The sequence below is a fragment of the Colletotrichum siamense genome (assembly GCF_013390195.1).
Source record: "Colletotrichum siamense strain Cg363 chromosome Unknown KSG_Cg363_contig05, whole genome shotgun sequence".
Taxonomy (NCBI): domain Eukaryota; kingdom Fungi; phylum Ascomycota; class Sordariomycetes; order Glomerellales; family Glomerellaceae; genus Colletotrichum; species Colletotrichum siamense.
In genome coordinates, this window is record NW_023501018.1 from 608,043 (window position 1) to 728,407 (window position 120,365).

General features: G+C 48.3%; 31 protein-coding genes across 31 annotated transcripts; 14 read left to right on the forward strand and 17 right to left on the reverse strand.

Annotated features, from left to right (window-relative positions):
- Positions 1–13,773: 13,773 nt before the first annotated feature.
- On the reverse strand, positions 13,774–14,550 carry fabG-12 (3-oxoacyl-[acyl-carrier-protein] reductase FabG; the record flags this gene model as incomplete). Its single annotated transcript, XM_036639674.1, has 1 exon — positions 13,774–14,550. One exon carries the CDS (start codon positions 14,548–14,550, stop codon positions 13,774–13,776), a length of 777 nt encoding a protein of 258 aa, XP_036494468.1.
- A 2,121-nt stretch (positions 14,551–16,671) lies between these two features.
- On the reverse strand, positions 16,672–17,872 carry CGCS363_v007826 (uncharacterized protein; the record flags this gene model as incomplete). The annotated part of the gene is made up of 2 exons (XM_036639675.1): positions 16,672–17,249; positions 17,368–17,872. The coding sequence occupies 2 exons, from the start codon at positions 17,870–17,872 to the stop codon at positions 16,672–16,674; spliced, it is 1,083 nt and encodes a 360-aa protein (XP_036494471.1).
- A 1,134-nt stretch (positions 17,873–19,006) lies between these two features.
- CGCS363_v007827 (uncharacterized protein) lies at positions 19,007–20,344 on the forward strand (the record flags this gene model as incomplete). Its single annotated transcript, XM_036639676.1, has 3 exons — positions 19,007–19,189; positions 19,261–19,819; positions 19,911–20,344. 3 exons carry the CDS (start codon positions 19,007–19,009, stop codon positions 20,342–20,344), a joined length of 1,176 nt encoding a protein of 391 aa, XP_036494470.1.
- Positions 20,345–22,234: 1,890 nt separating this feature from the next.
- Positions 22,235–23,533, forward strand: mug113 (Meiotically up-regulated gene 113 protein; the record flags this gene model as incomplete). Its single annotated transcript, XM_036639677.1, has 1 exon — positions 22,235–23,533. The coding sequence occupies one exon, from the start codon at positions 22,235–22,237 to the stop codon at positions 23,531–23,533; it is 1,299 nt and encodes a 432-aa protein (XP_036494418.1).
- A 2,448-nt stretch (positions 23,534–25,981) lies between these two features.
- On the forward strand, positions 25,982–27,922 carry mtr-12 (N amino acid transport system protein; the record flags this gene model as incomplete). Its single annotated transcript, XM_036639678.1, has 8 exons — positions 25,982–26,251; positions 26,312–26,347; positions 26,398–26,489; positions 26,540–26,672; positions 26,722–26,730; positions 26,780–27,494; positions 27,543–27,599; positions 27,648–27,922. The coding sequence occupies 8 exons, from the start codon at positions 25,982–25,984 to the stop codon at positions 27,920–27,922; spliced, it is 1,587 nt and encodes a 528-aa protein (XP_036494417.1).
- Positions 27,923–28,157: 235 nt separating this feature from the next.
- Positions 28,158–30,017, reverse strand: CGCS363_v007830 (uncharacterized protein; the record flags this gene model as incomplete). The annotated part of the gene is made up of 1 exon (XM_036639679.1): positions 28,158–30,017. The coding sequence occupies one exon, from the start codon at positions 30,015–30,017 to the stop codon at positions 28,158–28,160; it is 1,860 nt and encodes a 619-aa protein (XP_036494618.1).
- A 998-nt stretch (positions 30,018–31,015) lies between these two features.
- Araf43A-4 (Extracellular exo-alpha-(1->5)-L-arabinofuranosidase) lies at positions 31,016–32,017 on the reverse strand (the record flags this gene model as incomplete). The annotated part of the gene is made up of 1 exon (XM_036639680.1): positions 31,016–32,017. One exon carries the CDS (start codon positions 32,015–32,017, stop codon positions 31,016–31,018), a length of 1,002 nt encoding a protein of 333 aa, XP_036494620.1.
- A 1,387-nt stretch (positions 32,018–33,404) lies between these two features.
- On the forward strand, positions 33,405–34,539 carry CGCS363_v007832 (Zinc-type alcohol dehydrogenase-like protein; the record flags this gene model as incomplete). The annotated part of the gene is made up of 2 exons (XM_036639681.1): positions 33,405–33,531; positions 33,599–34,539. The coding sequence occupies 2 exons, from the start codon at positions 33,405–33,407 to the stop codon at positions 34,537–34,539; spliced, it is 1,068 nt and encodes a 355-aa protein (XP_036494614.1).
- Positions 34,540–35,773: 1,234 nt separating this feature from the next.
- Positions 35,774–37,705, forward strand: VTXB (Verrucotoxin subunit beta; the record flags this gene model as incomplete). Its single annotated transcript, XM_036639682.1, has 1 exon — positions 35,774–37,705. One exon carries the CDS (start codon positions 35,774–35,776, stop codon positions 37,703–37,705), a length of 1,932 nt encoding a protein of 643 aa, XP_036494616.1.
- Positions 37,706–37,830: 125 nt separating this feature from the next.
- CGCS363_v007834 (uncharacterized protein) lies at positions 37,831–39,930 on the reverse strand (the record flags this gene model as incomplete). Its single annotated transcript, XM_036639683.1, has 4 exons — positions 37,831–38,484; positions 38,534–38,757; positions 38,808–39,502; positions 39,557–39,930. The coding sequence occupies 4 exons, from the start codon at positions 39,928–39,930 to the stop codon at positions 37,831–37,833; spliced, it is 1,947 nt and encodes a 648-aa protein (XP_036494625.1).
- Positions 39,931–48,664: 8,734 nt separating this feature from the next.
- fmqE-7 (MFS transporter fmqE) lies at positions 48,665–50,374 on the forward strand (the record flags this gene model as incomplete). The annotated part of the gene is made up of 1 exon (XM_036639684.1): positions 48,665–50,374. The coding sequence occupies one exon, from the start codon at positions 48,665–48,667 to the stop codon at positions 50,372–50,374; it is 1,710 nt and encodes a 569-aa protein (XP_036494626.1).
- Positions 50,375–51,361: 987 nt separating this feature from the next.
- CGCS363_v007836 (Lactose permease) lies at positions 51,362–53,431 on the forward strand (the record flags this gene model as incomplete). Its single annotated transcript, XM_036639685.1, has 9 exons — positions 51,362–51,537; positions 51,590–51,715; positions 51,772–51,875; positions 51,929–52,075; positions 52,137–52,216; positions 52,273–52,303; positions 52,350–52,681; positions 52,741–53,145; positions 53,198–53,431. 9 exons carry the CDS (start codon positions 51,362–51,364, stop codon positions 53,429–53,431), a joined length of 1,635 nt encoding a protein of 544 aa, XP_036494622.1.
- A 430-nt stretch (positions 53,432–53,861) lies between these two features.
- On the reverse strand, positions 53,862–59,062 carry CGCS363_v007837 (High-affinity glucose transporter; the record flags this gene model as incomplete). The annotated part of the gene is made up of 5 exons (XM_036639686.1): positions 53,862–54,730; positions 57,232–57,600; positions 57,672–57,950; positions 58,013–58,807; positions 58,870–59,062. The coding sequence occupies 5 exons, from the start codon at positions 59,060–59,062 to the stop codon at positions 53,862–53,864; spliced, it is 2,505 nt and encodes an 834-aa protein (XP_036494624.1).
- A 1,734-nt stretch (positions 59,063–60,796) lies between these two features.
- CGCS363_v007838 (Cytochrome P450 monooxygenase orf5) lies at positions 60,797–62,359 on the reverse strand (the record flags this gene model as incomplete). Its single annotated transcript, XM_036639687.1, has 1 exon — positions 60,797–62,359. One exon carries the CDS (start codon positions 62,357–62,359, stop codon positions 60,797–60,799), a length of 1,563 nt encoding a protein of 520 aa, XP_036495117.1.
- Positions 62,360–63,229: 870 nt separating this feature from the next.
- cprA-2 (NADPH--cytochrome P450 reductase) lies at positions 63,230–65,335 on the forward strand (the record flags this gene model as incomplete). The annotated part of the gene is made up of 1 exon (XM_036639688.1): positions 63,230–65,335. One exon carries the CDS (start codon positions 63,230–63,232, stop codon positions 65,333–65,335), a length of 2,106 nt encoding a protein of 701 aa, XP_036495118.1.
- A 237-nt stretch (positions 65,336–65,572) lies between these two features.
- On the reverse strand, positions 65,573–67,297 carry CGCS363_v007840 (FAD-dependent monooxygenase OpS4; the record flags this gene model as incomplete). Its single annotated transcript, XM_036639689.1, has 7 exons — positions 65,573–65,769; positions 65,820–66,044; positions 66,095–66,204; positions 66,264–66,342; positions 66,404–66,468; positions 66,517–66,803; positions 66,893–67,297. The coding sequence occupies 7 exons, from the start codon at positions 67,295–67,297 to the stop codon at positions 65,573–65,575; spliced, it is 1,368 nt and encodes a 455-aa protein (XP_036494761.1).
- A 2,133-nt stretch (positions 67,298–69,430) lies between these two features.
- Positions 69,431–71,282, forward strand: CGCS363_v007841 (Trichothecene efflux pump TRI12; the record flags this gene model as incomplete). The annotated part of the gene is made up of 3 exons (XM_036639690.1): positions 69,431–69,619; positions 69,687–71,127; positions 71,185–71,282. The coding sequence occupies 3 exons, from the start codon at positions 69,431–69,433 to the stop codon at positions 71,280–71,282; spliced, it is 1,728 nt and encodes a 575-aa protein (XP_036494994.1).
- A 2,058-nt stretch (positions 71,283–73,340) lies between these two features.
- Positions 73,341–74,715, forward strand: CGCS363_v007842 (Satratoxin biosynthesis SC1 cluster protein 4; the record flags this gene model as incomplete). The annotated part of the gene is made up of 5 exons (XM_036639691.1): positions 73,341–73,508; positions 73,579–73,615; positions 73,670–74,102; positions 74,163–74,236; positions 74,291–74,715. The coding sequence occupies 5 exons, from the start codon at positions 73,341–73,343 to the stop codon at positions 74,713–74,715; spliced, it is 1,137 nt and encodes a 378-aa protein (XP_036494992.1).
- A 1,179-nt stretch (positions 74,716–75,894) lies between these two features.
- CGCS363_v007843 (Glyoxylate/succinic semialdehyde reductase 2) lies at positions 75,895–77,027 on the forward strand (the record flags this gene model as incomplete). The annotated part of the gene is made up of 3 exons (XM_036639692.1): positions 75,895–75,946; positions 76,032–76,554; positions 76,601–77,027. 3 exons carry the CDS (start codon positions 75,895–75,897, stop codon positions 77,025–77,027), a joined length of 1,002 nt encoding a protein of 333 aa, XP_036494990.1.
- A 998-nt stretch (positions 77,028–78,025) lies between these two features.
- On the reverse strand, positions 78,026–80,162 carry SC6A8 (Creatine transporter; the record flags this gene model as incomplete). The annotated part of the gene is made up of 2 exons (XM_036639693.1): positions 78,026–78,511; positions 78,573–80,162. 2 exons carry the CDS (start codon positions 80,160–80,162, stop codon positions 78,026–78,028), a joined length of 2,076 nt encoding a protein of 691 aa, XP_036494988.1.
- A 3,802-nt stretch (positions 80,163–83,964) lies between these two features.
- On the reverse strand, positions 83,965–84,853 carry CGCS363_v007845 (uncharacterized protein; the record flags this gene model as incomplete). Its single annotated transcript, XM_036639694.1, has 6 exons — positions 83,965–83,978; positions 84,037–84,246; positions 84,303–84,353; positions 84,409–84,453; positions 84,511–84,582; positions 84,643–84,853. The coding sequence occupies 6 exons, from the start codon at positions 84,851–84,853 to the stop codon at positions 83,965–83,967; spliced, it is 603 nt and encodes a 200-aa protein (XP_036494986.1).
- A 3,101-nt stretch (positions 84,854–87,954) lies between these two features.
- On the reverse strand, positions 87,955–89,400 carry CGCS363_v007846 (Cytochrome b2; the record flags this gene model as incomplete). Its single annotated transcript, XM_036639695.1, has 6 exons — positions 87,955–87,987; positions 88,049–88,477; positions 88,530–88,697; positions 88,756–88,830; positions 88,887–89,016; positions 89,081–89,400. 6 exons carry the CDS (start codon positions 89,398–89,400, stop codon positions 87,955–87,957), a joined length of 1,155 nt encoding a protein of 384 aa, XP_036494985.1.
- Positions 89,401–91,610: 2,210 nt separating this feature from the next.
- CGCS363_v007847 (uncharacterized protein) lies at positions 91,611–94,847 on the reverse strand (the record flags this gene model as incomplete). Its single annotated transcript, XM_036639696.1, has 7 exons — positions 91,611–92,060; positions 92,115–92,198; positions 92,264–92,400; positions 92,453–93,315; positions 93,373–93,410; positions 93,472–93,589; positions 93,643–94,847. The coding sequence occupies 7 exons, from the start codon at positions 94,845–94,847 to the stop codon at positions 91,611–91,613; spliced, it is 2,895 nt and encodes a 964-aa protein (XP_036494984.1).
- Positions 94,848–96,234: 1,387 nt separating this feature from the next.
- On the forward strand, positions 96,235–99,384 carry OPT2-1 (Oligopeptide transporter 2; the record flags this gene model as incomplete). Its single annotated transcript, XM_036639697.1, has 12 exons — positions 96,235–96,303; positions 96,358–96,401; positions 96,452–96,530; positions 96,583–97,096; positions 97,156–97,353; positions 97,412–98,089; positions 98,139–98,218; positions 98,271–98,371; positions 98,422–98,496; positions 98,553–98,729; positions 98,786–99,035; positions 99,091–99,384. The coding sequence occupies 12 exons, from the start codon at positions 96,235–96,237 to the stop codon at positions 99,382–99,384; spliced, it is 2,559 nt and encodes an 852-aa protein (XP_036494287.1).
- A 319-nt stretch (positions 99,385–99,703) lies between these two features.
- CGCS363_v007849 (uncharacterized protein) lies at positions 99,704–100,257 on the reverse strand (the record flags this gene model as incomplete). Its single annotated transcript, XM_036639698.1, has 2 exons — positions 99,704–100,121; positions 100,187–100,257. 2 exons carry the CDS (start codon positions 100,255–100,257, stop codon positions 99,704–99,706), a joined length of 489 nt encoding a protein of 162 aa, XP_036494286.1.
- A 2,115-nt stretch (positions 100,258–102,372) lies between these two features.
- CGCS363_v007850 (UPF0518 protein) lies at positions 102,373–105,536 on the reverse strand (the record flags this gene model as incomplete). The annotated part of the gene is made up of 4 exons (XM_036639699.1): positions 102,373–104,269; positions 104,324–105,258; positions 105,328–105,444; positions 105,528–105,536. 4 exons carry the CDS (start codon positions 105,534–105,536, stop codon positions 102,373–102,375), a joined length of 2,958 nt encoding a protein of 985 aa, XP_036495127.1.
- A 1,537-nt stretch (positions 105,537–107,073) lies between these two features.
- CGCS363_v007851 (uncharacterized protein) lies at positions 107,074–108,319 on the forward strand (the record flags this gene model as incomplete). The annotated part of the gene is made up of 2 exons (XM_036639700.1): positions 107,074–107,621; positions 107,683–108,319. The coding sequence occupies 2 exons, from the start codon at positions 107,074–107,076 to the stop codon at positions 108,317–108,319; spliced, it is 1,185 nt and encodes a 394-aa protein (XP_036495136.1).
- Positions 108,320–108,570: 251 nt separating this feature from the next.
- Positions 108,571–110,082, reverse strand: CGCS363_v007852 (uncharacterized protein; the record flags this gene model as incomplete). The annotated part of the gene is made up of 1 exon (XM_036639701.1): positions 108,571–110,082. One exon carries the CDS (start codon positions 110,080–110,082, stop codon positions 108,571–108,573), a length of 1,512 nt encoding a protein of 503 aa, XP_036495135.1.
- Positions 110,083–110,491: 409 nt separating this feature from the next.
- On the reverse strand, positions 110,492–112,609 carry CGCS363_v007853 (uncharacterized protein; the record flags this gene model as incomplete). Its single annotated transcript, XM_036639702.1, has 1 exon — positions 110,492–112,609. One exon carries the CDS (start codon positions 112,607–112,609, stop codon positions 110,492–110,494), a length of 2,118 nt encoding a protein of 705 aa, XP_036495138.1.
- A 233-nt stretch (positions 112,610–112,842) lies between these two features.
- CGCS363_v007854 (uncharacterized protein) lies at positions 112,843–114,348 on the reverse strand (the record flags this gene model as incomplete). The annotated part of the gene is made up of 1 exon (XM_036639703.1): positions 112,843–114,348. The coding sequence occupies one exon, from the start codon at positions 114,346–114,348 to the stop codon at positions 112,843–112,845; it is 1,506 nt and encodes a 501-aa protein (XP_036495125.1).
- A 690-nt stretch (positions 114,349–115,038) lies between these two features.
- Positions 115,039–116,460, forward strand: CGCS363_v007855 (uncharacterized protein; the record flags this gene model as incomplete). The annotated part of the gene is made up of 1 exon (XM_036639704.1): positions 115,039–116,460. One exon carries the CDS (start codon positions 115,039–115,041, stop codon positions 116,458–116,460), a length of 1,422 nt encoding a protein of 473 aa, XP_036495126.1.
- Between the last annotated feature and the right edge of the window lie 3,905 nt (positions 116,461–120,365).

A 120,365-nucleotide genomic window follows, 5' to 3' on the forward strand; every position in this document is an offset into this window, starting at 1 on the left:
CTAGAAACACCACTAAAACAATAAAAAATCAGCTAAAATAACATTATAATTAATTAATTAACTTACTACTATATAGATTAATAAGAGAAGGAAAAATAGGAAGCAAACTAAGCGCAAAAAATCCTATTATTATATTATTTACTTATAAAGCGTAAGGTAGTTAGTAGCTTAGATTAATATAATACTAGCCCTATTTATAGCCTATACTAACTACCCTTAGCTTATACTATAACTATACTTATATAAAAGCTAGAGGGGGGGAGTATATATTATAAGCTATACTTATTATTAATATCTAAGTAGTACTACAAACCTAAGAGAATTCTACCCTCAGTAACTATATTCACTTAACTACTACCCTATACCTATTTTTTCCTCTACACAAAAGGCTTCCTAAAACCCTCCCCTCTTTAGCTTAAATTCCTATAATTAAGGCACCCCTAAGTTAAACAAACTAAAAGCTAGCCCCTCACAGTAATCTAAAAAGTTTATAAAAACTCTAAGAAGGAGGATAATCCTCCTATTTTATTAAAAATAATACTTATATCCTCTTTATTTCTTAAAGTCTTTATAGTTAGATAAATATTCTCTAATATATTTTTAGTAGTCTCTACTAAGTATTTAGTTTCTTTTAGATATTATTTTACTTATTTATTATATTTTTCTTAGTATTTTATATTTAAAAAGGTTTAACGTTTAGTAATAAACTTAGAGATCTTTAAAACTATAGTTATTTATAAAAAGTTAGTATAATTATTTATATCTAAGTTAATATAATCCTAAAAACCTCTTAAGTATATATAAAACTTAAAATAAATATACTATATAAACTAATTACTTCTTAATATAAGAATATCTCCTATAAAGAGAATTTTATTATTAGTAGAAGATATAATAAATAAAAGTAATAAAAAAATTAATAAAAAGTTAGGAATAAGTTTCTTATATATAACTTATAATAGAGAGGTAATCTAAGTTATTAATAGAGCTAAGCTTATAACTCTTATAAGTTATAAGTGCATAAGTTATTAAGAATAAAGATATATTATAAGAGTAACTATTTAGAAAAGTAGTTTATATTATAGGCTAATATCCACACATACAGCTTATATAATACTATATATTACATAATAAGTAGTGAGGCTGCAGCTCAGATTGAGGGCATCACAACACTTTCATCGCACAATCAACAGAGTGCGAAATTTCAAGAACTCAAGGATTAGCCCCAGAAACAACCACATTCAAATAAACTAACACTGCATATCTATAGATGCTTATCAGTTCCCCAGCACGCACATCAAAATTTAAATCCTTAGCATCTAAGTATAGCTCTTATTAGATAGAGGACGAAATATTATCGCTTTAAGAAACTAAAGCATAAATACTTAACTTATATTATCTCTCCTAGTCTTTTTTCTACGCATCTAAACTGCTGCAAGCTATAATAACCTTAGTGTTATAGTTAGCTATCTAACAGTAAGGTCTACTAATAGAAGCTAAGGATTAATACGTTCTAATAGTATACTAAGTTATAATCTAGGTTATAAGTTATAAGCTATAGTAGATTAGGTCTTTAGAGACTAAAGTAATTAGTCTTAAGCTTAATAAGTAATTTATAGTAAAAATAAGCTAAGAGTATTTTAAGGATAAATACTAAGTTAATTACTAAAGAGCTATAGAAATCTAACCTTAAGCTAAACTTAAGTTATACTATATATAAATCCTAAATAGTATTCTTTATTTATTTAAAAGTAATTACTTAAGTATATAAAATAATTATAATTAGTTAATAATACTAACTAATTATTAAACGTTTTATTTTATACTTTATTAATTATTTCCCTATCTTATTATTATATAACTTATACTATAGTTCTTCTATACTAAGTAAGTTCCTATTATTCCTATAATCTTATAATATAAATATCCTACTTTAGCTACTTAATACCTAAGTAAGTTGTTTAGCTATTATCCTTATCTATAAGTTATAATATTAGGTCCCCTCTCTAAAAGTTTTATCCTTAAAACCTAATATAAATAAGTTATTAGTCTTAAATTAAGGATCTATTAATTATACTTCCTAATCTACTTATAATACTAATACTATATTAAGTTATATTTAAAAATTAAAATTAAGTTCTATTTCTACTCTTTATTATTATAATTATATATTATATATTATTAAATTTAGCTTTATTATTAATATATTTTATTCCTATTATTATTCTATAGAGAAGTATTATAAGTTTCTTCTAAGTAGTAAGGTTTATAGTAAGTATACTTACTTAGAGTAGTCTTATAATATAGTAGTAAATACTATTTATACTTATATATTTCTATGCTCCTTATGTTTTATATATATTACTAACTTATTATAGTTAACTATTTACTAAATAAAGTAGCTTATTTAGAAAATATAGAAGTAGCTAAAGAGGAAGTATTATAAAAAAAAGCTACTACTTTATATACTATATAAACTAAGTTAAATAAGTCTATAGTATAGTTAGACTATTTATATAAATAGAAAAGAATAGTTTTCTAAAAAAGTTAAGAAGTTATAAAGGGGGAGCTAATAATATCTATTATATTAGAGGTTTAATTAATAAGTAGCTTTAGTATAATAAACTTAAATTTAATCCTTAATTAGAATCTTAGTACTTTAAACTTCTTATTAAGGGGGTCCTAGTTATATTCTAATATTCCTAACTAAATAAATAGTTTTCTTTATTATAGTTTATCTGCTTCTATTAGTAGTCTAATATATCTATATAAGTATTTAATCTATTAGTAGCTATTAGTATTTATTTAACTAAGAGGTATTATTAGCGTTAATATAGTTTCCTATTCTTAGTATTATTACTAATAAATAGTAAGTTTATTAGTTATATTAGTAAGGTTCTTTATAGATTCTTAAGTATTATCTTTATATCTATATCTTTTTTACTTAATAAGATATTAATATCCTTTAGGTTCTTTAAGGTAATTAATAATATATTTAACTTTATATTCTAGCTTATTATTCTCTATAATAATAATATTGCTTATTTATAATCCTTATAAAGCTAATTTAAGTAGTAAGATATAAAATACTAAGTAGTACTTTATAATATTTAAAAGTTTAAGTTTATAGTTAACTAGTAAAATAACTTATAAAATTTTAAAAAGTCTAAGTTTTTTAAAGTTAAATTTATTACTTAGTCGTTTTATTTTAATATTTTACTATATAAAATAAGTACTATCTCCCTCTTTTAAAGTTAATCCCTTAATCTTTTATTTATTACTAAATTAGTTTATTTGTTATTATATAAATTTAAGTTCTTTATATATATTTTCTTAGATATCCTTAATTTATTATACTAAAGTAATAGCTTTTACTATAGCTAGTCCTATTTAAGGTTCTCTATAAGTAATAAGTTTAAATCTATAGTTAAGATAGAAAGAGGATTCCTTAATACTTTCTCTTACTACGCTATTATAAGTAAATTAAGCTATTAGTAATAATATAACCTAATTATTTTAGTTATAGTTAATATAAATATAAAAATAAGTTTTAAAGATTTAGTTAATTTATTCTATTTATTTATTAATCTATAAGTAGAATATAATAGATATTAATTATTTAATATTAAGGTGTAATATAATTAATTTCTAAAAGTTAGAGGTAAAAATCTTATCTCTATCTAATATAATTTCCTTAGGTATTCTATAATTAGTAATAATATACTTAAGAAATATATAAACATACTCTTTAGTATTATTTACTTCTTTATATAGGATAAAGTAAATATATTTTATAAGTTAATTTATAATAATAAAAATGCTATTATAATATACTCCTATAAGGGGTTCTTAAGATTTTAATAGCTTAATAATAAAGTTAAGTAATATAGATTACTAAGTAGTTTATAGTATAAGTAAAGGTTATAATATACTATAAAGTTAATATTAAGTAGGTTTACTTTTAAAGTAAACTTTATAGTCCTTAATCACTTTTACTATATATTCTCTAGTAACTTTTTCTCTATATTACTATTATAGTTATTTCTAGGTTTTTATAATTCCTTAGTAACTATATATAGGTTAAATATAGAACTTTATAATTACTTTATTATTTAGTTTACTAAGTAAGCTAATCTTAAATCATCTAGCTATTATTAAGAGTTTAGTTACTAATACTAAGTCTCTATTATTATTTCCTTTAAGAATTACTTAGGTTTCTTTAGATATTAAGACGTTATAGTCTAATTATTAGCTAAGAGCGTTAGCTCTACTATTATCTAATCCTTTTTAATAGATAATTCAGAAGTTAAACTTAGAAAGGAATTCTAACTATTTAACTTATTATTTATTTAATACCTTAGAGGTAGTAAAGTATAAAAGGTTCTTATAGTTTAAGTATATAAGTACTTTATAAACTATTCCTAAGAGTTTAAATCTCTATTCCTTAAAAGCTTTAATTATTACTATAAGTTTTTTATTATAGATTTAATAGTTAAACTTAGGTTTATAGAGTTTCTAAGAGAAAAAGGTATATAGGTATAGCTTTCCTTTTAAATCCTATTATAATAACTATACTTTAAAAGTATAGTTTAAAAAGTCTAATTCTACTTTAAACTACTTAGTAAAATTTAGTATTATTAAGACTAATTTACTACTAATAAGGTTTTTAATTTTCTAAAAAGCTATTTATTAGGGTTCCTCTTATATAAAAAAGGTATCTTTATAGCTAAAGTTAGTAAAAACTATATTAATCTTATTATAATTCTTAATAAACTTTTAGTAAAAGTTAATAAAACCTAGGAATCCTTAGACTTCTTTAAAGTTCTTAGGTTTTAATTATTCTTTAATAGCTTTAATCTTATTCTTTAATATTTAAACTTTTCTAAGAGTAATAATAAATCTAAGATATTCTACTTTCTAAGTATAGAATTCGCTTTTCTTAGGTTCTACTAAGAACTTAGTTTCCTAAAAAGTTTATAGGATATAATAAATATCCTCTTTATATTTCTCTAGTATTAATAAAAATATAAAGATATTATCTAAGTAAATAACTATATAAATATTAATATATTTATATAAAACTAAATTAATTATATTTTAGAATATTATAGAGGTATTAATAAAACTAAAAAGTATAATAAAATATTTAAAATATCCTTTTTAGGTCTTAAAAGCTATCTTCTATTCTTCTCTTTATTTTATTCTAATTAGGTTATAAGTTCCTTTAAAGTTAAAAACTATAAACTAGTTAGTTTTATAGAAGAGTCTCTTTATTTTATTAATAAGTAATAATAAGTAGTAATTCTTAATTATTATTTTATTAAGTATATAATAATTAATATATAGTTATAATTTTCTATTTTTCTTTAATATAAATAGGATTAAGCTTCTTATTAGTAATATTAAAGGTTTAATATATCCTTTCTTAAGATTTTTTTTAAAATATTTATCTAAAGCTTCTATTTCTATTAGATTAAAGCTATAGATTTTATTAAATTATAGTTCTTTTCCTTCTTTAAGAGAGATTTTATAGTTAAAACTTATATATTTAAGTAGTTTAGTTTCTAACTTAGCTATAAAAGGTTTTTTATAAACTCTATATTCTTCTAAAATAGATAGAAATAGATTATTCTTAAGATCCTCTATTATCTATTATTATAATATAGCTTTTTTTATTTTAAAGTAGTAGATATACTATTTTGCTATTTCTTACTATATTAGTTTATTTAAAGCTTACTTTCTATAAAGCTACTTAGTAACTAAACTATTATAATCTTATTAGAGTTAGCCTTTACTTTAGTTTATTTATAAGTTATTTATTTATAGCTAAAGTAATCCTAATACTATATTATATATCTCTATATTAGTAATATTAAATTAGATTTTTTTTTTTAATCTAAATAACTTATCTTAAAAGGTATAGTTTTATTATAGATAATACTTCCTTTATACTTAAATTCTTCTCCTTTTACTATATATAAAAGGTATAATTATTCTTTTCCTCTTTATTATACTTCTAGTTTATTAATAGCTTAAGAGGTAATAAAATTTACTTTAGTTTTATTATTAATTAGTATAAGTGTTATTTATTTATTAATAATAACTTTAAGTTCTAAGTTCTTCTTATATCCTTATAATATCTAATAAATAGATCTTTTCCCTATTACTTATTATAATCTATTATTAATAAGTAAGTTTAGTTTTTTAACTACTTTAATTATCCTAAATAGGTAATTTATTTTCTTTCTTATACTACTTTAGTAAAGCTATTTTTATAAATTCTAACTTATAGAGGTCTTAGTCTGTTTTTTATAATTCTCTATATATAAGTTTTATCTTAATAGTAAACTTAATATTTATTATACTAATATTTATCCTATTTTATATTATTATTATATTAATATCTTATAAAGAACTATAAGTTTAATTAAAAAGTAGTAATTTTTCTATTAAAAGCTATTATAGTTTATCTAATTATAATATATATAGTATAGATATTTTTAAAAGGTTTATTATTAAGTTTTCTAAGGTAGAATTAATAGTTATACTTATCTCTTATATATTCTTTATATTTATTATAGAAGTATTAAAGCTAAAAGAGAGTTTAATATTATTAATAGTTACTTTATAAAGTAGGATAATCTTCTATATATAGCTAGAAAGTATAATCTTAGTCTTACTAATCTATTAAAATACTATAAAAATAGTACTATTATTTATTTTAAAGTATATTAATCTCTTAGTATTTTAAGAGTTACTTAATTTTATCTTCTTAGTTATTAAACTCTTCTTTAAAGCTAAAGTTATCTATACTAAGGGTAAAACTATAAGTAATCTCTACCTAAATATATTATTAAATAATATTATAAAATTTATCTAAGTTATAAAGTAAACTTTCACCTTCCCTAAAAGTTTAATTACTAGTTATACTAAGAAGTTATTATTCTATTAATAGATTATATTAATATTCTAGTTCTTCTTTAGATTCCTCCTTAACCTATTCTTTTATTTCTTAGTTAATTTATTTAATTCTAATAAGGTTTCTATATATATATTTATATTATTCTATATATAAGAATATAGCTCCTAATTATCTTTTCTATATAAGATTATAAAGTTCTTCTTAAATATATTCTAAATATATAAGTTCTACTAACTAGAAGTATACTAATTTTTACTTATTATTATTTTCTAGTTCCTAGTTTTAAGCTTATACTACTAAGATACTAATAAGTTTAAATTATTATACTTTTAGTATTTTATTAAGTTACTTAGCTAGTTTCCTAATAATTCTACTATTACTAGAATATATTATAGCTAAAGTCTTAAAATAAATATTAAGAATAATTATATTATACTTAAACTATCTAAAGTTATTATCCCTTAGATAATATCCTAATATTTCCTTATCTTTAAAGTAGATTTAATATTTATTATTATAGTATTTAGTCTATAACTAAGATATATATAAAGCTCTTATAATTATATTAACTTATTAAGGTTGCTTTACTATTAATCTCTAGGGGAGCTTCTTAGGTTATTTATAGTTTTTAGTAATATATCCTTATTTATTATAGTTATAATACTTAAGGTTCTATAGTTTCTTATTATTAGGTTTAGTTATTATACTGAGGTCTATAAGTTTACTATATTATCTATAAGTAATACTTTAGTAAGTATTATTCTAATTATTATGCAGTCTATTATTATTCTACTAGTTATTAAACTTAAGTTAAGGTTACTATTAGTATTTATATCTTATATTAAGGTTTAGTCTTCTTTCTCTTTTTTCCTTATAGTATTTAAAAAGTTAGTTATTAATTTTAATAATATATTTAATATAATCCTTAAAACTAAAGAGTTTATTAACTTTAACTATTTTATTTTTAATATTATCTTTAAGTCCTTAATAAAAAGTAAAGACTTTACTCTTATTAGTTATATTAAGTTAAGAAGTAATTCTTTAGAATTTAGCTATATAGAGAGAAGTAGACTTAGTTTATTTAAAATAAGCTAAGTTATACTTAGCTTATCTTTTCTTATCTAATTCTAAGAAAAGTAATTAAAAAGCTTTAATATATCTTATAAAACTAAAAAAAATATCCTTAACTTCTTAGCTATATTTCTTAATAAAATTATTAAGTTATTCCTATTAGAGGAGTTTAAATTAAGCTAAAGCTTATCTTCTAAAGAAAGTAACTATATATACTACTTATTTAGTTTTATTTTAAAAAATATTTATATAGAAAGTTTAATAGGTTTATATCTAAACTAAATATCCCTTAAGTTATCTTAAAGTCCTATTAAAAGTAGTAAGAAAGTTAAGCTTAAGTTATTCTTATCTTTTAACTAAGGCTAAAATAATATTAATAGTAGCTTAGAAAGTAATAACTTCTTTTTCTAAGTCTTAGTTCTTATAAGCTTATTCCTAAAGTTTACTAAAAGCTATAGTATTCTAATTAAATATTTTATATATTACTTTAAAATTATTATTAGTTTTATTAAACTAGTATTTAAGTTCTTTAGTATTATCTTTACTATCTAAGTTATCCTTTATTTTCTAATCTCTTAGTTCTTAAGCTAAATTCTAAGTAACTTATCCTCTAGAAGTAAATAAAGGTCTAAAAATAAGTAACTTAATAGAAGTATAAAAAGATATTATTATTTATTACTATTAATAAGAATTAATAATTAACTTACTAAATAAAAATAATTAAAATATTATAGTTAGCTATCTAATAATAAGGTTTATTAATAGAAGCTAAAGATTAATATATTCTAATAATATACTAAGTTATAATCTAAGTTATAAGTTATAAGCTATAATAGATTAAGTTTTTAAAAACTAAAATAATTAATCTTAAGCTTAATAAGTAATTTATAGTAAAAATAAGCTAAAAGTATTTTAAAAATAAATACTAAGTTAATTACTAAAAAGCTATAGGAGTCTAACTTTAAACTAAGCTTAAGTTATACTATATATAAGTTCTAAATAGTATTCTTTATTTATTTAGAAGTAATTACCTAAGTATATAAAGTAATTATAATTAGTTAGTAATACTAACTAATTACTAAACGTTCTATCTTATACTCTACTAATTATTTCTCTATTTTATTATTATATAACTTATACTATAGTTCTTCTATACTAAGTGAGTTCCTATTATTCTTATAATCCTATAGTATAAATATCCTACCCTAGCCGCCTAACACCTAAGTAGGTCGTTCAGCTATTATCCTTATCTATAGGTCGTAACACTTAGGCACCCATAATGCACAGCCTGTTGCTGTCCGAAACATGGAGCAGAAATTGTCGTCTAACAATAGTCTATTGTATAGTTCCATATTGTCAAGCAGCACTCCCTGAAGCGAGCAGGTCAGGATGTCAGTCCAAGCCAGGAGGCATTGTGAATATGCCATGGCCTTGCTGGATGGGAGAAAGAGGTCAGGCCCGACTGAGTGTGGCGAGATGGCCGATGACACAGGTGGCACCGGCATGGCTGATTGGGAATTCTCAATACTTTCAAGGTCTCTCATTGCTGTCAAGGCAGATTTGAAATATTGCTGAGCTTTTGGGGTATCCCCTGAGAGTGTCTATCGGTTGTCAGTTGGTCAGAGTAACCCGTATGAGGGACAGGAAGTTAAACTCACCTCCAAGCGGTATAGATGTACTGCGCAAATTAAAGCTTCCCCAGGAAGATTACCCCAAGAACCTTCCGAGAAGATTTTAGAAGAGCGAGTTCGATAACTTTGATAGTCGTGATAGGCTGTCGCCTGCAAAACAGAATCTCCTTGTGCGTCATGGTGTTGGCAGTATGCACTTATGCCGATCGCTGCAAAGTAGAAGCCGGGCGACGCCATGAGAGCGGAAAGAAGCCAGCCACGAGGCTGGTTCAGGTGTGGTCCTTGTGCCTGAGAAAAGACATGATCCAAATATTGCATGACCAGATCCATCTCCCTCTCGGATGACTGATGGGTGAGATGTGGTTCGCAAGTCGCAAGAGAGAACCTCACATTGGGTGTTATAGGTGTAGGGAGAGACGCAGGCTGAACCGGAAGGGTGTTCACCCTGTGGTGTTCAAAGGTTGACCACTCCTCGCCGAACAAAATCCGATCTAGGTCGACATCAAGAGAGAGGTCGATTTCAACATCAGTGGAGCATGTGCTGAGTGCGCGCTCCAGAGGTGGAGAGATGAGGGAACCAGCATCCATCCCGCTTGCAGAAATGACAGCCTGCGTTGATTGTACGTGTGATCTGCTGTGGGTGACCGAAGAGATGCGGCGGCGTGGTGCATTTGGCGTCCTCAACTGCAAGCGTATTGCTTCTTGACGTTCCTTCTCGCCCTTGTCCTTCCATTCCGGCTTAGGACCATAACCGTGACAGTAGACCTGTCGGTCGACGCAGTTGACACAAGGAGGACCTCCTTCACTGCACCTTTTTCGACGTAAGCGACATGTCCAGCAACCGCTTTTTCGTCGTTGAGTTGGCGCTGACCCCATACGTTTCCGAGTTGACTTACTACAATTTGAACGGCAAAGGACCGAGAAAGGCTTGCCGCAGAGCGAGGCGGAGAAGAAGCCCATCTTTAGAGGCGGAAATGCTCGGCGTTCTCAAGCTGCTGGCATAAGGGTTGCTGTGGATTACTCCGCAAATAATGGCAGGTTAGGCGAGTGCAGCTCAACGCCATTGTGATACACGGAGCTCCATGAGTAGTAGCCTGTGCCTGATTCACAATTACCCGAGTAAACTTTAAGACGAAAAATGGGGGTTTTGCTGTGGGAAGCTAGGCCGCAGATAGCGTAGCTGCTAATCACGATGGCGTGTGCGATATGATCGGACTAGAATCGCGGGGTAATGCCAGTGTCTTTGGTGGGCCGGGTGTTTCAACAAACTCGACACCAGTTGATGGCCTTCACAATTGTCGCGCTCAGTATAGAGTGTGACGTTCCACGGAGATTCAGAGTCAGGACTATAAGATTCGTTTCGTGTATACGAAGGTTTAACAGTCTTTACAACATCCCTCCGGTTTGAGGCTGAGATGCCTGCGAGCTTAAAGCCAACCAACAAGACGTACGTACTACCAGTTGGCAGTCACAGCTGGACAGGCACACGGTTCATCATTTGTTTGACAGGGCTTTGACAGGGGAAGCTATGTGTTCAAGCCTCAGTCACTCACACCTTGATCTTCCTCAGTCTTCAAACAGAAGTCAACCAAGTCCATCGAACCCCATGAGTTTCCTCTCAATGACAAAAGGTCTCGTTCAAAAAGAGCCTGGTTGAAAGCCAGCTCCCCGGCTCGTCACTCATGACATCTCATCGATTGGTTAAGCCCCAGACCGGGTTTTGGTCAGATTTCTTGCCGTTCCATTGAACACTGTCGATCTCATGGTTCATCCGGTCAAGCCACGATTCAGTGTGGATGTGTGGCCCGTTCTCAGGTTCGAGGGCGGCGCCATCATGGTCGAGTCAACCAGTAGCCGATTCGCGACGGACGACGTGGTAATCACCTGCTGCGAGCTTGGACTGGGGACATGACGCTCCCATGCTATCCTCCAGGCACGCTCGTTACTGAAGCTGCCGAGTGATGCGCCGCCGCTGGCGGCATCTCTCATGAGATCCGGCATCATGGTCATCTGGCTCCTCTGCGAGGAGGTGACACCTTTTGTTGAAGGAAACTGGGTTATCATATCTGCTGGCACCAGCGGTGTGGCTCAATGCTTTGTGCAGCTTGCTTGGAAGCGGGGTAACAGGAAAGCCATTGTCGTCAGGGACCGTGTCGAAATTGACGTGTCGAAATGACCGAGACGACGAATAATCCCATGAATTTTGGATCTTGGAGTCTCCGTCGTTATTGCGGAATCCAATTTGGGTCGTTAGAAAGCCTCAGAAGTACCAGGAAAGCCGGTTCTAGCGTTGGATATTGTTTTTGGCACCGTTGAGCAGACAATGCTGGACAGCCTTGCAGTCGGCCGAAAATACGCCATGATGGGTATGCTCGGTCTAAGGCAAATTGACCATCATAACTTGTCCATCATGGCACCAACCAAAGCGCACCAAAGGTGCGGACGAAAGCACTGTCGAAACCAGCCGGCCGAGAGAGACTAAGGCCACAGGCGATGCCTCCCCTGCCACGCGTTCGTCACCTTCGCCACGGAACTTCCCCGGCTTTCTCGTCAGTCGTGCCAATCCAAAGGCTTTGGAAAGTTGTGATGAGCTCAATTTCAGTAACATGGGCTTTCCAGAAAGATTCGATGGCAGACCTACGCAAGTTGCAGTGGGCTCTGACTGTTGTTGGCGTTCTTCCCAGCACATTTCTCTTGTCCATGGGCAATACCATGGTCGCAGTCATTACTCAAGTGCGTTGATATACTCAAAGAAGTGCCGTTGTATGGATTTGCAGTTTATCATGGTCAAAGGCTGATCATTGGCGAGTTTCGGCCGTCATAAACGACTTCGAAGGTGCTACAAACTACTTTGGCTTAATATCGGGTACTGTCAATTAACCACCATTTAAATTGAAAAAACGTGCCACTTGAAGAAGAAAAGCGCATCATGTTGAGTTGAATTTGCTCGCAATTATGAAGGCCCTCGTTGGATAATAAACAAGGTACGCTCTCTCGATACTTTCCAAACGTCAGTCGTTCTTGATGCCTGGCAACTACTCTCCTGGGGCTCGGGACAGTCTTCTTGCCTTTGGTTGAAGTATATTCTTAGAGAGGTTACAATGGGCTTAACCATTTGAGACTACGAAACGCGAAAGTTGCTTGTTGGCCTTGTCCACGCCTCCCCAAAATGTTCGGTCCACAGTGATCGAACACTGATACACCACTTCTGCCGGCCTACTGCGGCATTCTTTCAACTCTTGATGTTCTTTGCGCAGATCATAGGTAGATTTGCTGGCCCTTAGAGTCATCCAACTTGCTCAAAAGCCGAAATATTCAGGGAATTATTGGTCTTGAGCCCACGGTTTTGCTAGAGATACGGACTCGTAGCTACCACGTGGGTAACACACCCTGATCTACACCCCATGCACAAGACTGAACTACTTGTGGCCGAGGCTATTGGTCTGTACTCATCGGGGACCCAAAGGGTCTTGATCTTCCCTTCCACAATCCAAGCGCCGTCGGAACTAATACCAATTCCACTGATTGAAAGAGACGATATCATCTCTCCAGATGAATGTGACTCGGCTGCCAAACAGCCCGGAGAGAACGTCTCATAATAGATTAGTTCTCTATGACCCTCAAGCTTCTGCTGAGCCGCGCCTATAGCTACATCCCACAGCCGTTCCGTTATATCAGCTGATGCTGATGTTACCACCCGGCTATCTGGTGAGAACTTCACTACGAGAACTGTATTCTCATGGGCCTCGAGCCTCTGCTGGGCTACGCCTGAAGCTACGTCCCAGATCCGCACTATGTCGCACGACGCTGACGCTATCACCTGACCATCCGGCGAGAAGGCTGACTACTGCGTACACTTGGCGCACATGGCCATCGAGTGTGTGCTAGCTGTGGCTGTAGCCGTGTTCCATAGCTGTACTATCTTGTCGCCACTTACTGACCGTTTGGCGAGAAGGTTATTGCGTAGACTGCAGATGTATGGCCTTTGAGTGTCTGCCGGGATGAATAACGGCCAATTTGTATCTGTCGCCAGGGCCGACCACGAGGTCGATGCAACGCGGCGTAATCTCGCGAAATCTTCACTCCCCCTGCCCTTATAAAATCACAGGCTCATGTCGCAGTCATTCAGTATATCTGCCAAATGCTTTCCTATTCACGAAAGAGATATCCCCCATCTACAGCCCAAACCTGGCCAGTCACATAAGAGGAATCTCTCGATAGCAGAAATGCGATGACAGTCGCAATCTCATCCGGCTCTGCCATGCGCTGCAATGGGCAGCTCATGATTGCTTCGCGTAGATACGGCTGCTCTGCATAGAGCTCCCTCACTTGCGTCGTTCCGACGAGTCCAACCATAATCGCGTTAGCCCGAATTCCTTGAGGTCCCCATTTCCGCGCCGTATGGCGGGTGAGAGCATGCACAGCGGACTTAGACGCTCCGTACGCAGGACGTGTCGGCTCACCAGCATGCGCAGCACCAGACGAAATGTTTACAATACTTCCCCCGGTTTCGTTTCGCAGCAAGTACGGTATCGCATGTTTCGTCATGAGGCCAAAACCTATCAGATTCACCTCCAAAATTTCCCGCCAGACCGTATGACGCATCTCGTCGACGGCCACGTCCATATCAATAGTTCCAGGTTGCGTACATGCCGCCATATTGACGATGCCGTCGATTCGTCCAAACTGTCGTGCCGCCGTCTCGATGACACTTTTTATGGAATCTTCAGTCCTCAAATCCAAGTGATAGGATGCACCTTTTCCGCCAGCCTCAGTAATTTTGTTGGCTACCCTTGTAGCGCCGTCGACGTCTATGTCGCCAATGACGACTGTGGCACCGCGTTTTGCTAGGACTTGAGATGTGATGGATCCAATGCCGCCGCCACCACCGGCAACAATGATGCAAAGGCCATTAAGCGAAGCCATTATCGAAATCTCATTTGTTATAAAGACGAAAAGGATAACGGACGGTCGACCGATATCATGCATTGCCAGATGGGCGCTCTGCATTTATTTCATAGCAGTTCCAGCAACAAACAGGTGGGATATGCGTAATATTCAGACGAAGTCTACCCCGTAAAAGAAATGAAGCTGGCTTCTTGTGAAACTGCACAAAAACGTTAATCTACTCGCAGTCTAGCAAATTGTGCTTAAACTTGATGTCTACTGTGTCAGATGGGTCTCACCTGAAGTTTCTCTCAAAGATGAGTCTGTCCTACTACCTTGTGCGATGTAAGGAAAATCATAAACTGTTCGATTAGACACTAAGTAAGAGGGGGTAGATCTGATGGGTAGACGACAGTGCTTTGCGATGCGACGATGAATTCACGACGTTGCAGCACTGGGCACAAGACGAACCACGCTCGGTCGCGGGAGCTAAACCGCCCGCCCGGTGCGCCGCCTTCTCGCCGCCTCGCCGAACCCAGCTGCCGGCCTTCAGCTTTGGATGAGGCAAAGATCTGTCGTCTGATCATGCCGATCCCACTCCGTTGCGCCGCTTTCACCGGCATCCTGCCGCATTCCTTCGACCCTTTTGTTCTTTTTAGCACTCATCACAAATCTCGAATTATCCGGTTCCGTGGTTCCACGCAGTCAATATGAGCAATATCGAAGCGAACCCTGGCTGGATCAAAAAGGCTAGCCTACCGCAGTAGTTAGCCCCCGAACGGATGGCATCCCCGGTGGAGCACGAATGGGGCATTCACAACGCCCCATCACCCATGTTACGATGCGTTGGAACTGGGTAGCATTACCTTTCACATCAACATATCAAATAATGTCTGGAATCAGGGGTCCTTCTTCGCTCCAAGATACCATTGCCTTCAGCTATTGGACAACGTGGTGCTTGTGTTAGAATTTAGGTGGCACATCTTTAAGAATAGAACTCATGGTAGATCACATAATTCTCGGGTGCCCGGTCACTTTTCAAAGTCCGTCTGCCAAATACGCACAATTATCGTTGTGAAAGGCACCATACCATCTGGAAACATGCCAACTCTTGTACCCAGGGCATTCCCATGAATTGTTTCCTGGGTGACCTGGGATGACCTTCGGCTAACTTGAAGACAAGCTTTCGATGTTGACCACGCGAATGACACTCTCTAAGGAGAATTCCTGCTCAAACTGTAATCCCTTTGACATTATTCCCCGAAACCATGCGCTGGCAGTCATTGAAGAGTACGCTCCGCCAATTGATCTGCCCTTTACGAAGTTATCGGGTTTTGCAAGGAAATTAACGCTGGGGGTCTACGGTGAACCTGACACGACCAGGTGGCTTGCTGCGACCCGTTTGGACCTGGAGAAGAAGAAAGCTCACGTTGCGCAGATGAGTCCCGGATCACTCCGTGTGCCCGGAACCCCAGCTCTGGGACTCGCTCATGACTCGAGCCATGCCTGCCAGCGTAGACAAGGGTCTTGTTGTTCGCACAAGCCAAGCCCCAACGGCCGGAAGCTAGGCAAGCGGGGCCATCCTGCTGGCAAAATCACCTGTCGACCCAACCGCCCGTTCACATTTCGTGATTATCTTCAAGGCACAGAGCCTTTCGAGTCGACCAGAAACTCGGCTATATTGTTTTGACAGATAATGAAGTCTTCGCTACCGTGTCTGGGCTAGATATCCCTGGCGATCATCCGTCCACGTTGGCCCATGCAGGCTGAGGCAGCTCAACATCCCCTGCTGGTGCCCCCCTTGTCTGCTGAACTCCGTGTTGGTGGCAGACTCCAGTCAGCACCAAATCGATGGCCGCATGTGGGTCGGGCGGGATACCACTTCTTCAACTCGTCTACATGATGTCTCTCCACAATCGTGCGTTCAACTTCACATGTGCATCTAGCCCCTGAGCCAACAGGCTGCCCAAGCAGCTTCCTCTTCCCAAAATGGGTTGGAAACCTTTCCACCCCAGCCGCGAGTGATTTTCTTGCCTTCCAGTCCCAGCATTTGTCACTGCCGCATAAACAAAAGTAGTAACACTTCTCCTCTCTCGCGAGTCATCCGCCTGCAGCCGGCTCCTGACCCCCGCGTCGACGAATTTCTTGGCTTCATTTGCTTCATGCCGCGACCGACGGCTTGGGCTGGTCGAGGATCACGTCGATGACCTTGTGGTCGTTGTAAGCAGCAACGGTGCGCTCGCAGAGAGTGTGCACGCGCTCCTTGGTCTGCAGAGCGTCGGGGCAAATCAGCCAGATGACGTTGGTCATGAAGGAGCGGCGGTACTCGATCATCAGCTCGGGGTCGTTGCGGTCGAACTTGGGACCGCCCTTGCGGTGCAGGGTCTCAAGGTAGTGGTCGAGAATCTCCATCTCGTGGGCGCGGCGGTCCTCGATGGTAAGCATGGCTGTCATGTGGTAGACGATGTCGTGGAAGCACGATCCGAAGTGGAAAGCTGACCAGTCGAGGAAGCCGATACGTCCATCGCCGGTAAAGTAGACGTTTCCGAGATGCGTGTCACCGTGAAGAAGCGTGCGGAACCGGGGGTTGCGCTCGGCGTAGTACCGGTCGAGCGCCTCGTTACATCGCGCGCCGTCCATCAGGTACTCTGGCAGCTTGGGACGGCCGGGTTCGCGGACCACGTCGTGCCATGGCGTACACATAAACTTCATTGCTGGGTCGTAGTTATTCCAGATCCCTGCCCATCGGTCAGACTATGATTTCCTCTAAACGGTGATCAAAAGGGAGCGGCCGCCGCCCTAGGGAGCGAGAAAGGCGCCAGTGAAAGAAACGAAGCGGAATGGGGATCGTCTTACAGGGATGGTCTTCCTGGCTTTTACCCCAGTACTGCGCATGCAGACCGGCGAGCTGTTCCACGCCATTCTTCACCTTCTCGACTGAGTAAGCGGCGACCTCCGGGGGAAAGGTGCACCCTTCGTGAACGAGGTCAGTCATGACGGCGATGCCCTGCTTCTCGCTCGTGCCACTCCACCAGCCCTTGGGGAAGATCATGCTTCCTTGGACGGTGGGCGCGATCTTGGAGAAGAACTCGGCCTCGCGCTGGGCCAGGCTGACGGTCCAAGGCTGCTGCTCGACCATCTCCTTGCTGAAGACGCCCTTGATGCAGACATGCTTGGGGCGGGACTCGTCCGCGTCGTTTCCGTCCTCGTACGTAATGGTGTAGAAGAGCTTGCTGCCCGTGCCCCAGATGTTGCGTGTGTTCTCGAACGACTTGATCTTGTGGCCAAGCTTGGCTCCGAGCCACTCGGGGGTGATGCCCTCGGGCAGGACGGGGAGCTCTTCGGTCGTAGTTGTCGACATCTTCGGGGTGTGTTGCAGCGGTCAGCCTTTTCTGGTGGTATCGAGGGGTTTGGGTTGTAGTTTGCACCGACAGCCCAGAAGAGCGGAAGGTGTTCCCAATATATAACACCACCACCCTTCCTCACCGCCTAGCCTCCAGTATCAACCCCGCGTTTACCGCGTCTTTATGTAGAGATACCGCTCAATTTCCTATTCGTACGTTGCTACAGCGTGCTGTTCTCTAACTCCCCGTCCGGAATGTGGAAGATGCAGTCAAACCCGGCACATTTGAGTGGAACCGGCACCAACAGCTCGAGTCGCGAGTAACAATCGACAATGATCCCACCCGACGAGCTGGTTTCCAGTCCTGATTCGGTACGGCCGCCCCCAACACGGAAACTCAAATTGGGCAATACTCCGGTCTGCTGGGAAATTGTGCCTTGCATGGGGTTCGCCTGTATCCGCGGAATAGTCTCGACTTCGATGAGTAAATGCACCTCGCGTGGGGAGCATACGATGACAAGCTGCGGTAAAAGCCCACGAGAGGGCTGCCGCTACAGAAAACTGCCGCTGCAGAACAAGAAACTGCCGCTGAAGAATCTTGGCGTACATCTTGGCTGGACGGTTGTAATCCGCCAGCGTTCCGTCTTTGGCTACCGTGCCGCGACGGGATTATGCGTCTCGCCTACACGCGTACGCAGACCTGCAGGGGGCGTGAAGCCAACAGGATTCGGAACCCTGGGACATCCTTCCTGTCTGTCCCACCACCCTGTACCGTCTTCATGAGGAGGAGTGGATATCTCGTCTTGATCGGTCATCGGTGAGAAATTCGTTGTTTGATGCCCTACTAGACAGCCCCGTTTCCAGCCGCCCCCTTAATGGCACCACATCTCCCTTCTTTGGGAAGTGATGATCCCCTATGGGATTCTGGAGAAAGACCATTCGGGTTATTAACTTATTATGCTAGCAGGAACCGTATCCCGCGGACACTAACCCAAGGCGGACCATGGATAAATGCTGAAAAAGACGTCGTTCCCCGTTTATTCGTCGGAATAGCCCCTCCTGCGAAAGTTTTCTCGAACCGCGAAGCTATCTCGGAGACAGTCCAACCACACACGACGGGGTGCAGCGGGCAGCCTGAACAGAACCGCAACCATGGCGAAGGATCTGATGACGACCAAGTTCGAGCCTATCCAGCCCGAGGGCCTGGCGCTCATCATGCTGGTGGTGGCGGTTGTGATGACCGTCCTGTCCAGCGCGGTGGTGTGTCTACGTTTCCACGTCCGCATCACGCTGAAGTCCTTTTCTACCGAGGACTGGTTGATGCTTGCAGGATGGGTAAGTCTCTGCGCGGCAGTTACCAAGCTGTCTCTTGATGGAAAACCCAGATCGCTGAAACCTTCTCGCAGATCATCAACCTTGGACACAATGCGTCCGTTATCGTGCTTGCATACAGAGGAATCGGGTCCCACGATGATGTTATCACCGTCGGCATGATGTACCAGATCGGATTGTGGACGATTATCTGGCAGTTCCTCTACGTGCTGGACGGTGCCCTCATCAAGTCCAGCATTATCTGGACGCTGCTCCGGGTTGCCAAAGACACGAGGAAGATATACCGACACATCCTCTGGGGCCTCTTTGCGCTGTGCTGGATAGTCTGGCAGATATCGTGGCCCGTTGCCATCTTCCAGTGCAAGCCCGTCTCTGCCGCCTGGGGCGAGCCTGGAGACTGCACCTCGGGACAGCAGGTTATTTTGCACGTCTCCTACTTTGTATCGGCCGCCAACATCTTTACGGATATTGCTACCGCCATGGTGCCCGCGTTCCTGCTTCGCCATATGCAGGTGCCCAAGAAGGCCAAGATTGCAACTGTCGGTATCTTGTCCCTGGGTGTCTTTGCTGCCGTGGCTACGACTATCCGCATCGGCTACACCTGGGCCTACACGGCGAAGGTTGATAAATATTGTAAGTCTCACCCCCTTTCTCTGCCACTTGTCTCTTTAGCCGCAAAGAATGCAAGCGTTGCCAAAAGTGGAACTAACGATTTGCCTTACAGATACCATTGCCAAGATCGTCCTGTTAACAGTTCTCGAATGCGATCTCGGAATCATCTGCGGTTCCCTGCCCATGCTGCGGCCCCTTTTCCGAAGACTGGCCTCGACCTACGGCTCTGGCGACCGGTACGCCTCGCGCCCCTCCGGCCACAACATTAACCTCGTGACCATCGGCGGCACCGGCGGGCGCCGCACGCACGTGAAACTGTCCAACCCGGACCCTGACACGGTCAACGGCGACCGTGACCGCGATTTGCACTCCTCGGAGGACGGCGAGTCGACACGCCGCATCATCCAGGTCCATGTCACGCATGAAGTCAGGCAGGAGACCGCGAAGGGAGACGAGGGACGTGATGGTGTGCAGTTCCAGGTCGCGGTGGGGAGCCCGAGAGATCAGGAGCACGGCTCGGAGTTGAAGAGTGCGAGGTATAACTGATTTATTTTGTTGCGGGTATGGAAAAAGGATCTGAGCGTACTGAACTGCATAATGGTGGTGTTGTACTGTGTCCAAAACAGTCGCGAGGTGGCCCAGCTGTAGTATTGCAATAGCTGTAATAGATATACTCGAACCAGTGGTTGCTGTGAGTCTGGGAGAGTGATCGACCTTTTTGTCTCTTGTGGTTAACTGCGCGTTCTCCCTAGAGGTCAAATTCCCTCTTTCCTTCAAGTCACGTCATAATCGCAGCAAAAGACAACTACTCCTAACTGATGAGCAATGCGCTCAGGTGAAAACACGTTGTGGGCTGTTTGAAATCAGGAAGCTTCCTATCATCTAAAGATGAGTACAGCATGCAACAGGCAAATCCGAGCAACCTGCAAGTGGCCGCTGGTATCGCGTTATTACTGACAGGGCAGGCCAGAATCCTCGTTCACAAGCACAAAGAGTAGGTGGGCACTCTCCGCTGGCGTGGATAAGGCACCTAATTCATACGAATAGTTGCAAGAGAATACTTAGCTTTCTCTCCGCCCCCGAATGGTTAAAGTTGTAAATGGCTTTACAGTGATTCACTACATATTCCCTTCGGTCGATGTTGATCCACTGTACCCGACAAAAGTGCATGAAGAAGCCAAGCCCTAGACCCTCTCGGGCCGCTCCATGATCCATTTCCCCGCAGAGCCCTACGGATCTTGAATTTTGGGAACTTTTGTACGTCGGAAACGGGGAACGGAGCCGACGTGGTCGTATTGGAGCCATCAGTGGAGGAAGACACATGCGGTATGAGAAGGAGCATGATTGAAAACCGCTGAGTCCGAGGTGTAGTCGTTCTACGTAGTAAATCATTCTACGATATTGTTTCTATAGAATACCTACTCGAGAACGAAGAATACTTGCTCTCCAATGTCCATGGTGAGCATGAAGTATCAAGTAATTGGTGCACAACAATAAAGATACTCCATGAACAGTTGCTCCTCTTGCCACTTGGTACTGGATGACCCCGACGTTGTATGGTTTCCGGCTCGAAACTCACGATGATTTCTTGGTGTTTTGTGGCTGATGGAACAGAAGTGTGGCTGCAATATGTGGCTAGGTGAAAGTGGCTGGACATGGGTGGCTGGAAGTGAATCTGCCCAGCCACCGTCGTGCATGTGGCCGTGCGTGGCTGTGCCATCCAAGCCTCACGTTGGGATGACATCGCGTGCAGCTCCAGCTCAGCTCCGGTTACCCACCTCTTCCCATGCAGGCGCTCAAGCAGGCTTTACCGCCCTGTCGCGAGCCCCGAAAGCGACCGAAAATGCCCTAACGAAGGCAGCAGCACGCGAGAACCGAGACGTGACCTGACCTGGACTGACCCTCCCAACCACCGGGGGGTCAGTGGGCGGGCAGAGGACAGCGGTGTCGCGTGTGGCCTCGAGTCCAGCGGCCAGCGACTCAGACCCGGTCACGTCGAGTCCACGCCCAGGACCCAGTCAAGAGGAGCCCAACGCGCACCCAGTCACCACCCACAAGCCATGCTTCCTCTCGCTTGTTCACCTCCCATGCTGCTGCAGGTCGCGAGACGGCCAGAGAGACCCGCCGTTGTTGACGTTGGCATCACCTCCCGGTCGGTCTGGCCCTGATTCACGCCCTGCTCTGCCCTTGACGTGTTCGTGAGTCCGGGGGAGCAAGCAAGGCCAACTCACGCTGCCAAGTGTTGTTGCATCATCATCGCAGTCTTTGCGGATCCCGTATTTCAACCCGGTTGCTGCTGTCCTGCTCAAGGAATATTTCGACTTTTTTTTTCGAATTCACCAAAGGTAGCAGCAGAAACACCACAACACCATTGTCACGATCCTCGGCCGAACATCCGAAACACCATCACGAGACGTCACCGAGACAAGCGACACGATGGGCTACGTCGCCAACACCCCGGAAGACCGCCTCGGTCGCTCCGACTCCAAGAACCCTAACACGACCTGCAAAGGCCTCACCACGAACGGCAACTTCTGCCGCAACCCCGTCACCCCCGTCCGCGGCAAGCGCCTCTCGCCCACCGTCAAGGAGGAGTCGCTCTACTGCCACCACCACCGCGACCAAGCCGCCAGCCGCTCCTCCCAGTCGAGCCCCGGGCCCCGGGTCTCCGGCCAGCCCATCCTCGAAGAGCGCACCAGCATCGACACCCTCGCAGACCGCCTCGGCCTCGTCGACATCGGCTCCGACGTGAGCAAGAAGAACAAGCGCCCGCGACCGAACGCAGGAGGATCGACCGACGGCGAGAAGCCCCATGGAGGATACAGCACACAGTCGAGGCCGCGGAGGGAAATCACACTTTGCTGCTGCTTCACCATCCCCCTGGAGTTCGGCGAAGATCCCCAGGAAGAAAACATCCCGCCGCGCCCGCAGCCGCGGCCCGTACAGAACGGAGGCTCCGCCGCCATGCCGCCGGCTTCCTCCCGCCCCTCCAACAACCACCTCTCCCCGAACGCGAGCACGAGCAACCCCGGCCGCCCGAGTACGTCCAGCCGTCACTCCCGCAAGAGCTCCTCCAACCAGGCCTCGCCGCAGCCGCTCTCGCAGCACCAGACCGCGCAGTACCTCGCCCTCATCCCCGGCACCACCGAGCCGTCCGTCGCGTCGGCGCTCATGGCCGAGCTCGCACGCCCTTACGGCAGCTCCGAGGAGCCGGGCTACATCTACATGTTCTGGATCATGGCGACGTCCAAAAAGGCCAGTGCGCCCGTCAACGAGGCGCGCGGGCTGCTCTCCCCGCCGTCAGCGGACCGCGGGGGCGGCAGACAGCGGCGCACGAGCGACGTCGCGTCGGCGGTGGCGCACGCGAGCAAGGGCGCGCCGGACAACAAGATGCTCATCAAGATCGGGCGGGCGGCCAACGTGCAGCGGCGGATGCAGCAGTGGTCGCGGCAGTGCTCGTACGACATCGAGGTGCTGCGATACTACCCCTACATCCCGGGCGCGAGCCAGGCGTCGGGCGAGCAGCCGCGGATGGTGCCGCATGTGCACCGCGTCGAGCGGCTGATTCACCTCGAGCTGCAGGGCATGGGGCTGCACGCGGGGCCGATTAACTGTGATGGGTGCACGTCGGTGCACCGGGAGTGGTTCCAGATTGACGCGTCGAAGAAGGGGATCCAGGCGGTGGATGAGGTTATTCGCAGGTGGTGCGATTTCGACGAGACGCAGGTGCCTTGAGGTGGTTGAAGAGAGACGACGGCATTTTACAATGGGAATAAACAGCATGGAGGACATATGGCCGTGAGAGCAACAGGAAACATCACCATGGTGTTATGTATTTAGACGCATTGGCATTTCGGCATCAAACATGGACGACGGCCTGGTGTTTGCGGGCAAACGGAACAGCACCCATCCCGGACGGAAGAAGGAAGCATGGACGGTGGAGTTTTACGGTTCCTTGCATTTTACGGGTAGCATTTTTCCATAAACTAAGCACTTGCTGCATTTTTTGCTTTGCGCATCGAGTCCAGGAACCCAGATCGTCCCAGAGCGGCGGGACGGGCAAGGGCTCGCATGCGCCGTCGAATCGGATGGCCAGTTTACACTTTGCCTCCCGTCTGATGCAATTGTGAATTCCGATGGCGCAATTCTTTGCGGCTGTTAAGTGTTCCATCAGGGTTCAAACGTTCTCTCTGGGAGCAGCCATAATCCCGACCGCGGCTGGAACTTGTGAACAGAAGCTGTGTTGGGTGTGGACGATGCTCCTGCGTTTATCCTAACTGTTAATGCCATCTCGTCTTTTCACTGGTTTTGTCTCTGGACAGAGTTGCCTCATGCCTTTCCGAGAGTGTCAAAATGGCATTAGGTGTGTGAGTGTGTGTGTTCGCTCGACGTAGCCACCATGAAGACGCAGAGAAAGCCTGTCCGCCTTACGCAGTATTTCTCTGTGGGCTGCCGCCCGCTCCACGGCGCGTCCAATGCTTGGCTTCCATGCCGATTGTCGTTTCTCCGCTGCTGAGCTGACCCTGCATGCTGCATGCTACATCCCAGCTCGTCTGCCAGACCGCGCACTGGGGCCATCGCTGGTGGTGTCTGGCGTCCCCAGTTTCAAGCCCGAAGCATCTTTGCGTATGCGACGCTGTAATGAACAAGATGACTCGGCAGAGAGTGCCCTTTTCATTCTCCTTGGGCAGCTCTTCCATCAATGAACTCGAGTTGAGTCGTCGAGGTGCAGGCACGGTTGAATGCGGCTTGTAGTCAAACATAGCCGACCGAGGAACGCAAATGGCCCTGCCAAGCTTCCTCTTCCCCCGCGTGCCGAGAGGTCGCCTCATCTCTTGGCCACTTGGCCATCTCTTGGACTCTGCGCTTGGCAATGGGCACAGCAAAACCTTCGGGCCACACCGACGCGACGTCACCAAGCTTTCCCGGTGGCGCATCCCTCGATGCTTGTTCTCCGCCGATCCCTGTCCTGTTCTCTCTGCATCCGCCAACCTCCCGACTCAATTGGCTCTTTATCGACCACTACGGATAGACCGTCGAGGCAAGGCTTGGGGGCGCAAGGGAAACGTTCGCCTGGCCCGCCGCTAAGGGCAGTCCGGGCTGGCTCTTACGTCTGGTTATTGCCGACGGCAGTAGGCGAGAGATGCGTGGTTCGACGCCGGCGCCGCATCCCGCGATGACGTGCTCTGGAAAAAGCGCATTGTTTGCTAATAAGTACTGAGAGAGACTCGGTCGTAGGCCGGCGTGGTGAAATCTCTGCCCGGGGCGGACTCCGTTTCCACTCCCCCCTCCCCTCCCCTCCCTCCAGGCCACATCGTTGCCTCCCGCGTTGGCGAGTTGGTCTTTGCTAGCTTCCTACTGGGTGGCTGGCGTCCGCCGCGGGTATTGTAATCTCTGTGGAGGAAGAAGAGAGAGGCTAGCGGGAGCTGTGTTTCTCGTTTGCCCATGGAGGATGTACATGGGATTCTGCCCGGCGGGACGTATGTCTGGCATGTACTTCGTCTCTATTTGCGCTGCACATGTTCGTTGCCCGAGGAAGGCGAATTCCCTTTCTCTTCCCATTTGATCTGCTCTAGACTCTAGCGTACGTAGCTTGACATGTGTGCAGCTTGTAACTTCATACCCAGTTTGCATGCAAAGAGTACCTCACCTACGTCTTCATGGCAAGGAACCCGCGTCCAAGACCCCATGTCCCATGTTCCATGCTTCCGTCCCCGTATCTGAAGGAATCGAACTGCAACTGCGACTGCGACTGCAACTCGATGGGGGAGCTGATCATTCCTCTTCCCGTCGTGCCCTCTTCTCTACCTTACCTGACTTCATATACCTGCACGTCCCACGTGTTGTTCTGCCTGTTCTTCTCGTCATCATCCTCCCCTCCCTCCGTGCGCCGCTCGCAGTCTGTTCTCAACTTCTGACATTACTTCATCTCTTCCCCTCCATCCGTTCCCTCTCTCGCACTCCCACACACATGCTACGTCCCTAACCGTGCAGCGCCCTCCGTCGCATCACCCATTGTCGTCGCATAGCATCGTCATTCCTCACGGTTCACTCGTTCGGCGCGGCATCATTAGACGACAGTCGCCTTTGCGCGATTCATCGCATCACCCGGTTTCCTCAATCGGGCTCCACCACGAAACCCACCGGGACGTCTTCAATTGCACAATCGAGAGGTCTTCCGCCATGGACAAGGAACTCCGCCAGCCCGAGGGCGAAAAGATCGCCTCCGAGCTCAACTTCGCGCGCGCCGACCCCGAGTCCGGCGGCGGCTCGACGGGATGGAGCGCCTGGTTCGGCGGGCGGAACACCAAGGTCGGGCCGAGGATAGCACCCGTGCAAGAGGGCCTCGCGGACGGCTCCGACAGCGACGTCAGCGCCGATGCGATCCTGGGCAAGCAGCTTGCTGAGGAGGACGGGCATGCGATCAAGTATAGGACGTGTAGCTGGCAAAAGGTGCGGCAAGCGGCGGTGGTCTTGGTTTGGGACTCGGGGTGTGCTAATAATGGGGGATAGACCGCTGGATTGCTGTTTTCCGAGTACATTTGCTTGGTGAGTTTGGATCGTTTTAATGGAGGAGTGTGCTTGACTGACATTGGCAGGCTATCATGAGTTTTCCGTGGTCGTACAGCATTCTGGGCCTTGTTCCCGGACTGATTCTCACGGCGGTCATTGCGTTGATCGTCCTCTACACGTTCGTCGGCTCCCATCCGCCGCAAAAGACTTACCCGCTCACAATCGCAGATCTTTGGTTCTCTGGCAGTTCTGCTTGAGGCATCCGGAGGTGCGCGACGTTTGCGACATTGGCCAGATGCTCTTCTGGGGCAAGAAATGGGCCTGGTACGCCACCGCCGTCATGTTCATCCTGAACAACACAGTATGTCTGCAGCATCTACCATATTACACATCTTGCTAACAATCGATAGTTCATTCAAGTTAGCGACACGATTGATGCTCTAAGAACAGCAACTGACATTCCTATAGGGCCTCCACGTCCTCGTCGGCGCAAAGTACCTCAACACCATGACCGAGTCGGACCCCGTCACCTGCCGCACCGTCGTCTTCTCCATCGTTGTTACCATCATCTGCTGGATCTCATCCCTGCCGCGCACCTTTGACGCGCTCTCCAAGGCCGGCACCGCCTCCGCCGCCTTCACCTTCATCTCGGTGCTGCTGGCGACCATCTTTGCTGGTATCCAGGCGCACCCCGCCGGCTACGATCCTCGCACTTCCTATGTCGACAAGAACGGTGTCACCCAGACGGGCGGAAACCCCATCGTCACCGCCATTCCCATCGCCGGCACCACCTTTGTGTCGGGCATGAACGCCTTCTTGAACATCAGCTACACCTTCATCGGCCAGATCACCCTGCCCAGCTTCATCGCCGAGATGAAGGACCCGCGTGACTTCCCCAAGGCTCTGTGGGCCGTCACCATTGGCGAGATCATCGTCTTCAGCATCGTGGGAGCCGTCATCTACGCCTACACCGGCAACCAGTACATGACCGCGCCGGCCTTTGGGTCTCTCGAGGACGTGTACAAGAAGGTGTCATTCTCCTTCATGATTCCGACGCTCATTTTCCTCGGTGTTTTGTACGCCAGTGTGTCGGCCCGCTTCCTCTTCTTCCGCTTGTTCAAGGGCACCAAGCACTTGCACGAGCATACCGTGATCGGCTGGGGCTCATGGGCTACCATCCTGCGTGAGTGATGACTTTATCAATCTCGAAGCTCTCAGCTAACGTGCGCAGTCGCCCTCTGGCTCTTGGCCTTCTTGATTGCCGAGGTCATTCCTTTCTTCTCCTCCCGTAAGTGTTCCCGCCTCGCATCCTTGGTTCTCTTCTAATGCTTGGCAGTGCTGTCCCTCATGTCCTCGCTTTTCGACTCATTCTTCGGATTCGTCTTCTGGGGAGTCGCCTACTTCCGCATGCGAGGTGCCGACAACCGCGCTGGCGTCCCCAAGCCGAACAAGCTGCTCGACCTCTTTTCCATGGGGCTCAACATCATTATCATCTTGACCGGCCTCCTGTTCCTAACGGCCGGAACCTACGCGAGTGTCGAGGGCATTATCCAGGAATTCGAGGCCGGTACCGTCGGCAAAGTGTTCGGCTGTGCTAGCAACGGCATCTGATCTCGACGAAGCGAGAAGCGCGTTTGACTATTAATGCGATGAAAGTAGTGACATGATCGAGCGCGGAAATCTGCATAATCATAATGATGGGCGTATACACAGCCATGATACCATACCATAGACACAACTGCCTCAATTGAGAGCTTGAATACGTTTTGCTCATATTGGTCTATCGCCAGTGCTTTTCTCGCTTGCTGTCCCATGAGACCTGAACGCCAAATATCCCAAACCGCGTCTAGCAAATGCGAATGTCTCGCTTTACGAATGAAGTACCCCGGCCAAATGCCTCCCCCTTCAACATTCCGTGCACGAAGCACTCACCGATAAGCTCCACCTCAGCCGACGCAGAATCGTACCGGTGACGGAAGCTGTACGGCAGCCGTGCTCCGGGTAGTACAGCTACAAAGTCTCGCTCCTGGCTCTCACTCGCTACCAATCCCATCCCGCCATTCGAAGCGATGAAGAACCTTCGCCCGTGGCAGCTGATGCGCAACTTCGTCACAGCCTCCTCGTCTACCCCCTCGAAAAGGTGGTTGCTCTCCACCTTGCGTCTCTCCTCAGGAACCAATAGTCGTCGACAGATTACCCTTCGAGCATCGACGTATTCATCGTCGGAGTCGGTCATGATCGTCTGGATGAAGCGCTCCATTATTTTGGTAGGACACTCTTTTGTTGTCTTTGCCTCGACGATGCCCCTCCACTGACGGAATACGATGTCCTCCCACCCGGGGGAGGATACATCGCACGCTGCCCCAAGGGTCTTCACGTCCCCCACGCAGATGGCCGGAACCTCCAACTTCGCACCGGTTTCCCCTGTGAGGATGCGGAAAGCCTGCTCCCGCCCGCCGCCGGCGTTGTACTCCGTCAGCGGCAGATGCGCCAATATCGTTCGCGTGTTGGGGGTGCGCCAGTCGGGCACCCAGCTCGGCACACCGCTACCCTTCCCCTGGACCGCGGAGAGTAAGTCCAGCCCTGTGGTCTCGAGGAGGAGCGTCGCGAAGTTGGTGTAGACTGTCTCCACGGGGGCCGTGTAATTCACCATCCGCCGCCGTGTTTTTTCATCCTCAATGGCTTCGACCGCGCTAGCCACCCTCTCGAGAGCCTCCCCTTTGCCGCGGGTTGAGGGGTTGCAGGCGTCGCCTGAGAAGAACCCCGAGCGCCGGTACGAGTCGATCTGCGGTCGTGTCATGGGGAAGGGGTACAGCGCCAGAAACGCAAATACGCGGTCGCGCGGGTCCGGGGCGGAGCAGGGCGATGCCTCGCAGAGGGCTTTTACGAATTGGGAGGTTGTGAGGGTGGAGATGTAGCCGCGCTGTTTGAGCCTTCGGACGGGCTGGAGGATGGGGGCGTGGAGGGGGAGGAGGCGGGCTGCGAGGGAGAAGTTGGAGAGCGGGACTTCGAGGGCGTGGTGGATGATGACGGCGTTTCGGGCGCGGGAGAGGTGGAGGATGGAGAGCGTGGAGGAGAAGAATGGGTGGGCGAAGAGGGAGTGGAGGAGGGTTAGGGTCGAGGGGGAGGGGTTGCGGAAGCGAGATGTTGAGATGTAGGTTATTGCTTCGGTGTGGTTGACGGCGGAGAGGAGGGGGATTGTGACGCGGGTTGCGGCGTGGAAGATTGAGGGCGTGAGGAGGAGTTGGGAGCTTCGTTCCGAGGGGGAGGAGACATTGATGCTGAGCTCCGGGAGGTAGAGGGTGCGCGGGCCGGTGGGAAGCCGGAGAGTTGCGAGGGCTTCGGCCGTTGAGGATGGGATGTGGAGCGGAGTTGGCGATGTCGGGGCGAGGATGGGCGGGAGGACAGTGATTGTCGATGTTGTGTTGTCGTCGGAGGGTGGTGTGAAGGAGATGGCTTCGTATGGAGGCGCGTCGTTGCGGTGGCATGTCAAGATGCGGCAGACGAGGGGGTCTGACGGGTCGGTTGCGGGTTCGAGGACGACGAGACGAATTTGGTCTCTTTCGAGGTGTGTGTAGTGGTAAGATGAACTACTTGTGTGCGCTGCTGGGCTGGATGGAGTGGTGGTGGGAGTTGGCGATGCCATTCTTGGTGTTGAAGGCGTTTCGGCGGCCACGTGGTTATGCGTACACTCGTTGGACCTCATGTTGGGCAGATGCTGAATGCTGGATGAAGGGACAGAAAGACAGGAAGGAATAGAAACAATGGAAAGCCACCTCGTGGAAGGAAGACGGGACCTAGAAGAATGGAAACGCGCGAAGAAGACGCCCTCTCTGCGGTTTTGTTTTGTCAAATTCGTGGAGCTTACTACTAGAGGAACAAGACCTGGCTAGAGCAACAACAATGATAGACACTAGGCTGCCACGTTTCGCGGAGATGCTGCTGCAAAACGCGGCGCACCGGCCTTGGAGATGGGGATTCACCGAACACTGCCACTGCAATGTTTTCCCACGGGCGCGGCGCGCGCGAGCGACCTAACGCTTACCCGCAGGATGCGCCATGCACGAGGGTCCGTACGACGGATTGCCGTCTTATTTGCTAGCAACGAGTAACCTTGGGGGGTGCTAGGCCCAACGAATGCCGAGCGGGCGACATCTTGTAACCTTCTAGCGTGGTTTTGGTGAAAGGGTCTGAGGTTTCGAAGGTGTACCTACGCCTAAGTGCCGGTTGTGGCTGCAGACGGTGGGTGATGAAGAAACAAGACAAGAGACAAAAGAAAACAGTGGTGATCGGACCCCTTTTCTTGGGGGATGTACATTTGGTGGCTCTCGGGCCGGGAGCCGGAGCCGTCTGGTGGCACTTGACTGTTGTTGGAGAGGTTCGAAACAACGTTTTGGAGAGTAGGGCTGTGCTAGAGGAAGGGCCGGGTGTTCATCCGGGAGTTCATGCGATGGGAGATTTGATGGGATGGGTTTTCCTGTCTCCCGTTCTTTGGACCGTGTGTTTTGGGTTCCATGGTAGACTGGGTTTCGTGTGAAATCAAGCCACTTACGGTGTGGCGGATATGAAGGACTCAAGACAGACGGCTTCAGGTGCAGAAACAAGCTTTTTCACAATTCATCCTCTCATTTCGTTATATCTACCTGACGAAAGACAAAGTATCTTACATGAATTATTGGTGAGCATCGGTCTCAGACATGAATGTCATGACATGACACAGGAGCCGCTCTTATCCCTCTTGTGGTGCTTCGGAATGTGGTTCTCCAGCGCGCAACACAGCGGATGCGCGTTCGGCGCGAAGCACTCCGGCCCCATGTCGATCACCCGCGCCTTCCGGTTCGCCCAGCCCTCGCCGTAGCCCGCCGTCGCGTGGTACACGCAGTACACGCGGCTGCGGTCCCGCGGGTTAGGTAGGAAACTCGCGTGCCCCGGTCCGAACGGCCCGCCGCAGCGCTTATGACTCTTGAGCAGCGGCGTCGACCGCTTCGCCCACGACGCCGGGTTGAGCGGGTCCTGGCCGACGAGCGGGAGCAGGCCGAGCTTGTAATGGCTCGTCCAGCTGCCGTCGGCGGAGTAGACGATGCCGCGGAAGACGCCGGGGATGTCGACCCACGACGGGCCCTCGTTGACGCCGCGGCGGCCGTCGTCGGGGCGCTCCCACTCGAGCTCGGCGCGCGAGATGCACACCAGCGTGCCGGGGATGGCATGCTCCGGGTCGGCCATCTTGATGAGGAAGAGGTCCTGCTCGGTGTCGGAGTGGTCGCCGACGGGCCAGCCGCTCCAGCAGCAGTAGAGGTCGCGGGTGTTGGGGGAGAAGACGGTGGCGTCGATGGACCAGTGGTCGGGCATGCCCTTGAGGGGCCCGAGGAACTCCCAGGCGGAGGCGTCCATGGGGTCCTGGGAGGAGCAGCGGAGCAGGGTGGTGCGGTGGCCCGGGTTGCCGACGCCCGGGGGCGCGCCGCAGGTGTAGATGTACCAGCGGCCGTTGAGGTAGTGCAGCTCGGGGGCCCAGATGTTGACGGACCAGGGCGTGCCCGGGGCGGGGTGCCAAACGGTGGACTTTTGCGGGTTGTGGAAGTGTTCGAGCGTGGGCGAGGACCAGATCTCGATGCGGTTGTCGAGGGTGAAGGTGAAGTAGAAACGACCGTTGCCGGCGATGATCCAGGGGTCGGGGGTGTCGATGTTGGCGATGATTTTGTTGGACATGGTTGCGGTCCCTCTCTGTCAAATGACTATGCCAAGCTTGGGTTTGGGTGCAGAGATCTGGTGATTGTCGCAAGTGGTAATGACCGTCAGGGGCTTCGTCGTGTTTGTCTTTGAGATTGCAGCTTGAGAAGCACGTGGTTGAGAAATCAGGGTGAGTGTGAGAGTGAGAGTGAGGCTTGAGAGGAGGCTTGTGAAAGGGAAAGAGGAAACGCCGTTTGGGCCGCTGGGCGGGAACGTCACTGGTGTTTCAGCCATAGTCATCTGATGTTTCGGCCATGCGGTGAGAGGATCTACAGGGACCGGGGCTGGGGTTTGGAGGGGCCTGGGGAGGCGTTTGCGTCATTTCTCCGCATGCTCGGCCCCGAGTTCGTGAACTTTAAATAGCACACGCCGTCTCTGGTGGGTTTAGTCGGGTTTGTTAGTCAGTCTTGGAAGTTGGATTGACTTTGGGGCAGAGATTACAGCAAACTTGGTGATGACAAAGGGAGGTACACATTTCGTTGAAGCTGGCAACATTGAACTCAAATTCAGCTCTAGCGGATTGGGTGAGAATAATAAGCAGGCTTCTTAGCTTTGCATAGCGAAACCTCCCGCAACCATCGAGCTACCATCTTCTCTAGAAGGCATGGTAAGAACTTAGGACGGAGAAGAGGTGGTATATTTCATTGAGTCCTCTGCAAAGGAGGGATACCCTTGGAGAGTATTCAGGAAATGTAGAGACTACAAGGCTTCAGGCCGGTAAAGAAACCAATAATTGAGGAGCTGAGGACCTCTTAGGTAATCCTCCTAGTCAATCAGCACGACTAACCCTTTTTAGCCCATATTATGCAGCCTAGCTATCCTAATAACAGGAGACGGGGAACTCTCCTGATGATCCAAGGAGCTTTTGCATACATCGACACACATTGTGATCTCAATAACGTCCACACCCGTGGACGTCTAGCGCAAGCTTGTTAATATCAGAAGTATAACACATTGTGAAACCACATCGACTCGGATGTATCAATAATCAGACTAATTGCGTGAGCCCAGCTGCGGGTTTTTGTCGTCAATAGCGGGTGTGAATCGGCCACAAATCATCAAATCAACTGTCTATCCTGCTGATGAGCCGATGATGTTAGCATTCTGCACATATTCTTACGCTAAGGAGACCATTTGTCATGAGACTAGCCTTTGCGACAACATTAAATCCGTGGAGATAAGTAGAAGCTTTACCAATTCCTAGAGCGCCACAGGCGATGTTCACTAATCTCGGAATTTCAATGTCATATAAGGTATGCCAGCGTCTACGTATGAAAGTGCAATTATTCACCACACAGTATTCCTTCCTATATCAGAAGAAGCTTTCGACACTTCAACTCAAATACAACAGATCCTTCTCGAGAATATGGAAAAATGGTCTACCCACAAAGCCCTCGTCATCCACACCCTGCAGCAGCCTCCGTCAATTATTGAACGGCCAACTCCAGTTCCAAAGGAGGACGAAATTCTTTTGAAAGTATCAATTGTTGGATGTAAGCTTTCGTTTTAGTTGTTGCCTCTCCTTTCTTTTGGGTGTCAAGCCATACTAAACATCAGAAGTGAACCCCCACGATGCTTCGGGAAAAAGATACGGGTTGTTCATCAAAGACAACTTGCCCTCGCCCCTGGGTGTAGATCTCGTTGGGGAAGTCGTCAGCTACGGCCGCGATGTGACCCAATACCAGGTCGGCCATCGCGTTTTCGCGTTCGGCAGTCCGTTTTCTCCGGACAGTACTGGCACTCAAGAATACTGCGTCGTACCAGCATGGCAGTCAGCCCTGCTGCCGAAGGGCATAAGCGCCGACGAAGCGGCGACTTTCCCGCTGAACGCCATGACCATGGTATTTGCATTGTTCCACGAGACTGGCTTGAACTTGCGCAGTCCTTTTGGTCCCGACAAGATTGAATGCGACTACAGCGCGGAATCGATCCTGATCATCGGTGGCGGGTCTGCTACAGGCAACTTTGGCGTGCAGCTGGCCCGGTTAGCGAAGTTCGGAAACATCATTGTGGTGGCATCGAAAGCAAGAGAGTCCCACCTTAAGAGTCTCGGGGCCACGACTGTTATTCATCGCGCGCTGGACGAATCTCAGATTGAGAGCCAGATCAGGGACGTGGTCGGAGATGATCTGGTTTTCGCTGTGGACTGCGTCGGACGCGGTCCAGGCGGGCAGACATTGGGCGTCAAGGCTCTCTCCAGCCACAAGAAAGGGGTTTTGGCCGCCTTGATCAAGCTAGGCGACGTCGACGAGTCTCGAATCGGGTCAAAGTCTGCTGGCTACGTTCGGAACCAAGTGCTGTGTCACACGACGAAATATCCGCATATCACGAAGGAATTTTGGGGTGTACTGCCAGACTTGATCGAAGATGGTACCCTGCGGCCGACGACCTTTCAGATTGTGGACGGTCTGGACGTTGAGATGGTCGACACTTTCCTCGACAACTACAGCCGCGGTCTTGGACAAACCAAGCCTCACTTCCATTTAGGGAATACCTTCTAATAGTGACAACAGCTTGTTGGAGTCGAAAAGAAGTCCAAAACGAAGAAATATAAGTTGCTAATTTCATACATTCAGAGACCTGGAAGGCTTCACTTAGACAACGTGTTTGCTGGAGGGCTATAAAGTTACTAAGGTGCAATACGGCGCGGCACATGAGACGTAAAGAGCAGTACCCAAGTCAGCCATTGGGGAATAAACAATATTCCAAGCTTCATTGTCATTGAATACCAGAGCCTTGAAATGTTTGCATAAATGTCGCACGCAATTTGTCCAAGTCATGGACCTCAATTTCGTGGGGTGCTAGTCCGACCCAATTTCTGGTGGCGTCCGACTAACTGAATCAAGGCTTCGGCAGAACGTTTTCAGATGGAATCATTGCCGAGAACACGTTTGTTTTTTCGGTAGTTGGGGCAGTTCGGGTGACGTTAACGCGTTTTCCGTATCTCTTCGCGTCGATCTAGTCAGAGCACTAACCGTCCTCGCGTCAATTTCAGATATATTCTTGACGATGGTGTTGCCACTTCTCAAGCTCCAGACACGACTGATAATTGTCATGGGCTATTGTAGTCACCTTGTCTTATACATGATTAGGATAACCAAGTGTCGTCGACCTGTAGATACAATCTGATTAGTCGACTCAAATCGAGACTGATCGTGAACACTGTTATTCAAGTTTACATTGTCAGTTGCAAATGGGATTGTCAATGGTCGGTGTCATCCGTTTAATCAGCTTTTCAGATCTGCACGGCCACCGGTGAGACACTACCAGCCATGGCTTGTCTGTTTTATCCCAGCCAGCCATGGTTCAGCTTATCCCATTCTGCGAAGTCTAGGCGTGATCTGGACTACATCTCTTTCATTCACCACAAAGTATCACATTTCGTGTCTCAAGTCTTCATCCGCTTGCGAAATTTTCCACGGCCTGCACACGGTCACATGTAAAGCATCAAGTTAGAATTTTCGAACATCTCGTACGCAACCGATATTATCATGCCAGATTAGCAGCATTGAGCTTTTGGATTTGTATTCTCATGTTTCATTCTATGGTAAGCCAGCTAGCCGGTGCTTGCAGATTGCTTCACGGATACATGTAATCACCCTTACCATCGGAGTGCCATGATTTTAGGCACGTGGTCGTCCAACCCGTCAACAATCGTTTTCTTCAAATCTTTGAACTCACAACTCCTGCAGTTTCTATCCAGTTGTCGTCGACTTTCACTACCATCGCGATACAATGGGCCTACCGAACGATACTTCTCTCTCCCATCCCGCTCTTGGGCAGGATATCCAGCTCGGCATGCTCTACGACGCGCGCACCTCGCAATTCTTCGGCGGCGTTTCCCTTTGGGATCATTCCGTGGTCAACGCCAAGCAGGAGCTGAATGAAGCACAGGTCCAAAACGCGGACTTCGTCCTTTCGCACTCGCTCGAAGAAGCCCGAACCAACTGTTCCCTCGACGCGGAGGGCTCGTTGAGCCTGGACCTCAAACTGTTCAGCGCCACGGGGTCAGCCAAGTTCCTCAACGACAGGAAGGCTACTGCCCACGAGGCTCGCCTCGACGCTTCATGCACTGTTGTGCGTCGCACCCGCCGGATTCCTCAAGAGGTGCTCGCGTCGACGAAGTACGGAAAATATCTCGACGACGCTCAGTACACACACTTCGTCGCTGAAGTCGTTGAGGGGGGAAGCGCTACACTTAGCTTTGTCCGGGCCTGTTCCTCGGCGGAAGAAGCTAGAAAGATTACAGGGGAGCTCAAAGTGAGCGTTGTCAATGTTCCTGTCAGCGGTAGCGACAAGGTCGAGTTCTCTGCCAAGAACGAGTCGCTTTTCGAAAATGTCAAGATCTCTTACAGCGGCGCCATAGCCGAGAATGTTTCCAGCATTGAAGATGCTAGAAGGGTTGCTGGGGAAATGCCCAAGACGCTGGCTAAGCAGATGAACACGCTATACTACAAACTTCTTCCGCTCTCGGTTCTCGACAGGAAAGCCAGCCGGACCATCTGCAGCTTGGATACTGGCCTCGTCAACAAGACGGCTGCTGTTCTCAAAGCCGGCTCCACCGCGGGTCTCATGTTGCAGGATCTTCTCGGTCAAGATTTGTCCCAGAAAGAATTCCCGGCAATCGGACGGCAGATTTCAAATTTCCGGGCTGCCTTTGCTGGCGCCCAAAACGACTTTGAGCAGGAGGCGCGTCGCCTACTTCCTCAACTTCGAGACGGTAACACGGACGAAAACGAAAACGTTGCAGATCTCCTGAAAGCGGCCAACTTATTTCAGCGCCAGACTGAGCTTGCCATGCGGTTCATCGATAAGAAGACAAGAGAGGCTAGCGTGCTTCAAAAGACGCTTGATTCTCTGTTTGAAGAAGAATTCGAGAACCATCTGGGAGTGATGAAGCTTCAATCTCTCACGGGCGACACGTCACCGAGGCTTTTCCTATCATTAGGAGGTCCCTCTATCGGTATTCACAAGCACCCACTCCAAGCACGGATCGAGTCTGGCCGCAAGAACTCTGACACGGGAGAGTCCGACGACGGCTTGGACGAAGAGTGGTTCGAGAACGATGACATCATTGCCTTCGTGAGGCAGTCTTGTTGTGCTCTGCGAAAGCTGCGCTTACTGCCACCTGCAACCGCTCCAATTTGTTTTGGGGTTGCAAGCATAGATACCGCATACCGCCCTGGCGGCCAAAAGAAGGTCAAGACCAGTATTGGCGACATCATCCTCGACAACCAGGGAAGGTTTACCATCGTTACCGGAATGCTTCCCAGAGCTCCTGCAGCGCCATATTTAGCCATCGATGGTAAGACAATTGCAGTAGCTCTGGTCCGGGCACGAGAGGACCTTGAAAATGAAATCATACCGACCACAGGCTTTCTGATCAGATATCGACGGCGTCAAAGTCCTCTTCGAAGCGCCGCCTTCCCCAAGGCAATCGAGAATGATTCTCCCACAGAGGTTTGCTGCGCCGCTTCAGAGTCGCATTTAGTCCTTGGATCGCTGTCAGACAACTCCGACTACGAAGTTGAAGTCAGCGTCCAGACTATGGTCGGGGCGTCTGCCTGGAGTCCTGTAACAGTTGTTCACACGCCTAAGCCATCGACTATAGCTCGCCAGATGATGGAGTTCTTTGAGAAGACTAGGCGGCTGCGACTGCAAGGTTAAGATGGTATCGAAGGAATACCTTAGATTAGTGTTCGATTATGACTCAGTAATACGAGTGTCAAGACAAGAAAACACAGTCATATGTGGAGATAGGTTACAATTTCACACTAACAATAGTGAAAAGCCTAAAGATCTCTCAGTGCGGAGATGAGTCTGAGAGTTGACAAACCAAGATGCTGCTGCGACCCGTGAATATCATTTTCCATGAAGCTTCCCGCAGGAGCCTTCTTCCCAGAGCGGAAGCGAGGGATCGTTACTTTAAACGCCAATGCCGGATCAAAGAACCCCATCCATACTATGTCGTCCGGGAAAACATTCAGAGCGTTTGCAACGATCTCTGCAGACAACAGGCCAGAATACTTGACAGCGTCATACGTCGACTTAGACTCGAAAATTGCATCTATAGTAATCTCGTAGGGGCCTGCGTTCTTAGAACGCAGAACCCGTGAGATGTCAGATAGTGTCTGCGGTGTGCGTTTTGCCCCCTCATGGCCTTTCATAGTGGGGGTGAGAGACTGTTTATGTTGCTTCGGTACCGTCACCTGCCCCTGAGAAGGGGTTTGACGACCGGTTTGTCTGGTATTTGGTTTGTTCGGATTGCCGATGGTAGCCACAGTGGCGCGGATCAACCGGGACCCAAGTCTCTCCTCGCCGGGCTCAAGGTCCATAAGGTGATAGACGGAGAACTGGCAGCAAGGGCCAGTCTCGATCTCAAGTTTGCCCGCGATGCCGAAAGCAAAGTTGCCAGACGTCGCCTTTTGACCCGGGTAAGGACCGTGCTGTGAACCTCGTCAGTTGAGAATGAACAAACTCCAAATTGAAACTCACAATCATGCCGATTCTTGCCGTAGAGACAAGACCGGTTGCCAGCTCCTGGGTGGGTGCGACGGCCTCTGCAATGATAAAAACTTCTCCTGGACCCAGTGGGGTGCTTTGGCCCTGGCCGTAAGTGTGGAAATCTAGGTCCCAATTTCCGGGGATATTCGGATGCTGCTGCTTGACATATGCCTTCACGAGGGAAAGGAGGTCGTCTAGCTGGTTGATAAGTATGTCTGCAGATAATCAGTCATATGATACCCAAGTTTGCATCATGTTGACCTACGATCCCTGACACTTCCCAGCACTATCGATCGGTATCCCAATATCTTCGCACCTTCCAGTTTAAGTTGATACGGCTGGCCACTCGCTGCCGAGGACTTGAACTCAGCTCCGCGGACGCGGATCGTCCTGGCATCTTCAAGTTGTTCGTACTTGGCAGCATGAAGGTGAAGCGCACCACCAGGACCTCTCAGAATGTCCGGCCTAGTGTTCTCATACAAAGAATGAGCTGCCACTGAAAGGGGCGTGCATCTTGATTCGGCTGCAATGGGTCGGACATCAAATACACCGCCTTGGTAGACGGTTGCGACTGCACCATGCGACTTTGGTGTGGAGCATTGCCCTCCGCACTCCATGATCTTGCCCATGTGCAGGAATCCGCCGTGTCTCTCTTCAACTTCTTGTTCGCTGAGGCCTGGATATTGCTGCTTGAGCTGGTACATGGAGTACGCAACGTAGGGAGCCGGGTCGTATGCGCGCCCTCCAATGATTACATTGAAATCCGGGTTGGCTTCCATGGCATCGATAAACGGCTCGGGGCCAATCTGGGCAACGACTCGTGGAGTGGCCTCGATATCATTTTCCGTCAAGGCTGGAACACAAGTTCCACACCCGGAGATGCGGCCAGCTTTACGTCGGTCAAAGATGATGGATTTGTCGATACCGGAGAAAATAGAGATTGTCTTGAAAGAATAGTGCCTGGTTGCGTTGGTTAGTTCGAGCTCATAGCCCAGAACGAAATATTTAACTCACTCATTACCCTTCTCAGCCGATATTTCGGCGATAATGTCTTGCATCAAAACAACATGTTCGTCCGCACCATCGCCACCGGCAGAGCCGAAGATCAACTGGACACCAAAGGTATTGACAAGCCTCAACAACTTCGTCAGATCTTTGACATATGCCGATCGAGGACAAGTCATTGTTCCGAGGGCCAGTTTCTCTGGCCCGCTGTCTGTTGAGCCTGCGTCGAGGATGATGGCGGTCGGAACGCCGGTATAGACTAGTTGAGCAAGCTCATTTGCGGCGAGATCTTCGTCGAAGCCGTACCCCATACAGCCCACAGGGGCGACGATGTGGCAGATAGGCTTGAGGTCCATGTCTTGGTTAATGGTAGAAATTGACATGATAGGTGATCAAGGTAGTTCTAGTTGAGAGAGAATATTCGGCAGGGCTAGACGGACTGAACAATTGCTTTCGTTGGGATTAAGTCTGGAATATTTGATGGCAGTCTTTTCCTTGGGATATGGGAGCAGACTGGCATGGTTTAATCACAAAGCTGAAAATAGTTATCCAGCGTCAGCTTGAGTACGAGTTGATCAGCTATCCGGAATTGATGGGGCAAAAATCAATCCAGGCAACAGTTTAGCAGAGATTCTTAACCGGGATTCCGTGTATCTACCGTGCAAGTCGTCGGGGTCGGAGTCCACAACGCACAACCTTACGGCTTTGATAGGAAAAGGCCGTTGGAGAATAAGAGCTTCGACTTGCGGGCATATTACGGCTCTTTAGCGGTCGGGATGAAGCTCGGGGGACATGGTGAATTAAGTACGTGGCTTAGACCTGTCCTCCGTATCCGTGTCCGTAGGCTACATCTTCCAATCAGAGAGGCGCCGCGACGCCGGCCGGATGGGTCTTAGCCCTGAATCCGCTCCCGTGTCCGTAGGACATTGTTTTCGTCGGTGCTTGGCTCGGACTCGCGCTGCGCCATCCTGCCACCCTGCATCCTTCCTGTTGTGATGCCCTCAAGCATCTGAGGCAGCCTTACGCCCAGAGGAAGGTATAAGGTGACCTACTTCTAACCTATTTATTTAGACTAATAATATTCTAATATATTAAGATCTACTCCTTAAAAAACTTTTTACGTTAAACTCTAATTTAGAAAATATTAAGCTATTTTATTTATATAAATACTATATATATATTATAATTAGTTTATAATAGTTATAAGCTTAGCTTATATTATACTTCTAAACTACTATCTATAAAATAAACTATAACTTTATTTAATTTAATTTTATATCTATTATATTCTACTTTAATTTTTAAACTTTATTCTTATAATTATTTTTAATTTATAGTATACTTCTAATATAATAATAACTATTAACTTTAGTATTTCTTATAAATTTATTTCTTATTATAACTTCTTAATTTAATATATTACTTTTTAAGTAGAAATAAAAACTAAAGATATCTAGAAATATATTAACTTAGATAATATTTTTAGTACTTCTTCTAACCTAAATAAAGTTAAAAGTATACTTTTATTTAATAATTAGATTTAGAAAGAAAATAAGAAATAATATAAATATTATAAAGTAGAATAAGAAGTTTATAATAAGATAGTTACTTTATATACTCCTATTATTTTAAATATATAAAAAGCTATTATAGAAAGTAATACTACTAAAACTATTAATAACTTATTACTATTTATATTAATTATACTTATTTTTTTTATTAAGAGATTTATAGAAGTTTTTAAACTTTATACTTTATACTTCACTATATATAGCTTATAAAGTGAAATATATATAAAAAGAATAAGTATATAAAGTTCTAAATAAATAGGTTAAAAATACTATTTTAGAAGAGATCTTTATACTTATTTAAATAAAGCTTTTTAAGAAAAGAGATTATACTTTTTATACCTTAATATATATTCTAAAGTAATACTATACTCTAAATAACTTAAGTAACCTTATTATAATCTATAAAGAATATATTATAATCTTAAATTAAGTAGCTTCTATTATTAACTTTAATATTTAGATTAAAAACTTCTAAAGTATACTTTTTAAAACTTCTTAGTATAAGCTACTTAAAGTATAAAGAACTTTTATATTAAAAACCTTCTTCTAAATAATCTAATACTATTTTGCTCTATTTTAAATTAATCTAAAACTTATTAATATTATTAAGTAAGAGCGCTCTAATACTAAGATCTAAAATATAAGTTAGTATATTAATATATTTAAAAACCTTTTTTATAAAGATATAATAAATATCTATTTAAAAGATTATATTAATAAAGTCTTTATAATACTAGCTAGATAATCTAATAATATAATTTTTAATAACTTTACTTTAGAAAAGCTTTTATAAAGTAAGTTAGTTTTATATTATATATATAAAAGAGATTATAAGTAGACCTTATTTATTTATAATTACTTTAAGTTTACTTTTATAAGTAAAAAAGCTTATATAAACTCTAAAGAAGTAACTTAGGTTTACTCTAAAATTAATAAGCTAAAATATTTTAAGCTTTATACTAAAATAACTTATAAAGGGTAACTTATTATAAAGAACCTTAATACTCTTAAGCTTAAAAATAGTAAGAATTAGAATAAAAAGAAGTTACTTAAGAATAACTTTAGTAGATTAAAAAAGTTAACTATTACTTCTACTTCTAAAATAAACCTCTTATTTTATATAGTAGCTTATATTATTACTAAAAATATTATTATAGAGATTATAATAGAGGAAATAGAGGTTTTTATATTAGAACCTAAACTTAATAAGATTTATATAACTTATATTTAAGGCTTAAGAGTTCTCTCTAGTAGTATAATATTAAATAACTATAGTACTTTCTACTTAATTAATAATATCTCTCTTTTTAAAGAAAGCTCTATTATTTATAAAGTAAAAAGGTAAGTTAAAATAAGTATAACTTTATACTTTATTATAGTAAGAAGTATAAAGGTTCTTTATAATATCTTAAATAGAGTAAATAGACTTTAAGACTTAATGTTTTAAAATATTACTCTTATAAATAACTTCTATATTAATATTATTTTAAAATACTTACTATAAAAGATAGGTATTTAGTACTTAGGATTTAATAACACTTTTTATATTAGAGACTATAAAGATAGTATAGAAATAAAGAAGTTTTTAAAAAAAGGTAATATCACCTTTATAGATTACTAACTTTATCTCTTATACCTTAGTTTTAAGTATATCCCTTTTAGTAATACTTTAATTATAAGTTTACTAGTCTTTATAATAACTTATATAAAGTAATATTCTTAAGAACTTATTTAAACTTATACTAATATTATAAAAATATAACATTTTTACTCTAGATATCTTAGCTAAAGAGCACTTAAGAAACTTATTCTTAACGCTTAAGAGGAGATTTAAAGTATATTATACCTTAAATATTAATACTATATAATAATATATATAAAGTAAGTTATATTATAATACACCTTAGAATAAAAAGTAATATAACCTTTCTATAAGGTATTATAAAACCTATTTAACTACTTAATAAGCTTTAATATAAATAAATAGCTCTTAGTTATTAAAGATAAGTATATAAGTTAACTTTTTATATTCCTATATATAGATAAGACTTAATATTTAGTTTTTATTATTATTTAAACTTTTAAACGCTAAGTATAGAGATAATATAGCTTTATATTATATAAGATTAGATAAAATAGTAAGTATATTATAATTATAATTAATAGACTATTAGAATTCTAGATCTAAGTATTAGAAATAGGGATTAAAGTTAAATAAGCTCCTTTATATACTAAAGAACTAAATAAGAGTATAAAGTAAATAAGTTAAGAATTAGTTATAAAAGCTATTATAATACTTTAAGTAGTAAGCCTTCTATCTAACCTATAAGTTAAAGTAATATAAGCTATAGTATTCCTTTATAATATAAGCCCTTACTAATATTATAGCTAGCTCTTATTAATCTAAGTTAAAGAAGACTAATTAAGAGACTATATTAAGTATTATAAACCTACTTATAAAGTAAACCTCTTAGTTAATTCTCACCTTTAATAAGGAGGGGTTTATATATATAGCTATAAAGTATACTTCTTTAAAAAAAAATATAAAGTAAATAAGAATAAATATAACTTTAAAGTTATAATATAAAAGTATATTAGATATTTAATAAGCTATATAGTAAACTTATATAACCTCTATAAGGTTTAAATACCCTTACTTTAAAAAGTTATTATTATATAAAATATAACTTTTAATAAGAGGATATTCTATTTAAAAGATAATATAAAGATAATAATCTAAAATAAAAAAGCTTACTTAGTTATTAATAAGATATAGGAATTAATATCCTCTATACTTTTAGAACTTTAGATTCTAAGAATATAAAGTAAAGTTAATTTTATATTAATAATAAATAATAAAATGCTATTATTATATTTTTCTTTATTAAGAGAACCTTAAATAGTTAATAATAAGTAAAAGAGATAGATATTAATTTTTAAATTAAACTTAAACTTTACTAAGATATATAAAATACTAAATCTAATACTATTATTAAACCTTATCTAAGATAATAATATAATAGAAGAGATTTAAAATACTAATAGGGATATAACCTCTACTAAAGATATAATCTTAGATAAGATATATATTTAAATAGATACTTCTCTTCTATAAAATCTAAATATAGAGGATATTAATATATAACTACTTTTATAAAGTAATTTTCTTATTTAGCTAATATAGCTATACCTAGGAACTAAAGAAGAAAGTACTATTAAAGAGGAATTAAAGTAGGTATATAACTATACTAACTTAAGCTAACTTAAAATTATAAAGCTAAAGTAATCTCTCTACTTTAGAATATACTTTATATTCTTTTAAATAGAATAAAACTAGGATACTTTTTTTGAAATATATATATTAAAGTAGTAAAAAATACTTAAAGAAGTAGATTAAGGATATTATTTATTCTACTACTTTATTTTCACCTTAGTTCACTAAGTGAAGCTAAAGTATATATTTATAATATTAAGTAGAAAAATCTATATTAACTAGCTTATAAAACTACTAAAAACCTAGAGGGATATTTAATATATATTAGAACTATTTTACTCTTACTTTATTAAAATATATAATATTAAGATTAATAAACTTAAGGAAATAAGTATTTAAGATATTATAAATAAGTTAAAAGTAAAGAATAAGCTAATACTCCTTAAATAAATATTTATATATAAACTAAATTAATATAGATATCTTAACTACTATAAGGCTAGAATTTATATTTAAGGTAACTTCTAAGAAAAGTACCTTTTAGAATAGACTTATATTATAACCCTTACTATAAAAATATTTAGAGTTATAATAGCTTTTATAGTGTAATTTAACTTTAAAATTCACTAATTTAATATTATTAATATATTTCTAAACGCTATATATAGGCTAAATAACCCCCTTATTACTTATTACTTATTAAATAGCTTTAAGAAAGATAAAAAGGTTATTAAATTTTAATACGCCCTATATAGCTTTTATAATACTTCTTTACTCTAATATAAAGAGTTCTTAAGTACCTTTTTTTACCTTAGATTATACTTAATAAATAAAGACTTATATCTCTTTTAATTTTATAATAATAAAGTCTTTATACTCTTTTATATTAATAATATCTTTATTTTATATTATAAAGATTATATAAAAGAAGTAGAAAAAGTTATAAAGGAGATTAAAGAGAAGTATAAGCTAAAAAACTAAAGGCTAGCTAAATAATACCTAGGAATTAGGATTATTTATAATTAAATAATATAAAAAATCTATTTTTTATATAATTAGTATATTAAGTAAATTATAAAGAAGTTTAACTTTATTAACTCTAAAGTATTAATTATACCTCTTCTCTTTACTTTACTTAAGAAATTTAATAGAAAAGTAAACCTATAATAAGTTCTCTTATATTAAGAGAAAATTAGGTTAATCCTCTATACTTTAATTATAATATAACTAGATATTATATTTACTTATACTTTATTATTATAATTCTTAATAAACTTATTTCTAAGATACTACTAAGCTATAAACTAAGTAATTTAATATCTATATTATACTTAATACTTTATAATTTACTTTAATATCTTAGGGGGTAAAATAGCCTAAGTATTATTAATTATAAGTAATATATTATTTACTAATAATAAAGAGATATAAAAGTTATCTTAAAGTTTTATAATATCTCTCTTTAAAAGCTTAATTTAATAGAAAGCTATATATTAAAATATAGTAACTATATTAATAATAGAAGTAAAGTTTTTAAGCTTAAAGTATATTATAAAGGAAATTATAGCTTTTAAGTAGCTTTTTAGAGATTTTAAACTTAGCTTTAAAGATATATAGAAGATCTATTATAATAATTAGTAAATAATATAACTTATAGTAAGTAAAAAGGAGTATATCTTAACTTACTTCTACTATATAGATATCTAAAATATATAGCTCTACTAAGAATATATTAAGTAATTATTCTAAGTTATATATCTTCTTACTAATAAGATACTAGCTAATAGCTTTATAAAAATATTTTCTTATATAAAGTTTAAATAATTTAGAGTACTTCTAAACTTTTAAGATATATTATAAATAATAGAATAAAAGAAAAAAGAAAAAATAAGTAATAAGTAAGGCTTATAAGCTAGGTATTTAATTAAAAATAGCTTAATAGCTAGGAAGTATATAGCTTTTTTAAGAGCTTAAAACACTTATACTCTATAAAGTACTTAGTGATATAACTACTATACTTTATTTATATCTCTAGAGAGTAGATATATAGTTATCTATAAAGATATTATATATAAGCTTTATCTTCTTAAGAAGATATCTATTAATAAAGCTATTAATAGCGTTATAAATACTAGCTACTTTAAAAATAGAGGGGATTACTTTAAAAGATAGATTAATATATAAAATACTAGAGATTAATATATCCTCTATAGTAAGCTTAATTAATAAAGTAATAGCTAGTACTAAAAGAGAAGTTATAGTTTTAATAGCTACTTTACTATTATTTCTATTCTCTACTTTAGCTTTAGCTTTTATTTTAGCTTTTACTTTAGCCTTATTATAAGCTTTAAAAGCCTCTTAAAATGTAGTTCTCCTAAAAGTAAGGATAGTTTAATAGATAGTTAGCTAAATAATTAATAATATAAACATTATAATATAGAATATATAATTTTATTTATACTTTTATATATAGCTTTAAGGAATTAAAGCTTTAGTATAGAAATAAGTAGTAGTATAAAGATATATAGCTTCTTCTTCTCTTTATAAGAAATATATTTACTTCTTTACTCTATATTAAATATATATATACTAAGCGATATACTTTATTAAGCGTTTTATAAATAAAATAAGTAAATCTTATTACTTAATAGTAGTAGCTACTCTTCTTCTTAATTTTTAGTTTTTAGGGTTTCTATTTCTACTTAGAAGTTAATAAATAATATAATAATTTAATTAAAACTATAGATTAGAGATATACTCTATTTATACCTTTAGTATAGCTTATAAGTAAATAGAGGAATAAGAGTTATAAACTATAAATTATATATCTCTTTAGCTCCTCTATTTTTTATAAGCTTTTTACTCTTCTTAAGTTTATTAGTTTTAACTTCTATAAAGTAACTTAAGTTAGTAATTAATCTATAAGAATAGTAAAATAAAATAAAAAATTTATAATAATAAGAGAACTTTAAGATAATAGAATAGAAATAAGGTAATTTATTCTTAAGTATAAGGTTCTTAGGTTTTAAGGAGGCTAGAGGAGTATTACTACCCTCTTCTTCTTCCCCTTCTCTTTCTTTCTATTTCTTATTAATAAAAGTAGCTCTTACTTTAGCTATTATAACTATATATTTAGCTTTAATCTTCTTAAGAGGTATCTAAATAATATAATTAGTATTAAAAATAGGATTATAATTAAATAATAAGTATTATAATTATTATATAACTATATATTTATATATAAGTATAAAGTAAGTAATATATATATTAATTATAATATAGATAGAGAAGGAAAATTAAGAAATAGAAGTAATATAAGAGATATTATTATTACTATTATTCTATTACTTTAATAATTACTTTAACCTTTTTATTTAAGCTAATAAGAAACTTCTATTTCTATTAAGTAAAGTAGTAATATTAATTACTACTTTAATACTTATAATCTTAACTATAATAGAAAGTATATAAAGAGAAAAACCTTCTTTTTTTTTATAATTTAATAATAAAACTATAAAGTTATTTTTTTTATTAGTTTTTTTTATTAATTACCTCTTTTTATATCTATTTATAATACTTTATATATATATTTAGATTTTATAGTATTAGTTATATAGAATTAAGGTTTTTAAGCTTTTTTAAACTTAGAAGGATATATTATAATACTTTTAAGTATTTAAAGTAACTTTATATTTAGAAGAAAGTGTGAAATAACCTACTTCTAACTTACTTATTTAAACTAATAATATTCTAACGTATTAGGATCTACTTTTTAAAAGACCTTTTACGTTAGACTTTAATTTAGAAGGAATTAAGCCGTTTTATTCATATAGATACTATACGTACGTTATAGTTAGTTTACAACACTTCCTATATGCTTATTTCTGATACTAGTGGTAATTATTAGCTAGCTTGGCCTAGCTGAACGCGCTGGCGTAGTCTGACGCGACGTATGGGCAGTGCTCGTGGGAATTAGCATTGTATAATATCTTGGCATTCATGGTCCCCGTTGGAGTTCTGTGATTCTGGTTCTTGTGCTGCGCCTTTGCTGTGATCCTCCTGCCGCGCAGGCTCAAACATCTCAGCAATAGTAGCAGATATTTTGCTGCTTGTAGGCAGAATGGTGAATTGTCAATGGAGGGGATTTCGGGACATAAAGCACCATCCCGATCCCTCTATGTCGGCAGAAAAGGACAGTAGATCTCAACAACCCAACATCACTGACTATCACATTGCCACAACTACCGACGTTTCCGCATTACCATTACCTCCTTTGAGTCAAGTCCCATTACTTCCAACCACAGAACCTACTTGGTGTCAACTCCCTCGGCAATGGACACTTCATATGACCACCGCGGCAAATATAGCCCCGCAAACGTGGGCGCGACCAACACCGAAACCATCGAAATGGCCGAACCGAGTCCATCATACACTACAGACTCTAGGACAGGCCGAGAAAGCAGCCTGTACCCGGACGGTCCACGTCATACGCGTGATCACTCGACAAACCCGCTGATGAAAACAGCAAGCGAAACTTCGAGCACAGTTAATGAAGAAGAGCCCGACTTACCACTCGGCAAAGCCATCCGCCAGTACCCCAAGGTGGTTGCATACGCTTTGTCATTGACAATCATTGTCATCGGATGGGGTTACGCTTTGGTAATCGTCGGCACCATCGTTGCTGTTGAGTCTTTCCAACATGACTACGGCGAGATCTTTGAGGACGAGTGGATTATTCCATCTCATTGGATCTCTTTATGGTCTGCAGCTATTCCACTAGGCATGGCGTTTGGTTCCGTTTTCGCTGGTTGGTTCCAGGACAGAGTCGGTCGTCGAGTCAGTTTACGGACGGGCAGCATCATCTGCGCTGTAGGTGTTGCCGGCATCTTCTTCTCCTATCTACCCGCCAACATCAACGCTATGCGATCCATGTTCTTCGTCGGCAAGCTCGTCCAAGGCCTGGCGATCGGTATTCTGAAAGTCACGGCAATGACTTACATTTCCGAGACGGCGCCGACCGCGCTGCGTGCATCTGCTATGGGGCTCGTACCCACCGGCAACCTCGTCGGTCAACTGCTGGGGTCTATCGTCCTCTTTGTCTTGAATAAGTACCCTGGGCGCTCCGGCTATCTCGCCTCCTTTGGATCACAGTGGACTTTGGCTCTTGTTCCATTCATTCTCTCCATCATTCTCCCTGAGAGCCCAGCGTTCCTGGAAGAGAAAGGGCTCTCAGACCAAGCAATGGAGTCTGCGCGAAAGCTCTACGCCCCTCGAGCCGACGCTTTGAAAGCCTTGCAGAAGATCAGAGCCAGCATCGAGGAGGAGAAGGAAGTGTCTGTAGGCGCTACATACCTTACGTGCTTCCAAGGAACCCATCTTCGCCGCACCATGATCGTCTTTATGGCCAATCTGTTCCCCGCGATGTTTGGTCTCGACCTTATCGCCAAGTCAAGCTATTTCCTCCAAACGATCGGCATGGAGTCTAGTACCAGTTTGATGATTCTCATCGGTGGCATCGTCGCTGGCACTTTTGCTAATCTCGCGGGCATGTGGGTTCTCTCCCGCGTGGGCCGGAGGAAAATCACCCTTGTTTCACTGATCGTGGCCAACATCCTCTGGGTTGGCGTCAGCATCTCGGGGTTCTGGAGGGGGCCAGTCGTCGCTTACTTCACTGCTGGTGGATGTATTGCCATCATCGTGGTTTGCGGCATGGGCGTATGGCCTGCGGGTTACGCCGTCATGGGCGAGACCAGCTCCTTGAGACTCCGCGCCAAGACACAGGGTCTCGGTGGCGTGGCTCAACAAGCTTCTTCGGTTGTCTTGAGTATCATTCTCCCGTATCTGTTCAACAAAGACGCCGGTAACTTGGGCGCCAAGACGGGGTTTTTGTACGTGGGGTTGTGTGCTATCGCGGTCGTGCTCTGCTTCTTCTTCCTTCCGGAGATGAAGGGACGAAGCGTGATCGAGATTGATCGCATGTTCGACTTGAAGCTGTCAGCCCGTGAGTTCAAGAATTGGAGAGCGGATGAGGAGGCGAGGTGAAAGATGTGCATACTGACATTGGTTGATAACAATTTTACGCGAGGTATTTGACAGAAGCATTGCTTGGAGTTCATGTTTAGGGTCACAGTTTGAGATGATGACTATAAGAATAGTATGAATGTTATTTTCAGTTTCAACAAACTGGACCTGGTTTACACTGGCCCAATATCCCAGTCTGTATGTGAGAATCGGTACCTGTCAGCAACACCGACTAGCGTAACCAAATGGCCTGTTCTGAGTCATCTAGAGCTCAAACCATACGAAGAGCAGCCTGTCCATCGGGCGCCCATGATGGCAGTAAGGGCCGAAACCCGAAGGTCTCATGTCTCTGGATGTCGATACCACCGTATCAACAAAAAATAAGGATTTTCAGGTTATTGACCGTCACAGAGCCACGCTTCTTGCCTCACATGACACCCAAGCAAATGTTAGCAGAAAGGTCCGAATGTAGCGGTTGAATCGGGCTGGGAGCCGAATCCATACAAGGCCCACCAAGCCACTTGGCATACTGGGCAGAGTCTCGGTATTCCAACGAGAGTCTTAGAACCTCAGCCTTGGCCTCGTGGCACTCCACTGGCCAAGAGCATGCCGGCTAAATTACAAAACAGTTGTCATTGGATGATATGTAGCCTTGTTACATGAAGGACGTCTCTGTATGGTAGGTAGGCCGCCCAGGACACAATTGTCGCCAGGGATGTAAGCTTGGGCTCCTGATTTGCCGCCCGCCTAAGGAGCTGAGCACATCTTGGGTAATTCTGCTGGTCACTCGGCACGACTGGGCTATTTCAGCTCATGTGATACAACCTGGCCATCCCAAGAAAAGCAGACGGGGAGGTCTCCCGACAACCCGAAGCGCGTCTTGGATACTTTTCTCAGGATATTTAGACCTTGAGCTCCCCACTTCGAGGGAGCTATGTGGAGATTCACCCCAAGCGGTCGCTCGCGTTTGATATTCATCAGTTCAAGTTTTCGGGAAAGCCGCACAACATGGGACCGTTCTCCAAGATCAAGGCTACCAAGCCCAACAAAGAGGCCACAGTTCATGCTCAAGACGAGGCCCCTCAGTTCGAACATGTCACATGGTATCGCGACCCTGGGTTGAGGGCTCTGTATTGGCATGCTTTCATCCTTTGCATTGCGTCCGCTAGTACTGGATACGATGGGTGAGTTTACGACAACCTATCACGAAAATCTGCAGCTAATCACACCGGACAGAATGTTCTTTAACTCCGTGCAGAATTTCGAGTCATGGAAGGAGTACTTTGACAGCCCCAGCGATCATCTTCTAGGGCTTCTAGCTGCTCTGTACCAAATTGGCAGTCTTGCCTCCATTCCTATCGTGTGCGACGCCCCGGTTCTGGCTTCATGGAAAGAGAATTTACTGACAATAAGTAAAGCCCCTATTTCACCGACCACTGGGGCCGGCGACTGCCCATTGTCATCGGTGGTGTTATCACGATTGCAGGTGCTGCACTTCAGGCCTTCTGCCAGAATATGGGAGGTCCGTTCAGAGTTATTTGATAGAAAGCCTACCCTGTGACTAATGAACTGCAGGCTTTATGGGTGGGCGCGTGCTTCTGGGTTTCGGAAACTCATTCTCTCAGATGGCGTCACCCATGCTTCTCACCGAGATCGCCCACCCTCAGCATCGGGCAAGGCTAACGACCGTTTACAACTGTCTTTGGAATGTTGGAGCTTTGCGTAAGTGACCCTTAACATAGTCATTTCAGACCAAATGCTGACGCACTATTCGGGCTTGAAGTCGTCGCCTGGACATCGTTCGGCACCAACTTCTTGAACAACCAGTGGTCGTGGAGAATCCCGGCATTGTTGCAAGCTCTGGTAAGCGTCTCATCAACTGAAAATCACTGTGATTGAATTGCTGAATATGAGTCCAGCCATCTGTAGTGCAAGTTGTCGGCATTTGGTGTAAGTCGAATCTTGAGCCTCTGTGACACTGTACTTACGTTCTTAGGGGTTCCAGAGTCACCTCGATACCTTATCGCCAACGACAAGCTAGACGATGCGATGGCAATTTTGGCCAAATACCACGCGAATGGCAACGTTGACCATCCGACGGTAAAGTTCGAGTACCGCGAAATCACAGAGACTATCAAGATGGAGCAGGCCGCCAAGAATCACAGCAGCTACCTCGACTTCTTCCGCACGCCGGGTAACAGATACCGATTCATGATTCTCATCTCTCTTGGCATATTTTCTCAGTGGTCGGGGAACGCGATCATCAGTAATTACACCAACATCTTATATGACAATGCCGGAATTACTGGCTCAACCGAAAAGCTCGGTGTAAGTTTCAATTGGTGATTCTTGATTCTCCATGAGCTGATTTGATATCCACAACCTAGCTGTCGGGTGGATCTTCTATGGTATCGCTCATTGTCTCCATTTCTTTCGCCCTCTTGGTTGACAGGTTCGGCCGTCGCCCAATTTTCTTGCTCTCCACCGGCGGCATGTTCGGCACGTTCATCTTCTGGACCTTGACATGTGCGTTGTACGAGGAGTACAGCTCACCGGGAGCCAATCATGCCATGATCTTCTTCATCTGGGTTTTCAACGTCGCATACGCCATCGCATGGTCCGGCCTCCTCATCAGCTATGCAGTCGAAATTTTGCCTTACACCTTACGAGCCAAGGGTCTGATGATCTTGAACATTGCAATCCAATCGGCGTTAACTCTCAACAACTATGCCAACCCCGTAGCACTGGACTATTTCGAAGGAGAGACTTGGAAGCTTTATCTCATCTACACTGTCAGTCGAAAGTATCAGGTCTTCATACATAATGTGCTAACCAAGCTGGCAGTGCTGGATCTTCCTCGAACTGTGCTTCGTTTTTTTCAAGTATGTGGAGACAAAGGGACCGACTCTGGAAGAGCTTGCGAAGGTTATCGACGGAGAAAACGCACAGGTTGCTCAACTTGACATCCAGCAGATCGAAAAGGAGGCTCGTATCAACAATGGTCGCGACAGCGAGCACGCGGACGGCGCTCCTCAGCGGGCAGATTCGTTGGATAACAAGGGCATTCAGCGAAGCTAGATTGCCTCGGTACAGCTAGACGTGAGCTGTGGATGACTTGGGCCGATGCTTTTAGAGACCGGCAATTACCTTCCGAAGAACAGAGTAGTGGGAAGTTGAACGTCTTTGAATTTGAAGATGCATAACGAGTCAGAATTCATGACCCGACGCTGATGCCTGTCTAAAAATGCTTTAGTCTCCAGATAAACTTCGATCGGAATCTGAACTTAGGTTGCCGTTCAACCGAGACAGGCCTGTACCCGGATTAAACATGCAACCTCCTGCAGGTTGAAGCTTGAACCTTAATCGTGCCCATGTTCCCACGCAAGGCGAAGACAACAAGTCTTGTCCGAAAAAAGTCCGATAAAACGAGCGACACGTTGCGAATGACGCAGCACCTACGACGAGAGATATCGCGTTCGTGTAAATAGGCCATCGCTGCCCCAACGGTTTACTTTGTGCCCCATGCAGTTCTCAACGCATCGACTACCGAACTGGTAGGCCATGCGTGTAAACTCTCCAGGTTCGCCATGAACTCTACAATGGCCTGCTGCTCGCCCTCATCGTGAAAGTACTCTCCACACAAAGAGATGCCCACGCCAGCAGTCACCATCGCAGGCTGGTCCCTGTGATTCGACAGCGCGAGGCCACATATTTTGCGTGTCGCATCTCTCAGCAACTCCTCGAAAGCCTGGTTCGCCGCCTGTGCACCGATGCCCAGTCTCTGGTTCTTCACGCTATGCACCGCTAGCATGATCCTGGTCAGCTCGATGTGTTGCAACGCCAGCACCTGACAGTCGTTCGCGTGCCAGATTATGGGGAAGTAATCGCCCTTTTCAGGGTTCCGTTCTTGGTATGCCAGGGGCTTGTAGTGGGGAGGCAGGTGTTCGTCCCAGTTGTGCTCGAAGGCTTTGAGGGCGTTCCACTGCTCCACTCGGGACTTGGGGTCTTCGGAATCGATGGTGTTGTCGGACGACGTTCCGAAGCAGAATTTGAGGACGTAGGCGCACCATACGAGGATTCGGTTGGCCCAGTCGAAGTCGTCGGCGACCATGTCAGGTTCAAACTGGGAGCAGTCTTCGGCGCCTTGGAGGGGAAGCCGGAAGGGCCGTCGGTAGAGCAGGACGGACCATATCTCTTGACGAAGGGCAATGAGGGTAGCGGAGTGCCGTAATGACGGCATGCTTGGGGCATAGATATCGGCGCCTCGTGGGGGATGATAGATGATGCTGAAGAGACCAATGGTGTCTTCTTGCTGGGCATGGAACACAGCTTGAACCGCGCTGACGTATGTCTCGGAGTCAGAACCGGTGAGATGAGCTGCAAGAAAAGAGTCGTTAGCAAGGGCATCACATCTTGTTGTAACTAATATTGAAACGCCCTACAGTCGACTTGTTCATGGTAACGAAGGATTGTGATAGCAGTGAGGGCGTCGTCATTGCATGGATGTGCCGGATCCGTTGACGTGTCCATCAGATACGAAATGCACTTGTTATGGTAGTGAATGGCAGACTCTTTGTTGAGATTTGGGAGAGGTATGCCGTGGTATTCGATTACTTGGTTCGGGCCCTTGTTTGACCATAACTGAGTCAAGTATCTGGCTGCCGCTGTACATATTGCGTACATCAAGAGGGGATTATAGACTGCGCGCTGGGGCACTACGAGGAAATAATGACGATCTCGGTCGGTGGTATCGAACTGGATGTGACCAAATTGAGTGAGCACTTGGAGCGGATGGGAAGTAAAGGGATACTTCAAGGATTCGCCTTGAGGGGGGTCATAACGAGACAAACATACAGCTGCAGCAAGATTCTCAATGAAGCATCGAATAAGGCATCCTTCCTGCAAACCTAATTGCGGAGTCTCGCTGATGCTGCCTGCAACTGACGAAGCTTCGACGTTTGGCTCTTCAAAGACGGGTGAATGGTATTGCGAAAGCAAACTTGGCCGTCTCGGTCGGCCGTTGACGATAGCTCTACTCCATCCTTCAGGTATCGAGCGAGGAACTGACGGGCTCGGTGCAGATATGCTGGTGTATGGCGTGCTTATGCTCGAGGAAGGGGTTGCGACCGGTTGAAAATTGAAGAATGACGCGTGTCCATGGCTCGAGTTCGCTGTCCCATTTGCTATTTGGGTTCCACCCCCTAATCCGATGTCGAAAGTTTCAGCATCAGCTGGTGAGGATTGTTGCGATCGTGCCTGAGCATTGGGTGACAGTGTCGTGACAAGACTAGATGATTCTGACAGAGTACTCGGCCCGCCTTGCGAAAATGATTGTAGCGCCTCGGCTGCTGCGGTGAGTTGGTCAGCTGCCTTGGGTTGTGCCACAGTGATCGAGGCTTCGAACGTCGGTTGGTTGGGATTCGGGGGAGGAGGTATTGATTTGCTTTTGGGGGCCTTGCTGGACTCGTCGACGATAGCGAGAGGCTTCTGTGTATCTTCGTGTTGCAAAGCCGGTGTTAGAGTTCCATCCGGTAGATATCAGCAGAAGGGCTTTCTTAGGAAGGGTCTTACCACCACTTGCACTTGCGTGCAGCCACGGTTGATTCACATCGAAGGAATATTTCTTTTCTGACGCGACCATGCGCTTGAACCTGAAGCGGTTACTCACGCGTACGCAGTGAGACTCTGACTTCTTGCAGCCAGAGCATGGTGTTTCGCCGTCGCCTGCGATCCACAGTCAGTATCAGCAACTCCCCGGGCTTGATATGCACATGGCTGTTCCGCCAAGACAAAGGTAGGCCAATGAAAGGGGTGCCATTCGCAATAACTCACATTTGAGGTGTTTTTCTATGTTCAATCAGGTTAGCCGGGCATGGTCGATGACCACACCTTCAAGCGAGAAAACAGGGGGCGAAGACGATAAGACATCCATCCCTCCGTGATGTCCGCGGACAGCGCGGACCACCATCATGACATGACGAACGAACAAAAACAGCAACACTGAAGGACGGGAAATATAAGGTCAAAATACCACATACCTCTGCATTTTCCGCACGGCACGATCCGTTCGCGTCTCTGTGGTGGAGCCATTCCCGCCCTTCAGAGTAAGGCATCATACCATGGCTGAGGCAAAGAAAATGTCGAGGTGGCCCAGGAAGGAAGCAGTTCGCCGACACCATCCGTTGGCGTGGGGCAGTGCGGAACATATAAAAAGGGCATAAAGAGGACATTACTCGGCGAAGTGGGCGCCTAGCGGCTCTAGATGGCTTTAGCTTCAGCGACCAATCCCTGCTCACCCAAGGCCTCCATCTGGGTGTCTCTAGGGCACGTTAGGAATGGTTTTGTCCTGGAAAGGAGATGTTGGTGGGGGAGTCGAACCCCGCACTGCAAGTCTTTACCGCGTGCGTTTGATTCTGACACTGAGTCTCTAACGCAGTGCGGTGTTGGCTGTGGAGTAAGCATGTAGAAATACGTGTGAAAAGTTGGGACGTGTAAGCTGTCCGCGGGATCCACGGCGTCTACCTCCTGGCAAATTCTTGCATGCCATGATATCATTTCCCCTGCTTTGCGATCACGAACCTCAAAAAATTGGATTTTGGTGTTTTCCAATGTTCTCTGATAGTCATGTGGCATCGGGAATGCATCTGGTATGACAGCTCACAAACCTTGAAGCTCTGGAGCAGGCGGTATGACGAGTCTGGCCATTCAGCTCTTCAGCTTTAATATGGCTTCACGATAACGACGGGCGAATCTTCTTCTCGGTCTCGTTCACGCATCGTGTCACACGGGTATCGGCATGGCCAGAAAACCTTAATTCATACATCGAATACAACCTCGGATGCGGCAGGGCTTCCGCACCATCCACGTCTACGGCATACTGGAGACCTGATACTTCGGGTCGGTCCAGATCTCCTCCACAATGCGCCTGCGGATATCCTGCTCCTCCGCCACACTGTGATCTCCAAACAGGGCGGAGATCTGCTCCAGAGACTTATGGGCCGTCTCAGGCACCATGAAGAAGGAGAAGACACCGGCTGCAACGCAGAAACACCCGAAGAATAGATAGGTGCCCCAGCCAATCTTGATTAACATCTCCGGAACACAAACTCCGATGATGAAGTTAGCCAGCCAGATCATGGCGGTCGCAGCTCCAACACCCTTGGCGCGCTTCGAGTTCGGGAAAATCTCTGCGGGCAAGGTCCACGCCAAGGGGCCATACGATGTCGCGTAGCAGAGAACGTAGATATCTGTGAGCGATGTGAGTCAGTGTTCTGCCACTCGTCCATGATTGCTACGAGAAAGGGGCGGGGTTTCTCACAAATTAGGGCAACGCCGAGCCAACCCATGGCGGGATGCTGGTCCCAGCTACTGTTGAACTTGCCAACCACGCCTGCCATGATGAGATGGGGGACAGCCATGGCGAAACCGCCTCCGATTGCGAGCTTCCTGCGTCCGACTTGGTCGAGGAACAGGAAGGTGGGGATGCCGGCGATGAGCTGGCAGATGTTGACCATCCCGGATAGGATCAGGGGCATGTCTCCCTTCTGGCCAAGGGCAGCGAAAAATGTGGGAGCATAGTATACGAACGCGTTGATTCCTGTAAAGATACTTAGGCGTTAGAGAACAAGTTTTAGATCTTTTGGGGAAATACCATCGTACCTGAGAATTGCTGGAAGAACGGGATTGCGAGGGCAATGGTGGTGCGCTTCAAGTACCGAGGTCTGAAAAGATCCGCCCATTGCGCAAGTTCTGCCGTGAAAGCGTTGGTGCTAGGGTGATCGCGAGCCACCATTGCCTGCTGAAATCGCACCTCGGATAGGATTCCCTTCCACTCGGCTTGCACACGCTCATCGGATACGGGTACACGGCGGAGCTTGGTCAAGGCTCCGAGACTGTCCTCGTCACGGCCGACCATCGCGAGCCAACGCGGAGAGAACGGGAAGAAGTGGATGCCGAGGCCCACCATCAGCGCCGGAGCCATTTGCAGAGCGAAGGGGAGTCTGAAAGCCCACTCGCCGGAGATGCTTCTCGTGCCGAACGTGATCCAGTATGCGACAATGGCACCAATGACGATGCTGATGGACTCCAGAACGAGGAGGGAGCCTCGCAGGTTTGGAGGCGCAATCTCAGAGATGTACAATGGCGCACCCATGGCCAGGGTTCCGACACCAATTCCTCCGATGGTGCGGCCGGCGACCAAGGTGCCGTAGTTATGGGCCGCGGTTTGGATTATGGCGCCGACGCAGAAGAAGAATGTGGCGATCGTGAGGGCCCATTTGCGGGAGATCTTATCGGCGAGGTATGGGAGAAACAGGCAGCCTATGAACGCTCCGAACTCAAGCATGCCAGTCATGAAGCCGGTGTTGAAGCCATATCTCGGGTGGTCGGGGGAGGTTTCGGGGAATTGGTCGTGGAACTGGGGCATAACCAGGATGATTGAGATGACACCCTGATCTGACGCACTTGATTAGAGAGGATCTTTACACAGCGATTCTAACAGTTGCGAGCAGACGTACCGTAACCGAAGGAGAATCCACCGAAGGAGGCCAAGAGAGCAGCCCCAAGTACGTATGGGGACCGCACGATACCCTTGATGCCATCAACATCGTAGTTAATCGGCGCGTCAGCCTGAGCTAGAATGTTGGCGTTGACATCTTCAACTTGACTGTGAGCACCGCTGCGCGACTGCGTCTTTTCGAGATCGGACATGACGGTTCCTCGTCTGTTGCACGCAATGAGCCGGGACACGGAAGAAAGGTCGAACAAGGGGTGCAGGGCTCTTAGTCCGAGGCCCCGGAGAGTGATGATGGATGGTCTAGTTGAGATTTCCTCTGAACTTGTGTCGAGCACAAGATGAGACAAAAGTTTGGAATAGCTTCTCAGCTCATCTCTTTATACTTTGGCCGATGTTCTTAACATCAACTTCTACATCCATGGCAACAGCGGACATGGTCAATGCCGCCAGCCAATCAGGACAGAGGCAATGTCAAGAGCGGACTGTTTTGGGAGATTCTCGATTCTTGGAGAAAGAGACAGCCGGGAGCTAACGTGCTTCCCCCACGGGGTAGACTGCCTGTCAATTGCCTGCGGTCATACATCCCCGGCAATTCATTCGTGTTCAGGTTGGAACTGGAACAGGGGGGCACATCAGCTTGCAGACTGAGTACATCACGGGCGGGGAATAGAGGACTGTGAAAGAGTTGGTACAACATTGGACAGAGATCGACTCGCCAAGTTCAGATGGCCGAGCGTTCGACCCACACCGCGTGACGTGCCTCGCCCGGGGGCGTTCCATGATGCGAATGGATCATCCAAAAGAGGAGCGAATTCGCCGGCATTTCGGCGAGTGACTGCCCAATTGGGATGGGTTTCTTAGTCTACTTCAACTACCCCGCAAACCATCCTGGACCCAAACTTGAATTGTCTCTACCAACCAAGACATGCACCCCAGCCTCGGAAGGGTCATGTTTGACCTTGTCAGTCGAATCTGGCGATGGCACTAACTGCTAACAGAAGTAAAGTCTGGGGCAAGCTTAGCTGTCATCTGCGCCTGGATCAGGTTGTGGGGTTTATCACACGCACGCCTGCATCCCCGGAGCGCAACAGCCAGACCAGTCCCTCGAAATTGGGGTCCGGCCGTACCGTCAAAAGGCATAATGCTTCAGTACTTTGCGCCAAGGACGGCATTAAATCCTCTTCCCGAATGTCCTCCATGTCATCGGAGAGTCGGAGGTGGCGATGTAGAGCCTATCGTCACAGTCGTAGCAGATATGGAAGCATGACCAATAACGGAGTTAATGTTGCGTCAGACTTTGCCCGCAAGACGTTTTGCTTATCTATTAGTCTATTATATGGCGCCGATTCAGTCTGAATATTGAGCACAGATACGAAATTACCCTAGGTTCTAGCTGACAGTCATGGGGCATGGGCTACGACGGAAGGCTTTGCCTAGTTAGATAGAAGTATCTGGTTCTGGCTAGATTGCAATTCACTGGCGATTTTTCCCGGCGGAGATTGTGGCCGTTTTATTCTCGATCACGGCTTACTCGAGGGTAAAGCTCAGGGGAAAGACTTCGCGTTCGAGAGAAATGGCAGTGGCAGGTCTACTATCTAAGTTGACGGCCAAGCTGAGTGTGGTAGACTTTGCATAATGGGCATCGCAAATGGATTTCTCCCCCGTGATACATCGAGAACAGCAGTGATTCATAGAAGGCCGAGACATACTCGTGGCCGGTTTTGCTCGCCCATATTACTTCAGCTTGGATGGCACTTGCTGATGAATACAGCTCAGCAAGAACAACATCTCAGCATCCAGAAGCTCAAAATATACACGGGTAGCCGCCATTCAGGAGCTAGTGCTCTTACAAATAATAGTCATATTTCTAAAGTCTTTGTTGGAATAGCTATTTGGTTTCAATTTAGACAACATGTGGCCTCAACATGTTACTCAAGTTTCCTTCGCCAAATCTTAATCGGCATAGGCCCGCAAATAATGTTGAAAGCCTCAAATCTCTCCAACTTGAACTCAGGAGAAGGCAACGCAAACTCATACCGATGGACCAATGAGGCCAACATCATGATCTGTTCCAAGTACGAAATGTTCCTCCCGATACAGCCACGCGCCCCGGTCGAAAAGGGGATGAAATACGGCTCCATGCGCTTTCTCTCCTCAGGGTCCAGCCACCTCGTCGGCTTGAAGGTTTCCGGATCAGGAAAGATTTTCGGATCTCGGTGCGCTCCATATATGGTCATCGAGACACTGGTGTCGCCAGGAATCCACTCATCCAGAATGCGAGCTCCCTCCGGAGGCGTACGACGAGGCAGTGGAGCTGATGTGGGCGGGATGAAGCGGAGGGCCTCGTCAATGCATACCTTGAGAAATGGAAGGTCCTTGACTTTGTCGTAGGGAGCGATCACCTCTTCAGGCTCTAGGACGCTGTCGACCTCCTTGCGAAGTCTGTCCATGTACTCCGGATACTGGATCAAAAGCTCCAAAATGTGCGTTAAAGCGATAGCTGTGGTGTCTGATCCAGCGTTGATGATGGCGCCGACCTCGGCAACAAGCTCACCCCAGTCAAGGTTATTGGGAGAGCCAGTCTTGTCTTCCATCATACAAGAAAAGAAGTCGTCCAGCTTTTCACCGGCTTGGTACTTGCGCAGGCGCTCAGCAGCAGCGTGGTAGTACACATCATCCCAGGGCTTGCCGTCTTCCCAAATCTTCTTATACTTGCTGGGGACAGACTTGGTGATCCACTCAATCCAAGGCCACAGATTGTAGTCCCAAACGAACACCGCTTGGGCAATTGCTGTCTGGTTCTGAGAATGGCGGTAGCGAGCTTTGTATGTGCTGCCATCGCGCCTCTCAGCCGTGACAACGTCCGTTCCGGTATCAAGGAGATCCATCTTCGAGGACAGGGTGATGAAGTTGATGGCTTCAATGGTCCAGAGATTGATCCAGTGGTTGAAGTCGATGGTGAGATCCTGAGGCTCAGGGATGGTGCCTTTCAAAGGCTCGGTGCATTTCTCATCAAATGCCTTGAATAGGCGCTCTGCAGTGTAGGCGACCTTGTACTCCCACTTTTCGAGGTTCTTAATGGCGAAAGCGGCTGACAGCAACTTGCGCTTCCGGGCATGCTCCGGCTTGTCAACAACATCGAAGAGATGCCTGTGGCTTCCGCTCAGAACAACGTAATTGTTGTCCTTGACGCACTTGGTGCTATGGCCGTAGATGTCTTTGATCGCCCGGGTGTCGCCGAAGGATAAGGCATTAGGACCAGTTCTCAGGATTGGAAGTCCTGTTGTCTGATGCGTCTCATGAAGCTCTTTCGAACGGAAGCCTTGAGCTGTGAGATAGCAGTGCCTCAAGTCTGTGAATGGTGACAAGGGAGAATAGTTGGGGTATTTGCGGAGACCCTTGGAGTCATAAAAGTAGAGGATGATAGGTCGAATGACAAGGTAAGAAATGGCGGCGAGGGCCGCAAGCCCCGCGGCGAAAAACCCCAACATTTTAACTTCAGGATCTAAGTGAAAATGACATTCAAGATCAAAGAGATCGAGGTGAAGTCTATGGGCTGTTGTTTTCAAAGAGTGGCATCGTGAGCAAGAGTCTTATACTCAGTCTTCGTGAAAAGATTACACACAGTCATATCCAACAATCCTACAGTATTCTCAACACCCTTCAAAGGCTGGGCTCTATCCTATTTCGTTCCCAGAACCCGCGGGACTGGATGCTCTTGCATAATCCGCGGGGAACTGTCTTCCCAGTCGATCAAAGAGATCGGCTACCGAGCAAGATGTAGAAGTCACACGTCAGAAAGCCACAATGAATAAAGGATGTCACTCAATCTCGTATTCAAACGGGTAATAATTCGCCGAAAGCTCGGTATCTGGGTCTTAGGCATCTATCTTTGGAAATAATTCGCCGGATGCCTTCCATTTGAAGCGAATACCCCAAGATATCGTCAGCCCTTCTGGACGCCAAGTCTGATCGATATGCGGCTGACGGACCCCGCATGCGGGGAAGCCATCTTCCCCGTGGGGTTGAGGCATGGTTTCACGTCTAGAGTAACATTAATATAGATCGACGTGACGTCCTGGAGTGAAAACCGGCGAAAGATTGCCATTTTGGTAAACGGCACTTGTATAGAGAGGCTAGGAATACCATAACTCAGTGATTGAACTCGTGGCTTATCTCGGTATTCGGAAAGTGATCGCGATGTTGCATAGTGTCTCTTGTTCGTATCGACGTTGGAAATGAGCGATAAAATTATCTTACCAGAGTGTTCTCGCGTTGGTACCAGAAGGTTAATAGCAACTCCCTCGCTGTGGTCGACTATGGCCGTCCAGCTTCTCTCACAAGCAACGCACGGATTCAACATGGCTACATCTTTGACTTCCAACAATACTCAAAGTCGGCTTTTGATGGATGCTGTCAATGTTTTGTCGAAGCAGGCCACCTACGACGACTACTTCCTCCTCCCTCTCGTTATCCTGGGATCCCTCTTCGTCTTCAACAGAGGGAGCATCCTTCCCAAGACCGACCCGTATTACCAAAAATGGTTCTGGAAGCCCCAAGAGTCTATGGGCGGCAATGTCACTCTCACAAAACGGACCAGAAATATCGCAGAGAAGATTCAAGAACTCGGATCTGACCTGGTTATTTTCTGGGGTTCCCAATCTGGCACGGCCGAAGGCTTCGCCCACCGTCTCGCCCGCGAATTCCACCAACGCTTCAAGCTAAATGCTCTTGTCGCGGATCTGTCAGACTATAACGCTGAGACCATCTCTCTCATACCGCAGTCGAAGCTTTGCATTTTCATCATGTCCACCTATGGAGAAGGTGACCCCAGCGACAACGCTCAGGATTTTGTTAGTTGGTCCTCCAGAACAACTGGCTTGTCTCTTGGCCACCTGAAGTACGCAGCCTTTGGTTGTGGTAACAGCAACTATCGATTCTACAACAAAGTCATTGACGATGTTGCGATGGCCTTCACAAGCTTCCGAGCAACTGCAATTCTGCCCACTGGCAAGGGCAACGAAGCCACCAGAACAACTGAGGAAGACTTCATGGAATGGAAAGATAGCCTCTTCAAGACGCTTGTGAATGAGTTTACCTACAAGGAGTACGATATCGAGTACGATTCCAGCGTCGATTTCATTGTCCATGAGGTGGACGAAAGCAAACTTCATGTCGGGAAGCCTTTCTACAGAGCAACATCGAAGAAGGCCACGACCCTCAACTCTGAGATCGCTGCACTGCCTGTCAGAGCCAAACGTGAGCTTGAGCGACACGATGGACAAGGACATAGCGTCATCGATCTGGAGGTGGACTTGTCGAGTCACCTTGAGATCAAGTACAAGACTGGAGACCACATTGCCATCTGGCCTGTCAACCCGACTGAGGAGGTTCAGTCTTTGACCCAGATTTTGGGGTTGGACTCAAGGAACGAGTCGATTCAGGTCATCAGCAAGGCCACCGAGGAAGAGCCCAAAGTACCAAGCCCAACCACAATTCAGGCACTCTGCCAGCATTACCTTGAGATTTGCGCAGCTGTTCCACGAGAGACAGTCCTATCCCTGGTCCAATTTGCGTCTACCGATAAGGTCAAGACCGAACTCAAGACGATTGGCCATGACAGGGAGACTTACGCAGCCTTCCTGGAACAAAACCATCTTACTCTCGCCCGGCTTCTCAAGCATACCCTTACCGTTGATCCGTCAGCCACGTGGACAAACCTGCCCTTGTCATTCATGATCGACTTCTTACCAGCGATGCAGCCACGTCTGTACTCTATCTCAAGTTCTAGGATCACCTCGCCTCGCCACGTCAGTCTCACTGTCTCGGTCAAACCTTCCCAGTTGGCAGCCAAGCCAGATGTCACTATCGCGGGCCTTGCAAGCATATATCTATCTCGCCTTCAGCCAGACAGGCCCGGGTCTCCTGAGACAGCTTTGATCAACATGTCTCGAGTTCATGCACAGATCCGTGGATCATCCTTCAAGCTTCCTATCCTCCCTTCTGTGCCGCTGGTGATGGTCGCCGCCGGCACCGGCATAGCACCATTCCGAGCTTTTGTACAGGAACGCGCCCGGCTTGCATCTGTTGGCAAGGAGATTGGAACAATGGTCTTGTTCTTTGGCTGCCAGAATGAGTCGGATTATCTCTTCAAAAACGAGCTTGCTGAATTGATGGGCGGTGCCCTGGCTGGAAAGCTTGAGGTCGTTACGGCATTTTCACGAGTGAACAGCCAGAAGACCTACGTGCAACACCGGCTTCAGGAGCGAAGCCAGGATGTTGGTCGCTTGTTGCTGGATGAGGATGCTGCATTTTACATTTGTGGTGCCGCAAACATGGCCAAGGCCGTTGGCAACGTCGTGAGAGAGACAGTTAAGGTGACACGAGAATGGGAAGATGATGAAGTTGAAAGCTGGAGACAGGAAAGGAAGAGGTCAAAGAGATGGTTTGAGGATGTGTGGAGTTGAATAATGGCTACTCGAAGAAGATGGTGGTTACAAAGCGTCCTAAAAGTTCCGCTACATCGAAGGTTGATGCTTGCATTGTTTGTATTACGTTTACTCTATTGCCCAAGGGACATGAGTTCGAGTTGTTTGAGGTCAATCGTTACAGAGCTTATGAATGTTTCCCAATGTAGCTGCTACACTGATCAGCTCACTACTTTCCAATGTCCAATCACCTTGACCTCATATCGTCGAATTATCTCATGCTGCGATCGGCTGTGCATTGACTCGAACTTGTGTCTCAAGCTCGACCAAGCTTCTCTCGTCTTCTGTCTTTTCCACGTTATCGAAGAAGTTCGGAGACAAGGCGAAGCCATGATCAAACTTCTTCATGACCTCAGTAGCCTCTTTGATGACGTCGTAACTGTAAGTGAAAGACATGATTCCACGGTGATCCGCTGTTCCATGGTTAGTGGCGCTTTCTTCCAGGATGATAACCTCGACTCACTAGGAATGTCTTCCTCATTCAAGAACTCCATAAGATCCTTCTTGACCTTGTGCGCCTCATCAATTCCCACGTTACTGAGAATCTGAATGGCACTGGCACGACCGCGGCGGAGCTTCTCGTATAGTGCCATCCGCTCTTCGACCTGAGAGGAATCTGTGGCATTGGAGAAAATGATGCCGAGAGCAACACCGTCCTCGATTCCCTGGGCACCGCCTTGACCCTGATCTTTGACTTGTCAGTAAGAGCCTGCAAGAGAAAGGTATGATCGAACTCACGAGGTAGCATTGGGTGTGCCGCATCACCAGCCAGGACCAACTTGCCCTTGCGCCATGTTGGCAGAGGAGCGCGGTACAGCAACGGCCATCTCTTGATCTCTGTTGCTTTGCTGTGTTTGGTTTAGTAAGGTGCGAAGCTCTAGTCACCATCCTTGATCGGAAGACTCACTTGATAACAGCCTTGAGACCAGGGTGGAATCCGTCGAATCGCTCGAGCGCGACATTCTTGTCGAAGTCGGCATGATAGTCTGAGACGATACAGCATGGTTAACATCACAGAGCAGCGCGAGTCTTTGTCGATTCACTCACCCTCCTTGGTTACCGACTTCATCTCTTCATCGTAGAAAAGCCCCACGAAGTTATGGATAGTGTTCCTACAACATTAGACCTAATGTTCTGATCCCACTGGGTTACATACTTACTTGCGGCATGGGTAGGAGACAAGTCGTCGACTCGTCGCGTGGTCAGGGTAGAGGCGGATAAGGTTGTCCGAATTCTCGTTGAAAAATCTGGTCTCGTCGTCTTGCTCGAGAACGTCCTTTGGGATCAGGAAACGGTAGCAGCAGTTGTAATGACCCGCAGGAACGGGAGGGTTCTTCCTGCCAAGCACAGTCTCGCTGGCAATGGAGTGAACGCCATCAGCGCCAATGACCAAGTCCGCCTTTATTTCTTGGCCATCGTTCAGCAACACCGATGGGACTTCGGGGTTCTATAAGGTGTATATGTAAGTCTATTGTGGAGTGAGAAGCCGCAGCACACATTTACAGCAGCTCAACAGGAACACAACAGGGAGCTCACGTATTCAACAGCCCATGACTTGAGATGGATCGTCACGGGAGTGCCCGGCCCCAGCGGATCCGTCGCCTTTTGTTTCAGAGCGTCGTGCAGATCGACGCGATGCGCGTACCACAGATCGGCGCCGTAACGCTCGTTGTTCTGGGCATGCGACATGGCCATCGTGGTCGCCTGGGTCACAGGGTCCTTGAACTCAATCGGGCCAGCTTTGACGAAGCCAGCGGCCTCGGGGTCGAGACCCCAGCGGACAAGGAAGCGTGCGACATTCGGAGGGACGTGGATGGCGGCGCCCACTTCGTTGTTCATCGCGGATCGCTCGTAGATGTGCACCTTGTGGCCCGCGCGGCGAAGCGAGATTCCGGCGGAGAGGCCCGCGATGCCTGCTCCGATAATGACGATGTCAAGCATGGCTGGGTGATGATGAAGGGAAGGAAATATGAAGACGGCGTCCAACAGTCACCTTACGCAATTGGTGGCTTTCCGATGCAAATGAGGTCGTGCGTGAGTTTGCGATGGTTCTTGGGATGAAAATGAAGGGGGGATCATCTCTCCTCACAACCGACAGAGCGAGGAGAATACGCAACATCAAAAGCCACAGATGTATGCTTCGTCAGTCAGGGGGTGTATCTCCGTTTGCTCCACCAAAAGCGCGAGAAAATTGAAGGCAACCCGCTCTTTCATGGGGGCATGGATCTCGCAGAACGAGGCCATTGGTGGTAATTACGGGAACTTCTCAAAGGTGTGAAAGAAGAAGTTCTCGCTGTCAACCTGGAAAAGTTCAGGATCCAGAATCCCTAGTGATGACAGCTTTAGGAAGCTCGCCGATACGACGGTGCTAATTCGTTCCGACTGGCCAGAGTGTTCATGGCTGTCGCTCGTGTTGGTTCAATGTTCAGTAATGTGGGCGGGATATTGTTCCGAAGCGTATCTTGGCTCTTCGGGCCATTTCGGTTCCTGAACTGGCGTTCATCGTTCTATTCGCCCATGCAAGGGGGCGGCAAGACGGCCTTACTCGAGAAAGGCAAGAGATGAGGCTCGAAGTCTTCCGTCGGCATCCCGGCCGTATTTGTTGGTCAAGCTATTCTGCGCGCTCCAGACCGGACACACTGCGCTATTCCAGGACCAGAACCGGGTTTGTCCAAATGAGTCCCACAGCGGCGACAGGCCGGATATCTCGCCTGGGGTCCCTATTGGACATGGCTCCGCGGAATGGGTGTTCGCTTGTTAGAGCTCCACGCCCGCCCTAAATATCGAACATGGAGGCAAAATTTGCTCATTGGTAGGCTGTGGTGTATGAGAAGAACGCAAGTTACGCGTTTCACATGCAGCCAGTGAATTTGAGTCAACACATCGCTGCGGCCTATCGGTGATAGCTGCATGTTAGGTAACGTCATGTCCGAGTTCCGATTTCGTGCAGAACTCTAGTGGGGATTCTCGGTTTTCCCCCGCAACGCTGTCTTCTTTTTGTTCTTCACCATCAACGAGCAAACATGGAACGACGAAGTAGATTCTGCCTGTCGTTGAAAACTGTCAGAAACAGAGTCAGCGTTACCCCAGCTCCCCTTCTGCACGCTAAAAGTGACTCTGGCCACAAACATAACATCTCTGGCATGCCCTTCAGCGCCGAGGCCTTTTCATGGGTCGAGATCCGCCTAACAACGTTGAGGCCGTGCGCCCTTGCCGTCTGTTCAGGGGTCTCGGGGACCCAAGGACCAGCGGGCCGATCCTTGTACACACACCCGCTCGAGTCAGTTCTGCTGTGGGATGTCCTGAAGAAAGGCATACTGGTTGATCTTTGATGTTGGAGGGCTTTAGATGGCGTGTTATGGGTCTTGCTTGCACTGAATACTGAATAAAAGTACAATCTGGATATGTCTGGGCAGTGAGCTTGTTGGAGATCTGATGGTATAGAAATATTGTTGCTACGGGATTCATAACCCTTTCAAACCTTCATCCGGGTGCTGTGCCTCTTACGTGTACATACCCTGGTCATTCCAGGTTCTCCAACGGGCGATGGCTACCACAGTGTCATCACACGGAGTACCCCTTCAAATGATTGAGACGATAATCTCAGGGCTAGACCACACGTGGAACTGCGATGCGCCATGCACCAACGTCTCCTTCCCAGGTTCGCAGGTCAGTGTACATCGCCAGTGGAACCAGTGGCCAAGTCCTACATCGGCTGGCAGGATGGTTCACCAGATCATGCAATAGGCGACGAACAAGGAGTTTTAGACGTTTTGATTCGTCCGTCCTAGATGTCTTGAAAAACATATGCCCACGGACGTCCGAACTCCCTGTGAACACAGACTGCCGATCATCTCGGAGTGTTGCGTATTAGTACTTCAACCTCCCTTTTGGCTGTGCCGCCGTTTCTTTTCTCATAGATCTGCACCTCTCTAAACGATTCTTTCGTCCAGCCAGTCACTTTGACTGAGCTTTCTTCTCCAGTTCTTTCGCGTATCTATGCGGTGATCCGAATTTCATCACAGCCGTCCTTTCCCGCAATCTCTGGCAGACATGTCCGCGGATAATACCAACATGGCGGAGAAGCCAACCGACAACGCCGTTGTCGTCGGCAGCACCGAGAAGTCTGCCCCCGGATCATCAGATGGCAGCCAGGTTTCCGACGAACCCGAGCCTAAGCTTCACGCGAAGACTTTCCTGGCTGTTTTTGCAGTGGCTTTGATCTACTTCGCGCAACTATTTAGTCTTATTGGCGCCGGTGCTGTAAGTTGCACAACATCTACTACCCCTCACACCAATGCAACGGCAACTGACGTGAGATGTCTTACAGCAAGGTCAAACCATCGCGGGTCACTTTGGTGCCACAGACAAGACGAGTTGGCTCTCGGCAGTTATCACCATCATGACCGTTGTTCTCGGACCCATTTTCTCACAAGCCGCGGATTACTGGGGTCGTAAATGGTTCATCGTCATCCCGACTTTCTTCGGCGCGATTGGCTCTATTGTCGTCGCCCGCTCAACGAGTATCGAGATGTGCATTGCTGGGTTCTGCATCATCGGCGTGGCCTTCGGCGCCCAGCCTCTGCTTCATACAGTATCTTCAGAGGTATTGCCTCGCAAGTGGCGCGCGTATGGACAGGCATCCGACATGATCTCAAATGGCCTCGGCAGCATTCTCGGTCTACTGGTGGGTGGTGCCTTCAACAGAACCAACAACACGGCATCTGATGGGTTCCGATCCTACTTCTACATGGCTTTGGCTCTATACGCCGTGTCTGCCATCCTATGTATTGCCGTCTACAATCCTCCTCCCCGCCCTCTTCAGAAGAGTCTCACTTTGACGGAGAAGCTTGCAAAGTTGGATTGGGTTGGCTACTTCTTCTTAGCCTCCGGCCTTGTACTGTTTTGCTTGGGTCTGTCATGGTCCAAGAACCCCTACGAATGGTCCGATCCCCATGTCTCTGCGACCTTCGCCGTGGGCGTTGCTCTCGCTCTGATGATGGTTGTCTACGAGATCTGGTTCAAGAAAGACGGCATGTTCCATCACGGTCTTTTCACCAAAAACCGCAACTTTTCCATCGTCATGTTTTGCGTGTTTGCGGAAGGCGTTGCTTTCTTTGCTTCCAACACCTACTTCGCCTTCCAGGTTAGCGTTCTGTATGAGACCGATGCGGTCCTCGTCGGCACCCGCTACGCTCTGATGTCTATCGCATCTATGATCGGCTCAGTCCTTTGCGGCTGGTACTGCGCGAGGACTCATCGCTTGCGCTGGGTGACTGTTGGCGCCTTCGTTATCTTCGTCGTCTTTTTCGCCTGCATGGCGACCACGAACCAAGGCTCCAGCAATCCCGTCTGGTTCTATCCCGTTCTCCTTGGTTTCGCCCTCGGCATGACCCTGACTACTCTGATCACCGCCGCTCAGCTTTGCATCCCGCCCGAGCTAATCGCCATCGCCAGTGGTCTCATCATTAGCGTTCGATCCCTTGGTGGCACGATCGGAATTGCCATTTACAATGTCATCTTCAACGATAGCATGAGTCACATGCCTGAGAACATCGCGAAGGCTGTGATCCCCTCCGGATTCAACCCGGAAAACTTGGGCATGCTCATCGGTGGTCTTACCGCTCACGACAATGAGATTCTCGGCAGTATTCCAGGCATCACTCCCACGATCATCGAGAAGGCAGCAAATGCTCTTCTCGGCACTTATGTGTCTTCGTTCCAGAAAGTCTGGATTGCTGCAGCTTGCTTTGTTGCTGTCGCTGTTATTGGTATGTCTCTAGCCTCTGAATATCACTGTCATGGCCACTTGACTGATAATTATCCAGCTGCTGCTTTCCTTTTTGATCCCAAGAAGGAGTTTAACAACCACATTGATGCACCCCTCGAGAAGGAGGAAGCTAGCGTGTACAGTGTCAGCGCATAGAACCAGCAGTCATTAACACCTATGCAGCTTGACACGCTCGTGGATCGGGTTGTCCAAAGTCTTTTTCAAATTCCCACATCCATATTCCTTAGAATTAAAACATGTAGATCATACATCTAATTCAGATCACAAATGTCCACATTCATTCTTTTGAGCCCTTTTTGAGCTATTGACTGTTGAAGATTTGGCGATTCTTGACTCTTGCTGTGGTTTCACACTACACACCATCTTCGGCTTCTCTAAACAGCCAAGGCCTCCTTCGAAGGCTTTCCCCGTCCTAAACCATCATTCTCGGCGCGCGGCTTCACGTCCCGTCGGTAATGAGCACACCCTCTCCGAGCAAAGCGCACCAAAAGGTGTGCTGCAAAGTCGAGATAAGCATGTCTGCCAAGGTTAACACCGGGTGTCCGCCCACACTCCACACACCGGTCAAAGTCGTTGGCACTAGCACGGCAAGGGACCGGTCTGAACCCCTGCTTCTCGTACCGCTGTAGGGTTTCTCCGCCGGGCTCGTTTAGCCCGGATCCCCATGGCCGAACGGGAAGCTTGCGAAATTATTGTCACTAAAAGCGAAGGTGGCAGAGGAGGATCGAACCAATCGCGGGTGATCCGTCAATGTGATGACAGGGGAAAAATGTTGTTGGAGCCGGGGTAAGATTCAACGCCAACTCCAGTCCCCACCGCGGGTACATTGCTGGAGAAGAAAAGCAAGAGTTATCGTATGATGAAGGAGGGTGTCAACTTATTTCGTGATAGTGGGATTCGGTTGGTTCCAGGGTGAAAGGTTTTGAGATTTTGCCTAAAAGAGCCAGCGACAGATTCAGTGCCAGTCGTCTACCTGCTGCGCCGTATGTTGCACCTTTCCCAGCGCCTGAACTCCTTGGCCATTGTGTTGATTGATGCATGAAGAAAACCATGGCGTGGTTGTTACGTTTCTTTTTGGTTTCTCGTTTGGCATCGGGCTTCCTCGCTAACCTGTGACACGAGGAACTGTTCTGCAGCAGGAAATTCCGAGTTACAATTGCCACAAGCCAACCCAAACATTATCTGGAACCAAGATCAATGAATATTTTTCTTGTTCGATTGACTGTTCACGATTACCACTAGAGACTTTTCTCAGCTAAAATTCGGTCTTCATTCTCCAAGGTATATCAGTAATAGTAAGATCAGCAACTAGTGAGATGGCTCTTAGTACCAAGAGATTCCGATCTGGTCCACTGATCGAAGCGCGAAAGATGTAGGAGATCCACGCCAGTCTCCATGTGACAGCGCTTGTTCACATGTCGACGTGGCCTAATATCGCCAGCGTCAAGAGAATTCACCAGACCCTTGATTTCTCCCACCTGCATTACGGGGCTCACCCGTTGCAACATGCCTGCCCCTACTCTCAGTATAAATCCCGAACCCGCCACACTGTGTACGACGATTCACCCAACATCTTGACACTGCGGGATGTGGGCTTGCAACACGGCGCAACATTGCGGCGTTCGAGTCTAGATGTGCTGATTTGAAATTTTCTCGAAGGACTTGGCGGCAGGCTGGTCCGCCTCCCTTGCCACATGAAGCGTGTGATAACCGCTGGGTCGATGTTCCAAGTTCAGCACCATCTCCAACCGAGTCAATCAAACTCTGTAAGATGAAGTGATGGCAGAGAAGCCAAAATGGGCAAAACCAGTTCCGGTAGGATGCATACGAGATGCAAGGAATCCTCCTGAAGAACACATCCGGCGGCCCCCATTGTCAGGGGCAGTGTGACTGAAAGCTGCATGTTCGTGGAGAAGGCAAATGCTTTTCCCATAGTGATAGTGCGCCGGTGCGAGAATTGCACTGCTTCCTTACCTGATATACATGACGCGGCCAGATTGCCCCTGCCTTTTACATTGGAGGTTCTGCTGTCTTCCCTGGTTCCTGGTTTGTTTGCTTTCTACTTGATTCCGAAGTTTGCCTGTCATCTTTCTGTGGAGATGTTGGCACTTATTCGTTCGTCCGTGCTGCAACTGTTGTAATCGAAGACCGGCCGTGGAAGACATCTTCGAACCCTGCGGGAGTTAACTCAAGATGTGGGACGTTGGAGGCGTGCCGATTGTGCCTCGAAATTATGGCTTGGTCTTTTCGTCGTTCTTCTTCACGACCATGGCGGCCTTGGTAGTTGGGATGAGGACATACACGCGCGCTGTTCTCGTCAAGAATGTTGGGGCTGACGATATCTTGATGATAGTCGCTTTTGTAAGTCCTCCTCCCGCATGATTTTTATTACTCGGTATTGGCAGGCACTGATATTGGATATGATCCATAGATCGGTACTATTGGTTATCTGGTGACTATCATTCAGCGTAAGTATTGCCGACCTCAAAGAGACGTGATTCTGGCTAATCCGCCGGGTGCAGAGATCAAGTGGGGACTCGGCGATGCTATCGGCCTCGAGGAACTGGTTGAATTCCTTCGAGCTCTCTATGCGACCGTAGTGTTGTACAACTTCACCCAGCTCTGCGTCAAGTTCTCGATCCTCTTTCAATATCGCCGAATCTTTCGAACCGACGGAGCCAAGAGAATTATCACCGGGCTGATTGCATGGCTCGGCGCGTATGCGATGTTCTGCCTGGGCACAACAATTTTCACTTGCTGGCCCGTGGCAAAATACTGGGATGACTCAATTGAGGGAGGTTGCATCGAGCGTTCAGTCCTGAACTACGCCATTGCTGGGTTCAATATTCTCAACGACCTCATCATCCTCTTCATACCAATCCCGTGGCTCAAGAATCTGCAAGTAACTTTCCGCGCGAAGCTTGTGCTTATCGGAGTGTTTACCTGCGGCGCCTTGTGAGTTACTCACCGTGACGATGAATGTTGAATGTGGGTCGGCTAAGACATATCTGACAGCGCTGCCATTGTGGCCATCGTGAGGCTTCATTCGTTGTATGTGCACGGCTCAGCACCTATCGATCAACAACCACGTGAGTTCTCCTCTCGTTTAACCATTACTATGGCAAGCCCCTGACAGTCTGTAGTCGTTGGCGTAGACATTGCCGTCTGGTCTGGTCTTGAGATCAACATCGCCATTATTTGCGCATCAGTGCCTGCACTCAAGGCTCTTTTCATCAAGATCATCCCGAAGCTTGGGACATACAAGAAGTATTCGAAGAATCCCTACGGACGTAGCACCACTGGAAACCTTCCTCTTCGAAGCTTCGACAAGCGAACAGGGAACTTCTCGCAGAGCGGAAAGGACGGTAGCAAGATGGAGATCCAGGTTCACAGATCGATCGAGATGAACGTCATGCCAGTGGAAGATGACGATAGCCAAAAGGACCTCGTCACCAACGGTTGGGCGGCAGGCTGTTATGCTCATGGTCAGCAGCCTGACGATGGGGAGGCTCGAGCTGGGACTGGTCCTGGTGACCGCCGGAGTAACATTAGAGCCAATTCAAGGTGATGATACTATAGATCACCTCCATTATAATATAGAACGCAAGGAAAACTTGCGAGTCACGAGAGCTTATGATTGGATGTCGGATTTGAAGTATGTGTATCACAAGAGCCAGACGACTTGACGCTGACGTGCTCCTCCACTCTCGTATCTCTTAAGCCTTGTGATGTTAGACCCCGGTGCGCTTGTCCGGCAGCCTTAACGCACGGCAAAGAGCTCAGTCATGATCTACGCGAAACGATACTTGAGGTCAGCCCCCTGATGACGCTAGATCCAGGCCCGGGCAATGTTCAAGGTTTGCGTAGAATACCCAGCCCATCTTCTGCATCGCTCGACATCGTTCGTCCATGGTGAATGCATTTCTGATACGGCCGATACCTGCCGCATACGCCTCAGATGACGCGATGCTGTGGACCCAGACCCCGCCTTTTGACGGCCAGCCGAACAGTCGATTAGCCTGCTAACTCGGATCTTCTCGTTCGGACTCCTTGATCATCGGGTCATCTTTTCTGGAGTAGTCCCAGCCACTCAAGTAGAAGATTCATCCCAGCTTGCGCATGCTAGCGCAGTGTATGTATTCGTCTGCTGGTTCGTCGGCTCGCGGGTTGGGGTCGAAGGGGCTGAGACCAAGGCACTCAAGTTCCATGCCGTCGCAGTCCATTACCTTTGTAGAATCCGCCAGTGCTAGGCCATCCGATGACTGTCGTGAATGGGGACGCTGACCCGAACTCTGTGCGGAAGGTACTATTTTCCAACGAGGGATGCATCCTGTATTCCCCGTTCATACATTCCTCGTCATCGTCATCAAAAAGGTCAGTTGGCTTGCTGTCGTCGATAATGGCCGAAACATCTTTCCTGCAAAGTATCAATCTAGGTTTCCTCTGATATCGCTGCTATGCACGTGGTGATATTCCCAACTTTTCGCTAAATAATTCAAATTCTTCTCGAACACCAGCCAGCCGACAGCGGAGCACTGGAACTTCGGATGTCAGCGCCGACGGACTAGAGGCCGAAGTGGGGCCGGCAGGTTCGTCCACAGTCGGTTCATGGTTGCAGCTTTGAATCTGACTCACACTTCGGTGCTCTCACTTTCACGATCACAGATCTCACTTCGAATCCGAATGTTTCATACTTCCTCTCATTTACCGCACATCAATTGGAGTTGAATTGCGTCATCTAGCAAGCATGACTACCACCTCCGTTCCGTCGACCCCGCACCCGCGTCTGGGGTGGATAGGTAGGTCACTTCAACCGCTGATGAGGCATCAACTTGGATACCCAGTACGACGAGACGGTTGTGACTGATTTCTGACTTATTGTAGGTCTTGGATCTATGGGCATTGGCATGGCCGTCAATTTGCAGAAGCACCTGGCAAAAAATGGCGCACCAAGTCTACAGTACCACAATCGCACGATGTCTCGAGGTGAGCCGCTTGCGACTATCGGAGGCATACCGCGGCCAGAGATCAAACATCTCTTGGCCAACTCGGACATAATATTTATGTCCCTCAGCGACGATGCCGCTCTTGAGTCGATGCTGGATGCCATCCTTGGAAACGTCGCACCTGAAAATTTGACCGAGAAGATTATTGTTGACACGTCGACGGTTCACCCTCTTTCATCAGCCAAAGCCCGAGACCGTCTGTTAGAAAAGAAGGCCAAGTTCATTGCGGCCCCGGTCTTCGGTGCAAGTCCTGTTGCTGCTGAGGGGAAGTTGCTCTGGATTGTTGCGGGTCCGAATGATGCAGTCGACGCCATCAACCCGTTCATCGTTGGAGTGATGGGACGAGGAGTGATTCGTCTCGGAGAGGATGTTCAAAAGTCTAGCATGATGAAGACAGCTGGGTAGGTGAATGATCTTTCGAGAAGGCATGCATGCTGATGTTTCTAGGAATTTCGTTACCGCCGGGATGATGGAGCTTGTCGCAGAGGCCCATGTCTTTGCGGAGAAGACGGGCCTTGGTAGCGAGGCTATGGAAGCTCTGATAGAGCAGCAATATGGCCCTCTCGCACTGTCAATGTCGAAACGTTTGACAACCGGCGCTTACCTCCCCGGAAAAGGCCAAAGACCGTGGTCGGACCTTGGTCTCGCATTGAAGGATGTTGGACATGGGATCGACTGTGCTGAGAAGTCTGGCGCTCGGCTAGAAGTCGCTGAGGTTGCACTGAAACACTTAAAGGAAGCGAAAGAATTCTCAGATGCACAGGGGCGGCCACTGGATTCGTCGTCGATGTATGGAGTTTTGCGCAAGGAAGCTGGTTTATCGTTCGAGACGGACTTTGTAAAGAAAAGAGACGAGTCTGGATCTGAAGCTTGAGCTATATCAGCAGTCAATATTGCGAAGTGAAATGGAACAAACTGCATGAAATGTGCGGAGGGTGCATCAGTATAGGTTTGATAGCTTGTCGTCATGTAGTCTGACCGGGATAAGACAATCATCATAGAGAATATGCAAAAAGTGTTTATTCACGCGAACTTACCTATCTATACGTCCTCATAGATGATTCCATTGTGCCTTCTGAAAATATAGAGCGTTAGCCTCGTCACTCTGAAAGTGGAAAGAATCAGTAGCATCCAGCAAACGATGACTTCAGGCGATGTCGACTATTGACGGTCTTCATAGCCTCGCATGGCGAGGAACTCCGTTCGGCAAAACTTCTTTCATCATACAGTCAAATGTCGTTGGGGAGTGGGTTGTAGATATGTATCGTGACTTACCTCGATGTTTGTAACTTCGCTGGAGGATTCCAACACGCACGATGGCAAAATTGATTTCCCACTGGTTACCGACATATACGTGTCTGAATGGATCACACGGGAAGTTTCTCTGGGGGTGACGGTGCTTGATATAAGGTGCTACACACTCAACATCACGGGTACGAAGTTCGAAATGATGGCCATCAGAGCGACAACAATTATTATTGAGAATGAGTCTTGCTTCATCAATAGTGAGTCATTTGATCCTAGTGCTAAATCGTTCGCCGAACCAGGAACATCAAAGGTTCTATCATGGATGGTGTCGGTTATGAGAGTCAATGAGCGAGGATGAATCATCATGATGCTCCATCGTGTGGGCCTTCAGCCACGCAACCTAGCCTCTGATTTCTCGATAACATGTCGTCCCGAATGATATACAGAATGAGAAATGCGATTGATTACATACTTCATACCCCAAGTTACACCTAATCACTATGTGGCTGTTTCGGCATGAAAGGTTGGTGGGTGACAGCATCTTCCTAGAGTCTGTTATTACATACCCATCGGTCATTTTGTGCTAAGCATAGTGTCAGAGACATAATGAAGGTCTATCTAAACCTATTTTAATCTCTGTGATAGTGATCTTCCAGCTTGTCGGCGCTCATCAGCCACCTTTTCCTGGCTCCCATCTGGGCCCCACGACTCTTGCTCTGTGTTTCTCCCATCGACCCCATAACCATCAGCGTTCTGAGGAACGCCATCAATATCCAACGCCCCAGCCGCATTGGCCCTGGAAAAGATAACACCCGGCATAACAGGGTAGACTCCTTCTGCCACCTTTGTCTTCGGGACGAGCACGTTGAACCATCGTGGCATGACAAGGCCTATAAGTGTGGCTGCCAGCACAACGTGCATGAACGTGAAGCCGGCGATGTGAAGTGGATCCATACGGTTCTTGGCATAGAAGTTTGGGTAGGCGAAGGAAAAGATAATTGAGACAATGGGGGCAGTGTTGTACTTGAGAACGAAACCCCAGATGGCAGGTATCTTCCACTGCCCACTTGTGGAAATCGTGGCATTAAGGTCGCGCCTAAGCTGGTTTCCCTTGAAAGCGGTGTGAGCTGCCGGTCACGGAGAATTCATCAGCATGGATAAGAGCTCTTACCGAATACGAAGTCAAGTACCAAAACTTGCGCATCATCGGGTTCTTGCTAAAGAACCTCGGGCAATAAGCAGTGGGGTCAGAGGCGAACAGAATTGAGGATGCCGTGCCGACAATGAACATGCCAAAGCCAACACCAGCACCCGCCTCTGGCGAAACGGAGTGCGCTACAATGAGCCCTATCACAGTGCCTCCGATGTAGCCGAAGATATTGTAAAGGCACCATGAAATAAGGCCACACTGGTCCACTACATCCCGGTATCGGTACAGAGTCGTGGCGCACACTGCCTCACACCAGACTATCCAGAAGAGTGCCAAATAGTTGATCCAGGTATCGGCAGCATCGACTAGGAAGTACCCAAACTCGGTGCAAAACGGAAGAGAGATAAGAAAAGAAGCGATAACGATGCCGGTCGAAACATACGGACGCGGATACTTCTTGCCCCAGTCAGTGTCGCAAACCATGGTGACGAGAGTTTCGAGAAGCGCGAAAGCGGAGCCAAGGCCAAGAATGAAGAGGGTGGCGAAGAACAGGACGCCCCAGAAGTTGGCTCCTGGCATTTCCGCAATGGCCTCGGGATAGGTCAAAAACCCGACAACAAAGGTGTTGAGTCTCTCACTGGTATCCGGATGCATTCCGAGGTATCCGACAACACCAAAAACTGACATGGAGCCGATGATCTCAATCAGAGAGTTCGAGATACAGATGATGAGTGCGTCCTGGACCGCGTTGGAGTACTTCTGGTTGTATGACGCGAATGAAGTATAATAGCCCATCCCAATTCCTGTCGAAAAAAATACTTGTCCGCAGGCCTCTTGCCAGATCGTTCCTGAAGCGAGCTTGTTCCCGTGCCATTCGGTCCAGTAAATGCGCATGCCATCGATGGCATTAGGGAGAGAGCAGCCTCGCCCAATCAAGACAATCATGAGAATGATTGGCAGAGCCATTGTGAAATAAACCACACGACCCATGAGACCGACACCCTTGTACATGCAAAGCCAAACGATGAACCAGGTGAAAAGGTTCCACAAGGTGACTTCAGTGTTCATACCCATACCTGGGTAATCTGAGTAGTCCTGAACGGCGGATCCGTCGGCAGTGAGGTTGCCCGGGACAGGGTCCACGTTCTGGAGAACGTCGCCGTAAAAGAAGTCTTCATTCCGTCCTTCCCAGGGTAAGGGGCTGATGAAGGAATGACGGAAGTAGGACATGATCCATGCTATGATGGGGACGTAGTAAATGCAGATGGCGTAACCGATGTAAACAACGCCAAATCCGACACCTTTCGCTCGACGATGAGCATGGTGCCAAGCCAAGACACATCCACCTCGGTATGCCTGGCCAATGGAGATTTCCAAGAGTAAAGTTGGAATCGCCAGGCAAAAGAGAGAAATCAGATATGGGATGAAGAATTGTAGGCCGTGGTTATTGTAGACAATCGATGGGAAGCGAAGAAGGTTTCCTAGTCCGACTGCACCGCCCATTGCCGCAAAGATGAAGGATAGACGCGAGCCCCAGACGTCGCGGCCATCTTCGCCCTTGTTAGCGGCTGGGGCGAGGAAGTTGTAAATCCTCGACGCGATGTTGACCATGATTGAGGCTCTGCGGGTGACTTCTAAGGAGTGTTCTTGCGCAGTGAACCTCATGCAAGTTGGGTCTAGTCCGCCTCGAATCGAGCAAAACAGGATAGGTAATATGTGCGTCGGAAGAAAACAACGGACGGGATGAGTTGTGATTGAGACTGGCGCAAACATATATCTTGTTCTACTTTGTGCTAGGCCAAGATTGACACCCACCAGCGATCATCCCCTACCCAATCCGGGGACGATTTCCCTTGTGTCTAGCGTGAACTCGGAAATATCCCACTGCCGTTGGTAGCGAAATGCAAGAGGCTGGTCAGCCCGGGCGAGATACGCACACGACCATGACAGCCAAGTGTCTTGGATATCCTTGATATGATAAGGACCTTCCAGAAGCTCTAAATACCCCAAGACGTGGCGTAGGTTTCGGGCCTGGGAAACGACAGTGATTGGATTGACGGGCCTGCCGGCGTGCCAAGATCGGAGCCAAGATCTTGATGTTTGCCCGGCGGAGCGGAATCCTGGCATTGCGACCATTTGGTCTCGCCCATCGAATTGGCATTTTCTCGGTAGGCGATATCAGCGTCGAGCCGATGGGTGATTTCCCCACCCCTTGGCAGGTGCGCTACGACGTCAGCAGGTTGGTTCGCTGGTTTGCCTAGAGCACAGGGAGAAGGAGATTGACGCGTCTGCGACCGGCGGACGCGGTCTGGTTGGTCCATTTACCTCTTGGTTCTCTTGGTATCCTTGGAAGTCTTGGATCCAAATTTCCAGAGGCGTCTTCTCACCTTGCATCACGTCGGCCAAGGTAAGAACTCCTAGGAGGCCACGAGACAGCGGCAGCAATAGGAAGTGTGCAGTCCAGGGCCGTGGTGCGCATGCTGGCTCTTGAAGTACACACTCGAATAGTCAAGTCTAGCAAGAGTGTCTTGGCAACTATCCATGCAACCCTCATACTTTCCTACCTCTTTTATGGATGAGACGAATGTTGATGCGTAGTAAAATAGTTCGTACCATGTTTATAAATGCTTTGCGCTTTCAATACCACATGCAGATACAATAGAATAACCTTTTCATCATCCACTGATCTTAGAATTCCAAGATTGACGAGAAATCAGACAACATCTCTTGGGACTTCTCTTATGTGGGCAACCTCGCTCCCTCTCGCCGGTGAAATCCAAACTTTGCGGTCAACCGTTGGTCTTTCATTCACAAGGACAGGAGTTGGTATGGCAGGTCCGTCGCCCCAGCCGCTCGAGAGACTCGAAATATCCGACTCGATTGAGCTTCTCCAGGGCAATATTAAAGACTCTCTGGACGTACTTGAATACGTCCGCTGACCCGGGAACGATGTCGGCGATAACGACTCAGAGACTGCTGTCACTGGCTTCGATCTTGTCATCAAACCCTTGAATGACTTTGCCCGTGGCTGCTTGGTGCCAATGTAAGGTGGAGGAGGCCAGCTCTCGACCCTAGCTCGAGCCAGCTCTGCGTTCCTTGCCCTGCGGTTGATGGCAGACTGCAAGAAGGTCGGTATCCCGAACGCGGCCTGAGGCTTCTCATCTCGTGGGACCTCCTCTGTATGCGTGACTTGTGCTGATTGAGGTGGTGACGCTTGGGAGATGGCGCGTGTGTTACGTGCTGGTCGGTTCCCTACAACCCCCGTGTTGCTGTACATCGATGAGCTTGCTGTATTTGATGATTGTGCGGGAGTCTGACCGGAGCCTTGAATGGGTGGCGGTGGTGGAAGCGAGGTCATCGGAGGGTGCGAGGTCAGCGGCGGTAGATCCCTCGTCGGTCGGGGAGGAGGTGATGGCGGAGTTGTTGGAGGTCCGGCTGGGCCCATTACTGATTTTGCTTTCTCTGCTGTTCGGCGCTTACGTCGGGCTCGCCACCTGCGAAAGAAGAAGATTCCGGCGAAGGAAGCGAAGAATGCTGAGTGTGATGACGGTTAGTCATGGCTTCATTTGTGTGTCGAGATACGGTGCTGACTCACCAAGGATGAGAACAATAATGCCAGCCGTTCGCCCTGCATTATTTGAGTTTGCTGCCTGCGTTGGCGGGGGTGCTGTGCTTGTCGCCGGAGCCGCTGCTGCTGACGACGTCGGTGCGGCTGGAGCTAAGCTTAGTGATACAACACTCGTCTCGAGGGATGTTGTTGGTATCACTACGACCGGAGCAGTCGATGTTGGAGGCGTTTGAGGTGCCGAAGAGGGCTCAGCGGCTACAGGTACCGTCGATTGAGTTGTTTGCGATAACGTTGGTGGAGGAGCCTGCGGTGTGGAAGTAGATGCCGGATTGACTGAGCTGCTGATCTGTGGGTTTGTCGGTGTCGCGGAAGGTTGGCTAGCAGATGAAGTCGAAGAGGATGTGCTTTGTCTATGTGTTCTTGTGCTGCATTTTTTCTCATCATCGTCATCGTCACAATCATCATCTTTCTCATCCGGATCATCCTGGCGAGCTAGAAGCTGAAAGTCCGATGGACGCTCGTTTCTTGGGACTGGCTTCAAGGATACATCAGTATTTAGTAGGACCCCGGGGATCATTGCGCAAAAGACTCCAATACCTACCATTCTGCGGATTATAGACATTATCCAGATTGGAGATTCAAGTTTCGATCTTCTTTATTGTCTAGGTGGTACGCTGAACACTCCGCTCGTTGTCCCTCGTCGTTCGTCGTTAGGCGATCGGAATTTCGGATAGAGTTTCGCTGACCGGCTGCTAACGGGATCACAGACTTTAACGGAAGGTCGTCGAGCAGCACCCCTCGACTAGAAGAGATATGACAGTATGCTGATAATCATTTGACAGCATTCTTCAATTGTCTCTGTCGCAGCTTTATGAAGAAAAGCTGAGGGCAGCGGAAGGCCCTGATCAAATGTTTCACACTTCAGCTGGCTATGGATGATGAACGAATTGTGGACCACGTAAAGCTTGTTTTAGCTCCAAAAATAAATTGCCGTTACTCATCCCTACCATTATCAGACAGCAACTTATCAATTCGGACGGCAAGAAGTGCTTAGAAGAGTCGAAGTGGTTTCAGTGTTTGCATCCCCGCAGAGCTCTCCAATTCGCCATTCGACGGCGATGCTGCCCCTGTGTCTCTCTTCTTCAGATCCCGCGCTTCGTATGGGGACGGAATGCAACGTCACGCGGCGACGGGTGTAACTCGGGATCACGGCTAGGATGGGAAGCTTGTTCTTGAGGCTGAGTATGACTGATGATGGCTTCAGATTATCTGCCGGCCCTTCACATCTAATCTGATGCCGTGATCCGGGCGCGCTTTTGTCCCGAATACGGCCCGATGAGGCCTTCGATGCCACCCCAATAGCTGTGGAGGAGACCAATTCAGCTGTTGATGTTTCATAGACTGGTTTGCGGGGTTGTTGAAGACATGGAACCCCTGACCGTCACCAATGTGGTGAGGGGATGAAATGATTGGACGTCTGCTGTCGGCTCCGAAACCAGATTATCCCATCGGCATGAAGGGCCATATTACACAACACGCCGCGATCACCACCGAAAGATTAGTAACCAATCGATTGAGTACGTTAGCTAACTCGACAGTTAGCGGCCAGTCGCCAAATGATCACCAGCTGGAAAGTGTACAACGACCTGATCAAGAACATGAAGGCACACTTTCCCCCAAAAGTAAGACCTGAGCTAATAGATCGGACTAAATCACAACCGTCCAAAGTACTAACCAAACGAATGTTGTCACTCTCAAAATAGAAGACATAACAACCTTCCCAATCCTCTCGCCTCCCTCCAACTACCCACGCCTTCGATCCCCACCGATTCCGAAACTCCTCCTTTACATCCCGGGATCTATGGAAGTTTCACGTTAGTCAAAATCACAGCTTGACCGTGTTACTCGGCCACTCACGGTGGTTAATGTCCCGAGCGCGAGGCGGCGGCGGAGGAGGGGGCCCCGGAGGAGGTGGGCCTGGTGGCACCGGGGGCGGTGGTGGAGGAGGAGGCGGCGGGTTGGGGGGCGGTGGAGGGGGGTTTGGTGGAGGTGGCGGCGGCGGAGGCGGATTAGGAGGTGGGTTAGGTGGATTCGGGGGCGGCGGCGGCGGCGTCTGTTGCGGTCGAGCTGCGCATCGTTATTAAACAGTTTACAAGAGTCGTATCATTCTGTGCTCCACTTACGTCCATCATCGACGCCGTCCCTCTTCTGAGGAGGCCGAGGGGGGTTTCGACCTTCACGGTCATTGTAAGCTTCGACCAAGCGACACGGGTACTTGTATACACTTACCTCGATCGCCATCGGGGCCGTCCTCGGGCTTAGGTGGACGTCGTCCTTCACGCCAATCATTAGCCAGAAAGCTTCCCGGTTGGTCTTGAGTTCCTAACATACCACCATCATCAGGAGGTCTGGGCGGGTTACAGTCACGAGCACGCAACTGTGGCGGTCTGGGTGGCCGTCCGCCTGTAAGAGTCTGAATCAGCTCTCTGTGAAGCCTTGTTGGTTGTTGTGGACGATACTCACCACGGTCAGGCCCATCGTCATCAGGGCAACGGTCTCGAACCCAAATGCTTGCGTCTGGAACGTGAACCGCAGGATCATTGCGTCGTGCCTTGATACCGAGGTGATCCTCTGGGTCCATCATATCAGGCTTAGGAGGAACGGCAAGTCCAGCTGCCAGTGGCTCCAATAGGAGCAGGCCAAGAAGGGCCTGTTTCCAAGAGAGGGTAGGCATATTGAGAGTGGTTCAGTACGATAGAGGTATTGCGTAATCGAGCTGACTGAATGTCTGATAACGATCTGAAGAGGAAAGCGGATATTTGATGAGGATACCAGACCTTTTTATACACCTCTGTAATCACACAAATATCCTCATCTACTTCATCCTTGCCGTGATCACATCCCGATCATGTCTCATTCATGCCAACATCTGCCCAGGCATCTCCCCTCAACGAAGCCCACGGGGACCTAGTTGATCTCGAACCGAACTCAGCAAGAAAATAACCTTACCAGATAATCAGGAAATTCTGAAAATAAACTCGCCTGATCTACAGACCTCAAAAGACGTCTGCCTCAAACTCTATACACATAGGAGGCAGATTTGGGCAATCATGAAGAATGCCCAGACATCTGCGCCCGTTCCAGGCGTTCCATGCTATAGGTTCGCACATCATTTTGACCCGAGCTTCAAATCTTTGCGGGGTCAAAATAATGTCTCTCTGGCAGCTGATCGGGGTAAGGTAGGGATCAGAGCAGTGGATGGACTGACCAGAGTACTTGGGCGTCCTGGCTATCTGATGTTTTCTGATAAGTATGGTGGTGGTAATAATAGCTGCATTATTTCTCCGAGTCCGCCTGAAATGCGTCGGCCTGGTCTTTGGACGATCGATCCGAGAGACGTGACTCAAACACTGACTTTGTCCCCGGTGTTTCTAGTAAACGATAGTCTTAGCCTTGACAGGTGATGGGAAACGATGGCTTCGGCATCTTGACTGGCGTTGAAACAAAGCGACATTCCGAACCACTCGTAAACCACTCAACCGGTACTTGACTAAAACATTTCCGCGATGTCAACACCATCGCGGGGACCTCCCCAGCAATCGGCGCCCTCTTGGGAACCCCTCCCGAACTCTCAACGGCCACGCCAAACTCAGCTCACCTCATCATTGGGGCGAAAATTGAGGAGTAACTCCTCGGGAGCATCCGACACGCAATTCAATGACATGATGTCCCGCATGGCTTCCCAAGAACCCCATCAGCAGGGAAATTCTACCCGTGAGCAAATCTGTAACAAACAACCTTATTTCGCCCAACCGCGGCTTTTAAGCATGTACCAGAGCAAACCAGCTTCAAGCTTAATTGGACGTGTGAGACCCAATGAACACCAGTCGCTGACAGGGATGGGGTCTGAGCGGCTAAATCTGTTGAATTGCCGTTGATCCCGGCAGCGGTTGAACATCATCTTTTTCAGCACGCTTTGCACACCTCCATGACGTGGATTGAAGGGCTCAACCTTCCTGTTATTAAAAGGGGCGATATTTGAACCGTGAAGAGTGAGGTTGCGCAGATCATTGCGCAGATGTGTCGCGGCGGTGCTGTGCAGAGGTCTTGGATTGCGGCCCAGAGCGGCCATTCAGAGTGAGCAGAGTTAGAGTTTGTGGGTGACCGTCTGTGTGATTGCATGAACAACCACGCAGCCCAAGAACTTGGCTATTGATAGAGCAAAGTAACTTTTGGAGCAATTCTGAATGAGACGGCACATCGATGGAAGAAAAGATGACGTCCTGGAAATACTCTGGAGCCGTCTGTCGCCACGCGGAGACCTACGTTGGGGAATGTGGCTTCCCATCTTGGCGTTCCGTTCGTCTCAAAGGCTATTCGCGTATGTTCGCGTCAGCATGAACGCAATGCAGAAGCGATGTTACTTGATTGCCCGGGCAGAAAAGAAGTTTTGGGAAGGTCCAACTCTGGATGCTGAAGGGGTGTGCGGTTCGTGACGGGGCTTACTGATTGGGTCCGGGTGGGCATTGGTGCCGAGGTCATCAGATGGCGTTGCCTCACCAGAGGAAGGTTCTGGTAAATCATCACAAACTACGACCAGGATATAGCATGTTGACTAGTGTGACGAGACGTGAAGAGAGCTTCATGTCGGATGTCTCCTTGTTTGGACAGAGCTTCAACGGCTCCTCGGTTGGCCTTATTGTACATGTGTTTCCGTAATACGGCCGGTGAGTCCAAAACATGCTGCATCCTTGCATTCCAGGGTTTTCTTCTATACTATTCCTGTCCCAACAGGGCGTTCGCTAGCCTCACCATGATCTGCATCCATCCCATTCTGTAGCCTTGTTCCATGCTTCCGCCATTCGTTGTTTCTTGCCAAAGCGTTCATCACTGTTGTGTATATTGCCTTTCTATGATTGCTTCATGTTGATGAAACTTGCCGTATTATTCTCCGTGTCCGTCTTGTTTCGTAGTCTTTGACATCTCGCGTCGATGTGATCCTGCAATGAGGGTGGTGGTGGACCATGGTACAATGGTCGTGCAAGATTGAACTTCCCGGCTGGTTCTTCTGGTTGTTTCAGTTTGGCCATATTGTTGGTCAGGAGGTGTTCGGCTGGGAAACAACAAAATCAATTCTCCGCCGTGCCATGAAACTCTTGACTCGATTGATGTCTGGATGACTCGCCTTCACCAGATCGGAGGGAACAGGGTTCTCATCACCGGTGAGCACGAACTGAACCGCCTAGCCAGAACGTCTAACATGGTGGAGGTACGGAAGTCCGATAATGTCGTAATTAACTCAATGCCCAATGGGTCATTATTGCGAGCTCTGTCAATATGCACGACTCCACCGGGGAGAAAATTAGCAAGGTAACTGCCGACGGAATCGTAAGCGGGGCAGTTTTGGTCGGTGACAAGGCGGAGAAGGCTGTTTCTCTCGAAACCGAGCATCTCCAAAAGCGAGAAGAAATAGTTTCATTTTTGTCACCATTATCACACCGGATCCGAACTCGGCCGGTTATGTGAATTGGAGATTTGTCCTTCCTGCATCCGAAGGGTTCGTACATGATTGACATTTCCTACCCAGCTATCTTGTAGTGCCAACGACAGTCGCTTCGTCACGAGGAAGTGTATTTGCGTTTGTTTCAGTGAAGAAGGTTATCTATGTAAATGACTGTAAAGTAGCCACTGTTTGTATTGTAATATTAACATTGAACTCAAGTGTATTTGGTTTCGTCTTCATTCAAACCCTCTAAATCCCCGTCTAACGGTTTGCACCGGATGTATCTCTAGTAGCTCTAGACTTCATGGGTGGAGTGCATTTTGGATGCAACTCTAACCCTGCCAGTGATCAGGCGTCCACTTGACCTGTAAAGTTTGTCAGTAAGGACTTGGCCCGCCCAAATGGTGATGTCTTGGTGATACTCACGTAGCTGGGATCAATCTTCTTCAAATCGCCGACGCCCAAGTTGCCAGCATCAATCGCGATTTCGTGCTTCATGATTTGAATGGCCTTCTCAACACCTTGCTGGCCGTAGACGTTGGCGAACATGAAAGAGCGGGACAGGCCGACGGCCTTGACGCCGAGGGACAGCAGCTTCAACACATCGGCTCCATAGCGAACGCCGCCATCAGCGTAGACTTCGATCTTGTTAAAGATATCGGGATCGGTGTGATAGATGTCAAGGGCAACCTCCAAGGCCGAAGGGGCACCATCAAGCTGACGGCCGCCGTGGTTAGACAACCAGATACCCGGAACACCATGCTCAATGGCCGCCTGGGCATCTTCGACGCTCATGACTCCCTTGAGAACGATGGGGAGAGAAGTCATGTTTGTGAGCTGGTGGTAAACATCCCACTGAGATATGTCAGCCGGCGCTCACACAAGGGTCAAGGGGGGTGCAGCTTACAGTGATGAGAGACCAGCCAGAGTCAGCGGAGCCAACGTCGAAGCGAGCAGCACGGTGACGGTTTCCATCGGCGGCTGAGTCGACACTGAAGCCGATGGCCTTGGCGCCAGCCATCTCAATTCTGTCAAGGACCTTCTGGGTCTCCGTCATGTTATCCTGGAGATAAAGCTGTTTCGTTGAGGTTAAACAACTGTCGAACAAAGACGGAATTCGCTGTGGCACTTACCTGCTGGAAGTGAACTTGTCCATTCGCCTTGGCGGCAGCGATGTCTTCCATTGACTTTGACGACAGGAGAGAGGGCTGCAGGAGATTAGTGTCAGCCTGAGCCTGTTGGCAACATAATATCAAATACTGACCACGTAGAGAATGTTCTCTGCAGCAGCCGCTCGGATAAGGTTGAGCTCAGCCAAGGGATGACCCAAATCACCGCGAGCAGCAGGTCCGATGAAGAAAGGAGCAGAGAAGTTGTGTCCCAAAATGGTGGTTCTTTTCCCATGAAGGTCTTGTCAGCCGATCGATATGGTTAGGAGCAGAGAGACTGTGCACATACGGGAGCGTGTTCTCGACGTTTGTAATGTCAACCATCACGCGGGGGTTGAAGCGATACCGTTGATATACCTCGAGGTTGTTCCGGTACGACCACTCGCCCGCTGCTCCGTTTCTGTAGTAGGTGTAGTTCTTGATAGGCAGATAGTTTCTCGCAGCGAAGTCGAAATCCGGCAGACCAATCATCGCATCCAGACTGGGCAGCTCTCCTGGCTGCAGGTCCGGAAGAGCCTGTTCGATGCCAGTATCAGGTTCGTTGAGGAAGACTCTTGCTGCAAGAGCGGTTTGGGCAAGGCCCGAGGCGAGGAAGGTAGTTGCGCGCATCGTAATGGTATTGAAGAAGGTCGAGCGGTTGCTTTATTGAATATCTCTCTTGTCTCCCAAAACAATCAGCTTGATGAGATGTTCTCCGACCTATATATCTTCATCGCGATGTACGGTGTTTGTTTCTTCCCCTTAGTCTCGTTCTCGTTCTCGGTCTCGCCTCGACTTCCGAGCAGCAACATCCCAAGCCGCCGAGGCCTCAGCCACCCAAAACCTCAACATTCTTCGAATAATACAAAATGACGCAGTGGATATTCTGAGTCCGTCGTTACTCATCCTTGAATCGTCAAATTGCATGCTATGCATCACGCTCGGAAAGCCTCCGAACTGCAAAGCGAAGCCATCGCCGGAAGTCTTCGGAGAAGCTTCTCAAGGGATATCAAAAATTCCAATTTCTTATCCAGCCAAACAAGATATCCGAACTAGCCACGTCCTGCAGGTACAGCGATCTACGGGAAGACTCCGGGCCCAGAGCAGGGTGGAAGTTGAAGTAGACGCGTGGCCGGCTCCACGACGGCCCTACGGGTCAATTGCCCCACGACTTGCAGATCCACCGAACGCTCTCTTCTGCGACGACGAACTATGACGGCTTGGATCAACGTCGGTGATGTAACGGAGTTTATCGGCGCTGGATTCAGCGTTACGCGGGAAAGGGTCCAACCTTGGCAGGAATGTGGGGGTTAATCTTTTTCAATGGGGACTGAGGTCTTTAACTACATCCGTTCTAGCCATTCTCCGTGATTGCCCGCTCAGACGCGTTGATGGGCGGCGGAAACTTGCGCAAAGACTCCATCTCTAAAGCTTGGATATCTCGCAGGCACGATGCATCGGGGTTACATTTGACTGTGGGACCTCAGAGTTTTGGTAGCGATGTTGTAGTCAAACGTAACTCCCCTTTCTGAAATCCGGTGTAATTGTTGAGGGCCGAGGCCGATACATCATAGAGTGCTCGGAAAATTCTTGATTTTAACCATAATGATCACTGGGTCTGTCGGGCCGTTAGATTAAGTTGAGGTTGTAAACGATGTACCTGTTATGCTTGTTCTAGCTGGAGGATGGTTTAGCTGCTCGTTTGAGCCCAAATACACGTATTCCCGGGGAAATACCTAGATGGGATTCAACCGTCGCCGAATAACAGACTTGCGGATGTAATGTGAATTGATCGGTGAAGTGTCTGCAGGCAACGTCTTGATTTCACGCAGCAAGGACGCAGCATGTGATCATTGTACATCCCGAACTCCCCTTTTACGCGTTTGTCCTGCAGTCAAAGCGTATCCGGTGAAGACCGGGGTACTCGGAGCAACGGGAAGTGGGAATAGAGTTGCGAAGCTTCACAGATACTTCAGTGACCCGCGTGGCTGGAGCCCGTGAAAGTGGATGCCAAGAAACCTTGCTTTGACGTATTGAAGATCCCCTGGAGAACAAGCATTCGATCTTATCAGATGCTATCGATAACGGGGCTTCGCGGAGCCTCTTCTCTGCTGGTGTTCACTACGTTGTCATTGACGGTGGGATTCGGTCCAAGCGGTCCAGGCTCGGGTGGGCTCGCTTCCACGTCAACCGTGACGGTCAACGTGGACACAGGCCCAGAAAAGATGCTCATAGGGGTGGGGGCAGTCCGTGGGGGCAGTCCGAAGGCGTTCCAGAAGCAATGTCACTCTACGAAAAAGGTAACTCGAAACCCATCACACTAGACCATGGAATATCATTGTGAGAGCTTCGATACTCAAGTCATCGTGTTGAACCATAGACTGCTACAATTCAGTGTGACCAGTGCCCTCCCAAAAGCTTGCAATTTACGGGTGTGCCGTTCATTCTGGGGCCAATATGCCAAAGGCCGGTGCACCTCATCCATGGGTCTGTCTCGTTTCCTGCCGCGTATCCACTCGAAGTTGGTTCGTTCGGCGTTGGGCGGATCTCGCGGTGGATCTGACGGCGTCAATACCGTAAGCGGTACGACATACCACGGCAAGACGGAGCCGAAATGCTTCGTCCGACATCCTCCGATCTCGCAACTCACGAGAACCCTTGGTATCAAGGTAGGAAGGGAAGTGGCGGGAATATTGACGGGATATCCCGTAGTCTCGCCGAGTCAACCCCAAGACAGATTGGATGGAACGCCAAAATCTACACCGCAGCTCAAGATACCAAGACCACGTGGAGATCCAAGTAACAGCCCAGGCAGCTAGCGACGGCGATGCGTAATGGTCTCACAAAACGGCACCTTCATAATCCGGCCAGCAGTCCCCAATCTTCCCATCATCCTGAACACTCAAAACCACGCTTCCTTCGCCGCGAAGAGGATTTCCCTCCCACACAACAAAATCCCCGGAATACTTGTTTCCGGAAGGACTATCTTCCTCTCTGTACCCTTCTAGTCCCAAGATCTTGTTGAAGTTCGTGGACACCAACTTGATCGCCTCTTTCTCACTTAAGCCCGCGAACTTAGCGGCCCACTGTGCCTCCTGAGCAAGCCCATGGACCTTGGAGTCGCCTCTGACTGCGAGCGCAACGAGCACCCCAGCGTCGATGAGTACCTGAGCGGGGCTCGGAGACAACGGAGGACCGGCGAAGGAGTTCTTTTTCTCCCACTTATCAGGGGCACCGCGATTGCCAGTCAAGATGACGGGTATCTTGGCTTCAGCTAGATCTCTGGCAACCTGAAAATTCGTCAGCAACGGGGGACTGCGATCATATGAGGCAAAATGCCTTACCAAGGGAGCTCCATGCCCACCATAGATGACAAAGTTCACGGCAGGAAAGTCACGCTTTAGGAGAATTATTTGGGAAATGTCATCCTGCCAGATGGTCAGCAACTGCTCCGGATAAAGACCTTGGGAAAAAGATGTCTCGCCTCGTTCACAGTGTACACGACAACAGGCAGTGCCCCTTTTGCCGCCCGAGCGTAGGCACTGCTTGGTTGCGTAGACACCGCCTGCCCTTCCTCAATGACCTGACGCAGACGTTCGACCCCAGATGATATAGTCGGAGTGTCATCGCCTACTGTATGGTCAGCAAAAGCATCGCGAGCATCACAGAGAACCAAGCTTACCCTTAGCTTCCTGCCCCATGGCAACGTGCAAAGCAACTTCGTTCTTCCATATACCACCTCCAAGAACAGTAGCGTTTTCCGCAGTCCGGAGCCCGACACTCACACCTTGAAGCAACCCACCGCCAAAGATTGGTGCAGTGACAGCTCTTGTGACACCGCCGAGCCGAGCGCGGCCGAAACCTCTTCCCCCGAAGTGAATTCCGTACTTAGCAAAGTGAAGATCCTTTCGTTCGTTGAGCGCGTTGCCCTTCCGATCTGGTGACCCGTCGCCTGTGGATGGCTCAGAGGAGATGTCCAAGATGCCAATGTTGTTGCCGAACGCAACCAGACCTGGTGTGATGTAACCGCTGTCTAGTTTGATTGATACAATACTGTCGCCTTCGTGAGAGGAAACACATGCAGACTCGGCCCCAATGCAGGTGATCTCCCCATCCGTAACGACCATTGCCAGATGGTCACTTGTGTCTAGAGAAGACACATCATCAATCAGAGCCTCTTTAATCCCAGTGAAGACGATCCGTGTACCGCGTCTTAATGCTCTTCCACAGATATCCTCTTTTGTCTCCTTTTGGATTGTGGCCTTGACTTTTGGCAGTGCATTATCGCTGTCTTCCAGAGACCTGCCCAAGGTAGCCAGGGCGCTGTCTTTGTTGAGAACGTCGCGGCCATCGACAAAGACTTGAATTGTGGTCGCGCCGACTTGAAGAGGATGCGCGTCCCAAACGACCAAGTCGGCATCGTATCCGGGTTTGACAAATCCAATACGGTGGTCTTGCTGGATCGAATACGCACCAGCCGAGGTTATGGACTGCAAGGCCTTTGATTCCGAGAGTCCGAAGGAATGAGAGACTGCTGCCTGGTACCTATTCGAGTGTTAGGCAAAAGCTGGGGCGAATATTTGTCTTGTCGAGTAGACCTACGCGAGATATTTGGCGTGATTGCTCTCACCCGTGTGGTCCTAGACGACAAAAGTTGAGCCCCTGATTCTTCTTCAAGGGTGCATCCTGGGCCTATCCTACCGATTTTAAGACAACACGAATGCCGTGGTCATCAAGGATCTTCGGACCGCGCAAGTTCGCTCCATATGCCTCATGTTTGAAAAGCGAGTTTTCCGCGAAAGTGGCAATGGTGATGTTTCTATGCAGTCCCCCATCAGCCATAATCCAATCATACGTAGTTCATTTGATTACCTCTCTTGCTCCTTGAGAAACTCTGGGACCTGCCACGCCTCCAGAGCATGGTGAAATGCCTGTGGGTGAACACCAAACTCATGCAGCACGGCAAGCATTCTCTCAAAGTCTTCCGGCTCGTAGCAATGGATGTTGACATTGAACTCTCCCCGAAGTAGGGCCACGGTTGCCTCTAGCTCGAGGTCCTCTGGGAACTCTCCGTGTACCGCCACGAAGTGAGCGGTTATGCCACGTTTGAAGCCATCTCCTTCAACACCCTCTGCTGCATGACACCAAGCCTCTTGTTTCGACTTCAATTTGCGGGCTTTCTCCAGATGCTGCCTCAGGAGCCAAGCATTTCCGAGGCGGGTGTGGCCGTATAGATGCTTCGGGTTCTCGCCGCAAGCCATCTTGAGGTATCTTTGTCGGCTTTCCTCCGGGATTCCATGTTCCAGCAACAAATCTTCGACGATCGGCTCTCCATTCTCGCCGGGAGATGGGAGGTTCTTGACCAAGTACCCCTGGCCACCAATGATGTTCCCGGATCCAGGTAGAATCAGCGACGTCGTCACGCCGCCGGAGGCAATGATCTTGATGGCCGGATCGTAGGGCTTGAATCCGTCAATGGCTCGGACGAAGGGCGTGATGGGTCCGAGCTGTGGTTTCTCGTTCACATCTGAGGTTGCGGAGACTGAGGAGAAGGGGAGCTCCAGATGGTGAGAGTGGATGTCGACGAGCCCGGGCGTGACGAATCGCCGCTTGAGGTTGTAGACGACTGCATCGCTGGGGAAATGTCCTTTCTCTCGAGTCGTTTCGACAGACTTGATGAGACCTTTCTCAAAGACAATATCGACTGCATCGGGGAGAACTAAGTCTCCGTCAAAGAGGGTTGCGTTCCTGAGAACAATGGTTTGCTTCTGTCCAGAGATCTTGTTCCATCGTGGATTCGATTCTCGTTGAACAACGTCGTCCGTTCTTTGATGCCGAGAAACAGTCTCTCGACAGGTTTCGAGGCCCTTCACGAGCACTTTGCGCTGCTCCTCTGTGATCACAGGATCCTGAATAGCCGCATTGTAGTAATGTGACAAGGAGACGAGCACAACCACGAGAACAGTAAACGCTAAGAGACGTCCTCGGCGCCTCCGAACGACGAATAGTCTCGGCGCATGATGTTGCTGGTACGGCGGGGGACTTGAATCAAAGACACCTTCGCCTTTGCCGACCATCTTGGAGTGCTCGACGCATGAAATCGCCACAATCTTCTAAAAATACTGCAAGTAAACGATCTCTACACAGAAGCAATTTTTGTCAAGAAGAGCGATCCTAATCACAGCATACAACGCCTCAATTACCCTCGAGCTGGGCTCCCCGACTCAGGCAGTCGACTTCAGAGCTTGGCGTTTGCTGATGGACGGCGGCGTCAACGTGGGTCGGAATGGCGTCACTTGGATTTGACCCACGGTCCAACGGAGTAACCCGAGAAGACCAAACTCAGCGTCGGGTATGACTTCCAGCGATCTTCAATCAAGAGAAGAGGTGAAGAGAAGTCGTCGTGGGCAGGATCTTGCGGGGGATTCCAATCGCACCGACGATGTTGGTCAACATGCAGCACTCGTGATTCGCTGTTCTTATCACTCAATCGACCGGGCCATCTGCAGGTAGCCGTTCCGGGAAGTTGTCGCCTGCCAGCCGGAGCCGTGAAACCGAAACCGACGCGGCGGATCCCCGAACTTATTGAAGGCATCGGGTCCGCTCCGACTTTACGCCTCGGCGGAATGATCGCCCATCAGCAAGTTGCAGTTAAAGACACGTCTAGAACCTGGCAAACGTCAAAATCTGGTTGACACTTTGCCGTCTTCGTTCTCTCCTCCGCAGCCGCCATTTCTCTGGCCGATGACGCGATAAGAGACGCGCCCACTTCCCGCCCACTTCATCCCTGCAGCCGACCGTTGGAGCGGGATGGGCGAGCCCAAGATAGGACGGGTTAAGCTTATTGGTACGTAAGAGACGATGTCTCCCGGGTTTGGCAGCGGTAGTCGAGAGGATGCGTTTTCCCATCGAGGTAATTCTGTCGTGGGTTCTCATTCATTCTCGGTATGGTGCAACACAGCGTGTGGCTGCTGGCGCGGTAGTTTTGAATGTAGAGATTTGCCAATGTCATCTGCTCAACGGAGATATGCGTCTTGGCTGTCTTTAGCTCGAGTAATTTCCATATTGAAAGAGTCTCTAGCGATGGAACTATGAGCGAAACGGGTACATACTGGGCTAGAGGTACGCGTCTTCGTACTGCAATGCGAGTGGGTCGGGATACCCCGCCAGAGCCCACTCTTCCTTGGCATACTATCAAGTCGCAGATGGCAAGGCCAGAAGAAAGCTCGGGGCAATTGCCCGTTGGATGGCCTAAAGGTTGTTGGGAGACTTTAGCGCCACAGAGTCACCAGATATCCGGGTTACTACCACCCGGACCCGGCCCCATCGTTCGCGTGAACTACTCACGAACGGCAATAAGAACTGCTCTGTCCTGACTCACCTCATGTCCCTGTACTACCTGTTGTGTCTCATCTCTCAAGGTTCTGCATCTGTCTGCGGTTTCGTCCATCAGTCGTTGCCAAAATGGGTACTCTCAATGAGAAGACAGGCGATACCATCGATGTCGTCGCGCCAGCTGATGTCAACCCTCAAGTGAGTCGACCGGGTACGATCATCTTCTGTTGGCATCAACTAATAACTTCACAGCATGAGAGCTTCGATGAGAAGATTTCTGTTGATGAAGTGGCAAAGTAAGTCTACATTTCACCTGCGCAAGATCATCCAACTCACAAACCGCCAGACAACTGAACGCTACACCCGAAGAGGTCCTCGAAGCAAGAGAACACTCCCGCAGCCTCTCCCTCCAAGAAACCCGTGAAGTAACCACCATCTGCCCCATCCATCCTCTCACACGCCTCACACTTAACCCAGGCCGCCGAAAGACTCGTCTCCCAACACAACCTCGACCCAAACTTCCCCGCCGGCGCCCTCGAGCGCCTCAAAGCCTTCCTCGCCAACGACGACATCCTTGCCAACCCAGACTCCCACGCCCGCGAGATCTCCGAAGCCAAGGTCGAGGTCTCGCTGCTCACCACCAACAGTCCCTACGCCGAGGTCCGCGCCGTCGTCGACCCGCACGATGACCCCAGCCTGCCCGTCTCCACGATCCGCGCCTGGGTCATCGGGCTCGCCTTCGTGGTGTTCATCGCCTTCATCAACCAGCTCTTCAGCGTGCGCCAGCCGTCGATCACGCTGAGGGCCGAGGTCGTGCAGCTGCTGGCGTACCCGGTCGGCAAGGCCGCAGAGAGGTTCCTGCCTGATGTTGGGTTCACTTTGTTTGGGGTTCGGCATAGCTTGAATCCAGGCCCTTTCAATAAGAAGGAGCACATGCTGATTTCGATTATGGCGAGTGTTGGCAAGACGCTTCCTAGCTCGAGATATATCAGTAAGTTCCGTGTCTTTCGATGGAACATGGTGTTGGTTATCTGACAAGATCCGCCTCAGTCTTCACCCAGTGGATGGATCGCTACTTTGGGCAAAAGTACGCCAAGTCATTCAGCTACCAAATCCTTCTGGCTCTCTCCACGAACTTGATGGGTTTTGGTTTGGCTGGTCTGTGCAGGCGTTTCTTGGTGTACCCAGCCTTTTGTCTGTGGCCCGCATCATTGGTCACCATTGCTCTCAACAGCTCTCTTCATAACGGTAAGCCAAGTCGCGAGAACATGCTCCTTGTAGACTCACGATACTTATACCACAACAGAGACAAATCACCCAGTCGCCGGCCCCTTCAAGAAGATCTACAGCATATCCCGCTACCGCTTCTTCTTGGCGGCGTTCGCCTGCATGTTCGTCTGGTTCTGGTTCCCAGACTACATCTTCGGCGCGCTCTCTCTCTTCAACTGGGTCGCGTGGATTGCGCCCGACAACTTCACCCTCACCGCCATCACCGGTGTGCGCAAAGGTCTCGGCTTCAACCCTCTGCCGACCTTTGACTGGAACGTCGCAACCCACGTCGTCCAGCCCCTCGTCGTCCCCTTCCGCGTCACATTCAACACCTTCATCGGCGTCTTCATCGGCGGCATCACGATTATCGGGCTCTACTGGACGAATGCGTACAACACGGCCTACCTTCCGATCAACTCGAACCTCATGTATAACCATTTTGGTGGCTCTTACAACGTCTCCAAGATCCTTGATAGCCGTGGGTGGCTGGATGAGGCCAAGTACCAAGCCTACTCCCCCGTCTACCTGGCCGCGAGTAGCATCACTATGTATTATTACTTCTTCGCCGTCTACGCCGCGACAATCTCCTACGCGATCCTCTTCCATCGCCACGACATTGCGCTGGGCTTCAAGAGTCTGCTCCGGAGCTTCAAGAAGGAGGCGTCGCAGGACTTCAAGGATGTCCACACGAGGATGATGTCGAACTACCCGGAAGGTACCAGGATCTTCCCTGCTTTTTGAAGAGTGTAGCTGACCGGTCACAGTTCCCGAGTGGTGGTACCTCATCCTCAATCTGCTCGCAATTGCATTCGGTGTTGCGGCCGTTGCTGCTTGGCCTACGGAGGTACCTATCGACTCCACCCATCCATCGACTAACATTGCTAAATGTTCCCCAGACCAGCGTCGGCGTAGTCTTCTTCGGCATCGCGCTCGCCCTTGTCTTCGTCATTCCCACCGGTATCATCTTCGCCACGACCGGAATGGAGGTTGAGTTCAAGTAAGTCAACCTAAACCTCTGATGCATCTCAAAGACTAACATAACGATAGCGTGCTGGCCGAGTTCATCGGCGGTGCATGGGAGCCCGGTAATGCTCTCGCCATGAACTTCTTCAAGTGCTTCGGGTAAGACGTCCCAGTACCTCAACTCTCATAACTATCCGGCTAACAATTGCTTCCAGCTACGTCACAACCGCCCACGCCCTCGACTTCGCCAACGACCTGAAGCTAGCCCACTACCTCAAGATCCCCCAGCGCCACACCTTCGCAGCCCAGGTCGTCGCCGTCTTTGTCTCCGCCTTCGTTTGCACCGGCGTGATGAACTTTCAGATTGAAAACATCCCCGACCTCTGCTCGACGTAAGGAGCTCCTCACACCAATGTCTCTCGTGTGATGCTAACAACCTTCACCACAGCAACCAAAAAGACCGTTTCTCCTGCCCTGGCGTCAACACCTACTTCACCGCCGCAGTCCTCTTCGGCAGCCTGGGCGCCCGCAAGGTCTTCGGTTCCGGCGGCATCTACACCGCCCTCCTCTCCGCGTTCCCCGTCGGCTTCGCCATCCCGATCCTCTTTTACGTCTTCCAGAGGCGCTTCCCGCGCACGCACTGGGTCGCCAAGATCCACCCGGTCATGATCCTCAGCGGTGGCATCAGCTGGTCTCCCGTGAGTCAAAAGCCGCCTCCCTCCTTGCTCTTCCTATCTCTAATTTGCTGTGTAGTACAACATCGCGTACATGTGGCCGGCCGTCATCCCCGGCTGGCTGAGCATGGTCTACCTCCGCCAGCGCTACCTCGCCTTCTGGTCAAAGTACAACTACGTCCTCTCAGCCGCCCTCTCGACTGCAATCGCAATCGCTGCGGTGGTCATCTTCTTTACGGTGAGCTATCACGGGTTCGAGGTCAACTGGTGGGGCAACGACTCGGAGAAGGGCTGCGAGGCCACGGCTTGCACGAGGCTCAAGTTGCCCAAGGGAGAGTACTTTGGCCCTCGCATCGGGACGTATGCCGGATAGCCTCCGTCCACCGCCTTGTTATCCATCCAACATGTACACATCTTCACACCGCAACTCAACGTACAGTAGAACAAAAGAAGAAGAAATGGCTTCAAGATATACAGTGAATCAAAGTCTCAATTCCCCAGGAACTCTCCCCCAACCCACTATAAAAAAAGGAGGTTCCCCATCCCCATCTCCGCCTTCGCCCAGAAGATCCCGACCAAACATTGCCCAAGAAAAGTCCCAGCTTCACGGTCCAGCCAGGCCCTTCCATCGCGATCCCCGGAACACCAGCATCCTCAACAGCTCAGACGAACCCCCCACCCCCCAACTCCCCTCACTCCTCATCCCCCCCATCGACCGAAAACGGCGCCAAAGGGGGCACACTCTCCTGCGGCGCCTTCCTCCTCGTCAAATCCCCTCCGCCCCTCTTCTCCTTACTCCCCGTCGAAAACGGGTTCAAGGGCGGCACCTCCTCCGGGTCCTTCTTCTTCCGCGCCTCCAGCGCGTCTCGCTTGCCGCCCTTGCTCTTCGTGCTGAACGGGTTGAGCGGCGGCACGGGGTTGCTCCCGCCCTTGCCGTCGCCGTCCTTGCGCCGGCGGAGGTACTCGGCGTCGCGGGCATTGTGGAAGCGCACCGGGGGCGCGCGCTTGAGTTGCTGCGGGACGACGGGGGTGCCGAGCTCTTCGCGGCGGATGAAGGAGACGACGCCGCCTATGGCTTCGGTGGCGCGGTTTTGGAGGGAAGAGAGGGGGCTGTTGGGGTTTGGTGTTAGTCGAGGATGCTATGTAGCAGGTGTGGTTGAGGGGGAGAGATATACCCAGACTCAACAGGCACGGCGCCAACGCCGGCCACGGCGGCAGTAATGACAGCAAAAGCAGAGAACTTCATGATGTGTATGCTCTAAAACGACCGTTCCAAGTGTTCTTCAAGAAAGTGGAGTATGTCCTTCGAAATGAGAAGAAGAGAAAAGAGATAATCTGCTCCGGGCGGGTGTAGTAAAGTTGGTACAGTTGAAAAGCAAAGAAATGGTAAACTGAATGATGGGACGCTTGGTCTCTTCGATGAAGGGGAGTGTAATTCAAAATAATCCGTGTAACTGTTCACTTCAAATTCTCATCCGACATCAGACGGCAAAGACTTGGAAAGCAAGAAGCAAACAGGCCAAACTGACACAACACAGGACGAATCTTCCCTTTATCTACCAACCAGTTACACCAAGCTGGCCCTTTCCCCGGTTACATTCCCACTTCTTTTCTTAGGCACGCTCAACACGAACCCATCCATGGCACCAGCCCATCTATCAGGAATCCCGCCCATCCCGGTCCCATCACCGAGAAAAAAGGGCTGACGAACATGAACACACACACACACCCTTGTCCGCAGCCCTAGACAACGTGGCGCGCCCGTTCGGGCACGTCATATCGCCCAAGGAAGGACCCTTACCGTCACTTTCAATAAGATGCGCCCTTTTGCCTTTTTGTCCACAAGCGCGTTTCCACAGTTTCAGCCCGCGACAATTCCACACTTCTGTCTTCACCACAGACCAACAAGCGCCGCCGTCACTTTGCAAGAGTCCGCAGTAGCCCAGCACACGTGTCGTCCATTTCAGCTGATGCCTCGTCTCATTGCAGAGGCCAAGACAACTCAGCCTTCTCCTGCGCGCAAAGAAAAAATGTCCCCGACTCACGTCTCGCCGTGCCCAACTCGCCCCCCGACTCGCGAGCGCACGGAACCGCGACCGACTCAGATTCGGTTCAGACTTGTTCAGCCCACGACTCAAGTGCCAGCGGCGTCTCCAAAAACAGCACGCGGAAAACGTTACCCATGCCCAAAAAAACCCAAAAATCATCCGACCAATTCGTCTGAAGCAATCCGGTCTAGCCGACCACCACCAATCGAACCTTCTCACTTCTCCTCTCGTAATCGAGATATTAAACGGTCTGGGAAAGATTATCTGCCCATTCGCTTGCGTGACGCTCCATAGGTACCACCATCTTGAGATCGTCCCCCAAACTCTGCTCTGCTCTCCAAATCACGAAATGTGCCGCCGCTCCAACATTATCTGCAAGAGAGATAGAAAGCCTAACTTTCTTCTGGTGGCAGACGACCGGTCTCTTCAGCCCAAATTCCCGCGTCCGAGGCCGAGATCAGGCGGAATGCTACCACAATTGACTCATGTCACCTCAACGAGGACAAACTCAGTTCCCTCTCATCCATCATCTTCATTCAACAACTCCTCCTCTTTCCCCGATTCCCAATGAGCCGTGTAGAAACACCAGAAACCTGCCAGAAAGGAACCACTTCTTCCAGAATCTTCCTAAACCCCGATCCTCCCAGCTAACTCCCCAGTCTTGGCCTCCATCTACGGTGACATCCCCAGGTCCAACCCAGCCTAACCCCAAAAGAAACCCGGGCTTTCGGCATCCAACCCAACCGTCCGCCGCACCCCGCGAACGCGGGCTGCGCAACGCATCCCACCCCCTCGGCCTCCACCCCCAGCTAAACTCAACAACCCCTGCACCCCGGCACTTGATGCATTAGCGCACGTCAGCCGTCGATCACCACTACTGGGTCTGCTCGGCAGATCACAAGGCATGAACGGCCAACGGCGCGCGCCATTTTTGAGGGAGGGGGATTTATCCGTACTTCCGTTAGGTTCCTTCATCTAAACAAGCCCAGCACCATCAGTTAGTAAGTAGGTACATGCCGCATAATAGTCGCCTCACCATCGTCTTCACTGAGCCCAGACCGAACCACTCAGCAGACGACATCATAGTAATAAACACAGCAGATAAGTCTATTCATCAGCACCTAACAGAGAACCACCTCCCCTTCCCTACCGACGCCAAGCAATGCAAGCGAGCGACGAGGCCCAGAACCGGGAAGCCACAGGAAAAAGTATACTACGTACAATAAGAATGGTCTTTTATCTGGTATGTAGAAAAGAAACAGAAAAGTCTCCACCCTGGCCCCATGCTCCCCACGGTTGCATCCGGCACCACCTCAGGCGTAGCGAACCTCGTTGAAGAGCCCGGCACGCACCTGGATCAGGGCAGCGAGCTCAAACAGGAATGACTGCAGTACAATCACGTTGGTGAGGACATGCGAGACCGAAGCGGTACGCTCCGCCTTCTTCTCCTCTGGTTTTGGCTTGACATCGGCGGTATCATCGCCGCTTGGCTCCGGCTGGGCCTCTTGGGCTTCTGAAGCGTCCTGCTCTCCTTCTTGCGTAGCCTTTTGCTCCCCTTCTTCCGTGACCTCCTGCTCCGCCTCCTCATCGTCGTCCTTGGGCGGCGGCATATGTAGGGTCGGCTTCTTCCCGAGATCCAGCGGGATGGCCTCGACCTTGCCAGGAATGCCGACCTTACGCGCGAGGATACTTTGGTCAATCGCTGCAAACGCAGCTGCCTGGCTGGCCACGGGGTCTCTAGGCCCATGCGACGAACCAGTTTCATCTGTCACGCTTCTTGGGGCATGGTCGTAGGGAGTGTCTTTTGGTGGGGGAAGAGGCCGGGACGTCGGGGTAGACAGACCATATCCGCCCGATAGACCGCCCGGGGCCGGGCTGTTAGTCCCGGAACCACGGCTGTTCTTTCTTCCCCTGGGGGTTCCTGACCGGGTTGGAGTGCTCAACTCCGAGACCAGGCGCTGTGCAAAACGTTCCAGGCCAGACGGGCGCGCCGGCGATCCACTGCGTGCATCATCCAGACTTTCGCGTTCCGGGGTATGCGCTGACCTGTGTCTCTGCGGAGTCGGCTTGCGAGGCGGCAGTGGCGGCGGCGTGGGCCGGTTATCCGCAGTCTGGAACGCCTCTCTCCGGCTCTGCAGGAGGTCCTCAAAGCGAGGGACCGTCTCGCGGTACTGGGCTACCTGGTTGCAGAGTTGCTGGAGAACGATGAGGATACGCGGCAGAGAGGACTGGGTCCAGACGGGGCGACGACGACATCCGTCAAGAGCTGCAAGGGTTTGTTGCTCCGCGGACGTTGTGGAATCAGGGTCCGTTGGAGGCCTGAACGACGTCGTTGATGCGTCAGGAGACGTCGGGCTAGGTGGCTGCTCATCGTAAGTGTACTTTTGAGGATTCCGGAGCATCCATCCCTCGACCGTCATATAGCCGCAGATGGCCAGATCCAAAATGGACTCGGTCAGAGAGAGGTTTGTGTCAACAGGGTTCATGAAGAAGGTCTCGAGAAGGTCCAGCACTGTGTTGAGCATGGGATCGTCCGGTCGGAGCGTGTGCTCGTGCACGTCGCGTGGCGCCCCAGGAAGCGTATCAGGAATAGCGGGTAGGTCATGGTTGTTGGTGGAAATCTTGGGGGCGACGAGCTTCAAAGAGCAGGGATGGCCCTCCAGTCGGGTCATTGTATCCTTCAGGACATTCTCGTAGATTTCATCAAAGTTGTCCTGGCCGCCAATCGAACCAGCCAGGCTCATGAGATAGTCGACCTCCTGCTCATGTGCTCCGACCGTGCGATGCATCTTGTCGCCAATCACTGTTTCCGTGCGCAAGAGCGTGCCCACAGCATAGCGATGGTGTCTCTTAAAAATGGCCGAGACTAGCTGGAGCGTAACACGAATGGTTTGCTGGTTATGGGAGCGCAAACACGCTTGGATGAGATCAACGAGGTTAAACAGCAAAGGTGTAGCGGTGATGTCGGATTGTGTCTGGGCCAGCATGGTTGCAAGGTCCATGGATTTGCGCTTGCGAGCTGCGCTGATGGAAGCGCGCCCACCACTTGAGGGGCCAGTCGAGACATGGTCAGGGAGACCGAGAAGGTAGTGGAGGATGAGGTTAATCATGTCGGGGTGGTCGAGGGATTCTAGGATGCGGCGGAGATAGGTAAGGACGGCCACGGACGAGCCTCCGTCAATATCAGACGACTCCAGCAGCGAAGGGTATCTGCACGCTCAGTCAGTATAGGGTCTCTTGATATCAGACGGAAGGGAGTCGTACAGGAGCTGCTGCAGGAAAATGACCTGGAAGTGTTCCAGAAGTGTCTGCTTGACCTCAACCGACTTGCAGTGGTCCAGCACGTCCTGCCAGAAGAGGAGATGGGAGAGGAAGGTTTCGATATGGCCCTGGAAGTCGCCAGAGCAGGAGCTGATGATTTCAAAGGTGGACGTGGGACGCTCGTAGTCGGAGAAGGCCAGAATCGCAGGGAGGCCATTAGTAGGGTAGTCGATGACGAGCTTCCGGCTCAACTGGCTGTAGAGTGCTCCCAGACCCGTCGCCATCAACGTAGACAGGTCACTCTCGACAATCCATTGCTCCAACGACTCGTCGCTGGACGCCGACTCGATGATGTACAGCAGTCCCGTCCTGGCAAAATCTCCAACCTTGCCCTCGTGGTGAATATAATCCATCAAAATATAGAATAGCGGAAAGTCCTGTCGTTGGGTCCGGCCGGCAAAGGAGCCCTGGTCGTCTTGGGGGTTGGCCTTCGGGGCGCCATCGTGGTTGGTCTTGAACCAGGCGTGCAGGATGTCCCGGTTGAGGCGGATCTTGGTGGTGATGTTAAACGCCAGCTCGACAACCTTGGCCTCGGTGTCGGAACCCAGGCGAACGCTGTTGACGCCGGTGATGCGGACCAGCAGGTTGGTCAGACTGGCGGAGAAGTTGACGTTCTCGACAAAGGCCTCCTCCTCGGTCTCGAGCAGGGTCGCAAAAAAAAGGACGGCCTCCTTGATAATCCACTCGTTGTAGGATGTGGTCGCTATCTTGCCGATGGGCACGTAGACTTGTTTCTTCGCGGCATATTGGATGCAGGGGTGGGGGAGCGGGCGTCGGGACTCGTCGTTGAGGATGTTGGTCAGCTCTTGAAGCCTGATCTCGAGGGTTTCGGCGGCGTCGACGTCATTGGCGAGGTTTGACGAGGATCTCCAGATTTGCTAAGGTAAAGGGGGGCTAGTCAGGGTCCAAAGCTCCGACGATGGGGTCCGTTCCGCGGCAGAGCTCACCAAGATGCGGTTGTATTCCTTATCGAACCGGTGCAAGCGTTTCGTGGGGTCCTTTGCGGCGTCGACCTTGCGGTTGTTGGAGGGGGAGAGCGAAGTGCCCGCTAGGAGGCGCGACCACTGCGGTGTCAAAGGTCAGCACGGGATTGCATGAATGAAGCCATCGCCGGCCGGCCAGCTAGAAGGGGGGCTCCAGCACTCACAAAGTCCATGGTTTCGTCTCCGCAGGCATTTCCAGCAGGAAGGGGAAGAGGCTCAGTCGCGCATAGGATCGAGGCGGTCGGTGTGTGGCATGCGGCAGTCCACGCCGTTCAGGAGTGTCGTCAACGTCGGTCGGTCGGTCGGTGGAGTTTGAGGAATCGGCTGCTGCTGCTAAGGGGAAGATGAAGCGAAATGCAAAGATGGAGCTCTGCTCTGGCGGGTGCATAAAGTGTCAAGTGTCAGGCGTCGCGAAATGTCATTCCGAGACTCGACCGCGTCCTGCTAGCTGGCCGCTGGCCGCTGTACCGGGCTCGCTGGCTCCAATGGCGGCTGCGAATTAGTGCAGGGCCACAGGGGCCGATCGGTACGTACCGCAATGCAGCTGCTGCAGCTTCACAAGCTCCCATCAGGTACTGAAGGTGCATCCATCGGATTGGTGCCTCGTTGGGCTGCATATGTGGGGGTCCTGTGGCTGACTTGGGCTGGCTGTGGCGTCTCTAAGATTACCTCATCTTGCATGTGGCTTGATTCCTCACGATGGCTTCATTTGAACAACACCTCAATCAGGAAAGCTCCGATTTACGTGATATCTTCCCTTCCTTGAATTGAAGCTTTTCTGCTGAGATGCTCCAGAGAAGCTTTGGTCTTAATATTAACATTCGATCCGGACGGCAGAAAACTACCAGATACAGCCTACATTGCAATCTTGGAATTATGCTTCCATCGAGAAAGATGGGAACAGAGAGGAATATGGAGTATATCAATCAGACTAGAGAATACGGAGACTACTAGGGATCATGAAAAAACTATACCGACGACAATGACGACGAGAGATGAGTAAGATGGCGACAGACAACAGAGACGACGTCGGCGGCGGCAACGACGACGACGAGCGAAGTAGCGACCAAAGCGACAGCATTTCCACGGATAGTAAAACTCAAAATCAGATTTCATAAGCTGGGCCGCAAGTCAATCGATAGTTATATATGCTTGATGTCGAAAAGCGATCTTGTTCATTTGAGTCAAAGCATTTCAGTTCTCAAGGTGTGAAAATAGCTATTTACGCATTCGAAAATCAAGCAGTCTCTCGAAAATAAGCAGGATATTTCTTCAACAGGTTTAAATAGGGGTAAGTATCAAATATTCAAGGCTAATGTGGTGATAATCGAGTAGCCTTCCTAATTCAAGGTCACAACTAAGCTTGGGTCTGGTTAGCAGCCCAGGAGACTCAGGGTGAATGAGTAGGTTCACCTCACAGCTCAACCTCTTTCTACTTTTGAAGGAAGGCACGACTCTGCCTTTCACCTGCCTCCTGCCTCGTCTGTCTTTGTTATTCTCACCTTTGCCTCGCTTAACAGCAGTGCACAACCTGACGCGCCTCGAAAAGAATTCAAAAACAACAAAGGCAGCCAGCCCTCTTCAGTCTGCGCAAGCCGTGAGGATTTTCTCGCTCTCACCTCCACAAACCCAACTCTTCTCCCCTCTTGCCCTTCACACTCTCTCATCATCATTACCGTCAAGCACTCAAACACCAAACAAGACTTCACGATGATGATCCGGCGTGTCCTCGTCCAGGCCTCCCTCGCCGCTGGTGCCCTGGGTGCCGCCATCGCCAATGCTGGCCCTGGCCTCGGTCCCAAGACTGCCATCACCGCCTCCTCCGAGGGACAAGTCAGCCTGGTCAACACCACCGGCATCACCATCCGCGACGACTTCGGCCCTCTCCCCGACCACAACTGCACTGACATTATCAAGCGCTACATCGTCCCCCAGATCGACTGCAGCTACTCCTTCGAGAACTGCGGCTTCGATAACCACCTCGAGTACCAGATCAAGATCGACCCCGTCGGCATGTCCAGCGAGAAGTGGTGCGAGATGCTCATCACCAAGATCCAGGACTTCACCGACAACTGGACTTACTGGTTCATGTGCGACCGCAAGTGGAAGGCCAACGAGAACGGCAATGGCCTCTTCCTCCGCTACAAGATCGGCTGGCCCTGGCCCGAGGGCAAAGACTTCATGGAGGAGGTCCAATGGGCCATCCACTTCTCCATGTGCTTCAACCACCCTGTCCTGACCAACTGGGTCAACGAGGGGTAAGTCATAATTCCTTACCTTATCCAATTGTCTACTCGAACTCAAGCTAACACCTCTCAGTTGCTACCGCAGCAGTGTCTGCAGCACTCGCTACTGGTCCGCCGACAGAGACGACAGCCCTCCCAGCCCCTCCATCTTCAAGCGCGACGACGAGGACCTCATGGAGATCGGTCCCGACTCGGACATCCTCATGAGCACCCAGGCAGCCAAGGACCTCCGCCTCCTTCCCGCGCCCGACCCCGTCAGCCATGCCCCCCTCCTGATCGAGACCAACACCCCTGCCCAGGCCACCCCTCCCCCCGGTATTGACCCCGACTTCACCTGCGCCTTCGTCGACCCCAGCAAGGGCCTGACCACCGAGGCCGACTGTTCCTGGCGCTTCGACGAGGCCAACAACCGCCTCAAGTACAAGATTGACATCCAGCCCACCGGCCAGGACTCGACCAGCTGGTGCGACAACCTCGTCGACGCCATCCGCTTCACCTGCCCCGACGGTGATGGCCCCAACCGCTACAAGGTCAAGCAGTGCCAGACCGATGTCTTCGAGACTGACCTCGGCAAGGGCGTCTCCCTGGAGCTGGACATGTTCTCCTGGTTCAAGGTCGACAGCAACGAGAAGTGCGTCAAGGAGGCCATCGAGTCTACTACCTGCGGTATTCCCGCCACCTTCAAGAACGGCGGTTGCTACAAGCAGTGATAGTCTAGCGCTCGTCTAGGTTATGATCTTGGGGTGGATGTTAACAGTTGGAGAGATGGAATTGCTTGGAATCTGGTCACGTTTGGTTGACTTTGGCTTGCAGAGACTGGCAAATGCATTGGGCTGAATCATAGCAGACACAGAAAGGTTCCCGCACTAGAATACAGTAACGATGATGACATTAAACCTCTGCTCGTAACGTGACATGCTCTCATCCCCATGACAGATCTTGCTCAAACCCTCCCGGAATCCTACCACATGTATGGTCTTGGATCGACCTCATCTAAATATCTCACACCCTCCCCCCCAAGCTTCTCTCTGTCCAAACCCCACAAATCCGCCTCATACCGCGTCCAAAAGCCCTCTCCCGGGCCGTCCTCATCTTCTATCGTCGTCACTACCGCGATCTCCTTCAGATTCGGCAGCCTCCCAGTACCAACCGCCTCCTCCAGCCCCTTCACATCCTCCCGAACGCGCCCTATCTCCCCCAATATGTGCAGCCTCTTCAGCGACTTCGGCAAACACTTCAGATCGCCTTCCGCCGCTACAATCTCGATACGGTCGTAGCTGCGATCGTGCCGGCTCGTCGATTCCAGAATCCCAACTCCGTTCCCCAGCCCTGCCCTGCTCAGATTGTGCGCGTTCACCCACAGGTTCTCAAGCTTCTGCAGGCCGCCAAACACCGGCGCCAGTCCGGACCGCCCGAACCAATAATCCAACGGCGCGTCGATGCAGAGCGTCGTCAGTGTCTCGGGGAACCGTACCGCCAGATACTGTTCGTACATGGGGCATCGAGGCCACCTAGGAGTGGGCGAGCTCTTGACGGTGTAGACGAAGGTCTGCAGTCTATGGAGCCGCTTCAGGGCCTGGTCTAAGTGGTTCGGGTCGATGACGGCGCAGTGCCAGAGGACGAGGCGCGTGAGCCAGCTGAATGCGATGAACTCCGCCGGCGGGAGCCCCGTTTGTAGGTCGCTGGTTATGAGTTCCTTGATGTAGCCGTACTTTGCGAAGATCCCGCACCGGCTGGGGGTCATGCCGGCTATCCCAGGGTGGCCATCTCCGTTGTCAACTTCGGTTATGCGCAGAGATTTGAGGCGAGGCGGGAATTTCTGCCGGACTTTCGCATTCATACACGACACGTCCAGGGGTTGAAGAAGGTCCATCATACAATAAGGCAAAGTGACCATCTCGACGTTCGGAAGGCGCAGCAGGATTAGCTGCGCCAGCAGACCCAGCCTATGACCATGCCCGCGCTGCAACGGCACATGCGGTCCGATGCATTCGCGCCCAACTCGATCCAGAGGAACCCAATATTCGTCCATACACCTGAATCCAGCCTTGCGCGTGTCGCTCCTCAAAGAGTCAAGTTTATTGGCTATTTTCCCATAGCCGGCCTTATCCCCATAGTTCTTCGCCAGGAACAGGTTCTCTTCGTAGTCCACGACGAACTGCGTCGTGTTCTGGAACACCGCTGGTTGTGGGGTAGAGCCCAGCACCCGGTGGAGCTTGACCATCCGCGGGAAGATGTTTCTCTTGGTGAGGAAGATGACGCGGTGCTGCTCGTGTCTGAAGAGCTCGTGGAACCTGCGGCAGGTGGGCGCGAGGCTGTTGATGATTCGTTGGCGCACGATGGACGGGCAGTCGGCGACGCGTCTGGGGCCGAGGGACTCGATGGCTGTGTCTTCTGGAACTTCTGTCGTGGCGAGGTCGAGGATGTTGTCGATCAGCTCGGCTGGGAGGTCTGTGATGCTAGCCATGGCCATGATGACGTGGGAGGTTGTGAATGGCGCAGTCTGGTAGGACGCGGTGGCATGAGAATAATCGTTGTGTTGGAACAAAAGAACTTGCCGAGTAGATTGAGGTTGTGCAGCATTGGAGACAAACAAGCGTTTAGGTTCCTGTGTGGACGACCTTTGCAACCCTTGTGGCCATGCAAAAGGCCAGGTTCTCGCCGGTGACTCGACTGGAACCAGGCATGATCAGGGTCATGACGGCACAGGCAACTTCGAACATGTACTCGCAGTGACAAGATCTCGTAGGATATATTTACGCTGCTGCTGGTATCTCTGAAATTTGCAATTTCGTGACCACCATCATGGTATAGTCCCGATCGTCATGTTGGACCATAACCCGCCCAGAAAGCCCAAAGAACACGCTCAAATGCAAAATTCTTCATGATAGAGGTAAAGGACTCGCTGCTTGCCTTACTAGAGCCCAAAGCCGCTTCGTGGCCCGGGCCGCGTCCGCCGGGTCACCCGGCGTGGCCCCTATGATTCGTATGCTTTCATGAACTGAGCGAGGCGCGTCTTCATAATTCGGCCAGATCGCAATAGGCGTTTCGCTGGGCATGTTTGTCCGCCTCAGGATGGGCTCCTTGCCCGGCTCCGAGGCAGGATGCATCCACTCCAGCCAGACAGGCATCGGCATTTCTGTCTTCTTGCTGGGTGCTGGGGTAGTCGTCCGTTTCTGCACGACCAGCTTCGCGCCTGGCTCCGGGTATTTCCTCGTCCCGTAAGTAATCGTTTCCCTGTTGGTCCACCTGAGAATCTCGGGGGCATCCTCCCTCCACTCCGACCGCACCGGCCGCGGCCAGATCTTTGCCGCTGAACTGCCGACGACAACCGGTTTGCTGCTCTGGGGACTCCTGAGCTGCCCTCCTCCCGTACCGCACTCCGCAAACCTCTCTCCAAGGGACGCCATCACCTCAGGCGTGCCGCTGTCATCTTCAGACTCCACCTCGATGTCATGCAGATACGGGACTCTCTTGTGGTTCCGGATGAGCCGTTTCAGCGGCTTCGGCAGCCAGAACTCGCCGGCGAGCCTGGCGACGCGCACGCACGGCGGTAGAGCCTTCAACACTTCCGTAGCTTCGCGATCCATCTTATTCCTGTCGCGGTAGCCGTAGCTTCCCTGGGGAATGCGGTGCCCCAGGTTCAGGTAGATGTGCTTCAAGTTAGCATACTCGCGGAGGCGGCCCCAGGCAGGGGGCCTATCCGACTGCATGCAGTGGCGGAAGTCGAGCACGAGCGTTCTGAGGCACCAGAAATGCATCGCCGTCAGAGCATTCTCGAGGAAGAGCATGGCCTCCTGCGGAACCCGCACCCGGTGGGGCGTTCCCTCGCGCGTCTCGCGGTATTTCGCCATGAACCTGAACTCCTCCAGCACCGGGCAGCTGCGGATGTAGAGGGCCACGGCGGCCATCTCCTTCCAGCTGTCGACGCTTCTTGAGTTGGTCAGTGTGAGCTTGCGGACAGAGTGCAACCATGGCAACAGGTGGGGGTTGTTCGGGTTTACCCAAGGCATGAGGCGTCCCACGGGCTTTAGCTCCTCGACGGAGAGTCGCTCGGCTTTGAGACATATCTCCATGAGGATTCGCACGTCCTTGTCGTCGACATGTTGCCACTCGGTGGCGCTGCGGTTGATCTTCATGGCCACGGATCGGACGGTAGGCAGCGTGGGGAGAGTCACTCTTGGCGGTACTTGTGGTAGGTTTTGTCTCTTGCGGTCCCCCGCATCTAGCCTCTGATTCTCCAAAGCTGTGTACGCGTGGGAGAACACGCGCTTGCCGTGCTCGAGACCAAGGTCGACAAGGCCAGGGAGACGACGCAGCAGAATCAGAAGAAGCGTCTCCATGCGCTGGCACTCGTCCCAATTCCGCGTCTCGACTTCGTCGGTGTACCGCTTCATCGGCCTCTCAGGCACGCGGCTCTGCGCTCGTTTGGTGCCCTTCCACTCGAACTCCTGCTTGTGCGGTAGGCCCTCCCATTTGCATTCGCAGAAGGGAGTGCCGGTCTCCTCGGCCTGCTTCATGACCCAATTGGCATCGTCCTGGCTGAGCACTGTCACGCCTGAGTTCACCACTTCGAGCTGGAGGTAGAGCTGTTGGATGCCTTGGGCGATTATTGGTTTGTCGGTTACGAAGCGCACGAAGGACAGCAGCTTGGTAAGGGAGCGTGGTCCCGGGATGGGGATGCAGCGGTACAGGAACGGGCTGATGGTCGTGCGGCACCTCCGGTCGACCAGTGACAGGTTGTACACGTCTTTCCAGCGACGGTGAATAATCGCAGGGCCATCTACCTCGAAGACATCTTGCAGGTTGTGATGCGTCGGAAATAGTAGGGAACAGATATTGGTGAGGACTTCCGGTGTCAGCCGTGAGAATGGATTCTGCTTCTGGATCAACTTCGCGGATGCAGCTCGTGAGGATGGGTTTGGCTTTTGGGCGTCTTTATTCTGTCTCTTTTTAATTCTCTGTCGCTTGTTCTTGTTCATATTCTTATTTCGTGACATTTTGGCTTTGTTGCGGTGGGCACAGTATTCCTGAACATTGAAAGGGTGACGTTGTTGGAGGGGATGTGGCTAATTAAAGTCTCGGCGCGTGACAGACGCGAAGTGTGGCACGATATCACGTGACTTTACAGCTCTATGCGAATGGCTGGCCCCTGTCTGCAGGCCCCTTTTCATTTTCTCAGAACAACCTCAAAAAAAGCAAGCAACAAACGACGCGACAATCTATGCCGCTCTCAGAAATACCGATCCCATAAGCGGGCGTCCCGAATCATGCCTCGCCTCGTCGGCGCGTCCACCCCAACCTGCAAGAACAGCTTCCGAATGACCTCTTCTGGCGTGTAATCATCGCCCGTTGGCCAGTCCAACTCAACTCTGACAAGCTTCGGAAAAAGCTCGCTGTGTCCAGCAAGCCAATACAGCCCCCCGCTGGGGACATACGAAGCGTTGTGCAAATGGAGCCTTTTGATAGAAGGCGGCAAGGACATGATGAGCTTTTCTCTTCGATCAACCTTAATCAGCGTCCCCTGGACCGCAGGCAAGTCCCCAGTAATGGTCCTGTTATCAATCCACAGATTCTCCAGGGCGACGAAGCAATCGAGCTTAGAAACAGGCATGCTGATGAAACCGCGAGGGGAGTACCCTGAGGACGAAATGCACAACGTACGCAGCGTGTTCGCATGTTTCCGTAGAGCGTGTATCACCTCCCCGGGCTCGGCCTGCGTCGATTGTGTCACTCCAAATGACTCGTAGGCTGTTGGCAAGTACTTGAATGTCGACAAAGCGCTGCAGTGATTGGCGATGCTCTGCATGGCTGCGATACTTATGTGCTGAGTAGTCAGGGTGAGATGAGAAATGTTCGCCCAATTCCCGACCGGGCCCTTTTGAAGTCTGAAGTCCACACCGGCGTCATCAAGACACAGCCGACTGGTCTTTGAGCCCAAGCAGAGAAGATTCGCAAGCTCATCCCCCTCGAATCCGATAGGTCGGAACGGTTCGGTGCCTGCAATATGTGTCGTAACAAGAGAGAACAACTGCGGGAGCCAGGGTTTGCCAACAACCATCGGTGTCTCGTCAGCGAACCTGACCCTTTCGTCATCTGGGTCGAATCCTGAGCCACGCTGCTTCGCTAGGTTGCCACGAGCGAAATTTCTGAATACGCCGTAGGGGCAGGTAAGCGCCAACTCTTGCGTTCCTCGGAGATGAGCAAGCAAGATGGCGACGAGAACCTGGAGTCGCAGGTGTTCCTCCTCTTGACAACCAGGGTTGTTAAGGTCGATTAATCTCTGTGCTAAATGATCAGCGACCAGATCTTCGCAAGGAAAGATCTCTTGAGGATATGTGATTCCGGAGTTTTCGGCCGCGGTCTGGATGAAATATATGTCCTTCTGTCGAAGAGATCCAGAGCCAGTCCTCCCCGGATCGAGGTTGATGTACACCTGCCTCACGTCGGCAGCTGCTTCAGGATGCGCTGTGATGAAGCGCAAAAACGATACGAGTCTCGTGATTGGAAGCTTCCCTTGGATCCTGATCTGTGTGTACAGCTTGTCGGACACAATTTGGCGGAAGTGGCGGTTCAGGAGTGAGAAGTTGAGAAGGTCGTTCCATCTGACTCCAGTTATTCGTCCCTGCTCATCGATGTCTCTTGTCCACACAAACAGATCATGCATTGGCAGACCCAACCGCCAGTGAGAAAAGATGGTCAGGATGAGCTCCGGGGGAAGATCGCTAAGCTGACCCATGGTGTATGTCTGGCGTGGAGAACAGGGTCAGGTTGGTTGGTGTTGGTGAGAGAAATTGACGCGCAACTCACAGTGAACGATGTCAGAGAAGCGAGTTCAAGTAGTAAGGGCCTTGGGGGCAGGGGGTGGTTGAGATGACTGGAAAGTCAGTCACGAGGCTTCCAGCATACTCCGTCCAAACCGGCATCTTAGACATTGAATATTCCAGATGGTGCCTCAGAAATATCAGTAGGCGAAAAGGTCTTTGTTTTGAAATTCGACCCGCGCATTCTCACTTAAAACCTGGTTCTTTGACTTTAATCCATGAGGTGCAAAGTGAATGCATTTCTAAGAGCTGGGGAAGTCTTCGAGAATCATTCGGCCATTAGATTTGTTGTTTTTTGTTCTTGACAACATTCTTTCTCAAAATGGCAGCTTTCACTCAGCAGCCCTGTGGCTAAGAGCAATTGATCTCTGCGTGGTCATTCCTTTGAGACATTCGAGACATCATGTCCACCATGTCACATGACCAGCCATGAATCCTCCCATCTTACAGGGCAGTCCCGGCCAATCATCGCAGCGCTACTAAATATGGACCCAGTCTGTGCGCCAATAATTGCTTCCCTCTTTCGCTCGCAACTTTCACTACAACTTCAAACTCAACACCTCATCTTAGGCTTACAAGAGCCCAGCGTCTCCCTGCAAGCCACCATGGCACGATTCTCAGACCTTTCTTTGGAGCTTTTGGAACTCATAGCTTCGCACCTTCGCGTCAATAGGCCGGGAAATGGAGCAGGCTCAACGCGAGAAATACTGCTCAAGCACGAGGGAGGCATCTCAGAAGTCGCGAGGGACCTGCGGGAGGCCCAGGCTTCCTTTTCCAGTTTCTCTTGCGTGAACAAAATTTGCCATCGATTATACTATGAGGAGGCCCGGCGAGTCGTCAGCATCCACGGTCCAGACGCGGCCAACCAGCTCATCAGCCTGTTCCGAATTCTGCACAATAACCCTAGAATCAGCCGCTTCGTCAAGGAACTTATTCTTCACTTCGACCTGAATGATGACACGAGTCGTATATCAATCAGGAATATGGCCTTTCTCATGAGGCCTGAGATCCTCCGAATTTTCCGTGGTAATACGAGTCTAAACGGGTATCACAGGAAACTGGACAGGGTTTATGCGGAACAACCAACCGCAGTGAAGAATTCGAAATACATACTCTGGGCTACGGCGCTGGTATTCCGCGGCTTGAATCACCTCACGCACCTCACTCTCGCCGTCCCCGAACACACCCTCGCATACGGAAAACCCATTATTTTCGGCGCAGGAACCATTGGATTTCCATCTCTACAGTCTTTGACTATAGCGGATGCTGGTCTTACTGTCAACGAAGTGGGATGGACCTTCCCACCTCCCTGCATGTGGGACAGTTTGCTTGAAAGCGCCCCAGATGTGTTGGACGTTTTTCTTCACAAGTTCAACGATTTTGATGGATTCTTTGAGCAAGAAGCAAATAGCTTCGGGAAAACCTTAACCTCACTCGTGCTTAACGACATTGAGATTTACTACCACGAACTGCAAATGAAGCTCAAAGATTTCTCAAATCTCGGAAAGTTCGTTTGCAGACGAGCAGCTATTGATTTTGAAGAAAGTCTACTCGGAGTGGAGGTCCTCGACACTTCCGAGGAGGATGACCCAGTTCCGTTGATGACTCTCCTCTCTGAACTAGCTGCAACTCTACATACCATTTGCCTTCCCTCCGTACACGAGCTTCCAGCGGTATTACTTGGTTCTTTTTCATTCAGGAAGTTCCGGAATCTTCAAAACTTCTGGTTAGATGCTGATTTCAGCAAACCTCCGCGCGATGAAGGTTACGGAAGTACGGAACCCCTGCAAGGCAGAATTCTCAAACATCTGCCGGCCTCCCTGGAGCGGCTGCACCTCGAGGGGAAACCCACCGATGAAGACCTCAGCTGGCTAGCATCGAACTGCAGGTCCCGGTTACCGAAGCTGAAAGAACTGGGATTAGATGCGACGTATGTTAATTCTGCAAGCATGCGTCCTCTCGTACAACAGTTGAGAGACGCTGGCGTTGCTATCGTTCCTGTGGATCCGTATCCCCAACTTTGGTAGCAGAGCTCTACGCTGAGGGGTCCGCTGTTTGAAGAGCTAAAGACAAAAGACGAAGGAATCCCAGGACATGCTTAAAACAAAAACGGGAAAGACATGGCATATTTCGAGAATTACCCGGGAATGAATCATACTGGAGCAGAGATTCAATACTGAACGCCATCAATATGCACTCTTTGAGGTGGGAGACTGTCAATGTGAATAGCACAGCTGAAACGAAACAAGCCCCCCAAGGCATTTGTGTCAATAAAAAGGTTTTCCGTTAGCCTGAGTCAAGTTATTGTCGGCATTTATGGATGAATATGACCTAGGACTTAAATGAGCATCCGACTCGAAAGTGGCCAGCAATCTCCTGAAAAAGACTGGAATTTTGGCTGACGCATCGTTTTCGGTCTAGGATGACAGTGGAAACAGCAGTGACAACAACAGCAACACAATGACAATTGTGTAGTAATTGCAGTGTAGTACTCCACCTCGTTAGCTAAAAGTATCCACACGAATTGCAGAACTCTTCTTGTGACGCTTATTTTCATGGAATCACACGACTAGCCCCATCCCTGTGTTCGGCTATATACATAGACAGCGGCGTGACATAAATGGACCCAGTGGGTGTGAAATGTTGTGTTGATTGCCATCGCGGCTTCAAACCTCACTGTAGGGCTTTACCACTCCGGAAGCTCGACTAGCTCCTGGAAGATCGCCATGGCGCAATTTTCCGACCTCTCTGTGGAGCTCTTGCTTCATATAGCTTCTTTTCTTCGAGTCAACCAGCCGGGGAACTCTACCCAATCGACCAGGCAAACAATATCGAAAACTCGCCATCAATGCGTTCGCGAGGCCTCGGAAACCATTCGAAATGCTCGAGCTTCCCTTTTTAACCTCTCTTTCGTTAACAAGACCTGGCGTCACCTTCTATTTGAGGAATCTTACCGAGTTATCAGTATTCACGGTGATTATGCGGCTAATCAGCTGATCGATCTTTTCCGTGTCTTGCACAACAATCCTACCATCAGCAACTCAATCAAAGAGTTTGTTCTTCAAATACAGATAGAAGACAGTCCGGATCGCATCGCCCTGAACAATATGGCGTATCTCTTATCCCCCGATTTACCCCGACTCTCCGAAGACGAGGAGGTGCTTGAAGGTAGTCACGCATCATACTTAGCTCTGTTAGATAGCTATCATGATGAGAACCCCACAATACGCAACTCCAAGTACATCATCTGGGCTGCGGGGCTGGTGTTAAGTCGGTTAACTCACCTCACCGACCTCACTCTCTCCGTGTCCGATCATACTCTGGTACACAGCCACCTGATCTTATTCGGTTCCTTTTCTACTCGCTTCCCATCGCTGAAGTCCATCACTCTGGAGGACGCTGTGCGCAGCAACGATTCAGCTGATCTTTCTTATGACCTTCATTGGGATCCTTACGCCCCCAAAACCTGGGACGTCTTGTTCGAGGCGGCTCCCAACGTTTCAGATATTTATGTTCAAAGTTGGAGCGACTTTCTACACTTTTCTCAGCCAACAACCATTTTCGAGGCCAACATAACCTCACTCGTCTTCGATGACGTTACGATTGATTATGACGATCTCGCCGAGATGGTTGAATTTGCCAAATGCCTTGAAAGGTTCGTATGCCTGGATACGGACATCACATTCGATTTGATCGACCAGAACGACTTGATGGTCTCCCTTTTAACGGCCCTCTCTGAGCGAGCAGCAACTCTACGCACAATTGCCATTGAGACTCTACCGAAATGGAACATTACAATAGAAGCGCGCGGCCGAACGTTCAGTAACTTTTACAAACTTCAAAACCTCTGGCTAGATGCGAAGTTTGTGCAACCCACACTAACCCAGATTCACGACGAGACCGGCAGACCCGAAGTGTGCAACGCAGTCATCAGAATGTTGCCAGCCTCCTTGGAGCGGTTACACATTGAGGACTTTCCTGAGCAAGACCTCATCTGGCTGGCAGAGAATTGCGAATCCAAATATCCAGCCCTCAAAGAGGTGGGGTTTCATGCGGGCGCAAAAATGGATCATTTCAGGGAGAGATTTCGAGAAATTGGTGTGGCTGCTGTTTACGTGGATCAGCATCCCCAGCTTTGGTAGCTCTAGAGGTAGCAGATGGAGTCGGGCTCCGGTCCAGTGAATCTGCTTACGTGCATGCCCATCATGCCATGGTACCCTCGTTGCGCTCCCCCACGACAGGAGAATTCTTACGAGGGTTTGACTAAAATCCAAGAAGAATTGAAATTCATTGTTGAAGGGCTTCGCGTAATTAACGCTCTAAGAGGACCAGATTATCGCCGTTGGGGCCGCAGATGGAACCCACAAGTGGGTTAAACTTCTTGTACGTATATAATGAATGTCCAGATAGAAGGCATGGCCACCTCGAAAACTTTTGTGCCACTCTCATGATCGTCATCTTCCCGACCTAATACCTTTCTGCCCCCTGAAGGCGCTTTGCGTTGTCACAAAGGTACTTATTCTACCCACAACCTGTATGGGTTCAATGGCTATCCAACGCTAGCTTAGCCTCTAGGTTTTTAGCAGTCTGCGAACTTCGGAGATTCTTTTATTTTCTGGCATATATCCATTCTACCACTTTTGTATTCTTTGAAGCTGTGGACGAAAAGTTACGCGTTTACAATACCTATACACACCATTCCACGCGTCGCCTTCCCGACATCTTGACCTTAATCCAGTCGTTTCATATGGAGCTGCGATGGCGAAGCTGTGCGATCTTCCTACAGAGCTCCTGCTACATATCGCGTCATATTTCGATACCATAAGGCCTGGCAAGCATGCCACCGACGAGGTCGAATGGGCCATCGCCCCGCATGATATCAAGTTGAACAGAGCCAAAAGAGCAGCCATAGTCAATCTATCCAGCACCTGCACCTTATTGCGCCGAATCCTATTTTCGGAGGTGTTTCGATTCATCAGCATACATGATAAAAACGATGCACAGAAGCTCATCTCCCTGCTCTGCCTTCTAGACGAGAAACCTCAAATCTGCGACTGCATAAAACAGATTTTCGTGAGCATCACGCTTATGCCGACGTCGCATAGAGCATTGCCGGATTCACGCGTTAAGCAGCCAGACCCCCTTGAACTTGCAAAATACGATGATCTTCTGCGTTTCAACCTTGAGAAAACTGATGGTCTTCTGCGTTCGACTCTTGAGAAGACCAATGAGCTTACCAAATGGGCGAGTACTGTTCAAAGCGGAGAGCATCTTGCTTTGATGACCGTCGACCTGCTCTGCCGCCTACGGCAGGTCACCCATATAACCTTGTCGGTTGGCGGTGAGATCTTCCGACAGTTTTCATTGCTCCTCAACTCAAAGTACAGAGGGCTACCATTTGATACGCATCTGCAACCTTCCGCCATCTGGGGGATTGAACCTCGCGCCAATGGTTGGCCTGGTTGCGTGACTGGTGCCAATGGTACAGAGTCCTCGCCAGCCCTACGAAATCGGCCGCCATGGGCTTCCCGAGACATCTTTCCGAATCTTTCGAGTTTCACCATCGAAGATTCTAAAGAAGCAGACAATGACGGCAGCTTCCTCGACGATCTTGACCTAAGGACTCTACACGAAATGTCCTTAAAAAGCAGAGAATTTGCATTGCAAGAGATTGGCCTGGAATTGGAGTTGTGTTCCCATTTTGAGTACAGCTGGAGTCATGTCACCAGCCTGCGTCTCAAAGACATGTTACTTTCGCGGCGCAACCTGGTTTACATCTTGAACCTCATGCCTAACCTCACCAAATTGACTTTCCTCGGGCGCAAGATGAGGATGTTCAACAATCGGCCATATCATATGGACCCCATCGATGTCCTTGATGCTATCAAAGAGACCCGCATAAGCTTGACCACGGCATGTTTAGACTGCGCTT